Source organism: Chiloscyllium punctatum, chromosome 35 (genome assembly GCF_047496795.1).
Source record: "Chiloscyllium punctatum isolate Juve2018m chromosome 35, sChiPun1.3, whole genome shotgun sequence".
In the NCBI taxonomy this organism is placed as follows: domain Eukaryota; kingdom Metazoa; phylum Chordata; class Chondrichthyes; order Orectolobiformes; family Hemiscylliidae; genus Chiloscyllium; species Chiloscyllium punctatum.
Genome location: NC_092773.1, coordinates 45146671 through 45290849, shown reverse-complemented (window position 1 = coordinate 45290849; position 144179 = coordinate 45146671).

The following is a 144179-nucleotide window of genomic DNA, read 5'->3' as shown; positions in this document are numbered from 1 at the left end:
AACTTGGATATTTGATTTTCTGTTTTATAACACTCCCAACGATTGCATTGCAGTTTTCATTTGATGTATAATTCCCACCGAAGTTGATTTTCCTTGTCATTTCCAACCTCCACTTTACCAGATATATTCTGAGCAATTGGGGCCCTGGATATATTAATGGCAGATTCAGACGAGATCTTTCACGAGACGTATTTCAACATTGAGATCATTCATTCCTCTCGCCATTTTGATATTTTGACTCGGTCCCTCGTCATGCTAGTGGAGTAGAAAAAGGCAGTGAGATTTCAACAATGTTGTGTATTCCTCCTGACAGCAGAGACTGATCTAACCCGGATTGGACCCTTATAGCAGGTTGGCAAAGTATGTCTGCCACTGTTCTGGACTCAGTGAGATCACATCTGACGCAGTGTGTACGAACATGGTCTCCTTACTGTAGAAAGTACACTGTCAATTTGGAAGCAGCTCAGTGATGGGTCCGCGAAGGATGACTGCAATAAAGATGTCAGCTTATAAGCAACGCGTTGTCAGGTTGATGCAATATCCATTGTCCTTTACAGGAATGGAAGATGATCTTTCATTGACATAGCAGAGAGAACGGAGGGTCAGCAACAGAAGCCATTAACACTGCATATGGAGTAATCCACTCGGCTTCTCCAGCCTGTTACACAGACCTTTCACCCTGTTGCCCCTGAAAAGGATGAGACAATTCAGTCCCTGGAGCTTGATATACAGAAACAAGAGGAGGCCAATCAGCCAATGAAGCCGTGATTTCAGGACCCAGAGTTGGCTATGTCCATTGGTATTCAGTTGCACAGCAACAAGGTCAGCCCATTCAGGCTCCTCATGTCTGCAGCACAGGAACTGGAAGAGGGCAGAAAGTGACTGGAGATTGGTATATTGGAATAAAAGAAGGTTTGACAACCCATCGAGCCTGTTGCACAGAAATTGAAGAAGGATAAAAATACATTGAGATATACTTGTAGGAAAGCAGGCGTTAACTCAGTTCACTTGTCTGTTGTAGTGTAACGGGCGAAGTCAAGGCACTTTTTCAATCCCATTTCCGCGAGGCAGGGGTAGACCAAAGAAAAGGAGGAGGTGTTTTCGCCCCTCAAACTGTTTTACAATAACAGGACGATTCCATGATCCCTCAAACGCCTTACACAGTAATAAGAGGGGGACAAGCAGACCTTTAGCCTCTTACGAATAGCAGCAGAACAACAGCTGGATGATCAAGCCATTTAGTCTCAAATAGAGGAACACTATGAGGGCAGTCAGCCCATCGAGTGAGTAATCTAAGTGCAGAATATTACCATTCAGTGGCTCATACCCATTACATGGGAATCGGAGCAGATATTTTAAAGCCTTGTGCTTGTTACACATGATTGAAAGTGGACGTAGTGATTATAGAAGGAGGAGGACTTGGAATGATCATCTGCACTGGGAAATAAAAATAGTAAGCAAACGATTAGGATGCATTTTCAAGGAACTAATAACACGAGATTTGCACGGTCAAATCAAAATTAATCAGACTATGCATGGTTTTATGAAGAATAAATCATATTAGAATTATTTGTTCAATCTCGTGAAAGAAGAAAGAAACAAGTTTGACAATGGGGATCCTGGGGATTTAATATATCTGGATATCCAGAAGAAATTTCAGAAGGAGAAAAGTCTAATCTGTCAAATAAGAGCACCTGGTATGCAAAGTAACTTAATAGCTTGGATGGAAATTTGGTCCAAAACAAAATGAAAAAAGAATAGATCGGCCGTTTCCTAGTTGCCAAAATTTGGGAGTCATACAGCTCGCTACTCAGGCACGAACAATTTGCAAACTACACTGCTACCTAGTTACACGTTTGTAAAATAATTGAGGCAAATTTTCAGATGACACTAACACAGTTGGACATGTAAGTTTCAATGAAGGTGACCGAAGTTTACAAATGAATATGGGTTACTTGGGCGAATTGAACCATAATTTGACAGAAGAATTTGATCATGAATAATTATCAGTTGTGTCTACTTTGATAAGAGAAATAGACAGACTACATATGATTGAAATGGTGAGAAACGTTAGCGTGCTGAGGTACAGAGGAATCTGTGTGACCTTATTTGACGTGTGTGATCTCTGTGCATATCACAGATAACTTGCACTCAAGTACAGCAGGTAATGACGAATGAAGGTGGAATTGCAGCATTGATTCCAAAAGAATAGAGTATAAAAGTTAAAAAAAATGTTGCTGCTACTATGCAAGTCATTAGTGAGATTGCAACCGTAGGACTGTGCCCAGATTTGGAGCCCTGACTGGAGAAGCTTTGCAGTTCCATTGGAGGCAGTTCAGACGAGGTTGCCTAGCCTGATTCCAGAGATGAGGAGTGTTTCTTGTGAACAGTGATTCAGCTGATCAGGCCTGTAGTCTCTGGAGATTGGCAGAATGAGAGGAGATTTCATTGAGGTCTGTACAATGCTAAAGGTAATTGAAAATGGAGACGTCAAGTGGATATTTCCTCATTTGGAGCAACCTCGTACAAGAGGCCGTAGTTTTAGTATAACGTGGAGCAGATTTAGAACAGCGGTGATGCCAAATTACTTCATTCAAATGGTTGTGAATCTATGCAATTCACTGCCGCAGAGTGCAGTGGATGCTGGAACATTGAGAAAACGAAGGATTATGGAGAGCAGGCTGGAAAGTGGATCTAAGGTCGAGATGACATCAATCATAATCGTATTAACTGCCAGAGCAGGCTCTAGGGACTGCATTTCAAAATACCCCTTGGTCGTATTAAGCCTTCAAATAACCTGGTGAGGAACGGGGAAGGATTGGTGACCAAACAGAAATCAGACACTCATAATAAAACAACCTTGATCAGTTTGACAGCATGAAACCAGTGCTATCATGCAGTGATCAGTGCTGAATCTTCAACTATTTACAATAGAGACCAATGATTTGGAGGAGTGGAACAAAGGTACTCTAATTCAGTTTGGTGATGACAAAAAGATAAACTGCATATTTAATTGACAGGAGGAGGGGAGAGATTGCAAATGGTTATAAACAGATGTAGTGATGGAATAATTGTTTGGCAGATGGGATATAACGTGATACATAAAATGTTATGTTTTGTTTTCAGGACGAATGGAATGTCGTAATTTTTTGAAATGGAGAGAGTGGCAGGACGTAATGACACAGTGTGTACTGGAGGGTTTGCTCTGACTCGTTGAGACATCAGAACTGTTCTTCCATCTCCATCATTGGCTTAGTTAGGTACTTAGGCTCACAGCGCCAGGGAACCAGGCTCAATTCCAACACCAAGCAACGGGCAACGCGGAGTTTGCACATTATCCCTGTGCCTGTGATGGCTTCCTCCATGTGTTCCAATGTCCTGCCACAAGGCAAATATGCGCAGGTTAGGTTGGCCATACTAAACACGAGCTCATCCCAGGTTTTTATCTGTCCCCTTGGACTGACCGAATGGATCATCTTGCTTCCCACCTATCCACTCCAGTCTTCCCATCGACCAATTACTTCCCACAAGCATCCACCTGACATCATTCATCTATCTTTCCCTGGGTGCCACTCCGCTATCTATTTATTTTGCAGCCCCTTCCCGTTCACCATTGTTGATGATAGTTTCTCACCTGAAACATCGTATCCACTGCTAATTTACCTACTGCGTTTTTGTCTTCCAGTTCCACACTTGATCGACTCATGCCAAATCGCCCATCGTGATGAACGGGTGTGAAGGCTGGATGCGTTAGCCATGAGAAAATGTTATACTACCAGGATAAAATCGGGGATTCTAGGTGGAAAGCTGTTTCGAGGATTAGTGTGGACTCGATGGGCGAACGGTCTGCGTTCACACTGTCAGGATTCTGTGATAATCTCTCTTATGGCCTGCTAACTAATGTTCCAAGTCGATCCATTACTCGCAGAACATAAGGGATTTTTTGTTGTGGTTGGTTGGGTGAGGAGGAGGGGCGAGTGTGTTGAGCTTTTTACCAAAGGGGAATCATTTATTCAAGATTGTCCAATAATTTCTGTACTGCATGTTCACGAGTCAGATTTACTGACACTTTGACAGTTTCCTATTGACTAGGTACGGCAGATTTCTCTCTCCCACACAATCCACACACTCCTCCACAGATTCTCCCGCTGTTTTCAGAGTTTCCCCTTTCTGAAGCCTCGTCTCCTGGTTGTTCATGTTTCAGACCCAGATGCTGTAACGAAGTCCCCGTATTCCGTTCAGACTTGGTCATCGAATCCCCTTGTCTCCCTGAATGTCCGAGGCAAATCACAGCGCAACCTCCAGCAAACCATCAACTGCGCCTCCACTACTTTTTCAATAACAAGTCAGTCAGAAGCCCCTGAGATGCATGTTAGATGTCTGGTCGTTTGAGCAATTCTCAAGGGACCACCTCGTGTTGGTGACCACGCATCCAGCTGAGAGGAACAAGCACATGTGTTCAGTTGTTAGGCATAGACGAAAGTTCAAAGGCGTGAGTGAAAGCGACAGAAAACCCATATAAATGGAACATGACATGGGAAAAAAGGTGGAAGTGAACAAGAACGTCGACACAGAATTTTTTTCGAAATTGTTTTTGATCTTCATAAGGATGGAACCCGAAAATCGAGGGAAACCAACAGCAAAGGCTATGATAAGATTCAGTAGGGTTGATGTTTGTCTTAAAAGTGGATAATTAAGCAAAGTAGAACAAGCTGAAGAAATGTTGAAGATTTAGAAGGTCTGTGATTAGTTGGAGTAGTGAAAGTTTGAAGGTCTCATACACACGATTGAGAACATGCTATAAAGATAATGCAGCGTCAGCTAACGCAGTTCGTTATATGATATTCTCAATCCATCTCACAAAACCAATCTCGACACCGTAAATCCAGATGAGAAACACTGTACAGCCCAGTTTCATGTCCCGATCAGTACAACAACAATCTCTACAGAATGGAACACTACGCAGGATTCACTATTGAATTGATTCATAAACTCGGAGTAGATAGCTGTTCAGCGCGTGGAGCTGTGCAAGGAACATTATTGAAGTGATCTGTAAACCTGGAACAGTTATTATTCGAACATAAATCGATGTGCAGAAAACCCCAGTGCATTGCTCGGTGACACTGTGTTAGGTCCATGATGGAAGTGACTGGATGTGCAGTTAACATCCATTTACAGTTCCATAAATCCATTGTGCCATGGCAGGTGTTGCTGGGGTGTGAAAATCACCGTCAGAGAGAGCGATGATAGTGGAAAGAGTTTAAATATCAACAAATGGGAAGGGCTGGAGAAATTAATAGGGGAAGTGGAGACTGAGATAAAGTGTCATGGTAGGATGTGTTCGCAGGTTTCAGGATGCTGAAATGAAGACATTTGGATTGCATCTTGCAACATGGGCCAGTGTTTCAAGGAATGGCAGGTGAATCGGATATTAATGTGTATTCGGGTGATGGAGATTTTTCTGCAGATTTGTAACTGGGGTCAAATGGTAGGTAAGTGGCAATTACACCACGATAGCAGGTGCACGGTGGTCGTGGTGGATGGGTTAGTACAGAGGAGGACCATTGTCTTCCCAGACAAGTCCACGCCAGCAGAAACCCTGAGTGTGGTCTGTGCTTGCTACCCAGATCAATGTAGCAACTGTGGTCTGTCGAAATCTCCAACAATACAGGATAAGCGTGACTAACCTTCCCGACTCAGCCAGGATAAATGCCACCGTGTAGCGTCTGCTCTCTCACATTCACTGTAAATCTGCCTTATCACCTGACTCGAACAAGCCACATTTCCCATCGCTCTCAGAACTTCATCCAGCGCCTGTCCCCGTCGACAAGATTTGTAGCTTAATCTGAAAGATCGCATTTTGACAGTGCAGCGTTCGACTAATGTGTTAGTCCATATTCTGTTATTTTCCTTTAAATTCTCAAGAATATGGATCATTGACTGCACTGCCTCTAGCAAATGATCTGACAACAACTGACCCTACTGGAGTATTGCTAAACTCAGAATATAAGAACATAAAATAAGAACACCAGAACAAGAAAGAGGGCGCGGAAGTCTGACCCTCCAAGACTGATCATCAATGTAATGAGATCATGGGTAATCTTTTCGTGTCCTCAACTCCACTTTTCTAACCTGTCACAATATTTCTTAATTCCTTGATTCATTATACACTTAGCTGTGTCAGCTTGAAAAGCATTCAGTGAGGACGCCTCAACTACTTCATTTGGCAGTGAATTTCTCAGGTTCAGAACACTTTGAGTGAATACCTTCCTCCTCCATTTGGTGATCAACCTGCTCCTCTTAAACGTTAGGCTACACACTCTTGTTCTAGTTTCATCCGCCAGTGGAAATATCCACCCTGCTTCTGTCTTATCCATTCGTTTATTAACGTAATTTTGTTTATATTTCTATGTGATCCGCCTCCTTCTGCTGAATTCCGATGAATATAATCACTGACGACTCAGTCTCCCCTCATCAGCTGAACCTCTCAATTCCGAAATCAACTCAGTTAATCGCATCTGCACATATATTCTTTCAAAAAGTGAAGGGATGAACGCTAAACACAGTACTCCAATGTGATCTGGCCAGCTACCGATACAGCTGCAACATGCAGTCAAACCCTTTAGCAATGAAGTACAAAAGTCCATTTGCCTTTTTCGATACATGCTGCACCAACAGTCTAAAATACTGTGGCTCGGGCACAAAGACAGACAGGTCCCTTGCACAGCAGCACACATTGACAAGCAGCAACAAAGCACTTAACGAGGCCATTTAAAATTTCTACTCTACTACGCCGGAATAGTGTATACCTGGTTGGCTAACAGTGAAGAGGTAAATACAGTGAAGAGGTACTTGCTTAAATTCAGATTGAAATTGTTACTAATGGAACTCAGAATGATCAGTCTGAGATCTTCAACAATTTATAATATAGATTAACGACTTGGACAAAGGCGCTGAATGGCTTGGTGCTCGGTTTGCTATTACAACAAGGTAGTCATGCAATTAGACGTCAACTGGATACAGAATATTTGCAATGGGATTTAGACAGAGCAGAATCATGAGCAAACTTCCTGTAAAAGAATAATAGCAATGTGTGTTGTGTGTAGGCTGTGCTTTGGGAAAGGCAAAAACAAAAGTCAATTATGCACCTGGAGAAAGATTTCAATATTCAATGGCACATAAATGTCATCCAGTTAGTCTGAAGATGCATAAAGTGATTTGGAAAGGGAATGGAGTGAAACCGCTTCATGCAAAGGATATCGTCTATGATTTTAAGGATGTTTTTCTGCCTCTGTACATGGCATGGCTGAGACTAAATCTGATGCATTGTGTGAAGTAATCCAGCCCTGAAACGAAAAACGTATCAGCGGCATGATTAATAGGTTTCCTGCTGATATCAAAATAGCTGGTGTAGCGGATAGAGATGAAGGTCCCCTCAGCGTAAAACGGGATCTTCATCAGATGGGCCAATGAGCCGAGGAGTGACAGACAGAGATTAATTTCGATAAATGTGAGCATTGGACCTTTGAGAAGATGAATTAGGGCAGGGCTCACACAAATAATTGTGCTACCCTTGGAATTGTTTCTGAAAACAGCACCTTACGCGTGCAATTGCATTGTTCCATGAAAGTGGAGTCGCAGATACAGAGGTTGGTGAAGAACACGTTTTGTCTTGTTGCCGTCAGAGCATTCAACATAGTAATTAGGAGGTCAGGATGCGGCCGTGCAGGTCATTTGTGAGGCCGCGTTCAGACTACTGTGTACAATTTGGGATGATCTGCTAACGGAACAATGTTGTTAAACTTGAGATGGTACAGAAAATATTTAAAAGGGTGTTGCTATGTTTGGAGGATTTGAGCTAAATGTGGATCCTGAATAAACTGTGGCTGTTTTTCCTGGAATATTAGAGGTGGAGGAGTGTCATCAGTGAGGTGTATACAGTCATGACGCACATAGATAGGGTGAATAGCCATGGCCTTATTCCCAGGGAACGCGATTCCAAAACTCGAGCGCATCGGTTGAAGCTGAAAGTGGAAAAATTTTAAAGGGACCTTAGGCGCAAATTTCTTATGCAGAGGATATTGCCGCTACTGAATTAGCTGCCATGGAAGTGGTGGTGTTTGGTACAATTAGACATTTAAAAGTCTTCTGAATGTGTACTTTAATGGGAAGGATTGTGTCATATGGGCCAAATGCAGGCATATGGGGTAAAATCCGTTTAGGCATCTGGTCAGCGTGGACAAGTTGGACAAAAATGGTTTATTTACATATGATTTGACTCTCCAATTTGATAAGAAGCATGAGGAGAGATGCTAAAATGTAATTTCGAGTCGGAATTCTTGTCACAGGAAGTGTGTGATGCGTCTCTGTTTTCATTCTTTCACAACTCAGTTAGTTAAACATTTGACATCGAAACGAATTAACGATAATGGGATTCCGAAGGAAAAGTGATTCTGAGTACTCTACCAGATCAGTTATGATCTTTCTGCCTGGTGCGGAACAGTCAAAGTATCTCTTGGGTCATCGCTGCTTCCCAGTCCTATGTTCCATTCAGCCCCTCAAAACTGTTAGACACGAGCGTTTGGATGCTACTTATATGTGTTACGCTATGCACAGAAACAGAAGAGACCAGTCACTTCCTGAAGACTGTTGCACACGTTTTGGATAGATTAGAAAAGGCAATTAGGGAACCACGCTGTTAAAAAAGAAGTCCCTCATCTCTCTGTACGAATTGTAGTTTACTTGATGGTTTACTATTCAGCCAGATTAACTGTGAAAAAAGCCCCCGTGCCTCAGGAAATGGTGACTCACATAATCCTCTGCCTTCCCGATTGCAGCATTCAAAAACTCAACTTGCATGGAAATAGTATCCACTAACCCTCCAATAGCAGAATGTGAGAACATCAGAAAGAGGAGCAGTTCATTCAGCCCCCACAAGCTTGCTGTCCTCTTCAATAACATCATGGCATATCGACCTAGGTCTCAAATCCTCTTTAATGCCCAATTATTCATCGCCCTCAACTCTCTGATAGGTCAAAAGCCACGTAGCTCTTGTGTAATACTTTTAGTAATCTAGCTCTTGTCACTCCTTGGAAGCGAGAATTCCTGACATTTAATACCCTGAGGGTGAAGAAAACATTTCCTGCTCCCACACCAGCACCTGTTGCCGTGAACAAAACAGCTAAAAATAAGGGTAAGGAATGAATTGCCACGATACCCACGCAGTATTTATCTGAGGATCGTTTGAAGGATCCCGAACAATTAATGGGAATAAGTGTAAATGTCCCACTGGTTGAAGTGATTGAAGAACAAAAGAAGGAGTTTGTGTTTAGGAGACATAAATCCTCTCAGTCCCAGGACATCTCAGCGGGTTATCCTCAAGTTAGCTTCCTCGGCAGAAACATCTTCGCCTACTTCATCAATGCCTTTCCCCCATCATAACATCACAAGTATGCGCATTCATTGAAGATCACACACAAAATTCTCAGAACAAATGGTTCTCCTACAGCTCCTGAAGAACTCTACGTCCACGAGCAGCAAACCTGGACAATATTCACGCTTGTGCTGTTCGAGCGTACGTAACATCCGTGCAAACGTAATAAAAGACACTGCACATGTTCAAAGTTAAAAAAAGATTTCATTCAGCAACTGATCTTGGTTTCACAGGAAGATGAAAGATTCATTCAGTCCATTGAAACTTTTGGACAAGAAGAGGAATAGCCAACTCTGTCACTCCAGGCTACTAAACATGAACAAAAGGGGTGTAGTATTGTGGACAAGCCGAGAACCCCTCAAAATTGTTTTCCAACGTACACTTGACCCTAACGTTTTCTTATTTGAACGACAGATGTAAAATGTCTGAGCCAGATGAAATGCGAATGGTCAAACTGCTTGATATGTAGTAAAACGTAATTACATTAATACATGAGATAAATTAAAATCAATGACAGGGGAATCGAGGATAACCTAATTGTATTAGAAAACTTAACAAATAATTTATGCAGTTACTATTAGTAATTATTTCTTCCAATATAGTTACATCCTATAAAGAAACATCTTGGCAAATAGCAAAATCCAGACACAAATTCTCACAAGCAGTTCTCCAATCCAGGAGGAAAAGAATCTCCAGAGAAAATTCGGAGATAGTAGCATCCAGGAGACATTCACTGAAGCTTACAACTCTCTTGAAAACCCAATCGCCTCTGATGCTAATGAGAAACCAAATGTCAGAAAGACTAATCTATGAGAGCAGGCCACAATATTCAAGGTGCATTAAAACAATCTCAAGGCCTCTCAATTTGTTTATTCAAGTGGCCTTAATTAGCCAATTTGGTAGCTCACATTCAATCCCTTTCATAAAAGAAACAAGAGTAATCCAACCTTCTAAAATGACAGCATCCACACACTATTTAGGGCATCAAGTTGTTCATTACGCACGAGGATTAGCCCAATCAGTCCCTTTGCCCCATTCAATCGAACCAGGAAGAAGCCATTCAGGCCCTCGACTTACTTGCACAGGGACGGAATATTTCAACATGACAAAGAAATTAAGCACATAATGCAAATATAGACTGCTCCACGTTGTCCATGGTGCCTCCATTGCGCATGGTACCCATTTTCTACTTTAGCAGTATTTGTTTTCGAGCAGTCAGGAAGGAAGCCAAACGTCTTGTGCAAAGTCTGAAAATTGCAGCTTCCAACTCCGAGAAGGTAGGCTGGTCTTCTCTATGGAGGTCAGATCACGGTGAGATGAGATTCTCTACCATGTGGAAACAGGCTCTTCAGCCCAAAAAGTCCAACTCGGCCGATCCGAAAAAGTCACCCACCCAAACCCATTCCCCGACCTTATATTTAACCCTGACTAACCCTCCTAACACTGTGGGTAATTAAAGAAAGGCTGACTGTTTCAACAGGGAAATATTGTGATCGCTTTCAGGGATCGTTAACAACGTAACGTTCAGAGCAGCGTCGCACAGCGATTGCACATTAACTTTATGTATTCATTCAGAGGTGTACCTCTCGCTCAATCGACCTGTGATGCCGCAGAGGCATACAGAGAATGAGGAATGCTCGATTAGACTGCTGATTAGACTCTGTAGCTTGAAATAACGCTTATCTTCAAAATAATTATCTTGCCTGGTGCACTTCCTGTGCAGTGAAATCTGGATGACTCACTCGGTCCAAGTTTTTTTTCACACTATGATCTCCATATCGTTGATCTGCCTATACTGCTCGCAAACAAATATTTCCATTGTATATCGTTACACATGACAATAAATCAAATAAACCAGTCCTAGTTAAGTACAGAATTTCTCATGTTGTCAATGTCCCTTTTGCAAATAACTGATCAGCACCAACTGTTGAGCTTCAGCACAATCACCTCCTCTTCTCTCACAGCGTTACGAATGAAACACTCAGTTTCTTCATTCTCTCTTTATGGTACCACCATCTGTTTTTGTGGTATTCCTTACAAAGCAGAACAAATTACAGTTATTCAAATACTCTCTCAGCAAGGCTCTACAATTGCATGCTCGTGTCCTTTCTTACATAGTTGAATCAACTTACAATGAAGGAAATTATACGGTTTAGTATCCCCATTATTGATTCCCCTGGATGTACTATTGTTGGTGACTCATGATCAAGGACATGGTGGTGCGTTTGAACAACAAGATTTACAAACCTTACTACATTTAATCAGCCCAAAAAGCGATCATGCTAGATTTTCCTATTAGCAAAATCATTCATCTGCCTTGCCAATTCCTGTGCTCCAACCACGAATACATGTGATACATGATCACGACTGAATGTCATTATTTATGCTATCTGCGTTGCAACCAAGTAATACTTCTCAATCCAAGTATTATATTACCCATTACACGTGGACGGTTGCATACCTGTCAACAAAAATGTTAAAATTAATCTGCATATTCAAATACACCACTCCCAGTTATTCCTATTTATGAATTCCTCAACAAACACAGACTCCATAGTCTTCTCAAAGAAGATGTCTTCGTCCTGGAGCAAGGCTGACTCTGCCATGTCATATCACAATTCCCCAAATGTCTCGTTATCACATTTCTTATAAAAGGTTTCTTTTTTTTCCCTCAGCACTGAGATAATGTTGTCACATTTTTTGCTTTCCCTCCCAATACTCTTTTAAAAATGCAGGGTTACATTAGCTGATTGCCAGTTTTCAGAATCCTAAGACTTTTGAAGGATTTCCGATAATTCTTTCTTATAGTTACAACATAGGAAATATCATTATATATGTAAATAAATTTGAAACGTTTCAAGTAAGATGTGTCAAACACTGATAGGTCTGATGAGGTTAGTTTGGGATTATTGTTGGTAAAGACGTATTGGACCAAAGGGACTATTTTCATGCTGTTTCACTCCATAAATCTTTCACTAGCTCCATTGCCACGTACACGAATAGTTTGGGCTGGATTTCATCAGTTGCAGCAAATTACCAACCTTCAATCAGTTAGTCACTAATTAATTTTTCATTACGAATTCTTATCAGCCATAGTTTCTCATTTGCAGTGGTCATTTCATTCTGCCCTGCAGTATTTCTGGAAGATTTACTGGATCTTCCTCCATGGAGGCAGAACTAAACTACTCCCGTCAGCAGTTTGCAGAGATGGCCTCTCATTGAGTGAGTACATCGGAGGACTGAACTTGGAATATGTTGGACGAGCCACCCACTCCCGTTCGGAATATTCTCGAACCAAGACAATTCAATTAATCTGTCACTTCATGGTCTCTAAAAACACAATCCTCTGCCTCGTGTGTGTTTGCAGGCTATCTGGAAAGAGATGACACAAACTATGATCACTTAATCTTAGAATCAAAGTAGTTTCACAATTTGCACGTGGCAACAGTCCAGTTGGAGACAAGAATAAGTTTTTGATCAATATATTTGTAAATGGAAGAGTGGTCCGAAGGTAACTGCAACTGGAAAGGTGGATATGATGGTTTGTTTAGAAATAGCACTCAGATAGAACTGAAGACTGAGGATATTATGGAGGTGGCAATCGACAGGTTTGGTGGCAGAGGAAATACTGATGTACAAATTAATTCGGAGAAAATTGAGCCAATCATGTTTATGTGCACTTTTGTTCCTCCTCAGATGTTTGTAAGTGAAGGTTAGGAAAGTCGTGGAACAAGAATGGAATTTGAGACAGGAAGCGAATGTAATATTTTGTATCTTTGCCAAATGTTGGCAACAACAATAGTAACAACAATCAAAATGATTTGCAGACTAAATAAATGGGCACAGATATGCTTACCTGGAACACCAACAACAGCGAGGATTGGATAATAACCCGCCTGAATAATCATCAGGACACATTCTATCCGTTTTACTAACCATTTCCCATCGACAGAAAGATAATGAAGAGCCGAGAATAAACTCCTGTCCATTGTTGGAACATTCAAATCTGATGTTCTCAGATTCGGATTCATTGTTCTCTCATTTCCATTAAGGTTTCTCAGATTTTCATCCATTAATGTAAGATCCCAGTCTATCATTCTAAGATTCCGATCACAACTTCTTTCTTGAACTGCTTATTCTTATCAATGATGCTGCCACTGACACAGTGTGATGACACACTGAAAGAAGCCACTTATGAATAGAACAAGGAAACTCTCCAGTGATATGATAAGTCTCCACAGAGACTGACATCAATCGTTGCCACTGAGAAAACATTTGCAGTAAACGCCTTTCACATCAACAATTTTAAAGTCGCCTGCGATTGATCTTCTTGCCCATCTCGAAATGCTGTAAAATGTTCGAAATAATGGAGAAAGGTGGTGTTTCTACTTCACAGGGTCATTAATTTTCTTGTTTTATGCACCCACAAAATGGGATGCACCAAACGTCCAAAGAGCCAATGGAGAGGTTGTTACTTCACTGAAGTACCTTTATCAATAATGACTGCCAAGGTAACAAAAACTTTCTCTTAGCACAATTTCCCACAACACATACATTAAATGCGGATTTCTTCAAACTTTTCTCTAGCTGTTCTAGCAATGTAACATTCTGTCTTTAAAGCGACACACTTCAATAATTTGTTTCTGAAACTGCAAACATCTTATTGCACAGTTTATACATCTTTCCGTTTTCAGACTTTTTTGGCCTTAACCAAAAACAAATGTCACATTGACGATTGTTTTGATTGTTTGTATTGAAAGATCAGAAAAAGGATCGATGAGACATTGTTAAGAAAAATGAATGAATAGTGGACAGTGGCTGCCGAGACTGGAGGAGAAAAAAGTGACATCCCCTAGAGAAATAAAAGAAACATTTGGAAGAAGTAATGGCGAGTGACAGTGAAAATATGACAGGATAACTTGAAATGGAATTGACTACAGCTGTTTGTATCTATATTGTTTAGTGTGTGTGTGCAGACAGGTACGTTTGCCCGGATGTGCACAAGACATTCAGAATGCACTACGTAGAAACAGCTATCAAAATATTTTGCATATGACGCATAATCTTCATAAAACATAACGTGATATTCATCATAGATGTTATGATAATCTGAGGTCAAGTATTCCCCCTCTCTGGGAGTCCCTGATCGAGTGTGTCGAACTTATTACGATGTGTGTTATCCATTTCTGCCATTGGTCTCCCATCTTATTTCAGTTAATCAACTTTCTACCTCGACATCATTATGTTGGCCTTTTGGATTCTGCCAACAGTGGATGTCTGCCATATTATTGGAGATTGAGTTTCTGACATCAGACCAAGCATGAAAACTAGCATTTGAACATAATATTCTGTTGTACATACAACACATAAAGATTGCCAAAACAAATAGAGAAGTACATCTACTTATGTCAATAATCTTGTTTTCTCTATTTTCACATCTCGTCGTCTGTCTTCTATCTCTCTCTCTTTCTTTATACCTTGTTCATCAAATTTGCAATCGTTCTCCGAATTACAACAGTCAACGCCGCCCCACCTCTCCCCCCCCACCCCCCCACCCCTCAACCACCCCTTAAACCGAGGTCTGTTGCTCACGTTTGGATGCGAAACGATTATGATTCAATGATGTAACGACAAAGACTTGAGAGAGAAATATGCCAGAGTTGATGGGAAGGGCAGCCCAGGACAGAAGGTTTTGAAACAGCAAAGGTAGGAGTTTCTGAGGATAATTCGGAGGCACAGCTGATACTCATTTCAATTAATAAGAAAAATACTCTGGAGAAGACAAGGTGGATAATGAAAGTCTTGGGCAGCATGAAAGCAAAGAGAACGCATACAGTGTGGCAAAGATCATTGGGAATGCAGAGGATTGAGAAGATTTTAAAAACCAACCAAGGATAACATAAAAGGTCATGGCGGGGAGATGAAATTAGCCAGTCGTGTTGTTAGCAATATTAAAGAAGATTGCAAGATGTTTTTTGATATATAAGAGATAAGAGAGGGAGGCAAATGCATGTGGAAATAAAAGATATTCAATGAAGAAAATTCACACTCACTATCTTGTCCTTTCCTCCCCCCACAATTTGCCTTTTCCATCTTAACAGCAAAAATCAGTTGATCTCAGCCTCCAGTAAATACAAAGAGTTTGTCGCCATAGATCTCTGCGGGAAGGTGGTTGTACCTCACAAGTAAGAAACATGCCTGAATGCTTTCAAAAAAGAAAGATTTCCGCACTGACATCCTAACCTTAAACATGGACACCTCCTTGACAAATGGATTAGTGTGGCTTGGGAGGACATGAAACCATAGTCTAAACGATAGGACATTTACACCTAATCCAAAGGGAAACTAACTTGACAGCAATGACAATGAGCTGCAGTCACAGGGAGAAGACAAAAAAGTGATACTCCTATTGCTTTGCAGAACTGTCTGGACCTTGACTATTTACTAGAGGCACAGGGTGGTCCCGGTGTTGTTATTGGCTCCAACTGTTGCATTTTCATACTGGACGCTTCGGACAATATACTTACATCGCGGATAACAGAATCCTGGCGGTCAATATAAAAAGGCAGGTGCGTTTGATTCGCTAAGTTAGAATGAAAGTAAAGCTCCTTCAACATAACTAGCATGATCGAGACTGCAAGGGTTTAGACAACCTTGGTGCTCTCTCTTCAGTTTCAAACTGAAAGTAAACTTAAAACAAAGCTACGATAATATTGGCTCCATCACAAAAAAACACACAGGATGCCGATATGGTCGGTTTATATTAACAGTAAACACAGCTCTTCTCTTTCAATCTGAATGTAAATGTCTCTCTACAATCTCTCCATAAAACAATCTCAGGACAGGCAAAGCACAGCACGAAATACTGACCAAAGCCATCTCTGCTATCTCGCTCATCAAAACTCCCAGGACAGTTACAGAATGCGGTGAGACAGAGGATAAAGCTTACTCTGTACTTTGCTCATCTACCACTCCCGGGACTGGTACAGCACAACATTGGGTACGAAAAAAAGATCACTGTCCAAAAAAGGGAAGGAAACAAAGGCAGAATCTGATTAACCACGCAGACAGCATGTTTGCTCATTATCTAGCACTGTTGCCTCGCAGCGCTAGGGACTTCATTTGATTCCAGCCACACATGACTGTGTGGTTTTGTGCATTCGCCCCGTGTCTGTGTGTGTGTCCTCCGGCTTCCTTTCACAATCCAAAGATGTACAGGTTAGGTGAATTGGCGACTCTAATTTTCACGTTATGTCCAGGGATGTAGTTTGGGTGCATTAATAGTGTCTAAATGCAGAGTAATAGGGAAGGGGAATGGGTCTGGTTGGGTTCCTGTTTGGAGGGCTGTTTTGGACTTTTTTGGGGCGAAAGGTCTTGTTCAACACTGCAGGGATTCTATGATTCCAAGAATCTCAGCTGGTCTGCCAGCCGCTGTGAAGAAAAATCAGAGTAAATGTTTCGAGTCCAGTGACCCCTCTTCAGAACGCTTCTGAAGGAAATATTACGTCTGTTTTTTTCTCTCCACCATTGCTGAAAGACCACTGTGGACTGTTCCGATCTATCATTCCAGGAGAAGTAACACAAAAGGTTACATTCAAATTAAAGATCCCCCGACACAGGTCCTTGTCACATACACAGGCCATGTTCAGCATGCTGGTTAGATTATGATAAAACCACATTTTACACTGTCTGAAACAAACTCTCCCAGGACATGTACAGCATGGCGTCCAACGTGAAGTGATGATCCTCCTACACTAGCCATTTGTAAATGCATAGACCATATTAAGTATGGAAATATTGATTAAATCAGACCCAACACTGTCCTCATCAAATACCGAAGGAGAGGAATATCAAAGGTTTCTAAAAACAGTCATATCTCGCTCCACACTGCCCCCATCAAACAATCTCAGGACAGATTCAGCACAGACCCAGATACAAATCAAAGCATCATCTTTCCTATTTCCAGAAAATACTCTCAGAGGAGCGACAGATCTGTTAAGTTATAAACTGAAATTCCACTTACATTGGTTCTTGTCAAAAGACAGGCAATGTAAACCATGGTCGTGGCACTATTTCAATGATGTGTGTCAAGCCACTCACACCCCCGCATGCTGTCACCATCAAACATTCCCAGGAAAAGAATAGCATGGTATTGGTTACAGAATGAAGCTGCACCTGCCTCCAATCAAGGACTGATGCGTGCTCGACCTGCCCACTCCACGTTTATAAATGAATGCCTGCTGGAAAGACCCGTTCATGTTCAATGAGAAATGTACTGGTTAGGTCTGCACAATGATCCCCGGTGGACAAATTACCTGGCTGTATTGAGCATTGCATTAGCCTAGTCTGTACAGTTCACCATGGTGAACAGACATATCATTAGGGTTTATAACGCCTGGGCTCGTTCTGTCTGGTGGATCCAGAACGTGTGGTAACTATTTTTTTCTGTTGATTCTGCAATACATTTATACATATTTTCATTCCTTTGATTGAACTCGCCCAAGTCTGACTCCTTAACCAATACCCTTCCTCAATCTACACGAATATTTCTGCAACTTGTTCTCCATGAAGCAATTGTCCTATTTTAACAGGAATAACTTCCCTGAATCTTTCTCTGATCATAAGAAGATAGGAATTAGGAGTAGACGTAGGCCATACAGCCCTTCGAGCCCGCTCCGCTATTCAATAAGATTTGGACTGATCTTTTCGTGGACTCAGCACCACTTAGCCACGCTCTCACCATACCCCTTAGTTCCTTTTTCTAAAAATCTACCTGAGCTTTAAAAGCGTTTACTGAAGTAGCATCAACTGGTTCCCTGGGCAAGGAATTCCATGGAATAACGCCCCTGTGGGTAAATGATTTCCTTCTCAATTCAGTCCGAAATTTGCTCCCTGTCATCTTGAGGCTATGCCCTCTTTTCCTTGCGTCACCTGCGAGATGGAAACGTTCCATCTTCGATTTTACCGATTCCTTTCATAATTTCATAAGTTTCTTTAATATGCACCCTCTTCTGAATTCCAACGTATATAATCCCATTCTACTAAGGGTCTGCTTTTAATTCAACCGCCTCAACTCCAGAATCAAACATTTGAACATCGTCTGCAATTGCTCAAATGCAAATTCATCCTTTTTCAAGGAGATCGAAGCTGCACACATTACTCCAGGTGTGGTTTCACAGCTTTTAAAGCTGAAAAATTATATTACTGCTTTTGAACTCAACCCCCTAAGCAATGATGGACAAAACTCCGTTTGCATTCCTAATTACTTGTTGTACCTACAAACCAACTTTTTGTGATTCGTGCAGGACACCCAGGTCTCTCTGCACAGCAGCATCTTGAAACGTTTTACCATCCAATTAATATTTTTAACAGATACTCCAACCAAAATCGATGACTTCAAATTTATTCACATTATATTCCATATCCCAGACATTTGCCCACTCACTCAATATATCTACGTTCCTCCATAATGTTTCACAATCTTCTGCACTCTGTATTCTGCCACTCATCTGCGTGTCATCTACAAATTTGGACACAGTACACGTGGTGCCCAACTCCAAATCACCCATCTAAAAGTAAATAAATGCAGTCCCACCACTGAACCCTGAGGTATACTACTAGTCACTGTTGCCCGGCAGAATAGCACTCATTTATCCACACTCTTTGCTTCCTGTCAGTTAAGCAATCATGTATCCATGCTAATATTTTCTACTTCATGCCATGCATCCTTCTCTTATGCACTAGCCTTTTCTGCAGCACGTTGTCGAATGCCTTTTGCAAATGTAGGTAGACCAAATCCACTGGGTCCCGTTGTCCACATTTATCGACTTGTCTTCGTAGAATCTTAAAGATTTTTTAAAACATGACCCACCCTTAGTCAACTAATGTTGCGTCTGCCAATTGGGACACTTTATTTCGAGATACCCTACTATTTCTTCCTTGATAATCGACTCAAGCATCTTCCCCACTACAGTGGTTAAGCTAACTGATCTATAATTCCCAATCTTTGTCAACGACCCTTTTTAAACAATGGTGTCATTTTTGCTGTTTTCAAATCTGCTGCGACTGGCCAAGACTCCAATGACTTTTGGAAAATTGCTACCAGAGCACCGCTATTTCTCCCACCATTTATTTTAGTACACTGGGATGCATTTCATCAGGGCCAGGAGACTTATCAATTCTTTTCTCCATGAGCTTGCCCCACACGAGCTCTTCAGTAATAATGATTATTTCTAGGTCCTCACCTCCCTTGGTCTCTTTGTAATTTAATGGCATATTATTAGCGAAGTCCAGTGTAAATACGAATTCAAACTACCTCTTCAGTACCTCGGCCATTTCATTACATCCCTCACTTAAATGCCCCTTCTCATCCTCCAAACGCCAAAAGTTTACTTTAGCCACTCTTTTTCGTTTAATTCCTTTATAGAAACTGTTGCTAGCTGTCTTTATATTCTGTGCAAGTGTTTTACCTGATGCTCTTTTTTATAGAATCCCGCCAGTGTGGAAATGTGCCCTTTAACCATACAAGTCCACACCAACCTCTGAAAGGAAGCCTATATAGTCCCCTTTCCGGTTCCCTATATTTACGCCTGCTTAATGCAATTAACCTCCACATCCCTGAACGCGGATGGACAATATAGCATGGCCACTTCACCTAACCTGTGCATGTCTAAACTTGGGAGAAAACCGGAGCACCCGGATGTGACCCTCGCAGACACGGGAACAATGTGCAAACACAACCATGCAGTCGCCAGATACTGAAATCGAACGTGGTTCTCCAGCAGCAGTGCTACCCACTGAGCCACCGTTCCACCCATTAATCTTACTTTTCTTTATACCACCATTTGTGACTTTCTGTTGATATGTAACACTTCCCAGGCTTCCAGTTTCATTCCGATTTTGGCCAAATGGTTGCCTTCCACTTCAATGGGATATCCTACTTTATTTGCTTTCACACCCATCGCAGATTACCCGTGTTCTTGCAGTCCTTGTGTTACGATTGTAACAGTCATTCTGATAATTTAAACCACCAACAAACACACGATTTAGCCCATGCAATAACCTGTGAAAATTCGAGAGGCAAAGAGTTAGTTAACATAATTCTAACAGCGTTATTTCTTAAAGTATAACAGAAAATAATTTGCTAAAAACTGTTAAGTACTCTTACCTCGACGGATCATTTTACATCCCCTACTACAATTTTAGTCCGCTTAAAAACCTCAATTAAGATTTACCAAAATTTAACTCTTCAAAATCTACCCGGACGTCGAATCTTCTTTTCTTCATCTCAGCGATTGCTCCTTCACAGATTACTGATCGATAAGGATAATTTGAAGAGAGCTATTCTCTAGACAGTGTCAAATGTCAATGGCGTTGGAGTTCTCCTCCAAATGTTCAGTATTCCCTGAGCTTATGTCCGGAAAGCATCGGATTGTATCATTGGCTTTTATGATTGTCAATTCAATCATACTCAATTGTGAACTCAATTCAGTCTTGGTTGGAGTTTGGCATTTTTAGGGTTGTAATTTAAACCGATTAGCCGAATTCGAAGCTGTTTAGTCGTTTCCAGGAAACCAGGTAAATAGGTTGTTCGACAAAATGATGCGTTTTAACTTTTTCAGAATTCTTGGTGCTGGGTCAGGAAGTTCTGCTAGCTTTCAACATTCTTAGAGGGACAGTGCACCGACATCTTCAGAACACGTCTTTCTCACGATATACATTTTTTGAGCAGTTTTCAGAAATTGCGTTGAAAGTCCTCTACTGCTCGTCAAATGTCCCACCATAAAGTATTCGGTTCCAGTCTACTTTAGCCAGCTCCTTCCTAATTTCATAGTAGTTTCCTTGTTCATGGACAGGCCCCGATATTAAATTTTAAATTTGCACTCTCCATCTGTATTCTTAATTGAACAACACTGTGCTCATAATTTCCAAGAGGATCCCTAACTATGAGGTAATTAATTATTCCTGTTTCAATACACAGGACCAGATCTCGGACAGCTTGGTCCCTCGTCAGTTCGATTACAGAAAACTGTTATCAATACATTCAACGAACTCCTTCTCAAGGATACCCGATCGAAATGGTTCGACCCAATCTCTATGTAGGTTATCATCCCCCATGACATTGGCCGTATGATTTTATAGGAATTAATTGGTTCTTTGTTTATTACCCGCCACAATGTGATGATATTATAAGTCTATGTAGACTACACCTGTCAGTGAATAGTTCTTAGAATTTCTAATTTTCACCAAATTTGATTCAAACTTATTCTCCATAGAAACTACATTGTCTCTGACCACTTCCCTGGACATCGCTACATATGAGAGCTACACCACCTCCCTTACCTTCCTGTCGGTTGTTCTGAATAGTCTGATATCCCTGGATATTTCACTCTCAGTTATGACCATTCAGTAACCATGTCTCCATAATGGCTACCAACTCATGTTCGTTCGCGATGATTTGTGCATCCAACTCATCAACCTTGCTACGAATGCTCCGAACATTTGGGTAACGTGCTGTCTTACTGACATGATTCACATCTCTAATATCTCCTGAGTTATCCTCCTGTTCGTTTCATTCATAGTCTGCCTTGACCGTAAACCCTCCCCCATACGAACCTACCTGCTGTTTTTCTTTCTGTATTTATCATCATATTTCCTGTCACTTTCCCTTTCCCTTTGCCACCGCGCCCCCACTTGCAAATTAATAGTCCAAGTTAAAGCCCTTTTTATACTTTTAGCTAAACTACTGATCGTTTAGGTGGAAACTGTCTCATTGGTACAGGTCCACCCGTTTCCAAAAATCATGCCAGTGCTGTATAAAATGGAACCTCTCTTTCACACACCATTTCCTTAGTCACCTGTTCACGTCTTTTTTTTAAATCCCTCTTCCAACTTCACTTAGCTCTGGCAATATTTCAGAGATAATAATTATTCAGGGCCTGTTCGTTAATTTCCTTCCTCGTGCTTGATCATCCCTAATCCGGTCCTCCATCCCGGACTTGCTTATGTTGCTAGTCCCACCGATACTCATAACACTCCCTTCTTTTACTTTTTCTTTCAATGAATCAGCTTCTGTGTTGGTGGGGGAATCCAAGGGCAATGATTCAGTGCCAGAACGGATTTGAAGCTTGGGAATGAGGTCAGATGTGGAACCTGAGCCAATATCCTCAGTGCTTCCATGAAAGCGTTTTATGGCTTTTACTGTATGCATTGATCTCAGTGTAAACTGTCTCTAAGTGAAACCTGCTTGCTTGTGGCCTCATAATAGATCCTGAGGTCAGTCCAAAAAGATATTTACAACATCACCAAGAATGATTGCTTCCATCAGCAATACAGCTCCTATATTCATCTCGAGCTCAGTTCATAACTCGTGAATCAGTTATTGTTTCCATTGTTACTCCTGGACCCTCGTATCCAACGGCCATATTTGCCTGATACCAGAATGAAACCTGGCAGACAGTGAGGTCTGCCAATGCTGGAGAGACAGAGTAGAAGCATTCTTCCCTTGGAAGAAGCACAGCAGGTCAGGCAGAATCCGAAGAAGAGACGAATTGACGTTTCAAGCAGAATCCTTCATCAGTCAACTCTCTTCCTCCTTCGATGCTGCTTTATAGATATTTTATTTTTCTGAAGCACATTTTATTGACCTGCTTATAAAATGCATGCGTTAACTTTGTCGAAATTTGTTTTGGTTTGCCTTCCCAACAAATCCCATTTCGTCATCATGAACTGACCACATTGACCCGTCAAAGGCGCGTTGTGTGTTAAATGTTGAATTTTAAGTTCTCACCCAATTTACTCAAATAATTTCCGAAGCCATCCATTGACATCTTTGCTTTCTTTCGTTGGTGGAAACCTTTTTTTTTAATCTCCATGGAAGTATTAGATTTTCTGCTTTGATGTAAATGTTACCAGCTGGTGTGATGATGAAATAAATTACAGATTTCATCGAAATAAGTTAAATGTAATCGCTGCTGATAACGCCAGAAGCAATAATAAATCTGACAACCCTGAGTCACTGAGCTGTGTACATTTCTGAACAGATCCCCTCCTCCACACTCGCCTGACTACCCTGCTCCTTCTCCAAATTAGAGACTCCATAAAATTCATCTCTTTTAATATTTCACTACTTACCCAGCGAGTTTTGCGAATATTTGATGTTACTCTCGTGTGACGTACCTTCAATTGGTCAACGTTAACTCTATTTAATTTGATATGATAAAAGCTGTTTTCTGCACTTATCTCGCGACATAGAGTCGTAAAGCATGGAAACAGACCCTGATTTTCCACCATCCATGCTATGCAGGTACTCTAGTCTGATCTCACTCCATTTACCAGCATTTGGCCCACATCACTCAATCCTTTCTACTGACATTTCTGTCCAGATGTCTCATCAATGTTGTAACTGAACTAACCTCCACCACTTCCTGTGCAAATTCAGTCCATACACGCACCACCCTTTTCGTGAAAACGTTGGCCATCAGGCCCTTTCCAAATCTTTCATCTCACAACTTACACTTATAACACCTCGTTGTTCACTGCTTTTCAATTGAAAAAAAATTCCCTCGCCTACTAACATTATCTATACCCTTCACGATGTTATAAACTTCCATAAGATCAGCCCTCAGTCTTTGATGCTGCACGGAAAAGAGCCACAGCCTATACGCCTCTCTCATGGCTCAAACCTCCAATGCAAGTAACATTCACTTCCACATCCATTTGTGAATGGTGGTGGACGATTAAGCAAGGTACATGAAGAAGAGGCTCCGCAAATATCAGCATTTTCAAATCCTGAAGAACCTAGCACTTCAGTGAAAAAGGTGTGGCTGCTGTATCAGCAACAATCTTCAGTCAGACGTCCCGAGGGTATAATCCATTTCGGGATCCTCGAACGGTCCCCAGCATCACAGACACCAGTTTCCAGCCAGTTCCATTCACTCTACGCGAGAACAAGAAAAGGCTGGAGGCACTGGATACTGCAAAGGCAATGGTCCTAAAAACATTCCGGTAATTATACTGGAGACGTGTGGTCCAGAAGTTGCTGCTACCCTCGCCATGCTCGTCAAATACAGTTACATTGCTGGCATGTATCCGATAATCGGGAAAATTGTTCACACCTGTCCACAAAAAGCTGGCCACACCCAAACCAGCCAATCAGCGTCCAATCAGTCCAGTCTCCATGATGACTAAGCTGTTGGAAGAAGTCATCAACAGTGTTAAGAATCAGCAACTGTTCAGCAACAACCTACAAAGTGATTCCCAGTTGTGTCATGAAGCTCCTCATCTCATTACAATCTTGGTTTAAATATGAGGAAAAGAGCTAAATTCCCGAGTTAAGGTGAGACTGACAATCCTTGACTTCAAGGTCACATTCGACCGAGTATTTCACCAAGGAGTCAAGGCAAAACTAAAATCAATGAATATCAGGATTATGGACATACATGACACAAAGGAAAATGGTTATGATTGTGGCTGGTCAATCACCACAACCCACCACATTTCTTCTGAACTCCCCCACGGTATTGCCAACAATCTTCAACTGCTCCATTAATGGCCTTACATTTGTCATAATGTCAGAAGTGGGGATATTCACCGATGGTTGTAATGTTCAGCACCATGTGCAACTCCACAGGTACTGAATCAATCGTGCTCAAAGGCAACATGATCTTGACAATATCCAGCCTTTGCCCACAAGTAGCAAGTATCATTTGCAAAACCCAAATGCCCGATAATAATGGTCACTGAAAAGAGACAATATAAACACTGCCCCTTTATATTCAGCAGTATTACCATCACTGTATCCTCCTCTGTTCACGTTTTGAGGTTACCATTGGCCAGAAACTCAACCAAACTCACCACATAAAAACAGTGGCTGCAAGAGCAGATCACAGTCGAGAGATACTGCGACGAGCAACTCACTTCATGACACCCCATACTCTCTCCACCATCAACAAACGACAAATCATAAGTGTGACGGAATATTCCTTACTTGCCTGGATGTGTGCAGCTCCGATAACACTCAAGATACCCTCCAATAGAAAGCAATCTGCTTGATTAGTACGAACTCTACAAGCATTCAATCGTCCATCACTGGAACGCAGTAGCAGCAGTTTGTAATATCTGCAAGATGCACCGCAGATATTCACGGTATAACATTAGTCAGCACCTTCCAAACCACGACAGTTCCACCGAGAAGGACAAAGGCAATGGGTACTCCGGATACGACTATCCACAAGTTCCCCACCTAGCCACTTACGACCCTGTCTTTGAAATATACTATTGATACTTCACAGTCTTTGGATAAAATGATGTCTTCTTCCAGCAAGCGGACATCAGCGAATTAAGAAGGCAGCTCACCAGCACCTTCTCAAGAGCAAATATGGAATGGCTATCAATGCTGGACAGTCCGTGACGTCCAAGTTCCACAAATGAATATTTTAAAATAATACTTTCTATTACCTTTCTAATGAAACAATAGATTTCCGGTCGCAGAGAGACCAAAATCTCAACCGTGCAGAAACAGGCACTTCGGCTGAACAAGTCCACAACGTCCCTCCCTCGAGTAACACACCCACACTGATTCTCCTACTACACTATACTTACCCCAGACTAATTCACGTCCACATCGCTGAACATGATGGGCAATTTATCGAGACCAATTCACCCAACATGTGTCCAGGGATGTGCAGGTTAAATATATTGGTCATGGGTAACATTAGGTAGATACTCTTCCACGGTTTGGTGTGGACATATGGGCCCGATGACCTGCTTCCTGCCACAGGGATTCAATGAAGTTCAGGTTTTGTCCCTTCTCAAAATGGAGCATTTACATTTTGATAGAGAAACTTTCTTGTAAACATTTAACAAATTCGTCACCATCAAACATTTAAAATTATGTCAGTGCCAGGCAGTGTTTAGAAGTTTAAACTCCCCTACTATTATAACCTTAGAGCACTGAGAGGTGTTTGTGATCTATACATGATGGCTTCGCAATTCCTTCGACTGTTGTGTTAAACGTGAAATATTGATGAAGCATTAATATGACATTTGTTATATTGAAGTGAACTCAAAGGAGAATCCTGCAGAATGTATCAGTAAAGACCTTCTGATTATTGGAATAAACTGCCAGAGAATGTGGTAAGTACAGGTACAGTTACAACATTTCGACCATACATTTCCATTAAGTAGTATCTAAGAAACGTTTACTCTATTTACTCACGTAATGCGTTCCTGAATCAAAACGTCACACCTTCTCCCCTTTCACCTCTCTTCCACCCTTCCCATGACAGCGAAAACGCAAACATTGAGATTCCAGTCCTGCTCTTCCCTCAACCAAATTTCTGATATAGCTATGACGTCCCAATCCCATGTTTCCATCCATGTCCTGAGCTCATCCGACTGACCGGGAAGAGCTCTTGCATTGACATAAATGCAGTTTAATTCTTCAAAGTTACTTTGTTCCATGACTAGCTCTTGTCTCTCTTTTCTACTTAGCTTACTCTTTATTTCTGATTCATAATCATCCTCACCTTTCTGTCTATTTTCTATCTTAGAAAGCGCCCACCATATCTCTAAAAGATTACTTGTTCCCACAATAGAATGAGCAAATCTCCCTGCCAGGCTTTTGGTCACTTTCTGGTTCAAGTATGAACCTTTCTTTTTGAACACGTCTTTTCTACCTCAAAAAATCATAACGATCCAAGAAACTGATTTCCTGCACATTGACCTGCCTCTTCTTCCAGTGATTTAATAGCTCTTCTTCGACCTTGGTAACACACGTAAACCAGAGATTACTACATTTTCTGTTCTGCTTTTTAACCTTCGACATAATGTCTTGTATTCACTCTGCAAAGCTTTAACGTTTTTCCTGACCAAATCATTCCGCTCAATGTGTACAACTTTCAGCTTCTCACTCTCCCCTTTCACAATATACTGAACACATTTTGAGACATCCACAAACTGACACCAGAAAAGCAACATACCATAATCGAGTTTCGCTCACTGTCACAGAATCTCTGTCTGTACCTCTGACAGGAGAGTCACTGTAAGAATTAATCTTGTACATTTTGAAAAACCCGTTGCACATACGTTTCATATTTATTGCTTCTGATGTGACCTGCTCTTCTACCTTACTTTGAGAGGCTGCCTGTTTCAAGAGGAAACAAAATAAGACATGTATTTGAGAGAAGAATAGCCACAGAACTTTTCTGAACTACCTTCATACCTTCACTGCCAGTCCATTATCTGTCTGACTGTTCCTGCTGTGTAATCACATCTCTAAATTTCGTAATAATAACACTAATTGCCTCCCATATGCCTCAGTGACACAAACCCAAAAAGGAACAGCTATCAATATCGGCTTTCTTCTGAAAATTAGGTTCCATTCCTTTCCCACAGATATAACATGAAGTATGCGAATACTCACTACAAATAAACTTACAAATCGTGAAAAGAAATCCAACAAATTTGATCAAACGAAAATAAAACTTCTTGTCAAAGAGATCCACCATTCATTCTTCAAACTCTGAATGAAAATAGAACTCCTCCAGAGTGGTCCATCTGTCGGCCTCTCCAAAATCTCAGTATATATGTTAAAATAATGCTCATAATTGCCTCTTTTTTAACATAATTCCTTTTGTCCAAACTTACCCACCATTTATTTCAGTCTCACGGGTTTATAATTAAATGGCTTTTCCTTAACACCAGGCCATCAGCAGCCCTCCAGTCCTCTGGAACGTTACCCATGTCCCTCGATGACGCTAATAGTTTAGCACGAGACGATAGCATTCTACGCTGGCCTTCTCATAGTCCGACCTTTTTGAAGTTCATGTGAATTGCCTAATGTCAAACTGTATGATGTGAGGGCTGTGTACAGCACAGTCTCTGATCCGCTTCCATTCTGCAAAATGGAGACCACAGCCAATGTCTTTTGGATGGTCTGAACAAATCTTGGGGAGTCCTTTAAGAAGAGTTAGTCTCCCAGAAGCAATGAATCAATGATTTGTATTCGCCTGCATTCAACTTGATCATCCATGAAACCATCCATGCTATGCCAGCGCATCACTCTGCCTGGCAGCATGTCCGAATACATGAGGAAAGGCATCAGCAGACCTGTGCACAGGGGAGGGGGAAAGGAAGGAGAGCAGGCTGACCACACTGTGTCTCTGCCACTAACCCAGGCAAACGCAAACTGACAACACTGTGCCTCTGTCATTGACTCAATGTTGAACAGTCGGATCCCAAGGTGTGTCTGTCACTGATCCAGGGGAGAACTGACAAATCCCAGTGTGTTTCTATCACTGACGCACGGATAGAAACCTGATCCTATTCTTACTCTGTCACTAACCCATTCGCCATTGCCCTGGACGGTCACTATCTCACTTCAAAGAAGAGTGATGTTAACTTGTGGTTTGCAAGGCAGTGTGTTCAGAGTGACCTCAGCTGGTCGACGTTCCTCAGCCCGTATTGTTACCGTCGCTATCCATCACAAAACAGCCAAACAGCAAACTGTGAATCATACATTTGTTGTAGGGCAGATAAATGACATTTGGTCCATTGAATCCACACCACTCATTAAAAAAGCCAGACACCTTCTCTCGCGATCCCTGTAACACCGTGTTTCCCATGGCTAACCCGCAGACCCTGCAGATCGCTCAACAATATGATCAACAATTTTGAATGTTTTCATACTTCTGTCGGACCTATCAGTGTCACATGCCTTGTGTTATAACATTGAAGTAATTCATGCTGATATGTTCGTGGGTGGATTCTCGAAGGAATATTAAAGGAAAATAGAGGACCAGTGGGATATTTCTGTGGAATACAACATTCCGATCGACGCTGCTGATTCATCCTCATCGCCACCTGAGGCATGGATATTCCATGCCTCACAGTCCTGGACCCTTCCGTTTGTCCTTTCGTTTCCTTCTTGTTCAGCATTCCCACAGTGGGGAGGGCATCATTGGACGACGTCACCGCGTAGACCTTTCCCACTTGGCGCCACCCAGGTCTTTGTGAAAGTGTCAGAAATAATAACTGCAAATCACACAATATCATATTACAGTCCAACAAGTAATTTGGAAGCACTAGATTTTGAAACGCTGCGATTTTCACAGGAAGTTGTGGAGCAGGAACGTAATACACAGAAGTTATAGCAAAGGATTACAGTGTCACACAACTGCAATTTTACTTTAAATAAATCTCAACTCTTGTTATGTCCTTCATATTTTGGAATGGGTTTCAGGATTTGTTTCATTGACATGTAAATTTGAGAGTCTTTTCAGTCACATTCTCGATATAACATAATGTTTTGCTCACAAAAAAGGTGATTTCTCAGCTCAGACAATGCATTAATGATATCAGGTTCAGATCCGTTTGTATTCCAATATAGAGTCAGACTGTTTCCACTTCCAATGTGGAATTTACATATATTATATGCATTGACTGCCTGCAGTTTGTGCATTTTTGAGCAAATTAGAAAGAGTATGCAAATATAATTCTGCGAATACAAATTCTCCCCATGCTCCAATGTGCATGTACAAGTGCACGTGAGAGAGAGTTTGTGTATGCACGTGAGTGTGTGCACTTGAGTACGAGTGCACATGAGAGAGTGTGTGTTGTGTGTTTACATGCTTAATGAAGAATGTATGAGATTGTGAAGCAAGGATGCGCAACAGGCAAGGATTCTGTAGCGAGGTCAAGCAGACATTATGAAAATGAATGACAGGAAGCCAAGCAACAAACGTGGTACAGGGGCGTTTCTTCCCCTTTGGTGAACACTTCAGCGGTTAGGAACATCCTCCAGGGTGGACTTTGGGAGATGCAACAATGAGAGGGATCGAGCGAAGGCTGGCAGCCAAGTTCGAAATCAATGAGGATGGCCTCAACCGGGAACATGGGTTCATGACACATTCTGAATGAACCAACTACTCTATTTCTCTCTCACACACACACATACACACATACATATGCTCACACTCACGCAACATCTCTCTAACACACGCTGTCTCTCATGCACACGTACAAAAACCACCACACTCACACACGCGCATGTACCAGATCACATGCACACACACGCACACTCTTTAGCAAGCATACACACACGGAAACACGCACTCTCTCACGCGCACTCACACTCACACGCACACACACAGGCGAAACTTGATCTATCTCTCATTCACGCATATTGACATATAAGCCTACGGGGTGAAAGAACAAAGAATAAAGGAAGATTCAGCATGAGAACTGTCTGAAATATTCTCCCCTCCAAGCCTGCACCGAAGCAGAACCGCAATCTAAACCTGTTGCGTATTTTCTCAAGGGCTTTATTCTTTGCTCTGTGCCCATTCATGTATCTGTCGAGATACAGCTAAAGTGATGCAAACGTGCCCGCCTCTACCACCTCCGCTGGCAACGTGCTCCAGGCACCCACCAACCACTATGGAAAGAACTTTACAATGATATCTCCACTTACCAGTTACATGTTGACTTTGATCTCGTGACCCCGAATAATTGACTCACCTCTCGAGGAAAAAGCTTCTTACATCCAAACTGTCTATACCACTCATGGTTTTGTCGACCTCAATTAGATCCTGTCTCCCCAATACACAGGCGGCCACATCAGGTGCAGCGGATGCAGTAAATGATGTGTGTGGAAGTGCAGGTGAATTTGTGGCAGATATGGAAGGATTCCTTGGAGCCTTGGAGAGAACTAAGGGGGAAGTGTGAGCGCAAGTTTTGCATTTCTTGCGGTTGCAGGGGAAGGTACTGGGAGTGGAGGTGGGTTGGTGTATTGTGTGGAACTCACGACGGAGTCACGGAGGGAATGGTCTTTTTGGAACGCTGATCACGGAGGGGAGGGAAATATATCCTTGGAGGTTGGGGTCTGTTTGGAGGTGGCGGAAATGACGATGAATGACACGGTGCACATGACGGTTGGTGGGTTGGTATACCTCCATATCTCCATTGTGGTATGACAAGGGGTGCGATAGGTTTGAAAACTACTTGCAGACTGAGATGTGGAAAGACTCAGTTAAGTACAAAAAGTGGGCGGGGTTTAGGATATTGAATGCTAAATGGAGATTGATAGACAGCGTGAAGGAGGCATGATATCAGATGTTTCAGAATGATGAAATGAAGACATTTGGAATACATCTTGTAAAATTCATTGGTGTTCCATGAATGATGTGTGAATGCGATATTGGTGGGAGTTCAAATGATGGAGATTTTTCAGTGAGCATTTATTCTGCAGCATTGAAAGTTGGAGTGACGTCAAAGGGTTGTTCTAATCACTGATATGAATCTAACAATAATTTGTCTCAGTGTCGTTATCATTCAGTATGGGTGAGGAACCTTCTGCACGAGTGGGAGCTAATTTCGTGGTATAATCTTATGGATCCCACGTCATTTACTACACACTCGGCTCCATGGTGTTCCTCCAATTAATGCCAGGCCGATTCTCCACCCATCATGACTGGAGGTACGCACCATTGCCCGGGTGCCCCTGGATATTTCTTGATCGCTGGAACTGCTGCCATCGTTAATAAGCCAAAAGGGACACGCTTGAGATTTCTGAGTTCGTATCTGCCCTGCAAAGTTTACCCTGGACATGGCAAGTAAGTGGAAATTGTACAACAATTTGTCGACAGTGGCACGAAGGCTCTGCAGAATGGGCGAGTGCAGAGGAGGACATTCTGTTCCCAGAGAAGGCTGCATCACCAGACGCACCAATCTCACTACCAAACTCATTGCAATTTCTGCGGTCTGAAGACATGTCCAACCGTCCAAGAGCAGCATGAGTAACTTTCCCCGCTCTGGCATGATATGTGCTATTGCGTTTTCTCTGCTCCCTCACATTCACAGTACATCAGTTGGAACACCTACCTCTGAACAAGGTTCATGCTCAACCACCCACACCACTGCATGCAGCACTTTCCTTCCCCTTCCAACTATCTCTCTCTCTCTCTCTCTTACACACACACACATACACAGACACACACACACAGACACACACACAGACACACACACACACACACACACACACACACACACACACACACACACACACACACACACACACACACACACACACACACACACACACACAACTTCACCATACTCCAACGTAAGTATAGATGGTTCAGAGAATGTTGCTTTTGGAATTTTCAGAATCATGCCACTTCTAGAATTTTGTGCATGCGTTTGATTATGCAATGTCGCAGATAATGTTCTAATCAATTCCCAGTTTCTGTAAATTGTCAGTTCCCGGTATTAAAAGCCAGGGGAAGGAACAGAGTCGATTTTATTTTTCAAATCGCAAATTATTTTCATCCATCATGGGGCTGGTCAGCCCGTCAAAGAAGCCGTCAGCCAACAAGATAAAGACAAATCTGATGATGTACTGTCTTCCATATTATTTTGTGGTCATAAGTATAAAATCACAATTCGTACATCTGATTATTTCGCTTGTCTAAACCTATTGTATTCATCCAAAGACAACATCTCAACACTTGTCTCATTATGGAATACAATTTCAACAGAGAACATTAATTTTGTCCTCAGCCGTTATCTTGAACGTTATGTAAATTGGATCTACTACTCTGTTATCAAATTTTCTATTTTCCTCTGTCTTTGACTATTTATGTACAGAGCAGCTTCATGGTCTCCCATGCTGAACAGCAGGTTTATGAAGCAGCCGGTGGCCAAAAGCGCAAATTCAAGTTTTCCCCAGTTTCAGCGGTTATGAGAAAGGTTATGTTCGATCAACCTCACCTCCCACGTGAGGTTTGGTGACCCTTAAGTTATACCACCACGAGTGGTTTCTCTCTAATGAGATAGCAGGCCCTTTGGGTCTCTAATCTGTCTCAGTTCGCTCTGCTAAACTTTCTCAACATTATCATTTCATATTTCTTTGTATTCCTGCATGTTCTCTTCATCCACAGTGTCATTTTGTACCACTGCAAGCATTTCACCCGTATTGCACATTCATGTGTACTACCTGATAATTCCAGACTCCACTTTTATTCATGATTCTATCCGTCTGTGCCTCAAAAATATTAAATATCTCTGTCTCCAATGCTGTCTGGGGGAGAGCATTGCAAAGTCTCACAACACTACGAGAAAAGGAAATAAATCTCCTCAGCTGTGTGTGAACATACGTCTTTTGTATTTTTAAATGACAAAGCTTATAATGAATAAAAGACGATAAAAGAAAATTACTGCGGATGCTGGAATCTGAAACCAAAAGAGAAAATGCTGGACAATCTCAGCAGGTAAGCCAGTAACCGTAACGACAGAAAAGAGCTGACGTTTCGTTCCTAATTGGCCCTTTCTCAAAGCTTTGACAAAGGGTCAGCTAGACTCGAAACGTCAGCTCTTTTCTCTCCTTATAGATGCTGCCAGACCGGCTGAGATTGTTCAAGGTTATAATTAAATGGGAAATAGTCCAAAGAGGTTTCAGTTCAGTTATTCCTCAGATAAAAGACTTATGTTGTGTAGGTTTAACAGGTTTCGTTTGGAATGAGAGGTGATCTTAATAAAACACCCAAGGTCTTGAGGAGAGGTTGGTCAGTTCAATACCCAATGGTTGCTTCTTTCGTCAAAACTAGACAATGAATTTCTACAGTGTGGAAGCAGGCCATTCGGGCGAACGTGTCCACAACGACCCTCCAAAAACTATTCCACCCACACCTCACACACTCTCATGTCTTTAAATTTCCCATTACTAATGCACATAGACACTATGGGCAAGTTAACGTTGCCAATACACCCTAAAGTGCATATTTTGGACAATGAGAGGAAATTGTAGCACAGGGAGCAAACTCAAACAAGCACTGGGAGATTATGCAAACTCCACAATCATGGTCGTCCGAGGTTGGAATTGAGACAGGGTCTTTGTTGCCGTGAAATGGCAATGCTGAGCATTGTGCCACCACGCTACTCCACAAATCTCATTATTTGTGGCTGACTAAAGGAATTCTCCTCAATTGTTCCTGTCACTGAATCCGACTCAGTCTGAGAGCTTCGTCATTGGTCATATCACCAAACGGCTTACATTTATAATCTGCCGTGAAAAGAAGTGGAGGATGAAGAGGAAATGAAACAGCGGCACCTAAATCTCGTTTAGAATAGGGATGATAAGAAATTCAACCCGTTGTAATTTATTCAAGTCGGAAATCCCTTGCCCAGGGCTTGGTGTGACCTTTAAAATTATATCGAGGCTGACTTCATTCGAAATTCGATAAACAAAGGAATGATAGAAAATTGTGTATTCATAGTGAAGTGTAGCTGTGGCCATAAAAAGGTAAACCATGATCTTATGCACTGATCGTTTGGTGTCAAAGGGTCAAGTGAGCCAGTCGTGCTCCTAAGTGCTTGATCAAATGTTCCATTCAACGTTTCGAATCTGCAATACAGGACCAGACAGATGCAACTTTGATGTTTCAGTGAACTTTGAAAAGTATTTTTTGGAAAATCCAGCGAGATCCAGAAGAGACCTGCCCCTCACCCCGCCCGTTCCCATACGCACACCCTGTGGCTCACAGCGTTATTTCCACGCTTCCTGTCTTGGCTGCTTTTGCTCCAGATGTTAGTCATGCGGCAGACCTACATTCACTGTCATTAGAGCCCCCTTACCCCATGCTTCAAACAAATTCTCTGCTCTCCTCCAACGCAACCTTGCACAACATTATCCCCAGGTAACTAACCAGTTAATTTCCAACACTAGAACAAAAGAACATAAGAAAACAGAACAAGAAAATACGATTCCAACTCGCAAGTCTGCCCTTTCCTTCAATGCTGTTTTTTCCAGGGCTCAACTCCAATTTCATCTCACTTCCTTTAATCAACTCGCTCATATGTCAAAACTTCAACCACCTCGAGTGTAAATATATTCCTTGATTTAAACTCCATAACGATCTGTATTACTGAATTCCAGACTTTCTCTGCCTTATGATAGTCGGCATTTCTTTGCAATCTGATTTAAGTCGAAGTCCCTTATTCTGTCTCAATGTCCACAAGTTCGAATCTCTGCCCAGAAGTGGAAACAGCCTTCTCAACATCCTTCTTGTCAATCATCTTTTGTATCGTGTATGTTTCCAGAATATCAATCGTCATTAGTGTCAACTATAATGCATAATCACCTTACTACTGTTGACAACGTCAGTCAGTGATTCCATTCTAGGAATAAGCGTCATGTCCTAACGTCGTTACTTGCTGCACCAGCATGCTGATGTTACGTTTCATACACAGGAACACCCCAATCTCTTCTCCGTTTTTGAAGTTTCTCGATATACATGATTGCATGAAACTGTTTTTCAATTGGCTGACCACATACTTGCTTGGAATGAACTCAGCTCTCAAATTTTAATACAATCAATAATCTTAACTGTAGGCCCTTTCAGATTTCTCACATCCTTATTGCAGCATGATCTCCCACCTACCTTTGTGTGACCCACAATTTCAGATCTGTACTGTGCATAGCCTTCTCCATCAAGTCATCGGTATAGAGTATAAATAATTGATGCCATTAGACTGATATATGTCGTACTCCAGCAGATGCATCTACCAATCCAATAAAGGGTCATTAATTCCTACTGTCATTCTTCGTGTCTTACCAGTCTACATTCCATAACTGTGCATTATCCTTCATAGTATAAGCTCCTGTCTTATATAATAGCTTATATTTTCCCGTATCTCATCGAAACGTCTGGAAAACAGCATGCACATTACATCAGTTCTTGTTTATCAAGCCTGCTTGTCATTTGATCAGAGAATTCCAGAAAATAAATGCATTGATTTTGCAAGGCAGGATATGTGTTCATTTTCACTAAAATGATCACTCTAATTGCATGAAGCTTCTCGAATGTATACAATACATACCATGCCAACCGTCCTCCCTTGGCCCTACTTATCTCCTCACATGCTCAAATAACTCAATAAGGCTTGTGAGGCATAACCTGCACCTCATAAACTCGCTTTCTTGAATCAAACTTTTATTATCAAAATAGTCATAAATCCAATCTCTCAGAGTCCTTTCCCTTAACGTGCTTCCCACAGAATTAAAGCTGACTGGTCTGTATTTCCCAGGGATTTCCTTATTTCGTTTCTTGCACAGAGGAACAACATTCAAGTCCATGCAATCATCCCGTAGTACTCCAGTGAAGCTTGAGGATGCAAAGGTCACGAGGATAGGGTCAGCAATCTCATTCTTTGCCTCTTATGGTAACCTTGTAAAGTGTTCATACATTGTCAGACCCTGGAGATTAATCTATCATGATACAAGAATTTGCAGTGCATCCAATTTCTTAATAACAATATGTGCAAGCCTATTAACCTCATTCACTGTGTTTTCACTCTCAGTAAGATCGATCTCTCTCGGGAATATTGAAACAAAAACAAACATACATTCAGGGAATCCTCTATCTCTTCAGATTCCAGGCACACATTCTCTCCACTATCCCTGATCAGCCTGACCCTGATGTTGATCAATCTCTTCTTCCACACAATAGAGAAAAACGCCGTTGGAATATCCCTAATTCTTCCTATCAAGGATTTATCGATTCCTCCTCACTCTCTTCATGCCATTTTTGTGTTCTTTCCGAGCTACCCTGTGCCAGATCCTTGTTTCATCGCCTTTACATATGCTTCCTTCTTTCTGTTCACGAGTAGCTCCTCTTCTCTTACCATCAAAGGTGCGATCACCTTACCAGACCTTATCTGTCACAGTGGGAAAAAGCTATCCAACAATCGCAGCAAATGTTCCTTAAATAATCTCCACATTTCTGTCTTGCATTACCTGGAGAGCAAATTTTACCAAATTATACTCTACAGCTCCTGTTTAAAGTCAGTTCAATTCCAAACCCCCACTCTAATTAAATAACTTCCCTTCCTGTCCGTTCCTATTCCTCTCCAAGGTATGGCAATGGTGAGGCATTTGGGGTCACAGTCGCTGAAATGCTCTTCCATGATATATATGACACTTGGCCTGGTTTGTTCCCTCGCACTAAATCCAAAATGGCCTTCCTCCTACTCAGCCTATCTACATATTTAGTCAGGGAACCCTGTTGGAAATATCTTGCATAATTGACTCCAACCAGACAATCTGCAATCAGGAGGATCCAATCCATATTGTAGTCACCCATAACAACAACTCTCTTATATCTGTACCTTTCCAAGATCTACTATCCAATGTGCTCTTCCATCTCTCTGCTGCTATTTAGTTTTTTGCAGAAAACAACCAACAAAGTGACTTCTCCTTTCCTGTTAGTGACTTCCACCAATACTGATTCAGTAGACAAACCATCCTAAACAGTCTCCTTTACAGCAGCTGCAAATCACTCTCTAATTAACAATGCTACTCCTTGATTTAACTCATCTGATACAATTACTGAATGAAGGAGCTCTTCGAATCCTGTACCATCTAATTAACACACCAGTTGGCCAAAAGGTAAATGATATAAAGGTAAAAATGAATAAATTCCAAAAATGTTTCTAGAGAAATGTTAGCCAGAATCATTTGCTGAAGTTTCCAACCTGCCCTGCACTCCAGCATGTTCTGACTGTGACTGCTATACTAAAGTGGGGAAAACACGTGAAATGGGAGAAATGGGCACTCCCCTGTAATTGTTAACGTAGACAAGGCCATTCCGACCTCACTTGGAAAAAAAAGCAACGACAAAATAACCTGGATCTACTATCACACTCTGCTTTCAACATTCTGTCATACAACAAACTGCAATATGTATGTGTGTGTGTGTGTGTGTGTGTGTGTGTGTGTGTTTGTGTGTATTTCATTTCAAGTATTTGTGGGTAGCGGGTGGGGAATTCTGCATGTGACTGAAAACATGATTAGCAGAGAATGATCCCATTCTCCCAGTTTCTTTGACTCCATCATATAAGTTCGATAATGTGTTCTACATTCCAGAGTGAAGCCTCCGTAATGACATCAATTACAGTGGCACTTATGGTCGAGATCAACATTCTTTGAAATTGCAGTCTGAAGGGGCAATGAAGTCTTAACAATAACCAATAGAAGTGAGTCAGCTCAGCTACAAGCTCTAATGTTCACTAAAATCTTAAGAAAACTTCACACTCAAAATGTACTCTTATTCTTGTGAACACTTTGCATTAAAACACAACAGCAAAGATGTTTTAATACAATTCTGTCATCTGGCTAAAACATGATCATTGACCCCAACATTGTTTTAAACAGGCATTGTAGAAATTCAAACAAATCAGCGACTCAAGGCACTCAAACAATTTGTTTCAAGATTAAAAGTTCGATAATATTTAAATATAACATAATGCTGTACAATGCAAAAACAAAATATGTCCCATTGCATAGGCCACAAAATATATGGAATTGAGGTCCTGATTCAAACAACGCAAAACGGTGACTAACAAGGATTTTCCAAACTCAGTACTTTAACAATCCATTTTTTTAAAAAAACATAAAACAATCTCAACATAGTGCAGTTTACAATAAAGCTTTCCTTTTTCAACCAAAGTATTAGTCCAACCATAATTTCAGAGTTTCCCGTTTTTAATTTTTCTGCATCCTCTCACTGAAATTACACGGATTAAAAAGAGAATGTAATCCAAGCCACTCTCTTCCCCCAAAACAAAGACTCGATGAGCTTCAAATGTCGCCACTAGGGCTCTTCAACCCCTTTATCAATTTACTCCTCACGGGGGCTCAATCCCCAACAAAACACAGAGGACTCGAATCCCAGTTAAACACAGGGGAGGCGAATCTCTCTTCAATGCACAGAACTCGAATGGTATTTGCACACGGAGAACACGGTGTCTCAGTCGTCAGTACTGCTGATTCAAAGGACCAGGTCCCAGGTTAGATTCCGGCCTTGGGCGACTGTCTGCGTGGAGTTTGCACGTTCTACATGTGTCTGCGTGGGTTTCCTCCGGGTGCTCTTCTTTTCTTCCACAGTCCAAGGATGTGCAGATCAGGTGAATTGACAATGCTAGATTGCCCATAGTGTTAGGTGAATTAGTCAGAGGGGGCGGGGTCTGGGTGGGTTACTCTTCGGAGAGTCGGTGTGGACTGGATGGGCCAAAGGGCCTGTTTCCACACTGTAGGGAATCTAATCAACACTACTCCCGCAGAAATAAAGCCTCTCGAATCGCATCCAAGCACAAATGACTGAAGCCCATTTGTCAGCTCGTCGGGACGTCTAATGTCCGTTTGTCAGCGTGTTGGTGACTTTGACCCCTGTTTTTCAGCTCGTCGGGGTTTCTAAGTGTGTGCGAGCACTGCCAAGTGTAACTGGAGATATCAGCGTCGGAGGTTCTCGAGCTGTGGGAAATCGCTGCACGCAGCATGGACTAGTGTGTGTCCAATTATTCCAGCGTGAGACCCAAAGTGGATGCTTGCATTCAACGCCCTCCATCACTCCAGTAGGGAAAACAGCTCAATGTTGAAATACTGCCGTAGTAGATCAGAATTTTGGCTACTCCCTCCATACGTCCAACTGGTTGTAGTTGTGAATTGCCGGGATAGAGCTCGCTGCCAGGTCCGAATCGTTTTTAAATGCTGTGCAAGTCTGAATCCCTTTATAATTTAAGACCGTTCCAGACTATGTGAAACTGTCTGAGGAATTATCCATTTAAACAGAGTCCGAACAACCGTTGACCGGGTGAAATTGACAAGCTTCTTCGTACAACCGATATCACTGGAAGAGAAATTGAATAGGCTGACACAGAACCGACAATCTGTACATGTCGATCAATGATTCTCTTCCCCGATCAGTGTACGCCGTCAATTTTATAGGCTACAGTAATATGTTTTTACTTACAATACGATCAAGTGCAAAATGTAATCAATGCGAGGATAATCAGCCATCCAATAGCTACAATTCTTCCATGATTGAGTTACGAGAGTCCGATCTTCTCTGACATTAGGTATCACCGTTCCACATCCTGGCATCAATGGGTTTCTATTGTGATGAGTTCGGAAGCAAGTTCCCTTGATGCCTTTCAGTCTGAGCATCATTTATGCAGTTCAAGTATGTGTAAGGACCAAGGCTGTCTATTGGGCTTCGGGAGCAGTTGTGCTTCCTGAGGGCAAGGAAGTCTGTTGTCAGGCTGTCTCAGGAAGTACATCCCCAGTCTGGAAGCGGCTTGAGTCATCTCCTGTTTACCGGGTAGTGTCTTAGTTAGCCTGTTTGATCATGGCTGAGCCACTCTGGTTAGTTTCTGTTGTGGTTTAGGCAGATAGGTTCCTTATGTACTTTGTGTCCACGCTGTGGGTGGACTAGTTAGCAGATTTTCTCTTACAGCGAACAACACCAGGTTCAGCACCATGTGCACCTAACAATTGTGACGACACGATGTAAATTGTCTGCTTGCATTCCATACGTCAGCACTAACTTCGATAGAGAGGGAAGGAAAAAAAGTCCCAAGACAAAGAGATTAGATCTAACATCTGCAGTCCTGCCACTTCAAACCATAAGTCATGATAGACTACTAAACAATTCACTGGAGTTGAATTTTCCCACAAATGTCGCCAACACCATGAAGTAACAGCGCAGCGCATCAGTGCAACCGACAAGTTGCAAGTTTCTCCAGAATCTTTCGTGTGACGTTCGAACTGGATGATACATCGTATCCCCATCGTATTGTCCAGAGAATTACAGATGCCAGTCTTTAAGAAATTCGATCCGTTGCACGTCACATAAAGAAATAACTGAGTTCAATGGACAGAGCAAATATAACCATTTCTGCAATCGACTGAACACTTCTGCTGCACATTGATACGTAGCAATAAACAGCTACCTGGGGAAGCTGTTTCATTCCAGCTTCAAATCTGTCACTTTCTTGGCAATGTGAAATTGTACTCAACTCTGTCCAGTCCTGATGAGGAGTACAAAGGCAATCTGCCCAACTGCACATTTCCCATTGCAGTCGTCAATATGATGGAAGTTCCGTTTGGCAGAACTGTCGAAAAATACTGACATGGAAAGAACTTGCTCAATGTGGTTCCCGATCGGTCGACATGTGGAGTTGATGCTGTAATGAAAGTATCACTAGCATACAAATCTAGACCAGGCTAATGCTCTGGCATCTGGGGAATTAAGAAAAAAACAAATAACGAAATATTTGAATTTCATCTGTAGTCAAAAATAGCGACCTTGAAGCTAAAGTCAATGGGAACACTAATTGGCTTCAACAATATGCTTCATCAAGTACTTTCAGAAATTGAACTGGCATGTCTTTTCCTGGTCTGCCTTAATAGTAACTCCACACACAGAGACTTGTGAATAACTTGTAAGTACTCACTGAAACGGCCAGCCAAAACATTCAATGATATAACCAACTCCTAGCTCACAATCGTAAAAACTGTGCAGAAAACACATCCACAGACGAGGTATCCGAAAAGCGAACATGAATCACAGCCCTATCGAGAGCAGAAATTCCATGTCCACTTTTGCAACGGGAGTTGGAACAGTGATAGCGAGAGTCAGGAGGCTGCCAGGAAAGTAAATTAACGTCTCAAAAATTTACGTTGTGAGTTAGCAGCCTCCACTTTTCCAGTGTGACCGGGAGCTATGAGAATGAGGTCCAAGGGGCTGTCGGGAATTTCAATTAACCCTACAACTCGCTTACCTCGGGAATAGGCAGAAACACGCTGAGGAGGAGAGGACACGAGACTGCTGAGTATGTGAGTTTAGATATTTGGGCAGTTGATTTACCTCAAACACGGCACAGTTAATGTCTCCTGCCCATCCTCCTCCTCAATTCAATAATAATTATTGCTGTTAACCGATTTTACTAATTTACTTGCAACAGTCTTCCTTTGGGATTCCAGAGCAGTAGAAATGGATATTACAACAGTTGAATGATCCTCCTATAGAATGTCAGACATTGGTCACCACGATTGTCCGTGCTTACTCGATATACTGGAATTGTACAAATCTCCAGCTCCTCTGAAACAACGTTACGGACGGTGAGCTGGACCTGGGTCCGGGATGCCAGGTCCCTGGGTCATGATCGATGATGTCTCGGATCATGTTTTTGGGATAGATTAGATTCCCTACAGTATGAAAACAGGACCTTCGTCCCAGCAAGTCGATAATGATCCTCCAAAGAGCAACCCAACCAGAACCATTTCCGTCTGACTATTGCACCTCTCACTCTGGGTAAGTTAGCATAACCAATTCACTTGACGTGCACATGCTTGTTGCATGGGAGGAAATCTGAGCATCCGGAGGAAACATATGCACATACGGGGATAATGTGAAAAGTCCATACAGACAGGCGCCCGAGGCCGGACTCAAAGCTTGGCCCCTTGTGCTGCAAGGCAGCATTGATAACTGAGCCACCATAGCGTCCCAGAGGGATCCTTTAGGGGAAGGAGGAACAGTTCTAATTTGCACTTATTTTGGGTAGGTGGGACCTCTACAAAAAGGATGGTCTACACTTGAGTCAGAGTGGTACAAATATCCACTGTGGGAAGGTTTGATTATGCTCTTCGGAAGGATAGAAACTTATACAGCAGGGGCCTACGACCGTGAATTGTATCTCCAGTATTCAAGAGGCTGAAAGGAGCGAAGTCATGAATAAAGCTTGAACGTCGCAGGAGTTTACTAGCAGGTGGGAAGGTGGTTGGAAGTGTGACTAGTTCAACGGTAGGTACATCTGGAATAAGGTCGTGAACCTGCAGCATGGATTGGTAAATGAGAGTTCAATGGTGTGGTCATTTCGGAGATATGGATAGATCAGGAACAGGAATACTTGTTGCAGGTTCCAGGATTTCGATGTTTCAGTACGAACAGGGTAGATGGTCAAAGAGGAGGAGGCTTGGCATTGTTACTTAAGGACAGTATTACATAGGAAGAAAGGACATTTGATGAGTAATCATCCACCGAGATGGTGTGGACCGCAGTTAGATACAAGATAGGAGAAGTCACCTTGTTGGGCGTTTTCTATCGGCCTCCGCAAAATTTGCAGACATGTAGAGCAAATAATTGCAAAGATGATACTGGATAGGAGCGGAAATACAATGGTAGTTGTTGCCGGGCAATTTAACTTTCCAATTAATGATCGGAAACACTAATGTTTGAGTTCCTTCGATCGGTAAGGTTTTGTCCAATGTGGGCTTCCTGCCAATGTATGTATATACACCAACAAGAAGCGAGGACACATTGGATTTGGCACTGAGTAATGCATCGGGCCAGGTGTTAGACTTGGAGGTACGGGAGCACTGTGGTGGTAGTGACCAAAATTCGGTTACGTGCACTAAAAGTGATTGAAGGGATAGGGATTAATGTGTTTTTTTCTGGGGGCAAGGCAATTATGATGTGAATTGCAAGATGGAGGATGCATAGGATGGGAAAGGAACTTGCAGAGGATGGGCACAACTGAAACGTGGAGCTTGTTCAAGGAATAGCAAATGCGAGTCATTGATAAGTATGTTCCTGTCAGACAGGGAAGAAGTGGTGGAGTGAGCGAACCACGGTGCACTAAAGAAGTTGAATCTCTTGTCATACGAAGAAGGACGTTCAAGTAAAAGTGAAACCAGAAGGCTCAGTTATGGCTCTTGAGTCTTACAAGTTAGCCAAGAAGGATCTAATGAGACAGCTAAGAAGAGCCAAGAGGGGACATGAGAGGTAGATGGCAGGTAGCCTTAAGGAAAATTCTAAAGCTTTTTTCGATATGTCGTTTAAAAAAAAACATTTTAGGGACTATCAAGGAAAGTAATGAAACTTTGTGAGTGGAGTCTGAAGAGATAGTAGAGGCGATAAATGAATATTTTTCGTTAGTATACAAGCAGTAAGAAGGCCATGTATGTTGTCAATGAGAATACTGAGGCACAGACTAATAGGCTGTATCGGATTGAAGTTCATAAGGATGAGGCGTTAGCGACTCTGGAGCGTGTGACAATAGATAATTCCCCCATGCCAAATGAGATTTTACTTCGGATTTTCTGCGAAGCTGTGGGGAGGGGGGAGATTGTAGAGCCTTTGGATTTCATCCTTATGCAATAAATATCGGCAGGAATAGTGCCAGATGCCGGGGAAGAGCAAATATTGTCCCCTTGTTCAAGAAGAAGAGTAAAGGCAGCCCCGGTAATGATAAACCAGTGAGGCTGACTTCACTTGTGGGTAAATTGTTGGAAAGGATCATATGAGATAGGATTTATAATCACCTGGAAAAGAATCATTTGATTAGGGAGAACCAACACCGTTTTGTGAAGGGTAGGCCTTGCGTTACAAAACTAATTGAGTTATTTGAGAGGGTTACCAAACAGTCTGATTAGAGTAAATCAGTTATTGCGGTATATGTGGATTTCGGTAAAGCGTTTGATAAGTTTCAGCACGTTAGGCTATTTCATAAAGTACAGAGGAATGTGATTGAGGATCAGTTAACGATTGGGATCGGAAATTGACTAACTGATTGGAAATGTTCATCCTGGAGTTCAGTTACTTGTGGTGGACTCCACAGATCTGTTTTGTTGCCACAGATGTTCGTCATTTCTGATAACTGACGTGGTTGAGGGTGTGGAAGGATGCGTTACGAAATTTTTAGATCACACTCAGTTGGGTGGAGTTGTGAACAATGCGGAAGGATGTTGCAGCTTGCAGAGGGACATATATAAGTTGCAGAGCTGGCACCAGAAATTGTTAAATGGAGACTAATATGGAAAAGAATGAGTTAATTCACTTTGGAAAGAGAACAGGAATTTACAGCTCGAAGCTAATGTTAAGATTCCTGGTACTGAAAATGAGCAGAGAGAATTCTGTGTCCATATGCACAGATCCCTAAGCGTTTCCACCTAGATTGATAACGTTGTTGAAAAGGTGTATGATGTTATTGCCTTGTCTTCTAGAATGATTGAGTTTCGGAGCTATGATGGCATATCTCAACTGTACAAGCTCTGGTTGCGGTCTTACTTGCATTATTGGGTATAATATCTTGTCACTGCATTATGGGAATGACATCGAAGCATTGGAAAGGGTGCAGAGGAGATTAAGCAGGATGTTGCCTGTCATGGAGATATGGTCTTATGAGGAAAGGTTGGGGGAATTGAGGGTCTTTTAGTTGGAGAGAAGAAAGTGATGCGGTGACACCATACAAGTGGATTGGATAGCGTGAAGAGATTTTTCCTCGGATCATGATGGCTGGAACGAGGGGCATAGCTTTAACTTGAGGGATGATCGAGTAGTAAGGGCGTGGAATGCCCTCCCTGCAATAGGAGTAGCCTCGACAAATTAACTGGTATTTGAATGGTGATCGGATAAATGCACAGATGAAAATGCTATAGTGTTGGTTCGATGGGTTTCAGATCGTTTACAAACGTCGGCGCAACATTGAGGGCTGGAGGGCCTGTACTACGCTGGACTGGTTGATGTGGTATGTTCTATTGTATATAATTACACTGCGGTCTCCTTGTCAACATGTGAGACCTTGGGACAAGATTTACAGAGCTTTCCTTCAAATTTCACAGTAAAAGGAAAACGAGAATATCTGTCAACCTATACATCCATTTCAATTCATGGCTGAACATTTTTTCAATGGACTTTGTATGTCCGTTAATGTGATTAACTATGGGAATTTAAAAAAATAAGGAAGTGCAGTCACACTTTAAGTCCATTGAACGTGCTCCCGAATTCAATAAAATGATGGCAGACCCCTTAGCTTCATACAGTACTCCTCTTCTCTCCCCATCTGTTAAGTTTCGATAAATCTATCGACTTGACTCTACGTTATTTTCAGCGTCTTGGATTCCACAGTCTTAAGTGGCAGAGAATTCCCTACGTTCACCCGTCTTTGAGTGAAGCCATTTTTTATCAGCTATATGCAAAGTTATCTGCCCATATCCAAGTCTGTGACCTGTTTTTTTTAGATATCTCGCCAGGGAAGTTATTTTCCTTGCTTCCATTCTATATCATCCTGACAAAGTTTTATATGTTTGACTAAGAGCTCCTCGCATTTTCCCGATCCTCATCGAATACAGGTCCAGTCAGCCCAAAGACGTCTCATTGAACGAAACCGTCATCACAAATATTAGACGAATAATACTCAGCTGTCTTCCTCCAGAGGAAATGCGTTCTTTATTAGATAAGGGAACCATCACTGCCACAATACTGTAGAACATTTAAATGAGTTCACACCTGTACATTACCAGCTCGATAACCTTACTCTTGAACATGATTATTTTTGAAATCATTATCGACACCCCATTTATGTTGCCGTGTTCTTTTCAATGAGTAATACACTATGACATTCAGATCCATTTTCAAAATTGTGTCTATCCACTTGGCGGTCTCTGTATACAGATTGACGCACCAATCTTATTTTCAATATTGACTTCTAGCTTCAGATGTCACTGCCCTGCATGGACCTCAAAGGTCTGCGCAGAACAAAATGTAAGAAAGGGACATCAGTAGCTGTAGATACATAATATTCAACAAATCACTTTGCAAGTCGTCCACTTCAGTGCTTTGTATGGCGAAAAAAATGCACAATGTCAGATGTCTCCTAATTGATCTGTATCTGCCATACACTTGCACATTGACTCCACTTGGCCAGAGCATTCACCTGACCACTGACAACCCCAGATTTTAGCTGTCAGTAGACTTGGACATATTGCATTTGATTTCCTCAAACATTTGTTTGATAAGCTTTGTGAATAGCTTGTGTTCAAGGACTGATCTCTGCCGTATGACCACGTGCCGTATACTCCAAAAACCATTTACTTACATGCCTTCAATATCCATGACTCCACGTGATTTTACTTACCACACACAGCTTGTGACTACATCAAATATCTTTGAAAATCCAAATATATTGTCACCATTGATTCGCCATAATGCATTTACCAATTGGTTTCTCAAATATGATTCGGATATCATAAATCGTCCTTGAATTTGTCTGCCCCGGTGAATTTCAGACTCAATAATTTCCCAAAACAGTTTCGCTACTAACGTCATTGCATTATCTTTTTCTCAACAGACTTGGTTTCTTACTATTTCTCGAAAGATTCATTTTAACTGTTTTCTTCTGCGAAGACAACAATGAAGTAGTTGTATCATAGTTCTACAATTTCATTGTTTTCCATTCTCTATGCTGCAGTTTTATACTTAAGGAAGCTGCACTTGTTTTCTCTTACGGTCCTCATTGGCATTCATTCAGAATGTATTAAAGTTCATTCGTATAACCATTGTTAATGTACTCTCCAGAAACTCAATAATTTTCAGCTTAAACGGCTAAATGATTGTCCTTCGAATGTTATACAACCATCGATGCATAGATACTATAATGACAGATATACAGCACGATGTGAATTAGTCCTATTTTCCATTATGAAGACAGCAGCCGTGAATGTTTTAACACTTCAAATGTACACATAATTACGTTTTAATGGTTTGAGGCGACTCACACCAATTATTCTCTCAGGAAGTGAATTGCAGAAGCTAACACCCTCTGCGTGAATTACTATCATCAAATTCTCTTAAAATCCCAATCACAACATTTCAAAAGGATGCTTCCCTGTTCTTGGCCCTTTGACTAAAAGCAACAACTACTGTCTATCCACCCTGTCGATGTTCATCATAATCTTATAGGTCTGAAAAGCACAGCAGGTCTTGCAGAATCAGAGAAGGGGGAGAGTCGACATTTTGGGCAAAAGCCCTTCATGCGAAAAGACTTCATCAGCCTCCATCAGGCTTTTGCGTGAAAGGACGACTCTCCTGCTCCTCGGATGCTCTCTGACCTACTGTGCTTTTCCAGCATCTGCATTACTCACTTTTTGCAAAGTCCAAATCGGAGCTTATCCAGTCGCTCTTCATAACTGACATGCTCCACCCCTTCGAACATCCTGATGAATCTCGTCTGCACCCGCTACAGTGCAATTGCACATATCGTGTAAGTTGGTGCCCAGAACTGTACATTGTATGTCATCTGTGTCATAACCATCTCCTGTGCAGCTCATTTAATCTATTGCTCTATGAATGAAGGCTCCACCTATATGCCGGATGCCTTCTTAAGCTGTCCAGTTACATTTTGGAATATGTGGAGAAGCACCTTCTGAGCTTCCTAGTGTTCTGCCATTCATTGACTAATCCCCTGTCTGATTCCTTCTTACAAAGTTCATCAACTCATTTTTATCAGGTTTCAATTCCATCTGCCATTGATCTGCCAATGTGATCATCCCATCTATGGCTCCCTGAAAAAGAAGATATACCTGCTCACTGCCAACCACCCGGCGAATTATTGTGTCAAACACATACTTAGTTATCATACTGCACATAACCCCTCCCATTCACATCTATATCAGTGATAGACACCACAATTATTCAGGGCCACAACTCTGACCCTTGCAGTACACATTGGTCGCAGGTATGCAGTCATACAAACAACCATCTATTACCATTGTCAATCTACTGTTGATACTGGATGCGACTTGCCAAGTCACGAATTGGTCCGTCCTGTCCTCTGGTTATTCTGTTTCACTTGACGTTCTTCAGGAATAGCTGAATATTCTCCCTAATTTTGCCCGTGAGCAGGTTTCCATGCCTCCGTGTTAGTCAATCCCCTCCGAATTTCCTTCTCATTGCAATCTTACATGTCCACCCCCAATCCCACCATGATTTAACTTAAATGTCGAGTAAACAGCCAAATAAGCATTTGGTTAATTTCCACCATGTCATACGTTTTGCGAATTTTCTCAACTTCAGTCTGATCACTACTCATTCTTTGAAACTGAAGAGTCCAAGTTTCGTCATCACACAATCTTGCCATCTGAAGAATTTATCTGTCCATTGCACTTTCGCTGTGGATACGATATTCTTTCTCAATTGGGGCACTAAAAAGATACTCCTGGTGCAATCGCAGCTATAGTCGGTGTAACACCTTCAGAATGTACTTACATCCATATTATGATTCCTTAACATTAGGGAAAACTTAACTTTAAGTTTCTGGTTACTTGCATTACTCTAAATACTCTTTGCATTAATTTCATTTATAAATTCATTGCATGAATTCTTGTGGGAAGCCTTCTCGAAATCCAAATGTACCACTTCCATTAGCTCTCCGTAAGCTTTGTTGCAAGAAGCAATTTCTAACAATTCTGAAGTTTGTCAAGAATAATTTTGCTTTCAAAAATTCATGCTGTTTCTCTCCAAAGTTTGTAATAATGTCTAAATATCCAACACCATGTCATATCTCGTAAATTCCGACAATTTCTCAAAAGATGTCAAGTTAATTGTAGTTTTCCACATTATCTCTTCTTCTCTTTATAAACGGTGGATGACGTTTACAATATTCCATGAGACAGCTTGGCTGCCGGCCTTTGCAAGATGTACTGGAATCGCAAATGCAGTCATTGACAGTGCAACTATTATCTCTATTGTTCATTTTTCTAACATTTTGGCAACAAGTAAACCTGGTCCATCAGACTTAGCAATCGTTAAGCCACCGATATTTTGATACTTATATAAATTGACTGTACGTCTTTCCGTCCACAAGCCCGATACGAATACGTGGTAATTCTCAGAGATTTTTTGGACTTTTCTCCAAGACGACAAGTGCAAAATGACTGTTTAATTTTTCTACCATGTCCTTATTATCCACAATTAATTCTTCAATCCTGCTTATAACTTTCCATATTTGACCTTGGTTCTATGTTGTTCTATTTTGAAATATCGATCGGAGGTTTAGGCAGCCTTTGTGTTTCCTGTTCGTTTACACTCAGAGAAGAATACAGCGCAGTACAGGCTCTTTGGCCCTCGATGTTGCGCCGATCCAAGCCTACCTAACCTACACTAGCCCACTATCCTCCATATGCCTATCCAATGGCCCGTTTAAATGCCCATAAAGAGGGAGAGTCCACCACTGCTACTGGCAGGGCATTTCATGAACTCACGACTCGCTGAGTAAATAATCTACCCCTAACATCTGTCCTACACCTACCACCCCTTAATTTAAAGCTTTACCCCATCGTAATAGCTGACTCCATACGTGCAAAAAGGTTTTCATGTTCAACCCTATCTAAACCCCGAATCATATTGTACACCTCTATCAAGTCACCCCTAAACCTTCTTTTCTCCAATGAAAACAGCCCCAAGTGCCTCAGCCTTTCCTCATACAATCTTCCTACCATACCAGGCAACATCCTGGTCAACCTCCTCTGCACCCGTTCCAGTGCCTCCACATCCTTCCAATAGTATGGCGAACAAATCTGCAGACAATACTCCAGATGCGGCCGCACCAGAGTCTATTACAACTGCAACATGACCTCAGGACTCCGGAACTCAATTCCTCTACCAATAAAAGCCAGTACGCCATATGACTTCTTCACCACACTATTTACCTGGGTGGCAACTTTCAAAGATCTGTGTACATGGACACCAAGATCCCTCTTCTCATGCACACTAACAAGTTTCCGACCATGAGCCCAGTACCCCACCTTTTTGTTACTCTGACCAAAGTGAATCTCCTCACACTTACCTACATTGCACTCCATTTGCCACCTTTGTGCCGCGCTCTGCAGCTTATCTATATCCCGCTGGAACCTGACACATCCTTCCTCACTGTCAACAAATCCACCGACTTTCGTATCATTCGCAAACTTGCTCACCGAACCTTCTAGCATCTCCTCCAGCTAATGTATGAAAATGACAAGTAGCAATGGTCCCAAAACAGATCCTTGTGGAACACCATTAGTTACTGCACTCCAAGAGGAACCTTTACCATTAACGACTACCCTCTGTCTTTTTCCAGCCAGCCAATTCCTAATCCAAATCTCCAACTCACCCTCAATGCCATACCTCCGCATTCTTTGCAGTAGGCTAACATGGGGAACCTTATCAAACGCCTTACTAAAATCCATATACAACACATCTGCTGCTTTCCCCTTGTCCACCTCCTCAGTCACCTTCTCGAAGAATTCAATAAGGTTTGTGAGGCACGACCTGCCCTTCACAAACCCAAGCTGGCTATCCTTGATCACATTATTCCTATCCAGATGTTCATAAATCCTATCCCTTACAATTCTCTCTAAGACTTTGCCCACAACAGAAGTGAGACTCACCGGCCTATAGTTACTAGGGATATCCCTGCTCCCCTTCTTAAACAAGTGAACCACATTTACTATCCTCCAGTCTTCTGGCACTATTCCTGTAGACAACGAGGACATTAAGATAAAGGCCAATGGCTCTGCAATCTCCTCCCTTACTTCCCAGAGAATCCTAGGATAAATGCCATCAGGCCCAGGGGACTTATCTATTTTCACCCTTTCCAGATTATCCAACACCTCTTCCCTACATATTTCAAAGCCGTCCATTCTAATTATTTGTGACTCAGTATTCACATCGGCAACAATGTCTTGTTCCTGATTGAATACTGACGAAAAGTATTCATTCTGTATCTCCCCAATCTCTTCAGCCTCCACACGCAACTTCCCACTACTATCCTTGACTGGACCTATTCCTACCCTCGTCATTCTTTTGTTCCTGACATTCCTATATAATGACTTAGGGTTTTCCCTAATCCTACCAACTAAGGATTTTTCATGTCCCCTCCTTGCTGCTCTTAGCACTCTCTTCAGTTCCTTCCTGGGTACCTTATAACTCTCAATCGCCCCAATTTAACCTTTATGCCTAGTCTTTACATAGGCCGCCATCTTCCATTTAACAAGGGATTCAAATTCCTTATTAAACCATGGCTCCCTCACACGACCCTTTCCTCCATGCGTGACAGGTACATACTTATCAAGGACACTCAATAGTTGTTCCTTGAACAAGCTCCACATATCAATTACCCCCTTGCCTGTTCTCTGTTTGGTTTGTTTGTCAGTTTCTTCAGCAACCGATTCTGTATCGTATTTTGTTCAGAGTTCTCAGTTTTCCACAATATGTGGAATTGTTCTGAAGCCAATTCCATTGATTTAATACAGTCTTTAATTTGTTATGTTCACCATCGTTGAGTCACCTTCTTTTCATTTACTGTGTATACCTTAGATTAAGATACATATCATTCAGACGTGCAGTATTTCTCTAAATAATAACTACTGCTTGTCTACAATTCCCCATTCCTGAAGAAGGGCTTATGACCGAAACGTCGATTCTCCTGTTCCTTGGATGCTGCCTGACTTGCTGCGCTTTTCCAGCAACACATTTTCAGCTCAGATCTCCAGCATCTGCAGTCCTCACTTTCTCCGACAACTGAATATTAAAATTAACTTTCAGTGCAGCCAACTTGACCTCTCGCGTCTAAGCTTCCACGATGTTTGATCGTAATGTTCAAAACTTCTATGTTGTATGCAGGCGTCTTGTAAAGTCAATATTTTGTTGACACTATTCCTCAGCAACTGCTTTAAGCCAGGTTGTTAACTCATCTTTCTGACCTCAAAACACAAAATCCGAATAATCTGGTCTCTCTATTCTTTCACAACATGCCATTCACCCCACCTCACATGCACTTATGGGATTTATTTTTCGCAGCATTATCAGTCACTTAGTTAATGGAGTATAAACGCAACTGAAGATCAGTTTTTTTTTATTACTGCACCACTCACGATACTTGCGTAGCTCATTTCCAGAGCATAACAAGTGCAAAATTTGTACAACACTTTTGGTTCAAATATTAAAAAAATCACCAATGCTTGCTACTCCTTGCTATTTGTATTGTCCAGTCAAACCGATTCTGTGGAATCTGTTGGACATGGTCTGTGCTGGTATCTTGGACGTTATATTCGTTGAAGCTCACCTCGACACTGAGGCGATCTGAAGAAATGTTTGGCAATAGAAGAAAAGCATGAATGAACTTCCCCACTCTGCGAGGATAAGTGCCACTGTATTCCGTCTGCTTCCTCAAAATCACTGTATATCTTTTATAGCACATACCACTGAACAGGGCTTACGCTCTACCACTCTCACTCCTGCATGCAGCACCTATCTTCACTGGTGATGTATATATTTAAACCAAAAGTGTTGTACAAATTTTGCACTTGTTATGCTCTGCAAATGAGCTACGCAAGTAGCGTGGGTGGTGCAGTAATAAAAACTGATCTTAAGTTGCGTTTATACTGCATTAACTAAGTGACTGATAATGCTGCAAAAAATAAATCCCATAGGTGCATGTGAGGTAGGGTGAATAGCATGTTGTGAACGAATAGAGAGACCAGATTATTCGGATTTGGTGTTTTGAGGTCAGAAAGACGAGTTAACAACCTGGCACCTATTCTCTCTGCCTGCTTCACCATAACCCTTACAGTAAGAACACTGCATAGATTCAACACTATGGACTCACTCACTTCTGACACCTCAACATTTACACACACCTATACCATCTCTAATATCATGTCACCCATTCATATAATCACTGCGTCGCTCCCTTTCTTTCGTTTCAGATGAAACTGACTGTAACAGGATCGTAAGACCCAAGTCGGGTGGTGGAGTGCCCGATATACATTCCCACACAAAACTTTTCCCGCTGTGTTCAAAGAACCATGGCACGAGATCCAGGAAACCAGGACAACTCCGATAGAGATTTGGAAATTTCTACGCCCTAACAAATAAGAAGCAATGTTCAATGAATAGTAATTTTCACGTTCATCCCACTGTCTGTTCTGGCTCTCATTCCCAAAACAGCACTCATTTCACAGACACAGAAATGGACACAAACGTCTTTAAACACTCCACTATATTAACATTTTTTTAATAGATGAAGGTCGACGCGCACACACACACATGCACAGCTACATGTAGTGGCACACAGAGATACGTATGTCATGCACAAATTGAAGCAAACACATATAGAAACACACAAGTTAATATACAGACAGCCATAGACACAAGCACATAGACATATGCGCACCCAAACAGACGCACAGAGATACGCTAGACAGTGTCTTTAGGACCAATTCAGATACTTTTTTTGATTAATAAGAGCATCAGGGGTTGCATGGTAGAGGCAGGAAAACGATGTTGAGAAATATTAACACAATATGAAATGGCATATCAGACTCGATTGGCCAAATGGTCTTTATGATCTTATGGTGTTATGCTATCTGATATTGTCTTATGCAGAGAGCAATTGAGGCTGTGTTTGACAAATATTCGATTTGAAAGAGTCATGGTAATGTTGGTGGTGAATGGTTCGTGTGGTGAATGGTTTATGTCTGTTCATAAATAATGTGCCCTTATGTTTCAAAAGAGATGTAGATTTGATGTCAGATAAATATCGTTTTAAAATAAAGCAACTGCATTAAAATAAGGATATCCATTTGTCTTTGGTGTTGTGCTATCTATGGCGTCCACATCATCATGCAACAGTGAAGAGATGTTTATTGAGAAAATTCAAGGCTGTCCTGGACTGATACTTGCTGCAGAGGAGAGTCAGTGTTTATTGGGAACAAACAGATTAGCAATGGCCACACCCAGTCGGATCAACCATGAATATTCTGTATGGTGCCATCGAATGGCTAACTGCTGCTCTAATTCATGCACCATTCGCCCACTCAACCCCTTGAGGTTGTGACAGAGGTAAAGGAATACACCATGCCGCCGGTCAGGATCATTACAACGAGACGGGAGGAGACAGGTATGTCTCTCTGAACTGTTATCAGAAAAGAGAATGAAATAATTTACCTCAATGAGTAGCACAGGAAGAGTCCATTCATACTGCCTGAGCTCCTACACTGGTTCAGCGACGTTGTCTCTTACAGGAAATATGCAGCAGAGATAAATGTGTACTTTCAGATAGCTAAGCTGTAACTAGCAGAGTACATTAGAGATCAGCGTGGGTCAGGAGTTCGTAACAACTAGAAGTAGGACGACGCTATCGGGCCTTCGAGCCTGCTCCGCCATTCAATAAGATCGTGGTTGATCTTTGCATGGAATTACATCTACTTACACGCGGTCTCACCATATCACTTAATTCCTCAGACCATGCCGCTTATTGTTAAAAAAATACATTAGCTTTGAAAAATACTGAAGTCATATCAATTAGTTCACGAGTAAAGGAATCCCATGGATTAACAACCCTCTTGCTGAAGACGTTCCTTATAAATTCATAAAAGATCAATAATCTGTAACAAAGATTTCGATGAAGGGGATCTCTATAGATCGAAGCTCAGCTAGCTCATGAACCAACATGGTTCTTCCATAAGTCGTCAAATGGAGACGGTGAATGTACAATGTGATTTTAGGCCGTGGAGTTTGGTGAGCAAGCCTTCAGGAGAAATAACATAGAATGAGTTATCTGGTCTGATGGGAAGCATAAAACAGCAGTAAACAGTTTCAATGGAAGACCACTGCAGAACTCTTCGAGGCAGGTTTTTATTTGTGTTCCTGGTACATGAATAATATACGGTAAGCCTGCAGAAGCAGCAAGTGATTTGGATGGTCAGTGGAATGATGGTGTTTCTCGAAAGAGTGTCACTTTAAATCGTAGGAATGGTTTACTGCATCTTTAAAGGGCATTACTGACAACACATCTGACACAGTGTGTGCAGGCAAAATGCCCTAAACTTTAAAAGAATACATAATTTCTGAATAAATGACTGTTTTCGTAGGTTTTGAAAGATGCTTCCCTTTACTCGTTGAGATTAGATTAGATTCGATTACTTACAATGTGAAAACAGGCCCTTCGGCCCAACAAGACCACACCAACCCGCCGAAGCGCAACCCACCCTTCTGGAAGGAAGGTCTCATTTTATGAAGAAAGATCAGTTTAGATAATGGATGAGAGATTTTGTTGAAACATACTCGATTTTCAGAAAAGTATATCAGGTGGAACATATTATCGCTTGTTAAAGCGACTAAAACACGCAAATGAGTTTAAAGAATAAGATCAATTGAAATTAACACAGTTGTTATGAAGACATTAACCAATTGTTTAAAAAATGCAGACGCACGCAAACATGTTATCAATTTAGAATGCGAGGAGTTTTTTTTGCTGGTGAAAGCTACTGTGTAGGACAACAGCAATGATGCACCTGCATACGAACCACAATAATGTTCCACAGAATGTTCAAGTATATCACATATATAGAGTTTGGTATTCAGTTGATAGCATTGCATATTTCAACACAGAGCGGGAGAAGAATATTTCCTGCCTGAGAAGCAGAAACTTATTCCACGATCTGTCTTATTTTGTTCCTACTGACAACAAAGTGTGAGAAGAAAATCTCACAAGCATCTATACCACTCGTGGAGGATTCCTGATGCAGGATTCATTAGAATCGTTACACTGCCTGACGCAAACGGAATTCAGTTAAATACAATTTCCTGGGAAAAAAATACGATTACAAGAAGCTTATGCGAGCAGAAAAACTTCAGACACAGAATAATATTTGCGATCAGCTATCACTTTTTCAATTAGTAATAGAGTCATAGAGATGTACAGCATGGAAACAGACCCTTCAGTCCAATTAATCCATGCCCATCAGATATCCCAAACCAATCTAGTCTCACCTGCCAACACCCGGCCCATATCCTTCCAAAACCTTCCTATTCATATACCCATTCAAATTCCTCTTAAATGTTGCAATTGTACCTGCCTACACCACAGCCTCTGGCAGCTCATTCCATACACGTACCACCCTCTGCGTGAAAAAAGTTGCCCCTTAGGTCTATTTTATATCTTTCCCCTCTCACCCTGAATCTATGCCCTCTCGTTCTGGACTCCTCGACCCGAGGGAAAAGACGTTGTCTATTTATCCTATCCATGCCCCTCTAAATTTTGTAAATCTCTATCAGGTCACCCCTCAGCCTCCGATGCTCCAGGGAAAATATCCACAGCCTGTTCAGCCTCTCCCTGTAGCTCAGATCCTCCAACCCGGGCAACATCCTTGTAAATCTTTTCTGAACCCTTTCAAGTTTCACAACATTTTTCCGATAAGAAGGAGACCAGAATTGCACGCAATGTTCCAACAGTGACCTAGCCAATGTCATGTACAGCCACAACATGACCTCCCAACTCCTCTACGCAATACTCTGACCAATAAAGGAAAGTATAACAAACTCCTTCACGGTCCTATCTACCTGCGAATCTACTTTCAAGGAGCTATGGAGCTGCACTCCAAGCTTTCCTTGTTCAGTAACACTCCCTAGTACCTTACCATTAAGTGTATAAATCCTGCTAAGATTTGCTTTCGAAAAATGCAGCACCTCGCATTTATCTGAATTAATCTCCATCTGCCACTTCTCAGCCCATTGGCCCATATGGTCCATATCCTGTTGTAATCTGAGGTAACCCCCTTCGCTGTCCACTAACCCTCCAATTTTGCTGTCATCTGCAAACTTACTAACTGTACCTCTTGTGCTCGCATACAAATCATTTATGTAAGTGACAAAACTTAGAGGGCCCAGGGCCGCTCCTTGTGGCACTCCACTGGTCACAGGCCACCAGTCTGAAAAACAACCGTCCACCACCACCCTCTGTCTTCTACCTTTGAGCCAGTTCTGTATATAAATGTCTATTTGTTATGAGTTCTGAAATTATGCAACACTTGAAAGCTTTCTTTTTTTCTGTTTTCCTTAAGACGATTGCATTTTTGTATGCGCCTGTGTGTGTGCGCCTCTGTATATCTAATTTTACGGGCAAGTGACCCAGTATGAGACCTATTTCATTGACAATATTGCTGACCTTCTTACCTTTAAAATTTGTTGTAACCAGTGGAATAGTGGGACTGGAAATTTCATCGGTCACCATCCAACATTGTTCAGAACATGAATGAGAAATTCTCAAAGGGCTGTTCAAGTGGGAATTCTACTCACCAGAAGTTAGTGGTGCCTGGGTGTTTACTTTTATTCAAAGTTGTCTTTGTTAAACATTTGACAGCCAAGTAAATTAAGGAAAATGGTGAACAGAGAAAAGAGTGATGTTAAAAACATTGTCAAAACAGTCATGATCTTTGTTTCTTGTGAAACAGTAAAGAAGTGTATAATCGCCCACTCCTGCTACTCAGTCCACTGTCCTTATATTCTATTCATCCGCTCAATCCTCCTGCACAGGAGCAGATAGAGCCCAATTGGTCGAAATAGATAGTCCACAGTATCACAGGGTCTCACGCAGTTCCCTTAGACTGTCACACGCAGTTTGGTGTGGGAGGAAAAAGGTTATAAGGAAATCAGGTCCGGGTACAAAAGATGCCTGTCGGAGTTTCTCCTCTTTGAAACTTATGCTTCATTTGTTGGTCGTTTTCGAGACCAAGATTCACTGTGAATACAGGCCACATACTCTTCCAGAAATAACTCATAAAATCATCTGGTGTCCCTGACTGCAGCATTGAGTAACAGAACGTCCAGGAAAATTACAATCATTAATTTTGCAATTACAGATTATGAAGACATAAGAAACAGGAGTAGGTATTTCGGATGATCAAGTTTCCCTGCCAGTGTATGAGATCATGGCTGATCTACTGTTGGTATCATCCCCACTGTAATGCCCAATTCTTCCCATCTCACCGCTCTCTGATTGTCAAAGTTCCATCGCCTCCTCTTTAATGCTTGAAATGATCTACCTCCCCGTATTGTCTACAAAAGATAACTCCGGACATTCGCTACCCTCTGTGAGATGAAAACAATCCCCGGACATGCATCATTACCAATGGATATGAAAAAGGAGCTGCACACAGGAGCTCATCTGACAGTGACTGGCCCGAATATCAAGACAGCATTTGACGGAGTCTGTCACTGAGGAAGGAGAAAGTGAGGGCTGCAGATGCTGGAGATCAGAGCTGAAAATGTGTTGCTGGAAAAGCGCAGCAGGTCAGGTAGCATCCAATGAACAGGAAAATCGACGTTTTGGGCATAAGCCAGAAGAAGGGCTTATGCGCGAAACGTCGATTTTCCTGTTCCTTGTCACGAAGGAAGACGAACTCAATTGAATTTAATAGGATCACGTGTAATATCCCCACTGGCTGGGGTCACTGAGAGCACAAATGAAGATGTTTGTGGTTGTTAGGATTCAATCCTCTTAGTCGTTTTTATCTCTGCAGGACAGCCGCAGGATAGTTACATGGCACAAACTTCTTCAGCCGCTTTATCTATTTCTTCCCCCATCATTTCGCCATAAGTGGGGAAGACTACCCAATGTTCAGAACGATTTCTCACCCCTTAGTTCCTGAACCAGCCTTTTTCCATGTGGAACAAGATCTGGACCAAGGACAAATTTGTGTTGTTAAAGTGTCAGTAACATTCGTGAAACAGCGCTGCCAGACAGCACATATCTCTACAATGAAAATCGGAGCTCATTGAGCATCTCAAGCTGTTTAACACACGAATGCAGTCTCCGTATTCAGCCCATCAGAATTATTGCAAAAGAAGAGGGACAATCCGTTCAATCTTCCTGACTGTTGCACAGGAAGAGGAGGAGTCTGGTCAATACATCGATCATTTAAGTAGGAACGAGCACAGACCAACAAGGCAATTGAAAATGTTCCATAGGACTAGCCCGAGCCTATTCATCCCCACCAGACACTTACACAGGAACAGGAGGATATCACTGCCGTTCCTTCATGGCAAGCCAATGAAGCAGGGACTGCACTTATGGACTACTACATAACGTTCCAATTGGCTCCAAGCTGTACATTAATGTGGGGCGAGTTTACTCAAAGCCTTGTGTTCTCTGTCTTTCAATGGGGGTGGCTGGACGTTCTCACAGACATTGAAACTGTCCAGAATCATGCATCCCGTATAAAATAAAAACATTCTAATGTATCACTGTGTCAGTGACTGTTCAGATGAAAATGAGAATTTGTCCAGCACCCTCAAAGTTCAATGCAGCGCGACAGATTAATCTTCACCCAGTTCTCATTGTACCATCATCGCAGGGATTAGCCGAGTGGCACTCCTTTTCATCTGTCTGACGTGAGGAAACAATTCCTTATTATGGAGAGAAAATCTGTCCACAAAGCCCAAATATTGCCTCAGATTTGATCTCACTAGTTCTTCTTCCTCATTTCGCCATCTCCGTTTCTTTCTTATGGCATAAAAAAACTATTGCTTCTCTATGCGCTGCAACTGCCGATCGGAATTAACATCACTCACAGTGAGACAGTTAATAGGAAAGGACTTACCTGGAGTAAGGAATGACCACCTCCGTGAATAGAAATTAGTTGTAGGAATATGGGAAAGTGGCAGACGAAAGGTACCAGCTTAAATTTCCTTTTTTTCTCATGGGATATGTGTAGCCCTGGTCTTCCGGTATCTAATGCTGATCTTGAACTCGATGTCATTTTCGGGTGCTCCACAGAAGGGTAAACAGTAAAACAGATTGTTGTGGGTTTGCAGTCACAAAGATACCTGACCAAGGAGGAATGACAAGTATCTTCCTCTGAAAAAAAAACATTCGGCGTGCAGATGCACTTTTAAATGCCAAATGGAGGAGGTTTAATTTAAATTCAACTAATTTCCTTCATGGGCTATCAACAGATTATTACTCTGTGCCTTAAATGATTGAACGAACTGAACACCAGTAATTGGCTTCTCATTTGAATGCATCTGTGGAAATAACTAGTTAACATCTTAGTTGCAAATATTTTGTAAACGCAAGTGCAGTTGGAAGGGACTTCACATATTTTTACCGGGCTTTAACAAGGGCTCAAATCATATTTTTTCGAGAAGTTGCACTGAGTCTGAGGTGGAGACTGGGATATGATGATTGGAAAGGATTGGTGAGTGGGCAAGATATGTAGAAGTAAATCGGTGCACGAGAATAAGGGTCTTGGGGTTTGAAAATGGTATGATTCTTCGTCATACATTTTTAAGTAACGTGTAAATAATAATAGGAATTTAACGTATTTTTTATTAGAACTGTAAACGTTGACTTCTACTTTTCGAACTTTTAAATATCCCGAGCAGCATTTCAATTCAATGCAGTTTAATCGACAGATAGATTGACTTACGAGGAACACCAACTATTGCGAGGATCGGATAGTAAGCACCTTGAATAATGAAAAGCATATCTTCAGTCCTGAAAGCAAGTGATATCCAAGGCTTAGAAAGCCAGTAAAGACCACCGAAAAAACTCTTGTTCATTGTTGCAACATTCCAGTCTATTGTTCTCAAATTCTGATCCATTGTTAGTGCATGGAGCCTATTGCTGTCAGATTCTGATCTATTGTTAGAACATTCCAATCACTTAATCTCCGGCTCTGATCTCTCCTCCCCTCTTTCTGGATTTGCTGATCCCTGTTCGTGCTGTTCCCCTTCACATTAATTGGAAGTACATTGGCAGGAATCCCTTATTCATAGAAGTGTCTAAATCTCGAGTGACACATTTAGGATTCACTGGGACTGACGTAAATCACAGTCACTGAACAAATCGCTCCAATTAACCCCTTTCAGTTAAATAATGTTTTATTAAAATTAAAACTCATTTAAAATTTAGACATTCCAGTTTGGATATATGAGGGTGACTGATGGAAGGAATGTTGAAGAAGTTGAATCGATTGTGTATAACCATTCAATCTGGCTTGGGCATGCAGATAATGCCTGAGAATTGTCGTGATATAAATATATTTCTGTTCATAAATTTAAACATTCATTCTGTAACTATTGATCAGTCAGTACAATATCAGTGATACATTGAAAAAACTTGTTATACTCCATAATCCGCGATAAACACAATTCAGTTTTTAATTCCAGGATCAGAGAGAGCAGACGAGGTCCATGCTGCTGATGTTATCGATGTCAATGAACTGTGATGAAAAATTATTTACTGGGCTTCAATTAAATAGTGATTAAGACACTGGAAACGATACAGAAAACGGAGAGAATTAGAGGACATGGCTGTTCAGGCTGGTGGCATGTACAATAGTATTCTCCAATCATCATTACAGTAAAGTTACTTTTCAAAACTTATACAAAGAGCAGATTCAAGAATCCATCTACAATGAGGAATGAGGAGAAACAATATGAATGAAATACGTTTATTCAACTCGAAATGCAGGGACAAAATGATTTTCTCCACATACTAACATACGGAAAGGACGAACTGAGAAGTTTAGTAAAAGTCACTCATAATATTGAGCTGTACAAATTAAAAATTTAGATTTCAAAACCCAGGGAGTTGTCTGCAAAATTTAACAAGAATTGTTTTGTACACAGGGGAGATACTGATTTGCCCTCCTTACTGAGATTCTCGACTCAAGTCTATCACACAGTGTGAATGTTACCAGTTCTTGCTGCTGTTAGGCTTGTAAATTTAAATGAATCCATCTTACTGATGTCACTGAGCACATAGGCAGCCAAGATTAACTAACGGAGACGATCGGTTAATAGCCACAGAACAAGTTACAAAGGCGTGACCCAAAGCTGTTTAAAAACCCCTGCCCAACATGGAGCTCCGCACTGGAACTGAAAGAACGCACGTGCCACATTTTGTTTTTATTGTTTCAGAGCTTTTTTAATGATGGAACTCAATGTTCCAGCGGAGTAACATTGAGGGCCAGGGAAAGATGCAGGACAGTTATTCACCAACAAACTGGGCAATTAATTGATGGAAAACAAGTTGCACAAATATGCGAGGAGAGTGGAATGGGACTAGCTGGAGCAGTCAGACACCGACGGATCCAATCATAAGAACGAGAATATAAATGAAGGCATTACCAGATCAGCTGAAGTGGTTCGTTCTATTACATTTTCAATCCCGCTTACAGTACTAGACCAGACACCATAAAGCCAGATGAGATATGTGTTCAACATGGTCCACTGTCCACAACATGCTCGTGTACAGCTCAATACAATCATGCAATCTGTGCAGAATGGAACACTGTGCAGACCTTTCAAGTACATTGGAACACATACTGATACGATATAACTGTCCAGCAGCGGGGAGCACCAAGACATCACTTGGCTGGTGATCAGCAGGGCTCGACCTGTGAGATTCTTTTTAAATGCCCGGTGAGTGTGACCCACTGCACGCAGGCCACGAACCAGCTGCAAACGGGTAGAAACTATCAGATATCTCCGTCTGAAATCTGACTCTGCAAATGAAGTCATCTGAATAACGTTACTCTTTTTTGTGGAGGTTTGTCACAAGGAATTCTGTGACACTGGACTGCGTGTTTCATCCATTGCACCGATGCACACTAAGACAAACATCAACTGCACGTGAAGGACAATGAATTTGGTGAAAGACAGTCTTTGGTCTGCACAAAACTTTTTTTTTCCCCAGAAATAGGAATTTACCAAGTCCAAATATTGCTGAATGGCTTATTCCAAGGTTCAGAACTACCTTCTGAGGGAAACAGTAATGCTTGGGGCAGTTGCTACTATGGTCCAGTTGTACCGACAACAGTCCCAAGTCTTTCTGCCGAAGCTGAATGGGATTGCTTTACTTTTCAGAAACCCCAATTATTTCAAGGTCCATAAATATAGCCCTGTATACGTCAGAGATGGCCTTGGTTTTTTTTGGATAGCATCAATCTGTAAAGTTTGTTTGTTTCCTTGGTATGCTACAAGACAGAAACAACACAGTTAAAAATATAAAAACTCTGACGAGCACAGTAATGCACTGATCTCGAACACCAGACTAGATATTTTTTAACCTCGGGTCCTTCAGTCTTTGATTGGAAAGAGTTCGATGCATCTTCGTTCCATCTATAAACCAGTGCTGTCCCTGGCCTGATCGTGTTTGATGTGAACAGTTTTGAGAAAGGTTCAAGTTCCATATGATTCCATGCGGTGCCTCTCCTGGGAGTGTTTGAGGGGGACAGTGTGGGGAAAAGTTTACTTTATCTGTAACCCCGTGCTGTTCCCGGCAGAGGAGTGTTTTTAGGGCACGGTGTGGGGAGTGACATCATCAATATCGAACCCAAGCTGACCGTGTTTTATTTTGTTTTATTTGACAAGGACCAGTTTAGGTGAAGTTTTATTTGATAACTAAGCCCGTCTGTCTGTATCATGGCAATGTTCGATCGCAAAAGTGTAGACGTAGGTTTTAAACTGTATCTGACCAGTTATTATGCCTTTACCTCTGCGGTTCTATAGACACCGTGGGTTGTGAATTTTCAGAATATGCTACCCCAGGTGAAAATGGCTGTACATTTGGTAAATTCTGTGTTAAACGACTTATCGTCCTGGATATGTTTCTTAGGGACTGTGGGGCAGTGGTTCAATGAATATCAGACTCCATACTGAGAATGGACTTTCCATTTGGCTTGTGCATCTGTAGGACGATCTTTCAGTGTGTAACTTTCTCCGTGCTGGTCTTGGAAAGTTTGATGGGCACTGTCCAGTGCAGTCTTGTAGCATCGGTGAAGAGAAAGCAGAATTAAGGTTCTGGAGGAGGGTCAGTGGACTCAAAATATTAACTCTAAGTTTTGCCCACACATCCTGCAAGATATGCTAATGTTTTCCAGCAATCTCTACTTTTGTTTCGGAGTTCCTGCATCTGCAGTTCTTTCCCTTTTTTTTATCAATATTTAAATTTACTTCCAGTTCGAAATAGTAGAGGAGGCAGGATATTATACCTAATTCCTTGATGTCTCTAACATGGGGGCAACATGAAGGTTTTTTTCCCTTCCCTTTAAAGGAGTACAGTGAGTGCTCCCCTCTGTCTGCCCTGTGCTATCCCTGTACTGGGAATGTGTGCTGGAGACAGTTTATGGTGTGATATAATGAGTATCTAACTTCATGTTGGACATGGGCTGGGAAGTTGAAAGGGGTATTGCAGAGAGAGCGTTATGCTGTGTCTGAACACATGGAATTCATGTTCTAGGGTGTTTGATAGTCTCAATGATACGGACAATTATTTTATCTTTAGTTTTGGATTTGATTCCCTACAGAGTGAAAACAGTCCTTTTGGCCCAACAAGTCCGCACCGACCCTCTGAAGAGCAACTCAACCAGACTCATTTCCCTCTGACTCATGCACCTAACACTGTGGGAAATTTAGCATGACCAATTCACCTGATCTGTACACCTTTTGATTATGGCAGCACCCAGTGGAAACGCGCACAGATTCGGGGAGAATGTGCAAAATCCACACAGACAGTAGGCCGAAGCAGGAATCGAACCCGAGTCCCTGGTGCGGTGAGGCAATAGTGCTCCCCCCCGAGCCACAGAAAAAGTAATTTGGAAAAGAAATGGAGTCACTCTAGATATAATCGTGTGCTATCCCTGACCTGTCAGTGCTTGATAGACAAAAGTGTAGTTTAAATTTCAATTTGTGTCTAACCCTTTCGCTACCTGTCTGGAGACTGTTTCATATCGGCATTGCAAAGTGAGATTTATTCCATATTCAACCCATGGTATAACTGCCGTTCGATGTTTGATGAGTACATTGCAATAGCGAGTTTTAATCTGTGTCTGATGTTGGAATTAACATGGACTGGGAATCCATGATGTAGGACAGTTTTGATAGTGCTTTAATTAGTATCTTATCCCGTGCTGCACCTGTCCTGGTAGTGTTTGGTGCAGGCAGTGTCTATCTGAAATACTCAGCAACTAACCCCATGCGGAATGTGGCCTGGAAATTCAAAATTACTGGTGTAGTGAAATCTTCCCTCTCTATCTAACCCCATGCTGTCCCTGTCCTTCTCTGTTTGATGGGAACAGTGCGGAGAATCATGTAATTCATATCGAACCCCATGCTAAATTTGATCTGGAAATTTTGGACATGGATCACAGAAAATTATAGCACAGAAGAAGCCCTTCGGCCTACGATGTTGTCCCGAGGATTATTGCTAATCATAAATAAAAAAACCTACCTAACGCACCCCTCAATTCACTGCTGTCCATGTACATGTCCAGCAGTCCGTTAAATATCCCTAATGACGATGCTTCCACTACCACCGCTGGCAATGCATTCCATGCATTCAGAACCCACTGTAAAATAAACCTACCTGTGATGTCTCCTCTATACATTCCCCCTAATATCCTTCATCACTCTAAAAACACTGAACTTCAGTAGCAGCAATGTTCACTGTCTACAAGGCGCTCTACAGAAGTTTTCTTCAAGTCTCCTTCCCCGGTACCTTGTAAAATCATGGCAATCTAGAAGGACCAGGGAAGCAGATGCATGGGAATACCAGTATCTGCAAGTTCTTTTGCAGACCATTCATCGTCGTTATTTGGAAATATGTCTCCGTTTGTTCGGTATCATTGTTTCAAGATCCTCTCGTTGTAAAAGGTCCTATAGAAAATGAAAAACAACACTTCATGAAGACAACTCACCAACACGTTCACAATGGAATCGCCGAAATGTGCAAGGAATACTTCTCAATTTGGCGATTCCGAAACGACATGAATGAATTAAGTTTAAAAATATATTCAAACATGACCACTGCTGGATGCTGAGTTTGGGTTTTATGAGTGTAGTCTGGTGACGTTCCGTTAAGACTGTATTTGTTATGCTCAGCTGGAGGGATATTACATTTGAAACTATTTATCCATCTTTCAGAAGCATGGCCTCCATTAATATTATCTCCGTGGACACTGATATTCACGTGCCTCACGATTCACTTGCGAGATAGACGCAATAAAAATGCTTTAGTATCGAGACTGTCCAGCATTTAGACACTGTTACTTCATTGTCATGAAAAGGAATGCATATTAATATTAGCATGCAATACGAAGGGAATTAATTGCCCATTTTTAATGCCAGTGCACTTAATAATTTGATCTTGGTTGCTTTATCAGGAACATTGTTTCAAAGAATTTTCTGGTGATTTGTGCACTGTATTCATCATATTCCAGTGATGAAATAGAACAAAATTAATGGGTGGATTTTTCCTAATTGAGCAATAAAATAGTGGCTATTATCAAATGATTTATGACGTCCAGGAATGGAACTTTGTTGCTAATAGTCAGAGCAATGGTGAGATGACTTACAATGAAGTTTCTGTCTCGAGACGCACACAAGGAGGATGGGCTGGGATTATAGAACATAGAACATTACAGTGCAGTACTGGCCCTTCCGCCCTCGATGTTCCACCGACCTGTCATACCAATCTGAATCCCATCTAACCTACACGATTTCATGTTCGGCCATATGCTTGTTCATTGACGACTAAAACGCACTTAAAGTTGTCAAATCTACTACCGTTGCAGGCGAAGTTTGTCATCAAAGTAGATTCCCTTCACTCTTGGCAATGACCTTATGGAGCAGACCGACACTGAAAATGTTTCATGTGGGATTAATTGTTGGACGCCAAGTGCTGTAGGAATCAATCACCTTTGTAAAGCCTTCATTCAGGAATGATTCCAAGCTGTAGAATTTCAAAGCCAGCATTACACACCAGAAGTCATCATCAGAGACAATCTTGCGCGGCTTTTTTTGTCGGCAGGTCATTTGTATGAATTTTAAATTGTGTTTGGACTCGCACTGCGCCCTCTGCTGGTCCATTGACCAGTCTACATATACATTGCATTGTTCCCCAGGGACATTTCGAACTGGTATTCTTGCAAACAATTGGGTGAATAATTGTCCAGGTTAGGCTTAGAAGCTCCCTGGACAGATTATAGACGTGGTCAGTATTTTGGAGGTAGTGGAGAAACTCAAAGGCATTGTGTTTATATTTAAGCTTTTCTGAAGCCATTTTGTCAGGTTTGATGACTGCAAGTTGTTGCGTTCACTGATCTGAATATAAAATCAGAGGTTTACGACAGTCACTAAATTGTGCAAAAAGTAGATGGTACTCTGGTAATTTAAATATTGTTCATTTCAATTATCCTCGAACTACAACAGTGACGATGGTTTATTTTTACGCGCCTAAGAAGAAAAGTGATGTTGACTCTTCATTGTAGAACATATAAAATTGGGCTGAAATAGATTTATCACAGAGTAGTCAAGCAAAAGTTGGACATTTACTGTAACGTAGTATTCTGTCAGCATGATTGTGTCCCAACGGCATTATCGTCATCACAGAGTGTTAGAGGTCTACAGCATGGAAATAAACCCAACAGATAACATGTCCATTTATCACAATTAAACTAGATCTCCATGCTTGCGTTTATTTTCCATACTATTCCTTAAGTAGTCGACTCACGGACGTGACTGAATGATTTATAAATGACAACATTGTCCACGTTTCCACCAGTCCCTCTGGCAACCTCTTACATAATCTCCACACTGTCTGTGAGAAAAATAATACCGCTTTGAACTCGTTTGTCTATTTCCCTGTCACTTGAAACGTACGCTCTCTAGTTTATGATTCCTCTACCACAGAGAAAAACCATTTTCCATCAAAATTATATTTGCTTGTCATGATTTTATAGATATCTAAAACGTCGCCACTTAGTCTTATGTGCTCCAGGGGAATAAAATCCAGCCTATGCAAACTCTTCTGAAAACAGAAAACTTTCAATCCAGGTGGAAGCTTATTACACATTTCATGAATTAGTTCCAGTGTAATCATATCATTTCTATACTGGATTGCACACAGAATTCGAAATTTGTTGTCTTTTACATCTGCCAAAAACAACTCTTAAACTCAATGCTATGCCCAATGAAATATAGCAAACCGGAAGACTTTTCACGAGTCTGTCTGCATGTGTTTCCACTTTCAAAGAAATATGTGGCTGCAACCCGAGGTCCTTTTCTTTCGTAACACTGCCTAATGCCTTACCATTTACTGTATTCATACCAGTCTGATTTAACCTACCAGACTGCAGCACCTTGCATATACCTAAACTAATCTTCATCTGCAATTCTTCAACACGCGAGTCAAGGTGAGCAAGATTTCCCTGCAATCCCATATAAACTTTTTTTTACTGTTCATTATGACACCTCTCTTGGTATTATCCGCAAACTAACTAATTATAGCTCCTGAAATCTCATTCAAATCATTTATATAAATGACGAACAGCATAGGACGCAGTAACAATCCCATGGAACACCATTTGTCATAGGTCTCCTGTCTGAAAAACACCCCTCGACGAACAAGCTCTGTCTTCTCACGTCAAGCCAATTTTGTATTCACTGGGTGAGCTGTCCCTGGATCCAACGAGATGTAATCTACGCAGCAATCTACCAATTTGTACCATGTCAAAATCCTTACTAGAGTCCGCATACACAGTTCCCTCATCTACGTTGTTGGTCACCCCTTTAAAAACCTCAACCAAATTCGTGGGACATAATTTCCACCCGACGAATCTATGCTTACAATTTCCATATGAGTCCTTGTCTCTTCAAATGCACGTAGCTCCTGTTTCTCAGAATGCATTCGAGCAAGTTACCAACATAAATGTTACACTCACCAGTTCTGTAGTTCCTAGACAATTTCCTGCAGCCTTTCTTAAATAATGGCACAACATTAGCCAATGACCAGTCTTCAGGCACTTCAGCAGTTGCTGTTGATGATGCAGCTGTATCTCTGATAGACCTTCTTCCACTGGAAAGACGGAACCAGGCAGAGGTGGCAGCTCCTTGGTATGTAGTTATGTCGTGATCAGTATTGGTGCCAGATCCCAAGCTGTCTAAGTCATTCGGTTAAAATGGGCAGGATACCTGCCACTAAATCCTCTGTACCATAGCACCAAATTCAATATTTCATTTTAATGAAGTATGGAGTGTGGAAAGGCCCGAGAATGTACTCTTGTTGGGTGGCTTCATCACCAAGACAGGCTCCACAACTTCAATGAGATCGATCAATTGACGTCGAAGTATCCATGAGGCTCAGTCAAACATGAGCAGCGGCAGAATCATACTTTGCAAAATCTGCAATCTCACTCTCCCGTGTATCTCCCAACATAGTCGTTAGTAACTCAGAGACTTATCCTGTTCAATGGACAGTACAGAAGGACATGCCCAGGAGCAGCACAAGCCAGAGTTAGATTATGTGTTGACAGGAACATTTCATAGCCATATGGGATACGTTGTAAGTGATGGATAAATCCATCCCTCAATCAATTGGTCAGATCAATCCCTACGATCTTGCCACATTTAGTTGGACATTTTGCTGGACAATGAAACAGAGCCATTTGAGGAGGAGGCTGCTCCCCAACAAATGAATCCTCAGTTATGTGAGATCCATGCACATCATGGTTAATCAAATAAAGCTGGAACATTTGTAACAATCCTCATCTAGACTTGCCAATGTATTTCAACCGCTTCAAGTTGTACACAGCTTCAGTATGGCTAATGTTCAGTCAATTTAATTTACTCTGCACGATATAAGTGAAAGACCGGAGGTGTTTAAATCAGCGTATGCTGTCGACTCTGACAACGTTGATCTGCAGAAATAGTCCAAAGTCGCATGACACCTGTTTATAGTAACTAGGTGACCAAACAAATAAGCAGTGCTCCGAATGCGTGTAATTTAATCTAAATCTAGTGCACGATAATCTGGTTTCGATGACTTCTGATCTTTCCAATCTAGTCCAACATCTCCGCATTCAGGAATTGTGGAACTCCTCGCCAAGCTATTCAAGTACACCAAGAATAATGACATCTACCAACAATGTGGTTAATTGTCTATGTATTTCCTGAAGTCAGAAAGCAGGACAATTTCATTGCAGACAGTCATTGTCTGGTCTGTGTAGTCTCTACTATGTAAAAGCTAAGGAAGCTGTCAACGACATTATGATCAATCAGCAACAACTTGTTCAGCAACGTTTAGCCAGTCTTCCGTCAGGATTAATGAACTCCACACCTCAGTACAAGATTTGGTCAAAAGTGTGGAACTCGACGAGAGTAATTCCTCCATTGAGAGTAATTCCTCTTACTATCACGGCACCATTTGACAGAGTGTGACAATCGGACCCGAGCAAGATAATAGTTTATCAAAATCTGAGGGAAACGCTCTGCTGGTTGGACTAATCAAATGTGAAAAAAAGGTAATTGCTAGTGCCAGTAATTCAAAGTCCACAACATCTCTACAGGCATTCCTCAAAAGCGAGAGAGAGAGAGAGAGAGAGAGAGAGAGAGAGAGAGAGAGAGAGAGAGTCCGCAGCTGAACGAACTTCAGATTCTTCAATGATCTTCCCTCCATCCTAAGTTCGGATTTGTTCACTAATTTTATCCTTCCACAGATCCTGAAATAGTCAATTTTCCTTTGCAGCAGGATATGGAAAATATTCAGTCGGACAAGTGTCAAGGATAATTCGCACGCTACAAATACAGACAAGTGCAATAATAGAGAATCAGACCATCCATCTTTGATGTTCATAAAATAACCATCATGGAGTTCCTAAAAAAATGTTTAAGAGCATCCCGGTGCTAACATTGCCCATACATTGGTCCCTCGTCCGCCCACCATTAAGAGTCAGTAGTAGCAGATCATAACTTGTACAAGTTGAACGAGATGAGAGGAACGTTTTTGACTGTTGTTGGTTTGGGGAGATTTAACAGGATGTTGCCTGGGCTGTAGAGTAACAGTTATGAAAACAGACTTGAGAGATTGGGTACGCTTTCCTCAAGGCAGAGGAAACGGAGACGGGAACATGAAAGAGATGTATAAAATTCTGAGATTTTAGACGTATAGATTGGAAGAAAGCTTTCCTCTTGATCGAGTAATCAGTGACATGAAGCATAAATCTCACATCGGGGCACAAGCCATCGAGAATCTTGGAGGAAAAACGTTGTAATGATGTTGGTTGTGGGAATATGTAACGTACTGACTGTAAAGCTGACTGGACAATTTTTGTCTTATTGTCTGAGAGGGACTTGATAAAGTGAAGTTCATTGTCTTTCTAAGTTATACATTGCTGTCACTCAATGTCTGCCAGTTAGCTGCGTCCTCTGTGCTCTTGCATATGAGAAGCTGTCGTCTTCTGTGCCTCTAGCATCAGAAAAGCTGGTGCTAAATGTTCTATTGGCTGATTTGTTACATAGAGTGAAGCCAAGTAGCGCATGCATTCATTTCTCGTAATAGCTGTTTTTGTTATGACGTCATTGCAACACTGTCCTCAGTGAGCTTTCAGCTCTCACTGCCTGTTCACTTGAAAATGTAGAGTTACGGGGGCAGGCACAGGAGAGGAAACACATCCCAACCAGTGTCATTAGCATTCAGTCCAGTAAATTTATTCAATTTGACAACACGGTAGTTTGAGAAGTGCGGCATAGCATATTTTCATGTGGATGCACACAAAAGGAGATAGAAATTATGATTGTATCGTACCGTCCCGAGTAACACTGTTACAGAGAAAGTCACAGCCATGCACAAAAACAGAGAATGAGAAAGAGAGAGAGAGAGAGAAAGTGACGGGGTGGAGAAAGGAGGTAGACGACGAGAAATGATGGAATGCACAACGGAAAGACACAGGAAGTCAGAAGGACAGATCGAGAAGGACCAGGCTCCATTGAGTTAAAAAGGGGATTGCAGTAAATGGGAGACAGAGAATTGGAAGGTGACAATTTAGAAGCAAAGTTTTTAAGGCAAAGTGAAACAAGGAGCAAAATTCGTTCAGCCAAATTCTCTTGAGGTTGTCATACGGTAAAAGGAAGCCATTGCGTCCACCATTCGCCCATCGTGCCGGTTGCAGTGGGGCCGGCGGTTTTTCAGACCCTTGCTCTCTCGAAGAAAGTTTTTTTTATTTATATAAACAATTTTAACGAAGAAAAGCGGAAATAGCAGGTTGGCGGACAACTCAGAAATAGCTGGACTTTTGGACACGAAGAAGTTTACTTAGGTTATGAAGGGATCATGATCAATTCGTTTATTGCTCCGAGGAGTAGCGGATGGAGTTTAATTTGAACAATTGCGAGGTATTGCGTTTTGTAAAACAAACAGGGTAGGACATATATATTAATAGTAGGACCCTGAGTGCTGTTGAGAAACAATGAGACGTCTGGTTCAAGTACATAAATCTTTAAAATTTGTGTCAAGTATACAAGCATGATTAAGAAATTATTTAGCATTCTTGTATTCACTATTCAGTCCTCTGAGTACAGGAAATGGAAATCATGTTGAGGCTGCACTGGGCCTTGTGATGTGCCTTATTGACCATGTCTGCAATTCTGGTTGCACTACATTCGCAAAGATATTATTACATTAGATAGGATTGTGAACTGATTCAATGAGATATTGCGGGGACTGGGGTGTGTTAGGTACAAACTTTAGGCTGGAGTGCTTGGGACTCATTTCACTGTGTAGTGGGAAGTTGATGGATGACTTTATAGAGCTTTATAAAATCATGACAGAAATGAAACATACAAATAGCCGATTTGTTTTCCTAATTTCTGGAAATTCAATAGTAGATTCCACATTTTTACGGTGTAAGGTGAATTTTTGGGGGCAATGTTTTTACACAGACAGTGGTTTGCATGTCGAACGAAATACCAGAATAACTTTTGGATGTAACTGATGTTGCAGCATTTAAAAACATTTGGATAATGGCACGAACAGGCAATGTTTGGAAGGAACTAAAACAGATATTGCTGTAAAAGCAGCATCTCTGTAAATAAATCAGAGTTAATGTTTCCCACAGAGTGACCCTTCGTCCGAGAGTGAGACAGACAGAAGGAGATGGATGAAGCGAAGAACTGAACAACAATAAGACTGTTTCAATATGATGCAGTAAAGATCGAACGAGATCAATCTATGCAAGGTGGGGTAAAGAAGAGAGGAACAAAAGCAAAGATATAAAAAGGTTGCTTGTGAAATGACGAGAGAAAGACAGCATACACTCAGAAAAAACAGGCAGACAGATAGAGAGAGAGACACACATCGAGACAGAGAGACAGACAGTCGGCAAGTGTGAAATCAACGGGCACAGAGGGCGATGGGGACAGGTAGAGAGAGAAAGGCAGTGAAAGAAAAACAGAGAGGGTGATACACAGAGAGAGAGACAGAGAGAGAGAAACACACAAAACGAGACAGATAGAGATATAAAAATACAAAAAGGGTGAGGGACATTCAGAGATAGATGAATTCAGAAAAAGAGGCAAACAGATTGATGAAACGGGACACAGACAATCAAAGACATACAGAAAGAGACAGAGATGACAGCAGATAAGGTGAGCAAGAAAAGAGGGACAGCGTTGGTCTGAGTTTAAGAGACTGAATTTCCCTCGTGCAAGTCAGTTATCTTTGATTTCCTGTCAGAAACATTCTGCGTGGCAACATATCTTCCAGGATGGGGCAAAATAGCGACTGAGGTAAATACTGTCGGGTATACAGAGCAGATGAGGCAGAATAGAGTGCAAATTCCTATCCATCATCCATTGATTCACTGAGTTGTCACCATCTCACGAAGAGGAGAACTGAAAGGGCAGTGAGAGGTTATAGAGGGAGCATTTCGTGTCGTCCAGATCATTTAGGAAATGATACAATTCTATGTTTATCAACGATGTCGTCCTCCATGCAACGTGGAGGCAGGAGCTAATATAGTAAATTGATCAACTTTCTCTTTGGAACAGAGACCTGGCACGTGTAACCGTTCAATGTACCTGGGGTGTTGTGCTGGTGGGGATCATGGAGTCCGACTTCTGAAGTTCCAAAGGTCAGAACAAAGCTACAGGCTTCATACAGGGCACACAATTGACAAGAAATATGGACAGAATCCCCTCCGTCACGTCAATCCATTACTCTTCAGTCTCTACATCCTCATCCCCTTCAATCACCTCACCCCACTTCCCTCTGTCACTACATGCTACTACATTCCAGTCATTGCAGCCCGATACCTTCAGTCACTGCATTCCACTTCCTCAGTATCTGCATCCTACACCACATTGGGAATTACACATCACTATACCCATACACGATATCCCACTCACCGGAGTCACTGTATTCCAATCCCCATCCGTAATTGCACCCTCCTGCACTGAGTCTGTACCTCAGACACTCTAAAATCCGGACATTCAATTTCAATCCATCACTACATACCACTCTCCATCAATCATAATTTCCCACTCCCCTGAGTCACTGCATGCTAGTCGTTATCATGCACTAATTCACACCATCATCAGTCTTTATATCAGAGGCTCCTTACTGACTCAATTCCACTCCCCTAAATTGATGTATCTCACTTCCTTTCAATTACTGTATCCTACTGGCACTTTAGTATTATATCTCATTCCGCTCAGTTACAATATCCAACACTGCCAAAGTTAGTACAGCCCATTTCCCTCAGTCAGATATCTCAGTCCCCCGCTGTTAATGAATCTCACTTCCCTCAGTTCAACAACTCCCTCTTCAATGTCAGGACAGTATCGAGTGAGCTGGTTCAAGACCAGGGACAATACATCGAGAGCGAACCATACCATCGAATGTCAATGCTGCTGACTTGATTCAGGAAGCAACAATTCTGCAACGTTCATGTAAATTAAGGCTTTGGAACGAAAAATAATTCATGAAAAAAAAAGTTCCTTGTCCTTTGATATGCAGATCGGGTTTAGTTGTTTGTCGTGAATTCTAACTGAGATGACAATAAGGCTGACGGAGTTTGGAAAAGGAAAATGATTTTCCCTGACTGAACACTGTTTGCTGAAACGAGCAGTGACTGATTTCGACGAAAAAGCTCGGCCAGCCCAAAGTTAGTAATTCACGGGTTGTTGAATCACGAAATAGTCATAGGTGGAATTAACATGGGAGGCAAAAAAATAAAGCTAAGTCCCCCTTCATTCAGAAGGACATGGGTTTATCACCGTTTTGAAAAATGGGGAAAAGGAATGGTTATTTTTCTTTTGCCTGACAACGTGGATAGAAAACAATGGTATAATGTGGTATCAGACACAAGGTATTTCAAACAACACATTCCGCAATATGTGCAAATAAGAGAGAAGTGGAAACGAGATTGGTCGCGTGATTGTGTGCTCACAAATCTCAGAAATGCAAAACTTCTGAATGGATGGCAACGTCCATTTCACTTCACTAATCGGCATGCACTGGGTTTCACGGTGAATCGGATTGGGCTGGGGTGGTGATTCTGAAACAAAAGTGCCAGTAATTGATCAGGAAAAATATGCTATAGAAGTATTAAACTATCGGTTAACACTGGGTCAGTCAGGATAGAATGGATGCATCGAGATGCATTGGCTGACCAAATTGACGTTTTAATATAAATTCCATGTTTTTCTGTATTAATATGTGAGTTCTGGGCGTCGCTGGCTGGCCAGAATTGATAGATCATCCCTATTGGCCCATGACAAAGTGTTGTTGAGCTACCTCCTTGAATCGCTGCTGTCCACTTGTCTGTGGTCTGACCGACAACGCTGGTACGGAGGGACTTAAAATATTTCGACCCAACGCCTGTGAAGGAACGGCTGAATATTTCCAAGTCAATGCGGTGAGTGCCTTAGAGGGGAACATTATGGTGATGGTGCTCCCAAGTACTTGCTGCCTTTGTCCTTCTAAGTGGAAGCGGTCGTGTGTTTAAAATCTGCTAAAAAAGAATCTTTGATGAATTTCTGGAGAGCATGTAGTAGATACAATACACTGCTGCTCTTGAGGGTCGGTCATGAAGTGATTGAATGTTTCTAGATGTCCTGCCAATCAAGCGGTTTGCTTTTACCTGGATGGTGTCAAGTCTCTTGAGTGTTCTTGCAGCTGCACCCATTGAGGCAAGTCTGGCGTATTCACCACCCCCCTGACTTGTGCTTTGAAGGTGGTGACTAGACTTTGGAGTGTCAGGACGTGAGATAATGGCTGCAGTATCCTTCGTCTCTGACCTGTTCCTGCTGTCATTGTGTTTATGTGGTGAGTTCAGTTGAGTGTCTGTTAAGTACCTTGACAGTGGGGATTGAGTCTTGGTAACACCGTTGAATGTCAAGGGGCAGTGGTAAGAGAATCTCTTATTGGTGATTGTAATTGTCTGGCATTTGTGTGGCGCAAATGTTAATTTACACTTCGCTACCAGAGTCTAGAAATTGTCCCGACCTTGTTGCAGTTGAGCACAGACCGGTTTAATGCCTGATGAGTAGCCAATGATGTTGAAAACTGCAATTATTGGCGAACATCCCCTCTTCTGAAATTATGACAGAGAGAAGGTCATTTATGAAGCAGCTGAGGATTGTTAAGCGTCAGATGCCACCCTGAAGGACTCCTCCACAGATCTCCTGACAATGGGATGACTGCTCCTCGACAGCCACTGCCATCTTCATTTGAGCCAGGTATAACTCTAACCCCCGATCCCCATTGACACCGATTTTGCCAGGGCCCCTTAATGACACAGTTGGTCAAAAGCGGCCTTGATGTCATGGGCTGTAAATCTCACCTCACATCTGGAATTCAGCTCTTATGTCCATGTTTGAATTAACGCTGTAATGAAATCAGGAGCTGAGTGACGTTAGCGAAACACAAACCAGGCATCACTGAGCAGGTTATTGCTGAACAGATGCTCCTTGATAACACGGTTGATGAACCCTTCCATTTCTGTTCTCATGATCCTGACATCCATGTTTCCTATTCGCCTGCCCTACTAGTTGCCCACTAATCGCAGTGTTCTGAAAGCATGTCCTTTCAAATGAACCTGTTGACTCTAACCTGGCACTCTTTTTTTTAACTTTGACACTGAAAGAGACACCTACTATAAGACTCTTACAGACTCAGGCACGAATCCACATACTGTCATTAGAGAACTGGCACTATCTGAAAAAGGCACACATATACAGCCACTGACAGGAATTGTTTTTTCTGACACTGATGAGAAAACAGGCACTGTCATCAATAGACAGCTTGGCACTGTCAGAGACGCTGATATTGATGCGGACACTGACATAAACGTGGAACCTGACAGAAAGATAGTGACTCTGACGAGAATAATGACATTGATACGAAGAGACCGAAGGACACTAACAATAATTGAGACAATATAACTAATGCAGATGCTGCTTCTGATACATATCCTGCTTCTAATAGCGGTAATGTCTTCAGTACAGACACTAACATTAATACAGACAGTATCACTAACAGAGACATTGACAATAACGCTAACAGTGATACGCACAGTAATAGAGATAATTTTAGTAGTAGAAACTCTGACACTTAAGGAAACTCTGACACAAGTAGAAACACTCAATCGTAGAGACATTGATGATAACAGTGAAACTATTAGAGATTCAGAGAGAAATATATTTCTGACCCTGTGTCGATACTTCGAATTACAGAGAATTTGTTGTCAGCAGAAACATTGACATTAATAAAGTTTCCGACACGGATGGAGACTCTGATTCGAATTGAGAAATGGACATTAACAGATTCTAGCAATAATAGAGGGACCGAAGGTAATGGAGATTCTGACAGCTCTCTCATGAGAAGTCTGACACGGATGGACACCCACTTAATCAGGCACTAGCACATAATAAATAATCCATTATTAATACAGGTCCTGACTCTATGGATAGACTGACGTTAATAGAGACGCTGTCCTAATAGAGACTTTGATTCCAATGGAGACGTTGATACTAATTGAGACATTGACATGAACAGAATTCTGAAATCAATAGGCTATCTGAGAGTAATACTGATTCTGACAGCAATGGAGACTCTATCCGGAATAGACACACTGACAATCAATAAAACAATGACACAAAAATGCTCCCTTTCTTACAGACGCTGACACCAACAGATGTATTGATGTCAGTAGGTGCATCGGCACTGGTTGAGTTTCTCAGACTAATTGACACTGACACTGATAGAGAACTAAACATCAATTCACTGACAGTGAGAGAGAATTCTGACACAAATAGAGGTGCTGACTCGATTAGCGATGTTGGCATATAATGTACAATTGACAATTAATTAATGACACCGTTGACAAGAAGAAACGCTCTGATGCTACTAGAGTTACTGGATACTTAAAGAGACATTTTAGACTTCATGGAGATGACATTAAATTCTAAGTGAGAGACCTGGGGCAGGATAATAAAAAATGGGAGAGTTGATACAGTTCCAGAATTTGTGCAGCATTGGTAAATGGGAGAATTGATGCAGGGCATCAAAGCCATAAAAAGAGTGATAGTGATAACCAGCACTGGGACACGCGCTGCACTCTAACTTGTTCATGCTTAATTTTAAGAATTCTGGAAGCACACGACTAAACTGGAGATTAATTGCAATGAACTAATAAATGGAGGAATTAGGCAAGGGCTTATACTAATAGGAGAATTTGGAGTGGAGCACTAAGTAAAGGGAGAATTGTGACAGAGCAACAGTAATTGGGAGATTTGGGGCAGGACAACAATGAGTGGGAGATTAGGAGCAGGACACTTGGAAATGGGAGAATTGGGCGAGGGCACACGTCAATTCTCAGACAATCCGGTTGCACTGACTGTCTAACACGTCACTGATTCATCTCATTGGATTCAAAAAGCTAATCTTAACCAGAGTCAAGAACTGGCAGGGTGCGAATATCAGCACGTACCAGCTCGCCAATACAGGCTCAGTAGTGGTCGGAGGAGGCAGAGGATCAATGCGAAACTAACTGACTCCTGATGAAAAGAGAATTTGAAGCAGGAATTGGAAATGAAAGAATTGGTACAAAGAAGTGGAGCCCGAATGGGAGAATAGTTGCAGGAACGGCAAAATGCAAAACCACTACAATGAACTATATCAGAAAATTGGAATATGACACCACAAGGTCAGAGAATGTCAACAATATCTGGCGGAATTGAGGTCGGGTTTCAGTAAATGGTGAACATGCTAAATATCCCATATGTTCATGGATGTGTAGGTTAGTTGCATACATCAGTGGTAAATGCAGACTAATGAGTTAGGGGAATAGGTCTGTGTGGGCTACTCCTCAGATGGTTGCTGAGGACGTGAAGGGCTAATGGGCCTGGTTACACACTGCAAGTTCGCTATATTATATGTTTTAAGTTCAAAATATAAAAAGAAAAAAATGGTGATGGGCAAAATAATTGGTAGATTTGAGTCAGGACATCAGCAAACAGGAGAGTTGGTGTCAGGTTAACAATAATTGGGAGAAAGGGTGGACATTGCTAAATGGGAGACTTCGCTGCATAATGCCAGTACATTAGAAATTTGGTAAAATTGCCAAATATATGAAGAGTTAAGCTGACCAAATAGGAGCGTTGGTGCGTTTCATCAATAAAGGTAGGATTTGTGCAGGTGTATTACTGTGGAAATTCGATGCATGGCATGCCGAAATTCAGGCATTCTTGCAGTGGACAGCTAAATGGGATAATAGTTGTCCAGAAAGACTAAATGGAAGAATTGGTGCCCATGTAACTGAATTAGAGACCTCAGGCATGGCACCAGTAATTGTGAGAATTGACGAGGGCATCCCTATGTGGTAGAATTGGGTTAAGACATCAGTAAATGGATAAATAAGCATAGTGGTATGCGTCAGTGTGATAATTGAGGGTCATCAGCAAATGGGAGATTTTGAGCACACTGCCAGCATAGTACAGTGGAAAATGCAGAAGCGATAATATATTAGTGAACTAAAGCAGAGCATGTCTAAATGGGAGAATATGAACTGGGAATAAATAATAAAGAAAAACGTTGCTAACATCTGTAAACTGTAGATTCGCTTCAGCACATCAGTAAACGAAAAATAGATGCTGAGCTAGGTACCAATTCGTGGAAGAAGTTTATTAGAGAACCTATTGAAATGAATACAACACCAAAAGAATGAGATGCAGGGCATCTATAATTGGAGAGGTCATGTAGGTGCCATTAAACTCTAAGTAGGATAATTGTGGCACAATAATTCTCAAAGGAAGAGTTGGTGCAATTCCAAGATTTGTGCAGGTTTGGTAAATGGGAGGATTGGTGTGGAGCAGTGGAGCATTAAATCGAGTCACTGTGGTGTACAGCATGGAAACAGACTATTCGGTCCAACTCAGACATGCCTTAATTTAAGAATTTTGGCAGCACACTACAAAATTGGAGAATTATTTCAAGGAACTACTGAATGGAATAATTGTGCTACAGCTTATTTAAATAAGGAAATTTGGACCAGAGTATTAGATAATTGGAGAATTCCTGCATTGCAGAAGTAAATAGGAAAATTGGAGAAGAACAATACTGAATGGAAGAATTAGAGTAGGGTCTGAATGGGAAAATTGGGCTAGGGCACTCTCTCAGTTCTCAGACAATCCCGCATCACGGACTTCTGACAAGTAACTCCTACAGGACTGAATCTCAGACAATAAGACAATCCTTCACTTCTGACCCTCTGACAAAGATGCACTGTCTCAGCATTAATCCTCTGTCAGTTGTTCAGAACCTCAGTACTGACCCTCGAATTGTGTAGCACCCTCTCATTTCTGACCCTATTACAAATTGTAACTGACTGAGAATTAACCCACATTTACTGATGTGCTCAGTGCCGCAGTGTAACCAGGTCAGAATTGAGGACTCCTGCAACTTTCGGGAGTGAGAACAGAGGCAGTACTGAAGCACTGTGATAGACCTAGCACTAAATGAGTACTTTCTTTTCAGAGAGTCAAACCTAAGGAAGTGTCAAATTTGCAGAGTTTCTGCCTGGAACCAGCACTGTAAGTGCATCTGCTCGATCATAGGGTCTGTCCCGGGGAGAACTGGAATGCCACTGCTGAGGCATTCACTCTTTGTTAGAGGGTCAGAAGTAACTGAGTGCATCATTATCAGAGGGTACGTTTGAGGCAGTATCTCTGTCAGAGTGTCAATATTTCAGGATGTTCTTAGAGTCATAAGGTCAGAATGGAGGGATTGCATTAGTAACAAAGTGTAAATACTCAGCCAGTACCTCTTTATAGAATTCATGCACTGTGAAACAGGCCATGAAGCCCAACCAAATCCACACGGACCCTTTGAAGAATAAACCACCTAGTCATTTCGGCGAGCCCATTTCGCTATGTTAACCCCTCACTATTACTGTTGAAAAATGTGGTGCTGGAAAAACACAGCAGGCCAGGCAGCATCCAAGGAGCAGGAGAATCGACGTTTCGGGCATAAACCCTTCTTCAGGAATGAGGTTGGTGCCAAGCATACTAAGATAAAGTATAGGGGAAGGGATTTTGGGTGAGGTGGGCTGGGAATACGATAGGTGGAAGGAGGTAAGGGCGAGGGTGATAGGCCAGAGGGGGGTGGGTGCGGAGAGGTCAGGAAGAAGATTGCAGGTCAAGAGGGCGGTGCTGAATCCGGCGGTTGGGATTAGAATGAGGTGGGAGAGGGGAAATAGGGAAGCTGGAGAAAACTACATTCAGCCTGTGGGGTTGGAGGATTCCTTGGCAGAAGATGAGGCACTCTTCTTCCTGGCGTCGTATGGTCAGGGTCTGGCGATGGAGAAGGCGAAGGACCTGCATGTCCTTGGCGGATTGGAAGTGGGAGTTAAGGTGTTCAGCCACGGGGCAGTTGGGTCGGTTGGTGCGGGTGTCCTAGAGGTGTTCCCTGAAAAGTTCCGAAAGTAGGCAGCCTGTCTCTCCAATGTAGAGGAGACCACTTCGGGTGCAACGGATACAGTAAATGATGTGTATGAAGATGCAGGTGAATTTGCGATGGATATGGGAAGATCCATTTTGGCCTTGGAGGGAGGTGAGGGAGAGGTATGGGCGCAAGTTTTGCACTTCTTGCGGTTGCAGGGGAATGTGCTGGGAGTGGAGGTGTGGTTGGTGGGGGGTGTAGACTTGACGAGGGAGTTGTGGAGGGAGTGGCCTCTCCAGAATGCTGATGGGGTGGGGAGGGAAATACATCACTGGTGGTGGGGTCTGTTTGGAGGTGGCGGAAATGACGGTTGATGATACGATGTATCCGGAGCTTGGTGGTGTGGAATGTGAGGACCAGTGGGTTCTGTCCTGGTGGCGATTGGAGGTGCGGGGTTCAAGATCGGAGATGCGAGAAGTGGAGGAGATGCGGTAGATAGCATTGTCGACCACGTCAGAGGGGGAATTGCAGTCTTTGAAGAAGGAGGCCATTTGGGTTGTTCGGTAGTGGAATTCTCTCACTATTACACCTGATCACCACATCCTACAAATAATGTTTAATTTAGCATGGGCAATTCATTTTACTTGTATATCTTTCGATTGTAGGAGGAGACCGGAGCTCACAGAAGAAACCTGTGCAGAGACAGGAGAATGTGAAGAACTCCACAGCCATTCGCCTGAGCCTGGAATCGAACCAGGGCCTCTGTCGCTGTGAGGCAGAAATGCAAACCACTGAATGTCAGTGTCGAACAATTGCAGCACTGTCAGAGGATCTTGTCTGTGGGAAGGCCTTATTGTCAACATGGCGATGATGTGGGGCAAGAGACTTTTTGTCAGATGATCAACACTATTGAAATGCCTTGTGGTGATGGGATCAAATTAAGTATTTGACTCATGATTAGAGATCAGCACTGAGGTATTTCAGTTCTGTCAGAGGACAGTACTGAGGGAGAGCATTTTCCTCAGATGATCAAGTTGATCTATTGCATTCTTTCAACTAGGGAAGACTTGGTAGAGTGCAAGATATTTCTCGGATCAGTGCTGAGGTCATGCAGCACTTTCAGACTGGCAGTCGTGAGGGAATGTCTTTTTTGTCAAACGCTCGAGTTGTGGCAGCGTTCTTTGGCAGCAACTGACCGCCCATGGTGTTGACCCACAGACAGGGTGACAATCCCTTAAAATTGGTACTTCAACAGTGCAGAACTCCCTCAGTGATGACACTGTGAAAATGCAAGACGATGACCCTTCAGAACGATCTCACGATTGCCAATCTGACAGTGTGGAACTCTCTTAAAGTTCCAACAGTGCAGCTCTCCCTCAGTACTGATGATCGAATAGGTTGGCAGTTCCTCAATCTTGCCCCTCCGACAGTAAAGCGTTCTATCCATCTCCGTAAATGCACCACCCCCTCAATCTTGACACTGTCAGAGAACAGAGGTGTCAGTGCTGAGTAGCAGCATTGCATTTCGATTCGCGGGTCCATACAGGATTGAGGGCCTCATTGTTAGAGGGTGAACATTGCGATATTGAAGCAATGTCAGAGCACCAGTACTCAGGCACTGCAGCACTTTATATAGAATTGAAGCAGTTAACTCTGCATAACTGGCAGAGCTTCAAGACTGAGGCATTTCTTAATTTTATGGCTGACAGCATTGACTGAGTGCCAAACCAGTACAGGGTCAGTACTGGAATGTGACATCACAGTCAGCAGGTCAATTGTCGAACAGTGCCATCGTTTGAGAGGACCAAAAATGAGTCAGTGCCTCTTTGTCTGCGATTTAACAGTGAGGCAGTGTCCCATTGTAAGGGGAATTGAACTAAAGGGGTGTAATATGTTTACATCATGCCTCCTGAGGTAGAGTAGGACTGACAGTCCAGAATAAGAGACTCATTATCAGACCATCAAGACTGTGGAACACCTTTATGTCGGAGATGCATTTCTAAGAGCGTGCCCCTCAGCATTTATTAAGAATTTATGGCTCCATCAGATGCTTCTTACTGAGGAGGAAAATTTCAAGACTAGAGGCGAATAATAGTTTGTTGCTGAATCGGGTAGAATAATGGCAGATTATCACACAATAACTGACTCCCTCAAGACTCAACCTCTTAATGTGTGTTCCTTCCTTGTTTCTGATGCGCGTAGTGGAGTAGAGCCTCATTTTCAGAAAATCAGATTTGTGGAAGTTCCTCATTGTCAGACAATCAGAATGTAGTGAACACCACGAATTTTGACAGTCAGCCCTGGGATTTTGCACCACCATCACATGGTCAATTCAGAGGAAATGCCGCAATATTAGAGATCCGTCCTAAGGTGACGCCTTTTTGTCAGAGTCAGTGCTGAGGGATTGCATTACTGGTAGAGGGTGAATACAGGATGCTCGTCTTAATACGGTCAGATGTGATCGAGTGCCAAATTGTTAAATGGCAGTCCTGAGGCAGCCTATCTTTGTCTGTTCTGAATATAATAGTAAAACTGGGTCTGACTGAACCGGTGTCTCATTATGTTGCATTAAGAACTGAGAGGGTGCATCACAATTATAGAGATGGTAAATATTATTGTGGTTCTATCAGAAAGTATGTCCTGATGGAATACCGAAATGTCTGGGATTTAGTACCGGAACTGATCTCATTGTCAGAGGTCTGTTCTGAGGGAGTGTCTCATTGTAATGGGGCCAGAATTAAGGTAGTGCTACTCAATTAGAGGGTCAGTACTGAGGTATCGCAGCGCAGTCAAAGGATCAGATTTGAGTCATCATGTCATTGTCAGACGCTCAGTTTGCACACGTGCTTCTGTATGGGGGTCAGAAATAATGTAGCGATTCATAGTCAGAGGGTCAGTTCTGAGGCAGCAGTCGTTGCTGGAATGTCAGTCTTGAGAATGAGAGTTACTGTTCTGAGGGAGAGTAGTATTATGAGAGGAAAACATTAAGCCGATGCTTCACTGTAATTGCGTCAGAATTGAGTGAGTGACACACTTTAAAAGGTTAAATACTGAGACAGTGGTACTCTCTTAAGCAGGCAGTAAAGAACAAAGCTACATTGGCAGAGTGACAATACTGAGAGAAGGCTTGTCAGTCAGAGTGTCAGGACTGATGGAAGAGCATTTTGTCAGTACGTCATACCTGAAGCTGTACCACATTTTTGGAGTTTCAGTTCTGAAGGAGTGATAGTAAGATAAGCTCGGGACTGAGCCATTGCCTTTTGCGGGGTGAAGTGTTTGTGCGGGTGGAATGGTGGGTGGGGACAGAAATAGGCAGGTACTCCAGTATTGCAGCTCGTTCAGAGGGTCAGTACTGAGGTGTTGCAGCATTGTCGCATGCTCAGAACTGTAGGAGTGCATTACTTTTCGTGGGTCAATACTCAGGTATTATTGTGGTATTCAAGCTCTATCAGAGGGTTAGTCCTGAATTGTTGCAGCATATTCAGAAGGTTAGAACTCTGGAAGTGCACTATTTTCAGAGGGTTATTGATCAGACAGCACTGAGGTAGTCCAGCTCTATCAGAGTGTTAGTATTGAGGTGTTGCAGAACAGCCAGATGGTAGAACTGTGGGAGTGAATTATTGTCAGTTAGTATTCCAGCAGTTCCTCATTAGAATGTGATCAGAATTGAGGGAGTGACACATGATCACAAGGTCAACAAAAAGGTATAGCAGCATGAGCGTCAGTCTGAGGGAGTCCTTCATTGACAGACAGGCAACACTGAGCCAGTGCGTCATTGCCCTGAGGTGGTGCAGCCCTCTTAGGGGACCCGTAGTGACCAAGCGAACTTTCAGAAGTTCAGTCCTTTGGGAGCGATTGATTTCAGAGCTTCAGTTTTGAAGCAGTAACTGGAGCTAAGTGCCGCACGGACCATACTGAGGCAGTGCCTCATTCGAAGTGGCCAAAATCGAGGTTGTGGCACACATTCATGGTCAGTTCTGAAAAAGAACAAAGAACAAAGGACAAAGGAAATTTGCAGTTCAGGTTCAGGCCCTTTCGCTTTCCAAGCCTGAGTCTATACAAATGTACTGTCAAAACCTGACGGTCAATTCCTAAGTATCTGGATCCATCTGCTCCCCACCCACTCATGCATCTATCCAGGCGCATCTTAAATGAATCTACCGTGCCTGCCTCTGCCACTTCTGCTGGCAAAGCATTCCAAACGCCGACGATACTATGTGTGAAGTGCTCGCCGCGTGTATCCTCCTTAAAGTTTCTACCTCTCACCTTGAAAGCGTGACCTCTCGTTATTGAATCGTTCACGATGGGAAAAAGCTTATCTGTAGCCACTCTGTCTCTCCCCTTTATGATTTTGTAAACCTCAATCATGATCCAACCCCCGAAAATCTCCTTTTTTGTAATGAAAATAAACATAACCTACTCAACCTTTCTTCATATATAACACCTTCCGTTCCAGGCAACATCCGCGTAAACCTTCTCTGCACATTCTCCAAAGTGTCCACATCCTTCAGGAAATGTGTGCTCCAGAACTGTGCACAATATTCTAAATGCGGCCGAATCAATGCCTTGGACAATTTTAACATGACTTACCAGCTTTTATACTCAATACCCCGTCCAAGAAAGGCAAACATAATATATGTCTACTTGTCCAAGCTATCCACATTGTATCTTTAGGGTACAATGGATCTGCACTCTCGGATCTCTCTGTCGATCAACTTTCCCCAAGGCTCTTTCGGTTATTGTATAATCCGCTCTAGAATTAGTCTTGCCTAAATGCATCGCCTTATATTTGACTGGATTGAAATCCATCTGCCACTTTTCCGCCCAAGTCTCAAGTCTACTTATATACTCCTGCGTTCTCTGACAGTCCATTATGCTTTCTGCTACTCCACCGATCTTCGTGTCATCTGCAATTTTGCTGATCATTTATCCGTGATATGGACAACAGTCGCCCCAACACTGAAGCCTGTGGATCACCTCTGTTCACCTTTCTTCATTACGAGAAACTCACTTCAACTACTACTCTGTTTCCTTTCGCTCAACCAGTTCTTCATCCACCTTACTAGAACACGCTGCACACCACGTGACTTCAATCTCACCATTAGTCCAACAGAGGTAACCTTATCAAACGCCTCACACAAGTCCATATATATAACATCAACAGCCCTTCCTTCATCTATCAACATTGTCACTTCCTCAAAGAAATGTATTAAGTTTGTCAGGTTCGTTCTCCCCAGCACAAAACCATGTTGCCTGGCACTGATAAACCCTTTCTTTTCTAAATGTAAATACATCCTATCCCTCAGTACCCTCACCAGCAACATTCCCATCACCGATGTCAGGCTCCCTGGTCTGGCGTTACACAGAATATCCTTACGACCCTTCTTGTACAGGGGGACAAAGTGAGCTAACTACCACTCCTCCAGCTCTTCACCTGTATTTAAGAATGCCAGAAAGATATCTGTCACGGCCCAAGCTATTTCATCTCTCGTCTCCCTCAGCAACCTGGCACACATTGCATCCGACCCTGCGGATTTGTCCACCTTAATTTCCTCAAGCCTCCCCATCCCGTCTTCGCTACTTATGTCAACGTGTTTCAGTCTTACCAAACTTCCATCTCTAATCTTAAGATTCATCATGTTCCTCTCCTCAGTGAACACTGATGCAAAGTAATCATTCAGAATCTCACCCAATCTCTCAGGTTCGACACACAGTCTTCCTTCATTAACCTTTCGTGGACCAACTCTTTCTCTACTTGGGTTGGTATTCTCCTTCATTCTGCTTCCAAAACTATTTCATGACCGCTTTTATAACGCTTGATTCCTCGGTTAAGACTTGTGCTACTCTTCCGATATTCATCCAGAGTCCGTTCTGCTCTTGGTTGTCTAGACCTGATGCATACTTCCCTTTTCATCTTGGCTCGTCGTAAAATTCATCCTGTAATCCACTGTTCATGAATCTTGTCCTTCCTACCCTTTGCTTTTAACGGGTCATGCCTATCCTGCACAATCTTTAATCTATATTTAAAAACCTCCGACATCTCAAACGGGGACTTCCCTTAAAATAGCTGCATCCAATAAACACTTCCCAGGGCCTGCATAATTATTGAAATAATTGGCCTTCGTCAAGTTTAGTACTGTTCCCTTAAGACTACTCTCTCCTTTATCTACGTGTATTCTAAAAGACACAGAATTGTGGTCACTGTCCCCAAGGTAATCCCACGCCACAACTTCTACACCCTGTCCTGGCTCATTCCCCAGTCCCAGGTCCAGTATGGCTTCTTCCCTCGTCGGACTATTGACATACTGCCATAGAAGACTCTCCTGGACGCTTCTGACAATTTCTAAACCATCCAGGTTCTGGCCCTAAGTGTTTCCCAGTCAATGTTGGGAGAACAAAATCTCCCATCACCACGACACTATTGCCTCAACATCTTTCCATAACCTGTTTACGTATTTGCTCTTCTACCTCACGCTCACTCTGGGGAGGCCTCTTTTTGTAACAAGTGCCCTTGTTGATAGGGTCAGCACTGAGGAAGCACATTAAAGCCAGCTGTTCTGTACTAAGGGAGGGCCTCATGCTCGGGTATTCAATACTGAGCGAGTGCCTGACGATTATGCAACTGCCTCAATAAAAACACGCCCAGAATTCTAACGCCTGAGGCACTGCAACAGCATTGAACCTCTACCAAATGAGATACTCCTTCACAACTGAACCTCCTTCACAATTGAACCTCCTGCATTTAGTCGCTGCCTCAGAACCTACCCATTGACAGTAACGCACTCTCACATATCTGACCATCTGACCATTGCCTCAGAACTGAATCTCTGACACTGTCGCAATCCCTCACTTCGACCCTATTTAAATGAGATTCATGGGTCACTGTTAACCGTCTACCACTGATCATAAAGTCGTGCTGCACCCGCCCAGTTCTGACCATGTTATATTGAGACAGAAGTTCATATTGACCACGGTTATTAACGCTACCCATCATTTCTGACCGTCTGAAAATGAGACACCTTTTCTAAACATGTGGCAAAAACTCAACGTTGACCCCTTACAATAAAAAAACGGCCTCAGAACGGACCTTCTGACAATGAGGCTCTGTCTCATTCCGACCCATTTGATAATGAGGACTTTACACAGAACTGATCCTTTGACAGTGCAGCATACCATAGGACAAACTTTTTTATTGTGGAACTCGTTCAATACTTGACACCCTTATAATAAGGCACTGTGTCAGTGTTGTCCCTTCGATAATACAGCATTCCCAAATATCCTAGTCTGGGATAGAGCTTCAATACCTCAGCCCTCACCTTCTAAACATATTACTCTCCCACAGTTCTGATCGCAATGCATTGAGGTACTGCTTCTGATATAATCTGCTAACAACGTGGAATGCTTTGGAATGAATGTATGACAAGAAGGCACATCATCGTTTTGAACATCTGCTAACGAGGCCGTGCAAAACCCAATACTGACCATGCAATTTTGATGCACAGTCTCAACTGTCCCTCACAGTGAGGCAATGCGTGAGGACTACCTTCTAAAAATGTGGAGGTCCCTTAGAAAACATTCCCAGGCAATGGGCCACTGCCACATTGCGGACAGTCTGACAATGACTCACGCAATCCGGACTGACCCTCTGAGAGAACTGCAGGTTTGTAATACAACGACATAATGCCTCTGTATTTATCAATTTCATTTTACACTGCACTATGTTTCCCATTATCTGAGATATTGCAGCAATGACGTTCAGAACTGTGGGAATGCATCATTGTCAAATGTTCAATACTGAGTTATTGCCTTGTTATGAGAGTTTAAGAACTGAGGGAGTCGCTCATAATGTCGTACTGCAACAATAAATGAGAGAACTGGTAACTGTAAATAGGAGCATTTGGACAGGATAATACTGAATGGGAGAATTAGAGCAGAGCACACCCAAATGGGAGATCAATAAATGGGAAAATTGTGTAGGGCAGCAGTTAGCGCGGATCTTTTTCATGTTATCAAAAAAAGTGGAAAATTTGTGTGGGATGCCAGGAACGGAGAGGATTGGAGCAGAGCATGTGGTTTGGGAGAACACGAGCAGGTAATCAGTAAATAAGAGAAATGTTGCAAAACAAGTAATCAAGTGGAGATTTTAATACACGATTGTTTTTTAAAAATGTGAGAAGTACCCGATTACCTGGAAGATGTGTAATACGGAGCAAATAATGGGGTAATTTTGCAGTTCACCAGAGGGAGGATTTGTGCTGGATTGGTGAATGTGAGGATTGGTGGAAAGCAGGGGAGCCCGAAGAAGAGTCATGGAGATGTACAGCACGAAACCACTCTTCATTTCAACTCGTCCATATCTAAACTTAAAAATTCTGGCAGCGTACCACTGAAAGGGAGGATCGTTGCCGGGGATTGTTAAATCAATAATTGTGCTCGAGCTTTCTGAATTTGAAAATTTGTAGCAGGACATCAGCTAATGGGATGATTGTTACAATACAACAGTAAATGAGATAATTGGGATAAGGCAATAATGAATGGGGAATTTGGAGTAGAACACCTCTGAATGGAATAATTGGGCTGTGGTAAGCTCAGGTAATTCTTTAACAATTCTGTAACACTCACTCTGTGACAAGTCACTACCACAGGACTGAAACACTCACAGTAAGATGCTTCTTCATTTCTGACTATCTGGCAAAGAAACGTTCCCTCGGTACTAACCTTCTGACAGTTTCCGTATCTTATTCAGCATATTGTTTCGGCCACTTTTGGAATATTGCGTGCAATTATGTTCTCTTTACTATTGGAAAGATATTGTGAAACTTGAGTTGTTTTGGAAAAGATTTATAAGAATGTTGCCAGAGTTGAGGGTTTGAGCTACAGAGAGGTGCTAATTAGGTTGGGCCTCTTTTCACAGCTGAATCAGATGCTGTGAGATGGCCTTACACAAATTTATAAAATCAGGACGGGCATGGAGAGGATAAATAGACAAGGTATTTCCTAATTCATGTATATCCTGTCCCTCAGGATTCCCTCCAGCAACTTGGCCACCAACGAAGTCAGGCTCAGTGGTCTATAGGTCCCTGGCTTGTACTTACAACCCTTCTTAAATTGTGGAACCAGGATAGTCAACCTCCAGTCTTCCGACGCCTCACCTGTGACTATCGATTATCTCAACAAGAGGGCCAGCAATCACTTCTCTTGCTTCCTACAGAGTTCTCGGCTACACCTGATCAGGTCCTGGGGATTTATCCAACTTCACTCGGTTCAAGACATCCAGCACTTCCTCCTCTGTAATATGGACATTTTGCAAGATGTCACCATCTATTTCCCTATCGCTTCTATCTTCCATATCCTTTTCTACGGTATGTACTGATGCAAAATACTCAGTTATTATCTCCCCCATTTTCTGCAGCTCCGCACAAAGTCCGCTTTGTCGATCTTTGAGGGGGCCTATTCTCACCCTAGTTAATTCTATTTGCCAAAGCTTCCCTTTTTGCCCCCTGGTTTCCATCTTAAGTATACTCCTACTTCCTGTGTAGACTTCTAACGATTCACTCGATCTATCATGTCTATACCTTGCATCTGCTTCCTTCCTTTTGTTAATCAAACTCTCAATTAATTTTGTCATCCAAAATCTCCTATACCTGCCATCCGTTTCTTTCACCCTAACAGGAATATACTTTCTCTGCATTCTCCTTATCTCATTTCTGAAGCCTTCCCATTTTCCAGACGTCTCTTTACCTGTGAACTTCTGCCCCCAATCAGTTTTCGAAAGTTCTTGCCTAATACTGTCAAAATTTATCTTTCTCCAATTTAGAACTTCAACGTTTAGACCTGGTCTATCCTTTTCCATCATTATTTTTAATCTAATTGATTTATGGTCTCTGGCCGCAAAGTGCTCCCCCACTGACAGCTCAGTCGCCTTCCCTGCCTTATTCCCAAGAGTCAATCAAGTTGTGCACCTTCTGCAGTAGGTGCATTCACATACTGAGTCAGACAATTGTCTTGTACACACTTAACAAATTCCTCTCCATCAAAACCCTTATGGTAGTCCCAGTCTATGTTAACTTATCGATAAAGGTACCCATGAGAGAGCGCTATTTTCAGGCATTGTTCCTACATGCTGGTAGCTTGGCAGTATTCATTGCAACGTTTCAATTTTCCCGCGTCTTATAACCCCAAAGCATCGGATTGTGAAATTGGTTTTTAAGATTGTCAATAAACTGAATTCAAATTGGATTGATGTTTGGTGTTTTCGAAGAATAACGTAAATATATTGTCTTAATTCTAATCGTTTTTTTGCCGTTTCCAGGGAACCAGCTGCCATAGCTACCTCGGTAGCTGGAGCACATGTTACATTGTATCTTTTTGAAGAACATTTGATGCTGTCAGTTAGTTCGTGCAAGATTTGAACTTTATTAAAAGTAGTGTACATCCATATCTTGATGACAGCAGTACCAGTTGATAGCCTTGATATTGTGGATATATAATCATAGATCCAGTTCCTGCCACAGACAATATGAGTAGTCACAAGTATATGCTACCCTTATCAAGCAAATCTCAACGGTTACCATCGGAATCATCTCAACAGGCACCAAACGTTAAAAGACGTTTTTAAGAAAGAAAATGCACCCGGAAAATCCTATCTGCTTATTAATCACAGAGCTAGAATATCCAAGAAGCATTACACTGATGCAGGTATGACTTACGTTAGTTGGTTATTCAGTGCAGCAAAGCTGCCAACGTGGAACCTTACTGGTTACCACCGCTGTCTCACAGTGTCAGAGACCTTTGTTAAAGTCCAAACCAAGGAGCCATCTGCAAATGTTTATTTTTTACGTTCTCTCCAAGTGTGTTTGGGCTGCCCCTGCCAATCCAAAAGTGTGTGGACTTTCCATGCTAAATTGTATAATCGGACAGTCAATTATGTGCATAAACTGTGGAAAATGTTGGATTATAAAGGGGCGGGTCTGTGTCGAATCCTTCTCAGTGGGTCGTGTGGAATTGATAAGGCATTTACTACGCTTCCACACTATAAGATTCTATTCACCACTAATTGGTGCTTGAGGTGCCTGACGAGATGACCAATTCTGCCGTCATCCTTCTGAAATTTAACATTACCTAAGATGCTATGACGTAACTATGATGGTGAAAAACCAACATATTTAAGAGGAGCCACTTTGCTGATTTACCGACGTGCCCATGTGAATGGTTATTATCGGAGGACGTTTCATGATATTGATGGATGCAATGAGGATGTCGCTAATTTACCCACAGACTTAAGCAATCTTTATAAATGACACTACCAGATTAATTGATTTAATCAAATATCCCCAATGTGTAACACTTTTGGGCATGACTGAAAGAAATACCTTCACAAAAACTTCTGATCCGTCATTTCGTTATGAAGGAAAATTATTCACTACCCATTTGTTTTGTTAATAATCATTCTTTTCGTCACTTTGCCCTTATTAAACAGACTGCACCATGAAAGTTAAGCTGGGGCATAAACAATGTCCCTGGATAATCATAAGACAATCGTCAGCATTATGATTTCGGACGTTATTGTCAATGGGTGATCATATCACTCAACTGTCATCAACTCAGTGATAAAGGAATTTTCAAGTTTATGTTTCAATGCCGAGGTACTGATTAAGAAACTTTTCTGCTGAATTTCAGTAAACAATTCCAGAATTTATTGCAGATTGGACATGAATTGTTCAGAAGGCGATTTGATAATCCACCATTAAAATTGCACACTATAATATTCAAGACAGCAAAACTGATTGCGTCTTTCTCCAGAACAAGTATTCCGTGCTAAAGTGTTGAAATGGTGACTGAGTGCCCAAATAAAAACATGAATTCGGATTATATCTCGCATTAGGATTGTTTCTAATTCTTGAATTGGAGCTTCGATACTCAATGACGTGGTTAAAGGACAGTTGAAGAAAACGATAAATACGAAAATTATACTTGTAGCTCAAATATAAAAGCACACTGGAAAATAGAAAATCCTAAGTCAGGTTTGGTTTATTTCCGCATGGCTAAGGGCCGATAGTGGTGATTGGAAACGGGAATGGATAAGAGCAGAGAGTAAAATGGGAAAATAAAAGGAAAGGAAAGGATTATTGTAAAACATGGCTGGCAGTAGAAAATGTGCTTGCAGGAACAATAGATTATATGGATAACAACAAAATTGATATTTCTAAAAAAATAGTAAATGTAGTTTCGATAATTAAACTATTTAGGAATAAAACGGGAATAATGACAAGTGACATAAGGCATCAGCATTGCACAATACGGTCAGGTGTGTACAGAAATCAGATGGAGAGATGGTGAAAACAGTTAACATAGAAGGGAAACAGGCTGTGTTGGAAACGTGAAAACAGCAATCTGGAATTGACAAGAAAGTAAATGATATGGTGCTTACTTAATGGCAGCGTTGCATTTAATCTGTACGACACAAACATGTTAAAATGCATTCTTTTTAGCTGTAAATTTCAGAATTTCTCCGAGCTGGACTTCTGTGGTACAAGCTTGAACAAATTTACCTTGTTGCAATCTCCACAGTCCTAAAGATACGATCTTTGCAAAATCCCCTGTCAGTGGGTCATGACATTTCAGATTGTGCTCGAGCATTATTCTGCTTCTGTTGATGGAATGTAAGAGCTGAGCACTTACTCTGTTGATTCGACATGTAAAGCGCTAAATGCGGTAAAATGAGCGCAGAGAAGCAAGACAGAACACAGCAGAAAAAATAGACAATTGTGTAGGATTGTGTTGTTCAAAAGGAACGTTTCAGAGACACCTTGGCATATCATGAGGGAAGGAAGCAGGAGAGCAGCTGATTATGTTATCTCATACCTGTGGCAATGAATCTGCATGATCTCCTCATACCTGTTGGCGTTTATGGTGGATGACGTTGGGGAAATGGAGAGTTCGGTAAAAATAGAATCGGCCTAAATGTAATCACAAAGACTTGATTCACCAAGTGTAAAAAACAAATCTGATTTAATTTTAATTTTACCAAATAGGTAATTACACTAATGGTGTTTATGCACGTCAGAAGAAACAGGTCTCAGATGCTTTGGAGATCGATGTTAACATCATCCAAAACTGAACCTTCACAATCACTCAGTGGATTCTATTGTTGTTTAATCCATCCACATGAATCACAACTTCTCTTTTCACACAACTTGCTGGCACATGATCACTCTGCATTATTAAGTGCCTGTGTTTACAATGACGTGGGATCATTTCCAAAATCTAGTCCTATAGATGCAAATTTGAATTAAAAATTTAATCCGTAATGTCAATGATGTTCCTGCAGCAGCGTATAATAACTTAGGTCTGAACGACGCAATGTTTCTGCAACCGGCAAATCCTTCAACTGTGTTTCTTCATGAATAGATGACGGAGTAAATATCTTTCTCCACTCTGATAAAATGAACAGATTCTCTCCAGTGTGACGTTGCTGGCGTCTATACGGATTGGATGACCAAGTGAATACAGACCCAGAACAAGAGTTAGCTGGCTTGCTCCCCTGGCTTGTTGAGAATGTTTGAGTGTTTGCGTTGTGCCATGAGGTTGCACATTAAGTTGAAGTATGATCCCGCTGCTTCTCAGGGAAAGAATGAAGTGAAATTGTGTCTTGTTGACACTATGCAAACAGTTCAATGACATATCTTGAGCACTGAAAGGGCATGACCGGAAATAGAAACAAATCTAAACAATGGTGCAGTACCACAACTATTGTAAAAGGAATTTCAGAGACAACAGGAGAAAACGTGAGGGTAGGAAGCGTCAGAGATAGCTGGCCAGATTGTTTCATTCTTCATCGCAAAGTCCCTCTATGAGTCTCTCACCCTTGTTGGAGGTAAGGATGGAGTATATAGGAACATACAGAGAGGTTTTAAAATCTGCATTGCAGAGATTTGATGCAGACTGTATACATCGTCTATTTTAGATAAAATTGTTTTTTTAATGCTGGAAAAGATAACCAGACTAAAGACATTTATAGACATTACCAGAAACAGGTCTCAGTAAGTTTATTGTGGAAACAAATGTCAACTGCCTCAAATTTCTATGCTTATATACAGAAAGTGACCGAATTGTTGTTCATTAAATGTTGAAGAAACAGATCATCCTTGTTAATACACTGTGCAGGGAGACAGTTTCTCTCAGGTGCGAACTTGAACATGTGCAACGATTTTCCAAAACCGAGTCCTCCAGAGACACAATTACATTTAATTTCTAGAATAAGAACACTTTCAATATAGCATGATTTAAGAACATCTTTGCAAGCATCCAAAGATCAATGTGCATTGATTTGGGGTGAGCAAGAGAAAACATAAACATGTAGCTGTGGTTATTTGTAAACTTTCTGGTGTCTCAGTGGCCGGTGTGACTGAATAAACCTCTTTCCAAACATGGAGTAAGTGAATGGTATTTCTCTGATGTGAACTTGCTTGAAGTGTTTGAAGTTTCAATGTCTGAGAGAGCTCCCTGCCCACAATCAGAAGAAGTGAAGGGCCTGTCCCCAGTATGACTGCGATGGTGAGTTTCTTGCTTGGATGGGTAAAGAAGTAGCTTCCCCGCATTTCCATATTACAATGGTTTCACAAAAGTGTGAGTGTTTGGACATTTCACGTGAATTATTCCAAAAGCTGCCAGATGCAGATCAAGGGGTTCCCTACCTTGGAAGTGGTGCTTTCGCCTTCAATGTACAAAATCCTGAATCGGCATGATTGTGATAAAGAGTTACTGTAAGATGCGGAAGTGGTTCCATTTTGAATTGTCTAACTATAATTCGTCCTTTCAAAACATAAAATGAGCATAGCAGTGAGGAAAAAAAAATGAACGTTCACACTTTATAAAATACAAGAAAAAAAAGTTGATCATTTGTAAGCTGATACTGGGGAGAAAAAAGGCAACGTAATGCCATCATACATTTAATTAAATCTCTGCAATGCATACAGAGGCCAGTCGGGCCGTCGAATATTCACTGACCCTCTGAAGATTACCCCACACAAACACAGGACCCCCACCACACTCTGCCCATAACTCGACATTTAGCACGGCCGATCTGCCTACTCTGACCATCTTTGGATTATGTGATGACACCAGGGAAACCCACAATGATATGGAGAAAAAGAAACTCCACACAGGCAAGCATGAAACCAACACGAGAATTAAATACAGTTTCGTGGTACTGCATGCAGATGTGAAGACCACTGTGCGACATTCCTCACCATTTTAACTCAAAATGGATTAAAAGGCTTAGTAGAAATAAATGTTGTGAAAACATTAAAATTGTATATGTAAAAGACTCCTTAAACCTCTCTGACTTCCTCCTGTTTTCATGATCAATTAACTGGCATCTTTTACAATACTGTTTCGCATTGGTTTTATGTTCCTCAATGATAAATTTTCATATGCCTGAAAATACAAGTTGGGTTTCAACTATATCCAGAATGCGATATAAAAGCGTACTAGTGTTTGCAAACATACATACATAAAAGTTCGTTTATAATTACAGCCTAACAATTGTCAAAAAGTCAACATCATGTGAGCACCATCAGCACTTGCATGGCAGTGGTTCACGTGGCTCATTCTCGAAGGCCCAACAGACATCTCAGAAGCGAGGTCTTCTTCTCCAACTTTGCCTATATATGAGATTAAAGCTTTATTCAGAATGAAACCTTCAGTGCAACAGGATGAAACAATTCGATAGAAATAAATGGTATAAAAGCAGTCTAATCAACACTGACTAGGCAGTGACCATTAGAAATCCCCATGTCCATCATAATTTCATTCACTTGACAATCGCGTATTAAAAATCACTAGATCCCTCTGCATTCAAATTCCTCCGGGTTTAAACACAGCAGATTCTCCGTCATTTTCACTTCAGAGAAAACTGCTGCACAAAGAAACCACCTAACAAGCAGCTGTCACCACCATCAGAATCTCAGAATCACTCAGCCATGTCTGGGACTGACAGATGCAGGAAGGATATGGAGAAGTGATGTTATCAGACAATTACATACAGACACACATTGCTCGGGGGCACAGTTCTATCAAACAGTCAGCAAAATGGAACCAGGGAAACAACCACAAACAGGAGGAGGAGAACGGACAGAGCCGGACTTGACATTACTCCCACAACTGTCATCCAGAGCTTCTGAGTATTCGAGTTTACTGAGTTATCGACAAACTGGCAGCTTGGTCAACCTTGATCCGTACCAACCAAGTTGCAACATCGTCCAATAAGTGTCTATGTGGAACCAGCTTGTGGGAGGTGAGTGATTTTTGTGCCTTGTGCCATGTCTCATATAGTTACTCCATTCCCTCACCTATTTTCCTGTAATTACAGAATGTGGGTGGCTGTTGGGTTTTCCTCTGCATCACTAATCTGGGCAGGTAGAGTGCAGATAGCGAATTCTCTAGCTGTAGACAGTCTCTGTCTTTACCCAGGTGGCCCCTTCTCAGTAATTCTGACATTCTCCGGTTGTCCCTGGATGTCTATTTATCGCAGTCGTTCTTTTAAACTTTCCGACTCATCGCAGAAACATTAATAAGCCACTCAACACGTTCTCCAATTCCACCGGATCATGGACGATAATCAAACTCAACTCAATCTTTCTCTTCTCTCTACATATCCTTTGATCAGTTCAGCCGTCCGAACTACATATCTAAATCTTCCTGAGAAACAATCTTTTTTTTTCGTCAACTGTTTGCTGTGATAGAGAGGTTCAAAGCTCCCAGTGTCATGGTCAAAACAAAATCTTCTTTTTCACCTTTCTTCTATCACGCCGTTTGAGCATAGCATAAAATGCTCTTGATCATGAAGATATAGTGTTCGTGTGAATAGTTTGAGATGGGGAAACTGTATTTAGTCCGGTGGACACCCGAACGTCAAAGAAAGCCACTGAGGTGAAATCCACAGAAAGGAGCCAAGAGAGATAGAGGGGGAGAGCGAGAGAGGACACAGGGGAGTCAAATTCCCAGATGGTGTTGCTGGAACCAAACAACTGGTGTGTATTTTCTCAAAAGCATCGAACTGATTGGAGACAAAATAACAGATATCAGAAAATGTTGAAAGATGATGGGAACTTTCTTATTTGTTTTTGAGCAGTAACTCATCAGAAACTGTTTTAAAAACATACAATTATCAAGATTGGCAGGATGCACAGCTATCCACGGAAAACCCTCAGGATTGCCTTAACAACTCGGCTATGACATTGGCAGCGAGATAATTTCATCTCATTTCGAAATATATTTCATCTGTTGGTATTTTCTAAGTTTCTCGCTGATTGTATACGCTTTGCAATGAGGATTGCTGACATCCCATCCACATCTCAGCCAAACACGTTTGTTAACTCTTTACTTCTCCATAAGCATTTTCTTTGATTTGGTAAAGTGAGCCCTTTCTTTGTAAACTTCTTCAGCTCTTTCACCGATAATTCTCTTTGTTTACTTGGAACCCTCGCCTTGACGACAACCTGAACCATTCAGATTGTTTCTCTCCCCACGGAAATGGATGAATTCAGAGTACACAGGAGAAAGAAGAAAGCGCTTCGGCAAATCGAGTGTGAACCAGTTAAAAACAAAACAACAACCTAACTGCTTTGAAAACGTTTCCAGCATTTGGCACATTGCCTTGAATACCGCGGTATTGCATGTAAATACCGAAACGCTTCTCAAATGTTGTGATGATTTCTTCATCTATAACAAATACAAAAAGTGCTCTTCAGATTCCCATCACTCTCCAGAATAAAAACATCAATGTACTCCAAATATTCTCCTCATGAGTTCAACCAGGCCCCTGGACATTCATGCATTCACAATGAGGAAAAAATCATTCTGAGTCTCCTGTCTATGTCTGTCATCATTTATGTGCCTCAATCAATGTCCCCGCAATCTGATATGTGCCAAAGAAACTAAGCCCAATTTATGAGGGCGGTGTAATTCCTTGATGACGGAGAGAAAGCAGCCTCGCCTCCGCTGGAAATTCTGGGGAGAATGATCGATCATTATCACTCAAATCTTAACCGTTTTCTGTGCATTCAAACCAGCGCGGTTTCTGGCAGAGAACCCACAGCCTGCGGTCTCGAATTGGGATTGGGAGAAAGAGGAAGGTGAGGTGGAGCGATATAATATAAGTCCCACAGCTTCAAGCAATCCATTTCCATTTTCTAGATCAGTGCCGGGGGTTCAGAAACACAAAACTACCCAACTCCAGTGAAACATGCATTGGAAAACATTCATTGTAAATAAGTCTTCAGGCTATGATATCTTCCTGAACCTGTCACTCACAACTCATTTTCCTCCTAGTTCACACTGCAACTTTCTAGCTTGTCGCTTCCTGGCCAGTAATTCACTCCGACCCAGATGTGCGACAGCCCAAAACGAGGAACTCAGAGAACCTTATCTGTTGTCTCGATGATCTAATCCAAACATGTTTCTTTCTGCCATTATCTTTTCCCAGAGTTTCTCACCTTCAACCGTCATCTCTGTCTTCTAGTTTAATAAAACAATTTTATCTTCATTCCACTGGCGATCGTGTGTGTGCGTGTGTGTATGTGTGTGTATGTGAGTGTGTGTGTATGTGTGTATCACATTTCTAAGACTGGAAACATCGGCAGTGCTTTTCATTCTGCAGGACAAATACACGATCTAAACATTATCAAATAATTCAATTCACATTTCGGTGTATGTTTTAATGTTTCCACTGAAACTGTTAATTTTCTCTAGCCCTTTCTCATTTGGGCGTTGAGAAACAATATTGTACCCAAACAGAAGATATTAGAGGATAATTCTACAACTTACCAACAGATGGTGAGTAGCCACTTTAAAGTGATGAGAAACCGCTTCTTATGAACTTATGCAGAGAAAATTAAACGGTAAAAACGAATTAATCAAATACTCCGATGCAGTTGATATTTGCCACGCTTATGTTTCCTGTTAACATAGCCAACAATTATAGTCCTGGATATAATGCTACTTCTAACATATGAGATAATCGCAGGAGCAGTTCCTTAACATTTTTTTAAAGAACAATTTTAGCGTTGATCAGGAGCAAACGTTCAGTTGAGGTAAAGAGTATAACAAAGTATTGAGAAGATATGTGGTAGTTTATTTTTACTGCGTACTTCACTGTGATTATGACAGAATTGGATCATAATGCTGTGCACAACAAAATTATCATGTTACGCAGGCTATTCAAAACGATGAAAATGACTAGGAAAGAAAAGACAATGTAAGGAGCAAAAACCGTAATAGTTCGAAATGCTGAGCAGGTCTGGCAGTGTCTATGCAAAGAATCAAAGTTAACATTTTGGATCGAGTTACCCTCTAAACAACTGGATCATTTGTGATTTCTCTTCACAGATGCTGACAGAATTTCTTTGTTTTTTCAGCAATTTTTGTTTTGTTCTTGATTTACAGTATTCGCAGTTCTTTCTGGATTGAAAATAAAATAAACATGGCATAAGCAAAACAATGGCTAGACGAAATACGTGGTTATTCGAGGGGTTATTTTGTCCTTTCCTTACATTCCATGTTAATCTTAAACTTGCTAGAGGTGTGTAAAAGTATTTCAATTGTATTTCTCAGTAGAATGGCCTGCAGAGGAGGAAGTCTTGCACTTATTCACTCTTCGGCTCGTCACCATCATTCATTTATATTCTTTCAAAGGCTGATTAAAGTTAATTATAAACATGACATACACTTAAATCTCATCCACTATATTGACAACGTGTGCTACAATGTGATAACAAATTGCATAGTAGACATTATTAATAGAATATCTATTTTGTTTTAATTGGTGAAGGCTCACTTTTACACTTTTTTGCAGTATAATTTTAACTATGTTCAGCACTGTCCAAATGAAATGTTTTAAAAAGTTACATCACTGATGATTATGATATTTTATTTGCAATTTCAATATCTTATTCAGTTGATTCTCTGTGAAAGATAAACCGAAGAGTAATCTTTTATACCTTTAACGATATCCAGTATTCCATCTATAATTGTATTTATATCAACGACAATGTTTTTATTGTCTCTGGGTCATGGAAGTTTCAGATAACTGTGAATTTCTGACTGTTCTGTACAGAGCCCAGAGGACGTAAAACTGTGATACCATGGGCTACTCAGGAAAAGAGAACAGGGCAATGGTAAATTCACGTTAAAGGCCTCTGATTTGATTGCCTCAGCATCAAGTCAATTCCACAGAGAGGTTGCATTTACAATCTAATCCATCACCAAGTTGACTTTCAACTCACATCAGTTACATTTTACCAGTCAGTTTTCCATTCGGACTGTTGTGCAAATATATTTTCATTCTGAATGAATTGGAGAAGCTGGTCTCACCTTTACTTTCATTCATTCAGAGAAAGTGCGCTGCGGTGGCTCAGCTAATATGTGTTGACATTTTGTCATTGTGCAGATAAAGGTTCTGCTAAGCTTCCTTCTTGAACTGCTGAGAAAATATTCTGTGGGTGGACATGCAATTTCATGAGAGAGGATGTTTTCAGATGTTCAATCCTGAAATAATGAAGGAATGGCGATATAATTACAAGTTTGTACATGTTGAAGCGGACATTGGAGGTCGTGATGCTCCGATATGTCTTCTGTCCTTTTCCTTCAAGTTTCTATGGTTATCGATTGAGTACAAGTGGTAGAAAACAGATGGCGAAGTTTTACACTGCATTTGTTGTTGGTACACACATCTGCGAAACGTTTAGTGATTGTGAATTGGATGCTAAACAGGCATTTTGCATTGTTGGGTATGGTATTGACAGTCTTGTGTGTTGTTTGATGTAGTTCAGTTTAATTTCGGTCAACAGCAACGTCCAGTCGTGTGCTTAACATTTCATCATTGAATGTAACTCGCTAACTGAAGCCACATGTCGATTAAGGCAAACATTCTGAAGGAAATCTTGCGGACCAGAATTAAAAGTGGACACGTGCATTTGCAAACAGTCACCGAACCTGCATTTGACGTTTTCATTCAGTTTCGACAAGAACGATGTGCATGGCAACATATGATCTAGCTATTTCATTTATGTATCGACACAAAGTCAAATATACATAATTTAGTTACGCATTTGTTATGTCAGGTCATGCACACCAAGATTCGCCACGTTAAATAGGATCTTGTCAACTCCTATTATAAGTCAGCAAAGGCACAGTTCAAGAATCAATTCAATGTTGTCATTCTGAAGTGACAGTCCTGCGATGAGCGAATCAAACGGAAACCTATCAAAGGTGAGAATAATTGTGAAGAACTGCACTGGCTCACACTGAATGTGATCATGACAAACAGAGCTGGAATCATAAACATTAAATATAAATTCACTGAATACACTCTAACCTGGAACGACTCAACAACCGTTATTTTTGAACACTCTGCTCAGATTTATAACAAAACAATTTGAAAACCTTTCGAGTTTGGACCCAGACTGGGATATTTATTTCGACCGTGTCATGAGGAATTCAGTTCTTCAACAGCTATACAATCAACAACTCTCCAATTCTCAGGCCTTAACAGCTCCTTGGTGCCATTCTGTCCATGTTAACATCAGCACTGACTGAACTGTAACTTCTGTGCCTCATCCAAAGTTTCTGACCGCAAAGTCAATTCTGACTAAGGAAAGTCTTGGCAAGCATATTTGGTAAACAGAAACTGTGCAGATGAAACTTAATAATACAAAATTGAAAATTCACCTGTCGCAGGCTGGTGGAATACAATCCAATCCTGGTGGTTTTAAACTGGTCAACCTGAAAGGGGAAAAGCCAATTTGAAACTGTACACCCAAAATGTCGTCATTCTGAACAAAACTTGGTTTTCTGACTTGACACAAACTGGGAGTCACATGCTTACCCTCTATTAAGATAAGCTGATCTGGACATAAAAGAGAAAGTGACGACTGCTTGATGCTGGAGATCAGAGTGTGATGATGGAAAAACACAGCAGGTCAGGCAGCGTCCGAGGAGGAACAGAATCGACGTTGCAGTCAAGAGCATATTCAAAGCGAAACGAATATTTCCAAACCGTGGTTGTTTGAAAGTAAGGCATTAACCTGGGGAAATCTCAAAGAAAAGCAGTCTTGTCTAACTGATCCTTCGAGACCAAGTCTAATTGTCTGACTCTATCTTATGCACATAGACGTCCAGATGTTGTTATTAAAAAAACACATTTGTTTCACAGATTTGACATGCAATCAATTATAACAGATGCATTTCTGGAGCTGTATCAATCCTGTTTTAACAACTGGATTGTTCACAGTGAACTGAATCGTGAACTGAGAACAATTAATGCTGAAATAAAAATCTTACAAAGCAAAACGCCTGGTGGTTTAAACACATTTTCACCATGAATACATTATATATATACTTTGTAAAATACATGTTACGAAGGTATGTATTTGGCATCATTGAGCTGTCCTAACATATTCCGCTTCCAAAAGCAATTGAACAACAAAATTCATTATGTAAATAAAAAATGGAAGTTGTAAAGGTTTCGTTAATGAATGCAAGTCAGTAATTGATTTCTAGTAATCTCCATGGCGTCTGATATGATGTGTAATGATGTCAATCTTTGCGTGCCATGTTGCTAAATGGTAAGAATATAATACTGTATCAGTAATTCAGCGGACTGTGTTTTGGTGTTGTCTATGCGTTTCGCTGTTCAGAAAACTCTCTGTTGTACTTTATAAGTAAGAATTTCTACACAATTAATGGAATTTCCTGGTTCTGTACAATAAAATTGTTATTTGATACAGCAACAGGATGGACCGGATATGAATGTACATGTCACCTCTTAACCACCTGCCTCCCATCAGAATTGTATTCCTGCCTCATGCTCTGTCAGAAACATTACTGTATCCATTCAGGTCCACAGAAGTCTTATAACCCAGTCCAATGAGGAGAATCAGAGAAGCAGACACAATCCAAAGTTTTAAACTTTGCCATTTCGACAAATTTATTTCTATCGTATATTTATTATTTCTGGAGTACTTCCTGTCTGTCCGAATTACGAATATTAGTTATTTCTCAGGATTAGATATGAAGCAATCACATGTTGTATTAGAGGAAGCCAGATTTATGCTTCTGCTTTTAAGTTCTCGGATTAACCCTTTTGTTTATGCAGGGGTCCAAATTAAATTCAGGAAGGAAATTCGAAATGGACTTAAATACCAATTTGTCTAATCGTGAAAAGAAGTAAATTATTAGCATGCTAAATACAAAAAAGACCTTTCTCTATAATTCATGTAATTCTCATCGTCTCCTTGTTACGTACCCTCATCCCTCAATTGGCAATTGCTGATGCGGAAAAAAATGTTTTCCAAACTAATTGATTACGGAGAAGGACAATAGACCCTGCGATCTTGTGTAAGCTACTTGCTGACAAGATTGTCTTGAACAGAAAGCACCAACCCATCATTATTCTGATAAAGCCTTCAGCATAGCAATGAGAGAAGATGTTCCAATGCAATGGAAAGATCATTTCCTTCATGTTACTTTGTTACGTTTACATCGTCATATAGGGCCGTTTGAAAGATTTGCACGGGCACTTTTCACTCCCATTATCCTTCTTACCATTTCCTCAGTCATTCGAACATGAATCGGGTTACCCTTGCTGTTGACTTCAAACAGGAGTCTCTTGCAGCAACATGGACTGCCGTCCAAATGTGAAGCCATATAGAAATTATGTCAAATGTGAAACCAGTAAATATTTAATGTATATCATTTGAAAACTATCATTGATAACCAAGATGAATACACAATACTGAGAAGGGAGGGAAGGAATGACAAGAAGAGAAGGGTGAGCCAAAGAGCATCCAAAATGCATGGAAATACCTGTTTTGTTGAACTACGTTCAATATTAATACGACGTTAAATTGATAACTAAGGCCAATTAGGAAAGACTCAAAAGTGACATTACGTTGCAACTCGGAGCTGCGACAAAAAACGTGTTTTATCAATCAGTTGCACCTGTCTTTCTGGAATAGTTAGATGGTGCTAAGGCCCTGGCGATGGAGGAGCATATTCCGTCAACCGGTTCATTTAAAATTTTAAGATGAAACATTGCATAAGCATTCAGTACTAAGAGTCAATAAGGCAACGGAATTTATTCAAGCATATCGAAGGAAATCGAAGCAGAAATTGAAGATGTATTGGCATTAACCATCCCATCTTCCATCACACTTCGTGCAGTGTGAATAGGTTGGAGAATTGTAGAAGTAATCCGTTTCTGCCTGAATGCTTGGCAAAATAAATCTGGCGATTAATGTTTCAGGAGTTTAATATCGGTGCTAGGATGATCTTTGGAGCCACCTAGAAAAGACAGGAACAATTTTTATCAGCAATGTAATTGAGAATTTAGAATCATCATCATGATTTCGTTCAGTAAAAACGTTGCCGAATGAGCTGATGCTGCTTAAAGTGGCAGTGTAGACTGTGGATGAATGGGTGGCCATTCATCTTTTTTTGGGTTGCAAAGGGGGGAAAAACTGAAAGATACATAGCCATGTCATTTTGTATTAAACACAAAAAATCTCTTCCATCCCACCTTACCTGAAGTTGTTATCAAACATTAATCTACTCAAGGACCAAAGTGGATCTCTATGTATCGGATCGCAGCAGATGGGCACATTCTCAGTGAATATTTCTCCTCTATGTTTACTGTTCAGAAAGACATGAAGACTTGACAATTTGGTAAAGTTATTGGTGAGGTCTGAGGAACAGCCCATATCACAATTGAGGAGGTATTCGATGTATTATAATGTATAACGGTGAATATATTTCCAGGTCATGAACATATATGTCCAACAACACTGTAAGACGTAAGAGAAGAAATTATTGTGTCTCTGGTTCACATTTAAGCATTTTTGGTAGCCATGGGTCACGTCCGAGAAGACTTGAAGGTAGTAAATGTTGTGCTTTCATTCGAGAAGGCACGGGAACAAAAGCTTGAATGCGATATACAAGTAAGCTTAACATTTGTGGTAGGTAAGTGACATGAGAAGATCCTGAGAGACAAGATATAAATGCATTTGGAAAGAAGGGTATTTGATTCGGAGTTGTCATCATGGCTTTGTGCGGGGGAGATGATGCCTCACAGTTTTGTTAGAGTTCTTTGATGAAATGACCAGGAATGTAAACGAGGGCAGGGTGTACAAGTAGTCTCAATGGATTTCAGTAAGATCGTTGATAAAGCTCCAGACGGTAAGCTGCTCTGCAAGGTTAGACCGCATGAATCCATGGCGAGTTGATAAATTGAACATACATTTAGCTTCAACGTGGGAAGGATAGAGTAATAATGGAAGGATGCTTCTTGTGCTGGAGAACTGTGAAAGATGGAGTTTCTCAGGTTTCGGTGCCATGGCCATTACTGTTTGCTATCTCGATCAGTGACTTAGATGACAATGAACAAGACACGGTTTGCAAATTGGCAGATGAGATTAAAGTTCAGGTATAGAAGACAGCGAGAAAACCTTTCATGAACTGCAACAGAATCTTGGTCAGCTTGCGAAATGGACCACGAGAAGGCAACTTAAATCCATTGATGTGAAGTCTTGGGTTTTAGACAGTCAAATCAAGAAGGAATTTCTTCATGAATGGTCGGGCATTAATGAATGTTGTGGAAAAGAGGGATCTTGGAGTTCATGTGCACAGTTCTCTGGAAGTAAAATCAGACATCGACAGGACAGTGAAGATGACGTTTACAGCACTGGCCTTGATCAGTCAGGTCATTGTGTGTCAACGTTGTGAAATCATTTAGTAGTTGTACACTACCTTGGTGAGGACGCACTTGAAGATTTGTATTTGAAATAAGTGGCCTTGGTTGAGAAAGAATGTTATTAAACTGGAAAAAGTACAGTAAACATTTACAAGGATGTCGCCGCAGTTCAAATGGGTTGAGTTAGAGGGAGAGGTTGGACAAGCTGCGAATTTTACTTAGAGCAGAGATGACTGACTTATAGAATTACGTAAAATCATGACTGGTATGGATAGGTAAATGCACTCAGTCTTTTTCCAGGGTTGCCATCCGTTTAAGTTTAAAGGGGAAAGAATTAAATGGGAATTTGAGCGGAAACGTTTTTACACAGAGAGTGTTCTGCAGTTGGAATGAGCCGCCAGCCTAAGTGTTTGAGGTGAGTAACATCAACAACGTTTAGAGCATATTTCGAGAAATACATGCATACTAAAGGTTTAGAAGGATATGGGCAAAGCTCAGGGAAATGGGGTTAGCATGGAGGACCATATTGGTCTGCATAGACCAGTTTGTGCTGAAAGGCCTTTCTCCATTGTGCAGAACTCGAGAACTCTCTATGACACTATCACTTTACTGGAGTCGATTATTCCATCCCATCGTTCTTAACCTTGTACATTTTGGCATTTTAACGCATTACCTCATTGCTACTTTCATTTTGCACAATATTTTTCCCCAACCGGCTTGTCCAGTGGAACGCTTCAGATACACAATACACACTGGATGAAAAACAATCCTGAATCGCCTAAAGGTTCCTGCCTTTTGGCTAATTTATATGCCCCTGTCGTTCATGTCTGTAATATAGAAATTGTAAAATCTTATCTGAACTATCTTCTCCTCTCCTATTTGCGTGCAGACTATTCAAATACTGCGAAGTTTTTCGGGATCTGAGGGAAGCAACTCCAGCCTAAACAATTCATTTTGCAATGGTAATGCCCATTTTTGCAGTCTGAGTGCATTGTCCTGGCTTTTAAGGATTTCCTTCATGTTTACCACAACGATTTTAGTGCAATGACCAAACCTCCTGCATTAGTGTCTAAGTCAATGACGTATGCATCATTTAACAAGAGTTACAACATCGACATTTGCAGTACACATCAGGAAAAAATCTTCCAGTTATTGAAAAAAAAAGTTCCCATTGTTCTCTGTTTCCTGCTTCTAAGGCAATTGTGCACCCAGATTAAAATGATATCCTCGATCTGATCGAACTTTAGTTTTGTTTCACCCGAAGTGTCCTCCAAGAAAGGTTGCAAAGGTCACCACAACAACCGGATCGATTCTTTCAACTGAATGGATGTCACGAACTCACTTGTTTAGCTTCATTGAAAATATGTTCAAAGCTATCAGATATCAGTGCCTTTTTAAAAGGATATTAAATCTGTCTCTCTGTCCCTTTTTCCAGAAGCTTGACTGCATCTAATGTTCGAACCGATGGTTCACAATTTATTGTTCTCTGATTCATCACTATCGCCCTGCTTGAATAAACAGATAACACTAACTCTTTTCCAGCCAACTAGAAGTTCACGACTTGTCAGGGAGCAATTGGAAAATAATCAAAGAATCACACCAAGTATCCTGACCAATTTTAGGGCCCATACCCGACAGTGCACTGCTTCCCGTGTCTTGGTATCATGGATGTCTCCAGTCGCGTGTACACGGTTCTGAAGGGGCAAGAGTGAACAGCTACAGGAGGTGGTGCATATCGGTCTCAATGGAATAACAAAGAAAAGTGATGAGGGCGTATAAAATGGATATAGTGAGTAAGGTTGAAAGCTAAAAGGCCGAGCAAGCAGAATAGTGATATCAGGACTGCAACCAAGGCCACGGGCTAGTGAAGTGAGGAACAGAGAGTGAGTGCCCGTAAGCATGCATCTGCAGAGCTGTTGGAGCAGGGACAGCTTCAGGTATGTGAACCATTGGGATTCATAATGGAGAGATTGGAACTTGGAATATGAAGAAAAGTTGCACCTCAACTGAAGCGTTAACAGTTACCTCTGAGGTGGATTTGCTAGAGTTCTTTGGGAGGAGTTAAATTAATTTGGAAGAGGATGGGAACCGAAACTACTTTTCCCAGGTTGGGTGGGTGGCAAACAGGCAGATAAAAAAATCAGAAAACTGTGAGGAATGATGTACAGTGGAATGAGAAATGTTGAGCCAGTGCAATTGGTTTAGCTTTGCATTTTTAAATACAAGAAGTGTCAGGAATGAGGTCGATGAATTAGAGCATCATTCTATATTTGTGTCATGATGTTGAGACCATCACTAAAACTTGGTAATCAGATGGGCAGGAATGTTTGTTGGGTATTTCAGGGTTTAGTTGTTACAAAATGAAGAGAGGAGGAACCAAAAGAGGTGGGGGTGGGGGTTGGGGGGTTGGGGGGAGAGGCGCATTGCTAATCAGTGAGAGTACCACAAATACAAAAGGGGAGATGACGAGGATGTTTTTTCTGCAGGGTCAGTAAGGTTAAAATTCAGAAGCAGGAAAGGAGCAGTCACCTTATGGGGGATTTTCTATACATCCTCCAGTGAAAACAAAGACACGGAGGAGCGGATCGGCAGACTGATTTTCGAAAGGTACAGAAGTGAGAGGTTTGTTGTCATGGGTGACCTCAACTTCTTCAATATTGGAAACTCCTTAGTTCAAATAATTTGGAAGAAGAAGATTTTATCAAGTGTATGCAGGAATGATTCGCGACTCAATATGTATGTCGGTGGACTCCGGGGAGGCCATATTCGATTTTGTGCTTGGCAAAGATCCAGGTTACCCCTTAAATCTCGCAGTGTCAAGCATTTCGGTGATAGTGATCACAACATCCTCACCTTGACGACAGCCATGGCCAAGATTAGGCGATATGTTCAATAATTTAATTGGGTAAGGGAGAAAATCCATATCAATACGTGAAACATATATTGGGAAGAAATATCCACAAACAACCACACTACTGGACTGTGCAGTTTTTATTTTTTCAGCAACAATTGTCCGAGTCTTTGTTACATTTGTTCCACTGAGGCAAGAAATCGATACCACAGTGAATGAACCTCGGAAGACAGGACATGTGGAAATTGTAGTCAAAAGGAAAAAAGGATGAATATTTAATTTTGATGCAGCAAGGATCAGACAGAGTTCTAGAGGTCCACAAGGTAGCCAGAAAGGAACTGTAGAATGGACACCGGAGACGGAGAAGTCGGCATGGAAAAGCATTGGGTGGTAGGGTTAAGGAAAACCACAAAACGTTATTTAATATTGTGGGGAAAACGATGATAACAAGAGTGAGGGTCCCGCCGATCAGATATGGTGTAGACAGATTGTGCCTTGAGTCCGTGTAGTTAGGGTCGGTTCCGATGCAACAAATTGCTTCAGTACTCACTCGTGAGAGGGACGTTATCGTTTGCGAGGACAGCATGTAAATATTTGGTTCAGATGATGTGGAGTATGTGCGGGTGTCGTTGTGGAACAACAACGGCAAAAAATACCTAATGGGAATGAAGTACAGACCTCAGAATTGCGATCAGGATCAGGTGTGCAAGAGGGACTGGGAGACATATAGTGCATGTTAGAAAGGAAAGTTCAAAGTTCGTGAGAAGATTTGTAGCTCGGGTGCTCGTTGTTGTGGTTCTGTTCGCCGAGCTGGGAATTTGTATCGCAGACGTTTCGTCCCCTGTCGAGGTGACTTCCTCAATGCTTGGGAGCCTCCTGTGAAGCGCTTCTGTGATCTTTCCTCCGCCATTTGGAGTGGTTTGAATTTCCCGCTTCCGTTTATCAGTTCCAGCTGTCCGTTGCAGTGGTCGGTATATTGGGTCCAGGTCGACGTGCTTATTGATTGAATCTGTGGATGAGTGCCATGCCTCTCGGAATTCCCTGGTTATTCTCTGTTTGGCTTGTCCTATAATAGTAGTGTTGTCCCAGTCGAACTCATGTTGCTTGTCATCTGCGTGTGTGGCCACTAAGTCGCCATACTGAGCAATACTAGAAATGATTGTAAAAGAGTCTTTCAATACATAATAAACAAACAAGAGGCAAAACTAGACATTGGGCCACTCCAAGTTGCTGCTGGAAGTCTAGCTGTGTGAGACAACGAAATAGCTGAAGAAATTAATAAGTACTTTGCGTTAGTGGAAGAAATCAATAATATCCCAACAAGTATGGAGAGTCAGGGGACCGAGTTGGTTATTGTAGGCATTACAAATGAAGAAGTCCTGGAAAAGCGATGGCAATAATATCCGAGTCTTGTGGGATGCGGCTGAGGAAAGGTCGGAGGCAAAAGTTGTGATCTTTCAAAGGTCACTGGAGTCGGGGAAAGTCCAGTTGAATGAAAAATCGCTGTTGAAACGACCTTGTTCCAGAAATGATCAAGACAAAAGATGGAAAATTACAGGCAGAATAATCTAACTTCGGTAGTTGGGTTAATAGTAGAATCCATCGTTGAGGGTGAAATTTCTACATTCATGGAAATGCAGGGTCGGATAAGGACAAGCAAGTCATCATGAATTTCCTAAAGTAACGCTGTGCCTGACAAATCTGTTTGAATTCTATGAAGAGGTAATAAGTCAGTCAGACCAAGGAAACCCAGTAGATGTTTTCTATCTCGACTTCCAAACAGCCTTTATTTGAGGTGCCTCACGAGCTGCTATTAAGTAACGTGAGGGCCTGAGAGGTCAAATTGAGCTATTGGCATAGATGGAGGATTGGCTGTCTGGCAGAGGGTAGAGAGTTGGGATATTATTTTTTTTGCAATGGCAGTCGGTGAAGAGTGGGGTCCCGCAGGATTCTGTGCTGGGGCAGTAGCGTTTCACATTATGTAGTGGATGAAGGGGCATTCTGGCGAAGTGTGCCGATGATTCGAAGTTACATTGACAGGCAAGTCGTACCGAGGAGGTCGGAATGTTGCAGAAAGATTTAGACAGATCAGGAGAGTGGTCCAGGAAATGTCTGATGATATTCAACGTGAGTAAATGCGAGGTCTGACACTTTGTGAAAATAAATGATTAAAAGCCTTGTCTATTTTCTAACCGGTGAGAAAATTATTAAAGCCCAAGTGGAATGGGATCTTGGAGTGCTAGTCAGTACTCTCTCAAGATTAACTTGCAGGTTAAGTGCGTGATTAAGAAAACCAATGCAATGTTGTCATTTACCTCAAGAAGGTTGCAGTATAAAAGCAGTGATGTGCTTCTGAGAATTTATAAAGCTCTAGTTAGGCCTGATTTAGAATACTGTGAGCAATTATGTCCCCCATTTCTTAGTAAGGACACACTGGCATTGCAAAGTGTCCAGTGGGGATTTAAATGAATGATCCATGGAGGGGTAGGCCCAATATACGATGAAAAGCTGAGGATCCTGGAATTGTATTCATGAGAGTTTGGAAGGTTGAGGGGAGATGAAATAGAAACGTACACGATAATGCGTGGCTGAGAAAGGGTGGACTCTGGGAAGTTGTTTCAGTTCGGCGGGAGTCTTGGACCCGTGCCACTGACTTAAAAGTAGAGAGGGCCAACTTAGAAAGGAAATGAGAAGGGATTTCTTCAGCCAGAGTATGATTTGCCGTGCAGAAATCATTGCTACGGAACAGTGGAGGCGTGGACATAAAATGCCTTCAAGTTAGAGATTGATAATTTCTTGGTCTCACAATGAATTAGGGGCTAAGGGGACAGTGCCAATGAGAGGAATTGGAATATCCATCAGCCATGATTAAATGGTGGAGTGGACCTATGGGCCGAATGGCCTGACTTCCACTCTGATGTCTTTTGGTGTATTGTAACAAGCTGATAAGCTCGAACAAATTTATTTTAATAAGGACGATGTGATTAAAATTTTGAAGCACATGAGAATAGATGAGCCAGCTGAGCAAGAGGGGATACAGATAAGGTTACTACTGTAAGAGAGGGAAGAGTTCGCTGCCCCTTTGGTGATGATCTATGCGTCTTCATTGTTCACATTTTCGTACCAAATGAATGGCCAGTCAGGCTTACGTTGTTGGTGGGAAAATTATTAGAGAGGATTCTGAGAGACAGGATTTCTACTTATTTGAAAGAAAAATCAGTTTGATTCGAGATTATCAGCATGGCTTTGTAACGGTCAGAACATGCGTGACAACCCTCACTGAATTCTTGCCAAAACTCCTTGAGAAAGGTAGAGCAGTGGATGTGATGCGTATGGGTAATAGTAAGGCATTTGGTCAGGTTTCCATGGTATGCTTATTTATAAATTAAGGACGCAGTGAATACAGGAAAACTGGATGCCTGCATACACAACTAGCTGGCCCATAAAAGATAGATTGTGACAGTAGATGGACAGTATTTTTCCTGTAGCTTCCTGACCAGAGGGTTTTTGCAAGAATCGTCGCTTTATTAAGATTTTAGTAAATAACTTGGAAGTTGAAGTGAAAGGATGGGTTCATAAGGTTGCTGATGACATGAAGGCTGTTGGAGCTGAATACAGTGTGGAGGGTTTTCGCAGCTTGCAAAGGGACATTGGCAGGATGCAGAACTTCACTAAGCAGTAGCTGTTTCAGTTCAAACTGGAATAGTGGGAACAGTTTCATTTTGGCAAGTCGAATATGAATGCAGATTACAGAGTTAAAGGCAAGATTTTTGGCAGTGTGGAGGAGCAGCGGGCTCTTGAGGTATACGTCCATAGTTCCCTCAAATTTTCCACCTCAGTGGATTGTGTTGGAGAGAAGGCCTTGGCTCTTGTAGTTTTCATTAGCAGCCGGATTGCGTTTCACACTCACAACGTAAAGCTGCAGCGCTATAAAGCCCTGGTTACATTACATTTGGAATGTTGTGTTCAGCTCTGGTCCTCTCATTATCGATAGAACGTGGATGCTTTGTAGACGGTACAGAGGAGATTTATCGGGATGCTAATGAACTGGAGGACATGTCTAACGAAGAATAGTTGGGGAAGAAGAGGCTTTTATGAGTGGAGTGAAAATGATGAGAAGTGACTTGACACAGACATCAAGATAATGAAATATATATCTTGGTACGTTTTCCCAGGGCAGAAATGGCTATCATGGCGGGTCATAATTTCCAAGTCATTCAGTAAGGTTAAGGGGTGATGACAGAGACAGTTTCTTTACACACATTGTGCTGGATGCGTGCGACCCACTGCTCGTATTGGTACCAGTCTCAGGTACCTTTGGGACATTGAAGCATGTTTGGATAGACACATGCACGATAGAAAATTGAAGGATATGTCGGTTAGTTTAATCGTAGAGTAGGACAAAAGGTCGGCACAACAACAAGGGCAGAAGAGCCTATTCTGTGCTTTACTGTTCTGTGTTCCACAGGTCGAAAGGAAGTTCACGAGATTGATCCCCAGGAATGAAAGGCTTAACATATGAGAAAAGCCTGATCACTCTGGACCTGTGTTCGGTGGGTATTCAAAAGGTGATGCTCCAAATGACTAAAACTTAAAGAATACGAAACGGCCAAAGCAAAGTAGAAATTGGGAAGATGTTGCCATTAGCTGAAGAGACAAAGACCCGACGGCCCAGCCTCAGAGTTAAGGGAAGACACTTTAGAACAGAGATGGGAACAAACTTCTGATCAAGAGATTATTGAATGTGTATAATTCCTTACTGCAGAAAGCTATGGATAATTCAGTATTATTATGTAATTTTGTATTTCTAAACAGAAATAAATTCTTGATTGCTCAAGTTGACAAAAGTTAAAGGAATAGAGTGGGAAAGGGAGATTGAAAACCCGATCAGCCATGATTGCAAGGCGGAGCAAACTCATTTGGTTTATTGGGCGAATTTATGTTCCTATGTCTTATGGCCTTTCAACAATATTTTGCGTTGATTCTCAATGGGATAAACGTCATCAGGCTGTAGGTACCCTTCAATTTTTAATAACGTTAAAAACTCTAGTAATATATATTTTTAAATTGAAATCTCTTCAAGTAAATTTTACTTTCAATAACTCTTCAGCATCGGAGTCACAGAGATGTCATCAAAGCTGATATAAAACTTAATGATACTAAACAAACTCGTCATAAATTGACTTTTTTTTGTAATTGACTATCTTTCCACTTTTGTTCTCCAGGGAACGTTGGAGATTTTCGCTATTGTCTTCTCGTATTCTTATTGAATGATATAGATTTTATTTCGTCGAGAATAATTAAACATTTTTGCAGATGATTTTAAACTTTCAAAGCACTATAAGCTCTAAGAAGGGCTAATCACAGTTCAGAGTTACAAAATCACAGAGTCATATTGCAAGAAAAGTGATCCTTTCGCCTTTTTCCTCGATTCCAGATAGATTTTCGAAACTGAACAAACCCCATTTACCTCCGTTTCGTACAAAGTGCAATCCAGCCGCTCCTGACAACTGAAAACTTCCACTATTGATAACATGGTGGGAAATACTTTTTCTATCTTTTCCAGTTTAATGCATGTCTCTTATGGCAGGGTAAACAAAATTGTATACTATATTCCGAATGTGGCCGACGAATGTCTTGCACACTGCAAGATGACATTTCAACGTCTGTACTCAATGCTACAACCAAAGAAAACAGACGTGCCAAATATCTTCTTCAAAGCCCGGTCTACCTGCAATGCTTCTTTCAAGGAAATATGCACATGTATCCGGACTGCCTGTTGAGCAATGCTCCCCAGGACATTACCATTGTTTTGGTACGTCCAGCCTTTGTTTCTCTTCCCAAACTGAAACACCTCCCATTTATCCGAATTAAACACTATATGCCAATTGTTTGTCCATTGCGCAGTTGATCAAGTTGTAGTATTCGATTACGTTCTTCACTGTTATTGCATCAGCAGTTTTGCTGTCATCCGATAACGTACAAAATTAGTCTGCTATCCGTTCATCTTAACAGTTTATATTAATGAACAACGGTGTCCTCAAATTTGCTGGACTCGCCTGTTCAATGATAGGTGAATATCATCTGGAGAACAGCGATGTGATATATTTCGATGAAATGACCGGTAAGTGATAGCATAAAACAAAGGGCAGCATTTTAAACATTGTGCAGAAGCACGTGAGTGGTTACGGGTGAATCTCATTATACACAGTAGAGCATTTACATCAGTTAAGAATATATATGCTATTCTAAACACCAATAATCAATGAAAGGAAAGAAAAATAAGGAGGACGTGTTCAACATTAACAGGATATAAATTGGATAACATTCAGTGTATTTTGCACATAAGTTCACCAGGGCATCGTAAAGCACCTTTCAAACCTAGAACCACTGACATCGGGGGCAATAGCAGCATACAAATGGGTGCACAACCACCTGCTGGAACTATCTCCACTATCCAGGATTAGTGTTCTTGTGAAGAAACTATATTTCAGTACTTAAAACAAAGCACCATCACCTTTTCAAGGGCAGAAACGTTTGGACGACAAAGCATGAACCTGTCAGCAATGCTCAAGTCCCATGGTCGGTTGTTACATCTTAGATAGGATTATAAATTTGTTGTGTGTGTGGAGAAGAGGTTTGCAAATATGCTTCAGAACAAGCAAGAGTTCAGTAGAATTGTAAAACTGCAGAATTTCTGACTTTTGTTTCTCGTATCGGAGAGGCTGAGTTGACATCTATCAGAACTTAATGACATTACCATGGCACGGGACATGGGAGTAAAGGAAACATTTTTCCCAATAGTAACAGGATGGACAACATAAGACCCAGTTTTATGGTATTTTGGAAAGGAAGCAAAATCAACGCAATAAGGAAACATCTTTTTCTCCTGTCCAGAGCGTATTTAAATATGGAATGCATCGATTGGCCTGGTGGTTGAGGTTAGCGAAATTGTAGTATACAGCAGGCATACAAACGATCATTTAATTTTAGGAAAAATGCAGGGTGAGTGACAAATGTGACGAGATAAAGATTCAACCAAAGTTGGCAGGAAGGTGTTGTAGTAACAATGGATTCAAAGTTGTTAAGAGGGCAAACGGTGTGTTAGGTTTCACTTGTAGAGGGTTTGAGTTCTGTAGCCGCAATATCATACTGTAAATAATACAAACACATGAAATATTGTGTACAGTTCTCGGAAAGGATGTGGGAGCATTGGAAACTGTGCGGAGATTTGCCAGGTAATTTCGTGGTCTGGAGGGATGGTCTTATGAGGAAAGGCTGTGAGTCTGGGTCTGCTCTCATTAGAAAGAAGAAGGCAAAGAGAAAATTTGACAGAGGCATGCAAGATGATCAGAGGATTATATAGGGTAGACAGTGAACGTCTTCTTTCCTAGAGTGATGACGTCAGCATTTAGGAGGGGTCACAACCGCAAATTGAGAGGTGATATATTTAAGACTGATTTCAGAGGCAGGCTCTTTACGCAGAGAGTGGAATGGGCATTGAATGCCCTGCCTGCAAATGTAGTCCAGTCAGCCACATGAGGGAGATTCAAACCATCCTTGGATAAGCACATGGAAGATGATGAGATAATTTAGGGGGACGAGCTGAGAATAGGTCACAGGTCAGCGCAACATCGAAGGCCGAAGGGCCTGTTCTGCGCTGTATTGTTCTATGTTCCATTTTCTTTGTTCTGAGTGATTTGCTTTTCAGCATGAGAACAATATAGTGAGCTTGTGTTAAATTTTCAAACCATGTGCTAACACCTTAAAATTGGACAACATCTACACTTTGTCAGTAATCTACAGAGCAGTAATTAATTTAAGATGGATATTGGGAAATGTAACTTGGAAGATATGGAGTGGGAGAAAATGTCACAGTATTGAGAAAACAATCTCAAATTAATGTAATGATGCAGATTTATTGATCACACAAATGCATCAGCGTGCCATTGTATAATATTATCAATTATTATCGGATAAAGGTTTTGAATAGTTGGTGGAGATAAAATTGTACGACATGAAAAGTTCTCATGGCAGTTCAATTTCAAGTACCCAGCACGCACTCGAGTGATCCTTACTCAATACATTATTTAAGTTTTGTAAGATTTCCTCTTCGAGAATGTCAGGCAGTGCTTGGACGACTTGGCAGTGATCGATAATGGACAAAATATTTTGCTTTGGACCTCACGTGTCTTCGAACAAAACAACACACTCGATACCTTTTCAGCTTGGATTATCCAATTCATTACCGAAAGAGACATTTCTATTTATTAATAAATTCTGGACCGACTTTGTTCACCTTCTTTGCATCACATTAGCTGGTACCTTCCATCACACAACCGATAATTTTCACCGGAGGACTTTTAAATCGAGAAGTCCTTACCTCGAAGATGTCAGTAGTGTGAAAGAAGAGCGATGGCGGTGATCCTGCTGAAAACGCCAAATTTTTGGATTATTTGCAAAAACGGCGAATAGAAGTGAGACAGACACGAGACAGGAGTCTTAAAGTTTGTCTTCACGGAAAGCTCTTCAAAGTATATCTTCAAGGTAATGTTAAATCTTCTGTGAGTAGAGGTGGCATTTAATAAGCATTGCAAACGATGCCTCCGGGCGAAGTTTGCTAATTCAGCACTCCTCCAGTTCTCTGTCCTTACTGCGGTGTACAGAAGTTATCTTTATAAATTGTTTCCTTATTTTATCTCTCTTTCACAGTGAGCATGACTCGTACAGGAAGACGTTTCTACCACGAATCCCTTGAGTCATCCATGTTAACTTAATCATATTGGCTGTCAGGCTCCACCATAGTTATCCCAGCTAACTACAGATGCCGCCCTCCATGCAACTCGCTCCTGTTGTTCTAAAGTTGAAGGTGTGTACTGTATCTTTAATAGAGAGCGAATGCAAGTCCCTCGAATAGGGTGAGGCATGAAATATGTCGCAGCTACAAGAACTGGGGAAAGAGGTAAGTGGTGGGCTCTAGTTTTCATTCTGATTCTAGGTGCAAGTTAAAATAGAGAAATGTAATATTTACTGGTGGGCTTGATGGGAGAGGCCTGGTTTCAAATTTAAGACTGTGGGATCATGCTGTGCAAGAACAGAGGCTGTCTTTTCCTTTATATTGGCAGAGGCCATTTGTTCTAAATTTAGACAAGGTAGAGTCCGGGGTGTGGGGGGGGGGGGGGGGGGGGGAATGGGGCGTAGGGGGAGGAGGGCTTTCTAACCATAGCTGGTGAAGAAACCAAAACCTTCATGCACCACCAACATTATTTGAGCTGGTGGCATCCGACTGTGCAGAATTCCCCTTGGCTCCAATAGCAGCCCTCGCTTTATGGGAGCATTAGAGAGCTGTGGCTTTATAGGCTCCGACACGAAACATAAGGAATCCCGTGACAGTTCTCAATCAGGGAGACCTTGCTGAGCAACTCCTCGCCCTGTGGGTCGCCCTCACACAGCAAACCTGTCTGAGTTTGATTTCGATCTGGTTGTCGATCATTTGTATAGTACCTCTTTACCCTCCATGCTGGATTTACCCCGCCCTCTTAATACTCCCTCATCCTACAAATCGTAATATTGTCGTGACAAAAATTTTTGAGATGAAACACTAAGATATGAACACTGGCAAATGCGAGGCTGGAGAGAACATTTCAATCGAAACGTGGATGAATTAGAGAACAGAGAGGTAGGGCAATCGATTTCCGAGGACAGGAAAACACTGAGCACAAATGCAGAGGTGAGTAAGGACAGATAGAATGACAGAGAGGGAGGGAGATGGAGATTCGATTGTGTGCATGTGTGTGTGTGTGTGTGTGTATGAGAGAGAGAGCGAGAGAGAGAGAGGAATAAACAGGAACAGAGATATTGAGACATTAATCACATCTTGAGAGCAGAAGAAAGCTGAACAGTGAGAGGCATTGCATATTCACAAAGAGAGGGAGAGTACGAGAAAGAGCGAAACAGGCAGGCAGTGACACAGATAGAGAGAGACACGTTCATCAAATCTCTAGAGCAGAAAATGGCTGCCCAGAGATGAGGAGAATGATCGGGACAGAGAAAGATTTGAGGGGGTGTGAGGGCGGTGGTGGGGGTGGGGTGGAGAGAGAGAGAGAGGAAGAGAGGAGTAAAAGAGAAAGGGGTGAGAGAGAGGCACAGCTACAGACAGGTCGGTGCCTTTACCAGTGATACGACGCTCCTGAAGACGAAATCACGTGCTAGCCAAAGCAGAAATGAAAGAAGACCCAGGATGAATGAGTGTCTTGAGAGATAGTGCAGGAGGGATGTCTTCAGATGTTTGATATAAGGAGTCCCTTTCTGAAGAAGGGAGTGATATTACAAATCAGACGGGCATGACAAGAACCAATATCCTCGGTGATGTTTTGCTCACGCTGTTGTGGGGGGTTAGTGTTAATGTGGCAGTGGACTGTGAACCAAATAATGATGTTAGTGTTCAGTAAGGCGGTTGTACCTAAACTGTGCCAGGAGTTCGATAAAGAAGTCAATATGACAAGTTGGACAAGTTGGCAGGGTGCCGATGATGAACATAAAGGGACAGGTGATCTGAGGTACATTTGTTTTAATGCAAGAAATGTACGAGATAAGGCAGTAGACCTAAGAGGTTATATTAGCAACTGGGAGTACGATATTATTGGTATTACTGATACTTCATTCAGTGCAGTGTAAAATTAGCAAATAAATATATCACAAAATGGCTGCTTCAGAGGGGATGGAGAGTGAGGTAAAAGGCTGGAGGAATTGCATGACTGGTCAGCGAAGATATCACAGCTATGCTGAAGGAGGGCACGATGGAGGAATCGACAAGTGAGGCAATATGGGCAGAATCCAGAAATAGGAAGGCTGCAGTGACAATGTTGGTGCTGTACTAAAGGCCTCCCAACATCGATCGTTAAACAGAGGTGCGAGTGTGTCGACAGATTCTGGGAACAGGTTGGAGCAACGGGGTGTTGGTGGCGCGAGATTTACATGTTACTAAAATGGACTGCCATTTACTCACTGTTCGTGTTCACATGTAGCAGAATTTGTAAGGATTCTCCGTAAAAATTTTACGACTAGTTTGAAAATTACCCGTTTCGAGATGGGGCCGTACTGGACCTGGTGTTGGTGAAAGAGCATGGCCAACTCGTTGATGTTCAGTCGGGGATAACAATTCCGTCTTTTTTTAGAATACTCATGGCCAAAGGCGAGAGTAAACCAAAGAAAGACTGCTAAAGTGGAGGCAAACCAGCGATAAAATTAATCAACAGGAGCTGGAGAATGTTGTTTGGCAGTCGGTGTTTGTGGTTGAATCCACATTTACTATCGGGAAGGCTTTTAAGGACAGGTTGAAGTGAGTGCAGGACAAACGTGTCCCTGCGAAACTGAGGGATGGAAATGGCAAGAGCAGAGAAACTTGGATGCCAGATGAAACTATTAATCTAGCAAAGAGGAAAAAGCAAGAAACATACGTATGGTCTAGGCAACAGTCGAAGGTCTGAAAGAATATCATGAAGTACGATCAATATGAAACGAGGGATGAAGAGAGCTAAACGTGGTCATGAGATATCTTTTGATAACAGGGTAAGGCAAATGCTAAAGCGCTTCATTCGTTAATAAAGAGGAAGAGGTTATCTAGTTAAAGGTGTGACACACTCATGGACAAAGGAGGAAAGTTATGCTGCGATTCTGAGAAATCAGTGAGATTCTGAATGAGGACTTTGCTTCGGCATTCACTGATGTGAGCGACATGGTGGACGTTGAGGTTAGGAACCGATGTTTGATTATTCCAGGTCAAGTCGGCATTTGGAGGGAAGAAGTGTTGCTTATTCTAAAATGCATTAAGTGCATTAGTCTCTGTGTCCGATAGGATCTATCCCAGATTCCTGAGGGAAGTGGCAGAGGAAATTGTTGTTGCTTTCACAAATAACTTTTCAGTGTCCGTGAAAACGGGTGAGTTTGAAGAGTCATAGAGTTATGGTGTCAAAAAGAAACACGGTGCAACTCGTCTATATCGAGCAAATATCACATTTGCCAGCACTAGGCTCATATTCCTCTAGACATGTTGAACGCTAACTTGGTGTTGTGTGATTTTTAACTTTATCCACCTAAGTCCAGCACCAGCATCTAGAGATCATTACCTATCCATATTTCCATTCTGCTCTTTTGGATCAGCCTCCAACACTTCCTCTGCCATAGTCTGGTCGACTGGAGAACTATGAGGTTTGTCCTCTTGTTTAAGATGAATAGGGAGGATAATCAACATAATTATAGACCGGTGAGACTCACGTCAGTGTTAGAGTCTGGATTACAGTGGCGCTGACAGGGAAGGCATGTCAGACAGCACACGAGGACGCTGAAAACCGACATTGCAGACAATTGCCCTTCATCAGGATTGATGTCACGTCAGTGATTGGCAAGGTGCTGGAGAGCATAATTATTGATAGGATAAATTTATAAATGGAAGGAAATGTGCTTATCAGTGATATGTAATATGGTTTTGTGCAGGAAGGGTCTAACTAATAGAATTATTTGAGGAAATTATAAAGTGAATTATTGAGGAAAGGGCTGTAGATGTCATATACATGACTTCGGTCAGGCGTTTGATGCGATGCAGATGGAGAAATTGAAGCCGTATGACATCCAGAGTGGACAAACTAGGTGGATAGAGAACTGACTGGTCAAAAGGACACGGAGAGGAATACTGGAATGGAGTTTGGCAAAATGAAGACCTGTGACCCTGGTGTTCCACAATTATCCATGCCGGGCCCATTGTCGCTTGTGATATACATAAATGCAGTAAGATGCAGATGGTCTGATTTGCAAGTTTGCAGATGACACCAACATTCGGACAGTCAGAGAATGTATAAGACCACAGATAGAAATAGCAGATGGAGTTCAACCTGCACAATGCGGGAGATTTTTTTTAGATTAGATTGCCTCCAGTGCAGAAGCAGGCCATTCAGCACAACAAGTCCACACCGACGCACCCAGCCCTATTTATCTGCTCCTTACGAATGCACCTACCATTATGTGCAATTTAGCATGGCCGATTCACCTGACCTACACACCTTTGAACTGTGGGAGGAAAGCAGTGCACTCGGAGGAAACGCACGCAGACGCAGGGAGAATGTGTAAACTCCAGGAATCGAACCCGTGGCCCTGGCGCTGCAAGGAAGCAGTGCTCACCACTGAACCACTGTGCCGCCCGATTTGTCAGAAATAATTCTGTATGAACTTTATGGTAAATAAAAAAGCCCTGCGCAATATTAATGTCCAAAAGTCCATTTGAATCTCTGGACTTTACTGCAGGCAACATTTTCCTGCACAAGAAGGAATTCACTGAGGGCTCATCTAAGCTCCACCATGAGGGCGCAGTCTACCGTGTCTTCTGGACAGTTGAAGGCATGCAGTGTCACTTGTGCTCCGTGGTGGGGCACATACGAAAAAATGCTCCCCTGCGCACACTGGCAATCATAGGTGGCGCTGCCACACCCAAACACCCTCTCCCTAAGACAAAACTGAAGGCCACATCAACGGGACCAATGTCAGGGTCTTCTAGTACATTCGAATTTAGCAGGGAGGGACTGAGCGCCTGGCTGGACAGAACGTGTGGAAGAAGACAGTATATGTTAAATCACCCCAGCATGAACTTGCCTCTGTGACTGCGTCGGCGTCACCCCAGTGTGGGAACCGTGATCACCAAACCCCAATTCTATGTGAAGCCCTGCGCTTTGGAGATGACATCGAGACATCCATGCTCCCTGTCCCCATGCCCGACACCCGCTCAATTATGGCCATCCTGTGGTACCCTTGCCCATTTAACTTGGCTGAAGAGTCCCTCATTCAGGCCCTGCAATACTTCCCCAGACCCCAGCACCAACCTCGGGGAACCCGCTGCTGTTGTACCCCATCATGCAGCAGCTTTGGCTTTGGGTACTGAACAGGCAAATGGGCCCATGGCTGGCCTACCATCACCTGATTGTCCCGGGACAGGACAGTAAGTTATACAAATTGGCTCTCCCCGCACTTGCGATGCTTCCTGCCTTCACCCGTCTAATGATATCCCGTGAAAAGCTGGGAGGATAAACCTCAGGCTGCAGGAGCAGGAGAGCGGGCAGGGAGGGAAGAACGTTTCCCATGCTTCCCGTAATCACAAGGAAGAGGCAACACCCCAGGATGAGGAGGAGTTTCCTGCCACATGCCGACAGTGCGAAACCTACCCAAAGGGAGTTTGCACTTGGTGCCTCCTTCCTTTCTTGTAATGTGGCCTGACCGACCTGTAATCCTGTTGGTCGAAGTAGATTCCCCTGCCTCCATCATTCGACCAGCCACCTACGATGATCCTGTGCCCTATGTCGGCCTCAGTACAGCCGGTTATAATAACTTTAATATTGCCGGATCATCGAGTAATGGATTGGAGGAAGATGTTATCCTCACTCAATAACTGTTTTTCTGAGCGTCTTTGCTCTGGGGAAGGACCTTTTCCCCGAGGAGCCTTCGTCCCGGTTTTCAGAGATGAGCGGAGCCTCATGCGGGTGTTGAGCTGAACTCAGTGAATTCTGGAAAGGGTTGCACTGAGGAATTTACGAACGGTAAATCCGGAGGTGTTGTGGTTGCGGGTTTCACTCCAGCGGGCTTACGCGGATTATGCCCCAGTCTCACTGTGGGGGAGCAGCTGGTGACGAGTTCGACTGCCGGATGAGGGTTCTGCTTCGGAGCTGGGCACTGGGGCAGACGTGGAATCCAACTCGAGCGAGGTTTTTGCTCCCAGGCGCTAGCCACCGAGCCCTCCCTCAATCCCCCTCGAGGAACGCCGCGACATTGGAAAGGAAATCGACGGATGGATTCCCGCTGGCGCTCGACCAGCGGTGTTCCTTTTTGCAATTTTATTGGTGGTCCCAGGCTGCTCACCCAACAAATGGACGAAACGCTCGGAAGTGAAGGCATGTCAAGAACTTCCGCTTTACTCTCCTGGTGAGGCTGAGGGATTTCTGCAGCTCTCACTCGTCGTCTCAGTAACACTGTACCAGTTTAATTATATTGATGGTGCTTGTACAAAACTGCTGAAATTAAGACAAAGACAACCAGCCCCAACATCACCGGCAACACGGAGTCACAGTGCACATTCCAGAACTTCTCAGTCCTTCGAGATGGAAGTATGACCGTGCTTCCTGCAGAAAAGCACATCACCCTGCGAGATGAAGCCACTCATTTCCTGGAGGGTCAAGGGGGTGTCTCCATGAATCACCTAACCTGCAGATCGAGCTGGGTGGCATTCTTGTTGGTCCCACAATTTCAGTCTGACGAAAGGGAGCCTATGCCAGGCAGTTTGATTCACCTAACGGTTCGGCAGCGCGGTGCGAACTTCAATTTGCGAACGTTTCCACTTCCTTGGATGAACCGAGGCAAACATGCTTCGATATACAAATGCCGATGTAGTTCGCCTCCATTAACAAGAGCCAATGCTTTGTCCTTGGGCGAGATTTTAACTGTATCCTTCGAGGACAGTGACCATGGCGGTGCCCAAGATGGTAGAGTATTGGGACGGTGTGAAGGATTTTGTCAAGTCGCTCAAACTGATGGACATTCGGAGGAATCTCCATCCTGACTCCATCGCCTTCATCTTCACAAGGACTGGTGTTGAAGCATCCAGAAACGACAGCCTGCATGTTTTGCGGGCGTACATCTCCTGCTTTCCAGCGTTCTCCATGCAGCAGGTATCGTGGGCAGAACTCCCTCTGTTCCGCGCTCATCTCAGTCTACGTCCTGATACATTAAAAATCTGCCGCTAGAGTACGAACGGTTCCAAAAATTGCTTGCCAGTACCGGCCCGCCGGGAGAAGGTAGGAGGGGAAGGTTCCCATTTCATTGGTTATGGTGGGACGTGGGCAAGGCTCACGTCCGCACTTTCTGTCAAGGAGTACTCGAGGGGGTGGAAGAAGAGGTTGAAATTCAGGATTCAGGCGTTGGAGAAGGAGGTGATTGACCTGGAGTCACGTTTTGGTGAACCCGATGAGGCCACAGTCCTGCGAGGCGTGCACAAAGAGAAGAAGGCCGGGCTCTGAGACGTGCACATCTTCTGTTTCGGAAGCACATACATGAGTTCGTGGATCCAGCTCCTCCCAGACGAGGACTATGGCAAGCTGGAAACAAAGTGCCGCATCCATCAGCATCTCCTTGTGCTTCTGCCACATGATAGATCTCCCGTCTTGGATCTGGAGGGTATCAGGCCCAGATGCGCTCCTCTTACATGGCTCTCTTCACTCAATATCCGTCCAGGGAGGATACTCACTGGGTCTGTGGGACATTTTGCCACAGCTCAGCCCACAGGTAGTGGTGCGGGTCGATGCTCCTGCCACCTTATGGGAATTGACCGGCGCCGGCAACTGCTCCCGATCTCCAAGTCACAGCGGCTGGATGGGCTGGCTTGGAGTTATTTATGGCGTTCTGGGACATCCTGAGGAGCGACTACAGATTAGTCATGATGAAGTGTCGTACAGCCGTAGAGTTGTACCTTTCATAACGTGGGCGCTCATTGTCCTGCTGCTGAAGAAAGGGGACCTTTGTTCTTTCAAGAACTGGCGTGCGGTCTTCTTCCTCAGCAAGGATTACAAAATTTTCACCAGGGTTAGGACTTCTTCCTTGACTCCTGTGCTGGCCGTCATGAATCAATCAGATCACTCCAACATGGTACAGTGCTGGAGAATCCACGACAACGTTCATCTGGTCCTCGACCGGATGCATTTCTGTCGACAGGTTGGTCTGCTGAGTCCCTTCCTGCCTCTCGATCAGGGTCTTTCATTGAGTGTTTGTGTTTGCTCTGCTTGTTCTAAGTTTACTTCTTTTTGTTTCCTTTAATTTTAGTTGTGCTCAGCTGCTCCACCAGCGAACACCACCACTGCTGCTGCTGCAGCCTGGGCCTGCTACGACAGCTGCAGTTTAGGCCTCATTTACAGCTCAATACTGCTGCTACTGCCTGGGGCCGTTTTTTCCACTCCTGACTGGGGCTAACCTCTACTGCTACAGCCATGATCTACCTCTACCACTTGTGCCTGGGTCCCCACCTGGCCATAAGACTATTGTTGCCTGCCTCTGCCACTGATGCCTTGGCCCCACAATCATTCAAGTAAGACCACGATTATCTGACTTGGCCTCACTCTGCGTCTACTATCTGAGCCCTACTAATATTTGAGTTGGGTTCTGCTGCTGTCTGGTCCTGCCACTACTGCGACTGCCTTCTCTGCTGCCCCACCAACTTCTGGGACTGTTGCTGCTGATGCCTTGGCCTTCTGAGGCAGGAATCGCCACTGTCACCTGAGACCTGAGTTCGGAGACATCCTCTGTGGCTATGAGCAGCAGGACAGTGTAAACCTCAAAATGGCATGCCTGAGCCGTGCCTATGCCGGGGGAGCTTCTGTCTAGGCTTGGCGGCCCATTCCCCTGCTACAAACCCAGTCCCCTTCAATCAATTAAGACTCCGTGTGTGAAGGCCTATCCCCTTCTCAGCATGAAATTCGAGGCATAGAGTAAGGCCATGTCTACTACGGTCAGCCCACAGTTCACCGTCGCTGCAGCCCACATGTACGGGAAGGCTGTATCTTTCCTTCTGAAAGAGCAGGTGGTCCACCTGGCCATGCAAAGGGATCTCAGTATGGGCGGGACATCCCTACCTGTCGACCAATTGGAGGCACGGCCCAGAGCGTCGTGATCTCCAATCTCTCTATGTGTACTGCCAGCAAGCTCCTTCTCCCCAAATTCAAAAGCCAGGGAAAAACCAGTCCGGTGTGCAACTGTTCCTGCACAATCTGTGGGACCCTGTCCTTAAGCAAGTTTCCTCCTTACAGCTCCGTATGTTTATTTGCTTGACCCAGGAAGAGGTCACTTACGGGTCCTTTACCCTCCTCTGTGAGGACAGTGCCTCCCGTAGCAAAACCATGACCCTGTCGTTCCAATCACCAGGGCGTCTCTGCCCAACTCATGCAATGAGAAAGCTGAAACCGTGATCCAAAAGACTGTAACCTGCACCAACCTACATATCCCGGCTCTGACATCGGGGAATCCGCTGCTAAAGTTAATTCTTATCCTGGGTCCTGGGAAGGAAGCTGGACCACTGTCCCACTCGAAATCGCCTCACAACCCAGAGATGGAACAGGATGTGACAAAGTTTGCTCTACCTGCCCTCGCCATGTCCCTGTTTTCCCATAGCCTGTAGTATTCCTGGAGAGGCTGGGGAAGGAACATCGGGCCCAGTGACCACCAATGTGCATGGGAAGGGGAGAGCCCAGAAGATACACAATGCCTCGCTGGGAGAAAGGCACCACGCTCAGGAAGCCATGGGCTTCCCTGTGGTGCACAAGTGGGCTCTGTCCCTCCCAAGGAAATGAGCCCACGCTCCATCCTGCGTATCGTGCACCATAACCTAACCAACTCGATCACCGGATACTGCAGCAGGTACTTCTGCTGCCGGCGTTCCTCCAATCTTATGGGACGAATCAGAACCAAACGTGGGCGTCTGTGCAGGTAATAAGGTTTTTAGCAACGTTGGTCATGGGCGGTAGAGGAGAGGACAGTGTTACCTTTAGTCCTCCCTCCCAGACTGTTTAACCGCATGACGTGGCCTTGAAGTGGACCTTTTTCCATCAGGGTCAGGCGTCCGCATGTCGGGAGAGGAGTAGGGCTACCAGCCTATGATACACTATGACTTGACCTCGGGAATTTCAGCAATGGGTGCGCTGAGACGATTAGTGCCTATAACCCTGAGCGTGGGGTCTCTGGGGTTTTGAGATAAATTGGTGGTGCCAGACCATCACCCACTCTCACATTGGTGTCGTGGCAGGAAGCCGAGGGTGACTGCCCGGAGGAGGGTTCGGGCTCTGTTCTGGACACGGCGATCATGCAACGTCTGTTTGCAGCGAGGTTTATGATTCCCGATTGCATCCCTACCGACCTCCCCCTCGACCGTGAACTTTGGGACTCTGTTAAGGAAATTCATCATCGTTGGAATAGATCCCATTTGGCATCGACCACTTGAGCTGCTTTGAGCTGTTATATTTGTCAACGAAGGCTTCTCAAGCTTCTTAGAGCTGCTGTACTGGTCAACTCAGGCTTCTCATCCAGCACCTGGGCTGGACATAAAACAATGAAAGCAAATCAGGATGTCCTTGGTTTACTCGTGGTGAAGGTGAGGGAGGTTTGGGCACATGCTTTTAATTGTATTGGTGTTGATTACACAATAAAGACTACCAGAGCCAGCCCCAATATCACCGGCAGCAGGGAACCACACCACAAATTCCAAACGTCCTCGGTCCTTCAGGACGAGAATTATGCAGTGTGCGGCCTGCACGAAACTCACGCTACCCCGGGAGATGAAGCCACCTGGCCCCGGAGTAGAAAGGGAAGTCTCCGTGTGTCACCTCCGCCGCAGATTTACTGGAGTGGCTATTTTGTTTGTCCCACATTTTCAGCCAGAGACATTGGTTGTCTCGGAGGCTCTGCTAGGCCATTTGCTTCATGTGCCGGTTCGGCTGGGGCCGCAGTGCTTAGCTTTTGGAATGCTTATGCTGCCCTGGAAGAATCGAGGCAAACGTGCTTCTATGTAGAAGTGTCCACTCATCTCACTTCCATCGTTGAAAGGCAAGGCGTAGTCCTCAGGCGAGATTTTAATTGAATCCTCGATGACAGGGACAAGGCGGTGCCTGGACAGGTTTGGCGTTGGGGAGGGGATTTGGACAATTTGACAAGTCCTGCGACCTGGTTGCCAACTGGTGGAATCTTCTTTTTAAATCAATCGCCTTCACCTTTAGGAGGCCTGAAGTCAGAGATTCCAGAATCTACCACCTATACATTTACCTCCTGCTTTCTGTCAGCCTCCATGCGGCAGATGCCGTGCATGAACTATCACCTGGTGTGGGTGGAACTCCTTCCATTTGGCGTCCTGTCGGGTACACGTCCTGGCACTTTAATAACTTGCTGTTCGAGGACTGCTCTGGGACACTTTTCATCAGTTCTAGGCCATCTGGAGTAGGAAGAATGGATACCTTCCCTCGCTGAGGCAATGGTTGGACATGGGCAAGGCTTACGTATGCGTTTTCTTCCAGAATAACGCGAAGGGGCCCACAAAGAGGCAGAAATCCAGTATTGAGGTGTTCAAGAATGATGTGATCGATTTGGAGTAACAATTCAGACAGCCTGATGTGGAATCTGCCCTGCGGGTTTTTGTGAAGATTGGAATACCGCGCTCTTAGACCTGCAGCTCTTCAGGACCCCGGTCACCTACGTGAGGTTAAGGGTCCAGCTCGTCCAGAACTTGGACTGTGCCTTCCCATTGATCTACTCGTTGGGAGAGAGGTGCAACACCTGTTAGCAGATTCTTGGGCTGCTGGCCGACGACGGGTCCCTTGCCTCGGATCAAGAGGGTGTCAGGGTCCAAATTCGCGTCTCTACGGGGCTATGTTCTCTTTGGATCCGTCCAGCGTGGATGCTTATTCCGCTGGACAGGACTACACTGAGTGCTGGTTGTTGACCAGCTAGTGGTCATCATAATGAAGCAGCAGCTGGTCGTTTTTTCCCTCTTCCTGGCTTTGTTACTGACATACAGAGAAAATTTGTTTCACTTCTTCTGATACCAGAGAAAAAGACGAACTGCGTCATAGCACAGGCTCTGAGTCTCCCTTTTGAGGAGGGTGGTCATTCGCTGGTCTGCCTCCGTAACTTTCTGCCTTCAGAACTTGTCGTGAAACCTGTGCATTGAACCTCTTCGAAGGCTGAACGCCCTGAAGACGTTTTTTTACCCCGAGGAGTGTAAACTCAACTACAACACACAACTCCTGTTTATCGACAGTCACTGTTGGGAGTTCGCCCTCAGGACACTACCTATCTTTTACCAGTACCTGATCACAGTCAGGAACATGGTTGAATCACATCAAGTCTAACCGCTGGCAGAGTTTGTGGTTGTTGTCAAGGAGACATTGCTCAGGAATCTGCACCACTGTACTCGCGGGTTCGAGTGCCTGTCAGAGGGGAATACGGTACTGGTGAGTGTGACCAATGTCGGGAATGTGCTGGGTGGTGGATGGTTGGGATTGACACTGCTACAGGATCTAGTGAGCTGGGTAGCGGTATACATCCGGTTTGTGATCACTGCCATTCGAAGACTTAAAACAGCACTGCTTAGACTCGACGTAGTGCACGAGTTGGAGGATGCTCAGGTGTGCGGTGGACTTCGGTCTGCACATGCCCCTGCTCGGACAGAATTTCACATTGATGGCATGGCCCCATGCTGCCCAAGGGCGACGATGTCTCACAACGTGAGCCGCCTCTGGAGATTTACTTATGTCCCTTTTCAAGGTGCAAATCGAAGGGCCCCAAAAGACTAATGATGCACGCTATTCATCCAATCGCATTGATTAACCGCCTGGACGTCCTTGTCTTGCTCATTTCCCACCGGTTGGTGGAGATTCCTAGCAGAGGGGTGTTTATGACGGTGCGGGCAAAAGCACTTCATCAGGAAAAAAGGCAGTTAGCCTGAAGCATGGAGAGATAAGCGAGAGGAGGGTGGGGGTGGAGAGAGAGTAGCATAGAGTACAATGGGTGAGTGGGGGAGGAGATGAAGGTGATAGGTCAAGGAGGAGAGGGTGGAGTGGATAGGTGGAAAAGGAGATAGGCAGGTTCGACAATTCCGGACAAGTCAAGGAGACAATGCTGAGCTGGAAGTTTGAAACTAGGATGAGGTGGGGGAAGGGGAAATGAGGAAGCTGTTGAAGTCCACATTGATGCCCTGGGGTTGAAGTGTGCCGAGGCGGAAGATGAGGCGTTCTTCCTCCAGGCGTCTGGTGGTGAGGGAGCGGCGGTGAAGGAGACCCAGGACCTCCATGTCCTCGGCAGAGTGGGAGGGGGAGTGGAAATGTTGGGCCACGGGGCGGTTTGGTTGATTGGTGCGGGTGTCTCGTAGATGTTCACTAAAGCGCCCTGTTCGAAGGTGCCCAGTCTCCCCAATGTAGAGGAGACTATATCGGGAGCAACGGATACAATAAATGATATTAGTGGTTGTGCAGGTAAAACTTTGATGGATGTGGAAGGCTCCTTTAGGGCCTTGGATAGAAGTGAGGGAGGAGGTGTGGCCACAGGTTTTACAGGTCCTGCTGTGGCAGGGGTAAGTACCAGAATGGGTGGGTGGATCGTGGGGGGTGTGGACGTGACCAGGTAGTCGCGGAGGGAACGGTCTTTGCGGAAGGCGGAAAGGGTTGGGGAGGGAAATTTATCCCTGGTGGTGGGATATTTTTGGAGGTGCCGGAAATGTCGGCGGATGATTTGGTTTATGTGAAGGTTTGTAGGGTGGAAGGTGAGCACTAGGGGCGTTCTGTCCTTGTTACGTTTGGAGGGGAGGGGTTTGAGGACAGAGGTGCGGGGTGTGGACGAGATGCGTTGGAGGGCATCTTTAACCACGTGGGAAGGGAAATTGCGGTCTCTAAAGAAGGAGTCCATCTGGTGTGTTCTATTGTGGAACTGGTCCTCCTGGGAGCAGATACGGTGGAGGCAGAGAAATTGGGAATACGGGATGGCATTTTTGCAAGAGATAGGGTGGGAAGAGGTGTAATCCAGGTAGCTGTGGGAGTCGGTGGGTTTGTAACAAATGTCAGTGACAAGTCGCTCGTCACTAATGGAGATGGAGAGGCCCAGGAAGGGGAGCGAGGTGTCAGAGATGGTCCAGGTAAATTTAAGGTCAGGGTGGAATGTTTTGGTGAAGTTGATGAATTGCTCAAACTCCTCGAGGGAGCACGAGGTGGCGTCAATGCAGTCATCAATGTAGCGGAGGAAGAGGTGGGGAGTGGTGCCGATGTAATTACGGAAGATCAACTATTCTACATATCCAACAAAGAGACAGGCATAGCTGAGGCCCATACATGTGGCCATGTCTACGCCTTTGGTCTGGAAGAAGTGGGAGCATTCAAAGGTGAAATTGTTTAGGGTGAGGACCAGTTCGGCCAAAAGAATGAGAGTTTCATTGGAAGGGTACTGTTGGGGACGTCTGGAGAGGTAAAAACGGAGGGCTTGGAGGCCCTGGTCATGGTGGATGGAGGTGTAGTGGGATTGGATATCCATGGTGAACATGAGTTTTTGGGGGACGGGGAAACGGAAGTCTTGGAGGAGGTGGAGGGTGTGGGTGGTGTCTCGAACGTATATGGGGAGTTTCTGGACAAGCGGGGATAGGACAGTGTCGAGGTAGGTAGAGATGAGTTCAGTGGGGCAGGAGCATGCTGAGACAATGGGTCGGCCAGGGTGGTCAGGCTTGTGGATCTTGGGAAGGAGGTAGAACCGGGCAGTGCGGGGTTCCCGGACAATGAGGTTGGAAGCTGTGGGTGGGAGATCTCCTGAGGTGATGAGGTTCTGTATGGTCTGGGAGATTATAGTTTGGTGATGGGGGTGGGGTCATGGTCGAGGAGGCAGTAGGAAGAGGTGTCCTCGGATTGGCGTTTGGCTTCAGCGGTGTAGAGGTCAGTGCGCCAGACTACCACTGCACCCCCTTTATCCGTTGGCTTAATGGTGAGGTTGGGATTGGAGCAGAGGGATTGGAGGGCTGCGCGTTGTGAGGGTGAGATAGTTGGAGTGGGGGAGGGGGGTCGACAGGTTGAGGCAGTTAATGTCCTGGCGGCAGTTGGAAATGAAGAGGATGAGGGCAGGTAATTGGCCAGCGCAGGGTGTCCAGGTGGATGCAGTGAGTTGGAGGTGGGCGAAGGGGTCCTCGGAAGGTGAGTGGGAGTCCTGATTGTGAAAGTAAGCTCGGAGGCGGAGGCAACGGAAGAATTGTTCGATGTCACGGCGTGTATTAAATTCATTGATGCGTGGACGGAGGGGGATGAAGGTGAGTCCTTTGCTGATGATTGATCGTTCGTCCTCAGTGAGTGGGAGGTCTGGGGGGATGGTGAAAACTCGGCAGGGCCGAGAGTTGGGATCTGGTGTGGGTGTGGAGCTGGAAGTGGGGTCGGAGCCAGTACCTGGAGTGGGTGTGATTGTGGGGGGAATGGGGGTGGAGTCATGAGCAGGGGAAATGTTCCCCTCGGCGTTCTGGGGGGTGGGAAAATTGACAGTGGGTTATGTGGGGGGCATGTCAGCAGAATGCAGGTGAATGGCACTGGTGGGGGCGGAAGTGGTGGTGATCATGGCTGTAGGGGTGGCGGTAGTCACTGAGCGTGTGGCATCAGCGATGATGTGAGGGCCGGAAGTGGCTGTGGGACTGGCCATGATGGGGGCGGAAGTGACATCAGCATTCAGCGTGGGGTTGGGGGCTGCATCAGCCGCATGGCTAATGGCGTTTCCGAGGCCAGAGGATGCTTCGGGAATGTTTGAGGAGCGCTGGTAATGGAGGTGGGGGGATAAAAGTTCGCATAAACCAAATCATCCTCCGACATTTCCGCCAAACTTCGCATAAACCATATCATCCGCCGACATTTCCGCCACCTCCAAAAAGACCTCACCACCAGGGATATATTTCCCTCCCCACCCCTTTCCGCCTTCCGCAAAGACCGTTCCCTCCGCGACTACCTGGTCAGGTCCACACCCCCCTACGACGCACCCTCCCATTCTGGCACTTACCCCTGCCACCGCAGGAACTGTAAAACCTGTGGCCACACCTCCTCCCTCACCTCTATCCAAGGCCCTAAAGGAGCCTTCCACATCCATCAAAGTTTTACCTGCACATCCACTAATATCATTTATTGTATCCGTTGCTTCCGATTTGGTCTCCTCTACATTGGGGAGACTGGGTGCCTCCTAGCAGAGCGCTTAAGGGAACATCTACGAGACACCCGCACCAATCAACCAAACCGCCCCGTGACCCAACATTTCAACTCCCCCTCCCACTCTGCCGAGGACATGGAGGTCCTGGGCCTCCTTCACCGCCGCTCCCTCACCACCAGACGCCTGAAGGAAGAACGCCTCATCTTCCGCCTCGGAACACTTCAACCCCAGGGCATCAACGTGGACTTCAACAGCTTCCTCATTTCCCCTTCCCCCACCTCATCCTAGTTTCAAACTTTCAGCTCAGCACTGTCTCCTTGACTTGTCCGGAGTTGTTGAACCTGCCTATCTCCTTTTCCACCTATCCACTCCACCCTCTCCTCCTTGACCTATCACCTTCATCTCCTCCCCCACTCACCCATTGTCCTCAATGCTACTCTCTCCCCACCCCCACCCTCCTGTAGCTTATCTCTCCATGCTACAGGCTAACTGCCTTTTTTCCTGATGAAGGGCGTTTGCCCGAAACGTCGATTTCGCTGCTCGTTGGATGCTGCCTGAACTGCTGTGCGCTTCCAGCACCACTAATCCAGTATTTGCTTTCCAGCAACTGCAGTCATTGTTTTTACCTCATTGATTTTAACCCGAGGACGAATCCTCTTGCAAATATTCCTGCCTTGAAGAAGTTTTCCTCCTCTCTCTACAAGAATCTCAGGGTGTCCCTCTCCCACTGCAACTCCCAGGTCATTTCCTCTGCTCTGAAGCTCTTTAACCATGTCGTGAAACAAACTCGCTACCACAGCCACATTTCCTTCCTCAGTGCCTGCCTCCGTAACCAACTTATCCTACTCGGACTCCGGACCACCTTTAAACCAGCAGAGTTCGGACTCGAACAGGACAAACAGTGCAGACTACAGTTTCAAAAACACCAGCAACAGTTCTCCTCCAAGATCCTTCGCTCCACGCTTGCAGCAATGCGCCGGCACCTAACCTCTCTCCAGTCAGTCCTGCCTCGGCTGAGGGTTACACTCTCTCAGAATTGCAAAGGAACACTCTGTACTACATCCTCAGGACAATTCATAGTCTCAACAAACAGCATTTCAATTCCATCTCAAACATCAAAAACTGTAAGTGCAACAAACGTTTATCCACCCACCTCCATAACCAGCGCTCCTCAAACATTCCAGAAGCTTCCTCTGGCCTCTGAAACGCCATTAGCCATGCGGCTGATGCAGCTCCCACCCCCACGCTGAGTGATGTTGTCACTTCCGCCCACGTCATGGCCACTCCCACAGCCAATTCCGGCCCTCACATCATCGCTGATGCCACACGCTCAGTGACTTCCGCCACCCCTCCAGTCATGATCACCACCACTTCCGACCCCACCAGTGCCACTCACCTGCATTCTGCTGACATGACCCCCACAGACACCACTGTCACTATCCCCACCCCCCAGAACCCCGTGGGTAACATTACCATTGCTCATGCCTCCACCCCCATTCCCCCCACAATCACACCCACTCCAGGTACTGGCTCCGACCCCACTCCCAGCTCCACAAACACACCAGATCCCAGCTCTCGGCCCTGACGAGTTTTCACCATCCCCCAAGACCTCCCACTCACTGAGGATGAACGATCAGTCCTCAGCAAAGGACTCACCTTCATCCCCCTCCGTCCATGCATCAATGAATTTAATACACGCCGTGACATTGAACAATTCTTCCGTCGCCTCCGCCTCCGAGCTTACTTTCACAATCAGGTCTCCCGCCCACCTTCAACACACTGCATCCATCTGGACACCCCGCGCTGGCCTATTACCTGTCCTCGACCTCTTCATTCCCAACTGCCGCCGGGACATTAACCGCCTCAACCTGTCGAACCCCCTCCCACACTCCCACCTCTCACCCTCACAACGCGCAGCTGTCCAATCCCTCTGCTCCAATCCCAACCTCACCATTAAGCCATTGGATAAAGGGGGCGCAGTGGTAGTCTGGCGCACTGACCTCCACACCGCTGAAGACAAACGCCAATCCGAGGACACTTCTTCCTACTGCCCCCTCGACCATGACCCCACCCCCATCACCAAACCATCATCTCCCACACCATACAGAACCTCATCACCTCAGGCGATCTCCCACCCACAGCTTCCAACCTAATAGTCCGGGAACCCTGCACTGCCCGGTACTACCTCCTTTCCAAGATCCACAAGCCTGACCACCCTGGCCGACCCATTGTCTCAGCACGCTCCTGCCCCACTGAACTCATCTCTACCTACCTCGACACTGTCCTATCCACCCTCGTGCAGAAGCTCCCCACATACGGTTGAGACACCACCCACGCCCTCCACCTCCTCCAAGACTATTGTTCCCCCTGCCCCCAACGCCTCATCTTCACCATGGATATCCAGTCCCTCTACACCTCCATCCGCCATGACCAGGGCCTCCAAGCCCTCCGTTTCTTCCTCTCCAGACGTCCCCAACAGTACCCTTCCACTGGCACTCTCCTCCGTTTTGTCGAACTGGTCCTCATCCTTAACAATTTCACCTTTGAATGCTCCCACTTCTTCCAGACCAAAGGCGTAGCCTTGGGCACACGTATGGGCCCCAGCTATGCCTGTCTCTTTGTTGGCTATGTGGAACAGTTGATCTTCCGTAATTACACCGGCACCACTCCCCACATATTCCTCCGGTACATTGATGACCGCATTAGCGCCACCTCGTGCTCCCGCGAGGAGGTTGAGCAATTCATCAACTTCACCAAAACATTCTACACTGACCTTAAGTTTACCTGGACAGTCTCTGACACCTCACTCCCCTTCCTGGACCTCTCCATCTCCATTAGTGAGGAGCGACTTGACACTGATATTTTTTACAAACCCAACGACTCCCACAGCTACCTGGATTACACCTCCTCCCACCCTATGTCTTGCAAAAATGCCGTCCCGTATTCCCAATTTCTCCGCCTCCGCCGTATCTGCTCCCAGGAGGACCAGTTCCACAATAGAACACACCAGATGGCCTCCTTCTTTAGAGACCGCAATTTCCCTTCCCACGTGGTTAAAGATGCACTCCAAAGCATCTCGTCCACACCCCGCACCTCTGCCCTCAAAACCCACCCCTCCAACCGTAACAATGACAGAACGCCCCTAGTTCTCACCTTCCACCCTACAAACCTTCGCATAAACCAAATCATCCGCCGACATTTCCGCCACCTCCAAAAACACCCCACCACCCGGGATATATTTCCCTCCCCACCTCTTTCCGCCTTCCGCAAAGACCGTTCCCTCCGCGACTACCTGGTCAGGTCCACAACCCCTACGACCCATCCTCACATTCTGGCACTTACCCCTGCCACCGCAGGAACTGTAAAACCTGTTGCCACACCTCCTCCCTCACCTCTATCCAAGGCCCTAAAGGAGCCTTCCACATCCATCAAAGTTTTACCTGCACATCCACTAATATCATTTATTGTATCCGTTGCTCCCGATGTAGTCTCCTCTACATTGGGGAGACTGGGCGCCTCTTAGCAGAGCGCTTTAGGGAACATCTCCGAGACACCCGCACCAATCAACCAAACCGCCCCGTTCCCAACATTTCAACACCCCCTCCCACTCTGCCGAGGACATGGAGGTCCTGGGCCTCCTTCACCGCCGCTCCCTCACCACCAGACCCCTGGAGGAAGAACGCCTCATCTTCCGCCTCGGCACACTTCAACCCCAGGGCATCAATGTGGACTTCAACAGCTTCCTCATTTCCCCTTCCCCCACCTCATCCTAGTTTCAAACTTCCAGCTCAGCACTGTCTCCTTGACTTGTCCGGAGTTGTTGAACCTGCCTATCTCCTTTTCCACCTATCCACTCCACCCTCTCCTCCTTGACCTATCACCTTCATCTCCTCCCCCACTCACCCATTGTGCTCTTTGCTACTCTCTTCCCACCCCCACCCTCCTCTAGCTTATCTCTCCATGCTTCAGTCTCACTGACTTTATTCCTGATGAAGTGCTTTTGCCCGAAACGTCGATTTCGCTGCAAGTTTCATGCTGCCTGAACTGCTGTGCTCTTCCTGCACCACTAATCCAGTATATGCTTTCCAGCATCTGCAGTCATTATTTTTACCGACCTGTTGATGAAGGTTTCTCCCTCTTTCCCTCGGGCTCTGGGAAGGAGGTTGTTACACGCACTAGTTCTGTGTGAATGGAGATTGCGGTGGTTCATATATCCCAAATCAACTGTTGGTTCTGTGGTGCTGTGTAGTCTATGGGCCCTGCTTATTTTGGGTGCGTGCTTTGCACTCGTCTTTAGTTTTCTTAACGATCTTTCTTTATGTTTTTGGTTGCACTTCAGCCCCATGCTCCTGATCTGTGAGCAACCAATACGGACGAGGGCGGTGTGTGTGGTGGGTAGGTCAGTAGATCTACTCGTGGGTCAGCTCCTGCGCCTGACCAAGCTGGCCATAAACAAGTCCAAGCAGCGGGCCATGGAGGTGGTCGTAATGGCGGACTATCTACCCCTCTTTTGTGGTTACGTTTGGGCCAGGGTGCACTTGGAGAAAGTGCATGCGTTTTCCAACAATACTCTCTCAGTATTTGTGAACAGATTGTCACTGCGGGACACGGAGTGCTTTATTTTCTCCTTGAAATGTATTTTGAAATGATCTCTACGCTCCCATTCATTTTTCGGTACTGTCGCCATTCTCCTTCAAGGAAACGGCACTGTTTTTCGCTGGTCAAAGGAAAAGAAAGTAATATAACTTGCACAATGTTACTATTACTGAATCCTTGCATTTTCAGACAATCAGGAATCACCTCAGTTCGAGGGATTGACTCAGGGCTTGCTCGCACCGCCAGGGTACTCTGCACAAGTGAAGCAATGCTGGCTGGCGGACAGGATATGGGCCTCTGTGCAGCAATTTCAGAGGGACATTATGAGAGCTGAAGGGGCATATGAATGGCGAGGGATCAAGTACAGAGCGATGCACTATTTTGTGGTCAAGCTGGAGTGGTGACTTAGAGGTGGAAGCAATGACAGAGCGACTTCAACCAAACTTTTGAGTTCGCTCTAGGTCAGGGACTTGCGGCAGATCTGTCTTTCTCCAGCTAAGCTTCTTCCACACAAAGACAAACAACAATATAGTTCTCTCTGCTGCTTGTCATTTTCAAATGATCTTTTTTTTTTATTTACGGACTAGTTTGAGATACAGGAAGTGGAATGGTTCTTTTTCTCAATGGCCCTGAGCGGAAGTGTGAACCTGTAACCTGGGGGGTGAGGCTCCACAAACCAGGACTGCCTCAAGTTCGTTGTCACAGCAACAGGATTTTTATCGCTGAAACATTGCACTGAAATGAGAAAGTGCTTAATGCAGTGATTAATGAATGATTTTGATTGCTTTATTAATTTGAGTAAAGGGATATTTTAGCACATTCTTCAGCTGCTGCCTGAACTTAGTATTGGTCACGACATAAATTGCGGTGTTGGTACAGCAACTGAGGAACTGCAGCATGAATCCCATTTGCCGCACAAATTTCGGGAGATGCACAGAGTCATACCCAATCCATGTCATTCTGGACCATACAGAATACAGCATTAACATTGACCATAACAGGATGAAATTGGCCGAGATCACAAGAAGTAAAATGACGGATTTTCGTCGATTTCGCATTAGTGTGTCCCCATTGGTGTGAGCCCCGTACCTCTTGCATGTTTTGCTGGTCACTAAAATGAGTCTGACGATGAAACCGTGGAACAGGAGAATCAGGAGAAACGGGAGAGCCGGAGTTAGAATGTGGTGGATGAACTCGATTGTGACCCAGACATGAGAAGATAGAACATTGTCTTTTACCTTACAAAACCATGGATGGTTACTCAGTGAATAGCGAGCAGTGAGCTCAAAATACCAGAAAATGTTTTTTAAAGAGCTCAGCACAGTCACTGCTGCCAGAACCACAGCCGCTGTTTTCTGAGTGCAATATCTATTTTTCTGCTTCTGGCAACAAATGGAAACAAATCGATCAAAAGCGAAAGTGACAGTGAACCAGACAGAACAGTCAGTAGCTGCATAAAGCAGAATGGCATGGATATTACACACGGGGATGGACAACACGAAACGAAATTGTTGCCGATAAATAATCGGGATATGTCTCAGTATCAGGTCGAGGATAATAACCAGCAGATCTGCCACTGCCATGGCCCCGAGGTACGATCTGACACATGGATACAATCCACAGTCTTTATAAAACAGGACGAAGATCGTTACTACGTTAACTGTAATGAAGTAAAACAATCACATTATACATCAACCTCAAATAACTTTACCAGTTTGATTGAGGACGCAGTGAGATTTTGAAATGAGTCACTGTCGTCAGAGAATTACTGATATAATTAAAACTGTATAGATAGTGGCATTTTCTGAATTATTTACAGAAATTGAATGTAAAACGCAAGAAACACTCCCACCCCAAACACACAGAAGCACATCGATAAGGTTTCTGGAATATTCCAAATATTCCAATACGCACGATCAGTGGAGAGGAGACACAGGTCACCTCTACAGTTCTGAATACGAAGACTGAAAAGTTTGTCGTCCTGAAGGATTCCCTTTCAGTTCCTTGAAGACAAACGGAGATGGGAAGATTTTGTCTTTTAGTCCGAATTGTGGTCGATGCTGTGTCGCAAAGATATTTCAATGCAGGGAGAACATATTCACATCTTTAACTACATGTGGGGAACTTTGAAACAGTGTGCCCTTCTTCCTGGAATGGGATCCCTTCCCTCAGAATCTTATCTTTCGTTCAATTAACTGATGTTCAGTCGTTTACAAATTATGTCACATGTGAAGTGTTCTACGGTATATTAGTTCTAGAATTTACCTTGATTGCCAGTACAGAATATTGTAGATAATATCAATTTAACAATTTTCTGGAAGATGTCATTTATCGAATGTTCCAGTTCATATTTATACATTTCCCAGCCTCAATAAAAATCAGTCACCCAGTCGGTAAAAGTAAGGGGAAGGAATAGAATTTGTTTTTCAAACTATGTACAATTAAACTCCGTCATGAGGTCTAACAGCAATTCAAACATGCTCCAACATTCAATAAGAATACGGCTGATCTGATTACGGCAAGAACTTTCAGTCAGAGAACTCCCTGCTTCCTGCCTCTGCACAGCTTACGCCCGGATGTTTTTTTACACCAATTTGCTTCACACATGTATTCAGGAGGCATTTCGCCTGGTGGCGGGCACACCAAACGCTATATTACATCAACTTTATGTATATTTATACATATAAACACTGTTTAATTACAGCAATCAAATTAGACATTTCTGGTTCTCGGTAATACTTGACCCTGTTGCTATTCATGAATATCTCCGTATCTGCCTCAAAAATAGTCTGCTTCCTTCGGCCTCTGGGGAAGAGGTTTCCAAAGGCCCAAAACAATGTTCAAATAAGACAAAGTGAACATGGTTTCATCAAGGGGAGGTCATCCCTGACAAACCTGCTAGAATTCTTTTAGGAAGTAACGAGCAGTTTAGACTAACCAGAGCCAATGGATATTATTTACGTTGGCTTCAATACAACCTTTTCACAATGGGCCGTCCACGATGCTGGTGAGAATCATTAGGATCCATCGTGTTAGATACAAAGTAAGACCATGGATAGAAAATTAACTGTATGGCAGAAAGCTGAGAATGAGGATGAAATAGACATTCTCACGATGGCACCCGGTGACAATGCGACCACAACTATACCATTCTATCATACATTAATGACCTCGATCAAGGAAGTGATGGTACTCCGGCTTAGTCGGCAAAAAAGACAAGACAGTCAGAGGTACAGGTAGCATTGAGGAGGTAGGCAGGCTGCAGAAGAATCTGAGCAGTTTAGGAGAAAAGGCAAAATGCATGGAACAGATGAAATGCAACCCGGGAAAATGTGTCTTTTTTGTGCTTTGTTATGAATAGAAGCATGGGCTATTTTCCAAATGAGGAAATGCAAATCTACTTGGGATTTCTAGATGAGGGTTCTCTTCATCTAAACTTGAAAGATGAGTTGTAGTGAGGAAGGAAAATACAATGAGGGCAGTTACTTTGAGAGTAATTGAATATAAAAGCACGAATAAACCTTTGAGGATCTATAAGGCGATGGTCCATCTACCCTTGGAGGATTGTGCGCAGTGATTGGCCTTATATCTCAGGATGAATGTCTAGTCCTTGCAGAGTGTTCGGATGAGTTTAATGAAAATGTTCTCAGGAATGACAGGCTTAACATATG